We start from the raw sequence: 144,179 nt of genomic DNA on the forward strand, positions 1-144,179 counted from the left end.
AATTCTGTAACAATAGAGCGTAGATAACACAAACTATACATTTTTGAAATCTTTGTGATGAGACGAATAACTTGTGAATAACGGTGTATCTAGTGACAATAATTTGAAGCATTTCCAATTTTTTACTCCTGTATGACCTTTTGTGATCTGTAGAGATCACTGGCCCAGTCTGGGGTCAAATTTGAAATGCCTCATCTTAAAAGAAACTTTGGACCATGTTCTACATTTGTGTGGATACATGTACTCTCATGCTTTTATCATAAAGTGCACAATGATTCAGCTTTATAGCGGCTGTGCTAAATAATCTTTGTCAAAGGATGGTCTTTGTCAAAGACATCTTGCAATCCTTACCAGCAAAGGCACGATAGAGCGGCGATTGGTCGGCTCCATCGTGGCAGCACACTTCAAACTACTGGGTATTACTAATACAATGTTTATTGTGGCAAAATAACCAATGGGCCTTTCAGAAAGGTTAGGAATTATTACAGAAGCCATGGTAAATTTACAGCAATAGTATTCTTAATACAACAGGTTAATACAATGAGTTTAAAGCTGTATGAGATTTGACCCCAGATTAATTAAGCAAGCTGAAAACAATGTTGACAAGTCTTTTTTTTTGTGTGTGTGCATTGTTATAAAAAGGGATTTACTCTGCTATTATTATTTTAGTCATAAAATGATCAACATTTGATATAAATGCAAATTTTTTAAGATGTTGGCTTCTACATATCAAAATTATAATAAAAATCTTATATAAGGTATGTGTAATTGGTATAAACATACCTATAATAGCAATAATAATGTAAAAAACACCTGTTAATAATTACTGTTCATTGACTATTTTGAGAGGGGAAATGAGATATGTGGTAAGATGTTGAAGTCTGTAATACACAAGTTCTGAGGCAAATATTGGTGATTTAATGTGCACTTCACCTGGTATAGAAACATTGGTATAGTTTGGCAAAGCTCACTCTTCAGTTTTGTACTTGCTTGGTAGATAAGACAAAACATCTTGCCTACAATCAAATAAAAGTCTTTAACTGCATGAGGTATGCATGCTTTGCTGTGATTATGAAAATACATGTACATGTATGCTCAAAGTATGCCCTTTCGATAAATGGAACCATGCATTTTATTTCAGTCATCATAAACTTATATACAGCTCTGTTATAGTCTGTATACGATCCTGTGCCATATACTGGGGTACCCCAAAAGGTGGCTTTGTTCCATTTTGATGTGCAGTTTGGATTTCAAAACACTGTCTCTTGAGTATTCCTTCACTTAGAAGATTCAATTAGGTCTTTAATTGAGGCTAATTTATTCTATATTACTCATGTTTTTATCCTGTTTTAAAATATTTGTCAATTATTTTCTTATGACGTTTGGCATGAAATGTGCCAAGGGTGGCTGAGGATTACGAGGATTAGGGGGAGGGATTCATATTGTAAATTTGATTTAAAACCCCCTTTAAAAATTTGAATCTAGTAAAAAAATGTCTAAACAAACTCCCAGACATCTAAACCAAGTAAATAAATACAGAAGTTCATTTAAAAGACCAATACTTGCTCAGAATGATTGTAAATGTGGAAAAAAGAGGTGGAGTTACATCCTCCCTACTTTGTGATTATTTTTGCCCGCACTCTCTCATTTTTTAACCGATTTCCATAAAAAAGGTGTCAAAATGCTCAGAACCACTTCAAATGAGATGTGTAGGTAAAATGTTTGAACCATTTCATTTTTTTACTATGTAACACAAAGGTACCCCAGGTTGTGACACAGGACCATACCTTTCTCGAGTCAGTAATTTAGATATTGTTTTTTATTGTATCTCTGAATGTAATGATGAGAAATTTATAAAAGTATACATTTTCAGATAACATTTAACATTTAACCAGATTCCTGCAAAAATTAACAGTTTTTGAGAAAATCACATAATTTGATTTTACTTTACTGACTTGAGGAAGGTATACGACTATACATGTAGTAAAAAAAAATTTAAACGTTTATCAAAATAAATAAGCTACCATTTTGACCAGTAACCTACACCATATGCATTTTGTGGTTCTTATCGCCATTCCTATAATAGATTTTACATACCAGGTAAAAGTGTAGAAAAGATTATTAATGTGCTGCCACATGCACCATGCATAATCAAATGAGACTGTGGCATCGGGAAATTCATATTTCATGAGTTTACACTGTATCATTCAATCAGCTTGCAAAAGACAATACCTGTATTTGGTCACTCAATGGTAAGTGTTAAAATATCAAAGGAGTAGAGAACCAATGTATTCAGATTCTGTAATCCACAATTATGTTCCCTAAATGTCTAAACCTCATACATGTATAGAAAATATATTTACAAGCAATGGTCACTTTTTATCTTAAAAAATGAAAAAGACATTTTGTGAGTAAATACTTTGTTATCAAAATCTACACCTATTTTTTACAAATCATTTTTATAAACTTGATTTCAATAGGAATCTAGCTTAATCTCTGAGTTTTATACATTATAGTATACACAACACAATTATTATATTACAGAAATTTACTATTTTAAATATAAGCACAAACAAAAATCAAGGTTAACTTATTGTAATAACAAATAAAGACAACGTGATACTGACACTTTACCCTGGTAGCATACATGTACAATTCCCTGGGACTGTATTTCTACATTTGCGTTAAATTTGGATACTATGGAACATTGGACAAATTCGTTTATCATCCAAAACCATATTATGGTGTGAATGGACCATATCATTATGCTACTGTATTACTGTATGACCAATCATATCAGCTACATTTTGATCAGATATAGGCATATACTTAGATGAAGGTGAACAAATTACACACTAAACTAGTAAAAAACTTCAGCTGACGGAAGAAATGAACTAAAATCATGGGGTCAAGTATTACCGCCTGACCTTGATCCCTCTTTCCAACTTTATAACTGCTATCTTATTTATATGAAACATTTTACGTACAATGTACTAATATATTTGTCTAAAATTGTCAAATCAAATCTGGTGTTATTTACGTAGTGTCATGCACTTATTCTGGAATACATTATTTAGGTGATACGTGTATATTAAACGAGTATACCATGTGTTTGGTGATTTTCAATAAAATCTTTGTATAACCATGTTGTACAGTGTCATAACAATTTACAATAATGTATTTTAAAATCGGAAAAACAGAATTAACATGGCTCCAGGCCTAACAAAGGATATATGGTATTCTACATAACGGTGATAACAATAATATTAGTTCCCACAATACACACAGCTCATGTTGGTGATATAAGGTGATTCCTGCAGCATTTACATGATGTACAGGGTGTCCCAGAAAAAATTACCGGGCAAATGAACTTGGACGTAAGTAAAAAAATAGACATCTGAATCCAAAAATCTAAACATAAGCGTGTAGCCCATCTTATTCTGCATCTTATACGCCAATTTCACTGGAATCGGTTGACTAATCGCGAGGAAATGAGCAAATTTACATAACGCATGTGTCAATTCACTTCATTCCAAGTTTGAAAGAAAGATCATTCAACACAATGCGCACTAGTGGTTAAACTGTCAATGGGCTTCATAGTGTGTTCTATGAAATCCTTTTAGTTCTTTTTAAACAACCTGTTTCTTGCAAAACATTTAGTTAGGTTTTGTTCAAATTTGAAATCCTGCACGATATTGAAAATGAAAGCTTGCATGTAAGATGATGCTCGGTATTTTTAAATATCTTTTTCGTTAATGTTGATATAAATGTTGCATAAAGAAATAATACAAAAAGAATTCCAGCTGGCTTAAAATTTCTCACACACATTAATGTTTTCGAACATTTCCAAGAAATTGTAATGCAAAGTTTAAATCTTTTAAAACTTCAACATTAATGTTGCGTGGTATCAAAAATCACACGTAAAGCTGTAAGCGTTTGATCATTGTCATTTGGCTCAATGTTCTTTGTAAAGTATATTTGCACAACCTCAAGAATTAAAGTTGAGAGCTTCCAATTGCAGAAATCAAAGTTTTCTTGGACAGACTGTTATTCATCTTCAGTGAATGACATAACACCGTCGGATATTAATAGATAATGTGGACTAAATTGAATGAGATACACAAACTTTAGGAAGCGGTGAGCGAGTATGAAAAAACCGCCTGTTGATCAAACTTGGAATGAACTGCACTGATGCACGCATTATGCAATCATTCATTTCTCCAGAACCAGTCTGTGATGACTTTTTGTATGTGATGCACAACAAATATAGCTATGCGCTACATGTTGAATTGTTTGATTCTGACGTCTATTTTTCGACTTACGTTCAATTTTATTCACTCTGTAATTTTTTCTGGGACACCCTGTATAGGCATCGCCTTCAATCACAATGTCATGCTCTAATCAGCCTGCAAGACATCAAAGCAAGCATAGACATTGGATTTGTTGTACCTCCTTATTTTCTCCTGATAAAAAGGTCTAGTCAAAATAATTAAGTCTGTATAAGTCATGTTTGCTGCACCAAGGTGATTGCAGTGCTCACAGCAGGTCTATCAGATTTTCCTTGGCAGGATTCATCGTTAGTGGAGTCAAACACTTCTTGCTCTGAAATGAGACAAAAACAGTAAAGACAAGCAATGTAAGTATAACCAAAATAAATAATAAATAATAAATAAATGTAGACAGCCTCAAAGCGCTTTACATTTATTCCGCCGTCATTAGAATATGTCGGAACCACGTTTGCAGCCTACACGTGGCGCAGGGTCAGGCCTGGAAATAAGTCGGTCTGAACCAGGAGCCAAACATTTGGAAAAGCGGCTCCTGGTCCTGTAATTTTCTAGCGAACCAGGAGCCATTTTTAAAGAGCCAGGAGTCGTTTTTCTGAAAGTTTCAAAATGCTTATTTTTGTTATTTCTACAGCTTTCGATGCTCACCTGAGATGTTATCTGAACAGACTTTTAATTTAATTTATTTTATTTTATTTTATTTTATTTTATTTTATTTTATTTTATTTTATTTTATTTTATTTTTATTTTATTTTTTTTTAATTTTTTTTTTTATTTATTTTTTTTATTTAATTTAATTTAATTTAATTTTTTTTTTTTTTTTTTTTTTTTATTTTTATTTTATTTTATTTTATTTTGTCTTTTTTTCATGATATTAGGAAAAACAATATCTAGAAACACATTGGCAAAATTCAAGATGGCTTTCATGATCGCGATCATCACGATCACCTAACCAGAAAACAAGGCAAAATACTGCCAAAATTATGAGCCCTGAAGGCAAATATCAAGGAAAATTGGCAAAATACTAGGTAAAAGATAAGATTTGGCACTGCATTTTGTTGAAAATACATTGGAAATGGCCGATATTTTGAGTGGAAATGAGCTTGCCTGACGTAAGTTTTACTGGGTCATTTCCTGCGCACTGAATTGTCAAAATGGAGCAATAATGGTCATATATACCGGCGCAAAATTCAGATTTTCTCTGGCGCCTGGGCGGTAATTCTGGTTGGATCCAGGCGTCAAAACTCGGTAACCGTAGGGTAAAAATCGCTCGGCGCCTGCTTGTTTCCAGGCTTGCGCAGGGTCCATCAGTATGTAACGACTGTGACTACCCCTAACAGCTTCCCATTGCACCTGGGTGGGGTGAGGCAAGCGAGGCAAAGCGCCTTGCCCAAAGGCGCAACACGGTGGTGGGGACGGGAATCGAACCCACACACGCCGAGCAAGCTCTCGGATTATGAGTCCAAGGCCGTAACCACTGAGCCACCGTGCCCTTAATATGCAAACTTTGATGCAGCTGTTTTGTACCTCATACTGATGTCTTGTACAACTGATTTGAAATGCATTTATGTCACTCCCTTAACTTGAAGGCGGAAAGTACATTGTAATTAGGTGATCATTTCTAGTTTAATCCAAAGTAATATAATATGCATTGCACTTTTGTTTTTATTATCACTTTGGGTTTATTATGGTTTGCCTGCTTGCTAACAACAAATAATAGCACTCAATCATATGGTATTCTGTTGCAAAAATGTCATACATGGAGGTGATTATAACCCGGAAATTATAAACACTATTAATGTACATCACACCACACACCTTAGGGTCTGTGATCACACTATATTAATAACCTGCTTGTGCATTACTGCATAATAAATTGTATTGGATCAAATGCATCAAATATTTTTGAGGTTATGAATTAGAGGTTAATGACTACGCATCAGTTGTTTTGAGCGTATTAGGCTATCATACTGAAAACACCAAGGTCTAGCATACTTGGTTCTTAAGTCCTGTGATATGTATTTTCTTATGTATTTTCTTATGTATTTTATTGCTTTTTTACTCCATATTTCTGCCTTTATCTCAATTTTGAATTTCAATTGCATCAAATATTTTTGAGGTTATGAATTAGAGGTTAATGACTGTGTTACTGTGCATCAGTTGTTTTGAGCGTATTGTGAAAAATCTAAACATTTTTGAATATCTTGAGGGGTGCAGCCCTGAAGAATATTCCGAGGTCCAAGCAAAATATTTAGATTTTTCACAATACCCTAAAAATAACTGGTGCAAAGTCATTAACCTCATTCATAATCGTCAATTTCATTTGATACCATCTTTATAATATGCGGCACTATCTACTCCATGCATGGGGTGCCAAACGAGGCATTTTTGACAATTGAGTTACTATAATTATTACTTTATACATGTGACTATTGAAGGAGAACTCTTAAAACAGCTGACGTACAGTTATTAACTTTAAATTGTCTTATTATCAAATTATTTGTCCTTTCTAGTAATGGCTGTGGAGTATTGAATAAATCCATAATCTTTTTATAGCCATTATGTTAATAGTTCCAGTTGATTGGACAATATATTTTACTCACCAAGGGTATTCCACCATCCAGCAAGGATCCAGCCTAAAAGAATAATTGCAAGAAAAAAGAACACCATTACTTCACACACACATACTATATCTATGGAACGAATGGTAACCAAAAACAACAGCAACAAAATATTTACAAAAGGATTGTTTAATCAAGCTTACCTTTTCTTTGTGCAGCGGGCTTGGTGTGTCTAATTTGATTAACTGTAATGATATGAAACATTGAATCATATTAAAATACAAAATAACTTACTCTAAGTTTAAGAGGTGGTCTTGGAAATATGCTCTCACTCAATTTTCGCAAACTTTCACATGCCACAATTTTAGCAAGTTTTACAAAGCATTCTCTTTTTAAAGCAGCTACTTGAAACACCAGATTATGATCTCTGTTACTTATGTATGGAGCTCCAAGCTAACATCTGCTGCTGTCACTCTATTTCCATGGGAAAAATATTTTTTGTGGCTTATAACGATGGTCCAATTTCATCACTATTTTACAGCTTGGTTGAATGACAATGACTACCCCACTTCTGATCTAACAGAGATGCCACTTGGTGTTGTCAAAATTTCCTGAAAAACATGGAAATCTGAAAATGCACTTTTCCTCATTCTTTTACATAGGAAGAGCAGAGCAAAAATTCCCCGAAATTGGCAAATTTTCTTTATAACTTCCTGAAATCAGGAAATTTCCTGAGAAGTGGCATCTCTGGTCTAAAGAGTTTCATACTGTACTCCCAATTTTTTATTTGAAGGCCATATAGAATAATGTGTGAATAATAAAAGGGTTGGCCCATGAGCTTTCACTTACACCAAAAATCTCTAATATTGCCTCTTTTTTTTAAAGATTGAGAAATATGTAACATATTGCCCAATGGTAAAATGCAAATATTCCATGCATGCGCTCATCATCCAATCACTTACCAAATCAATTTGTGGTGATGGCATATTTCTGTGACTTTCCTGAATCTCAGCCAGAGCAGCCCTTCCAATCACTTGTTCTTTGTGGATTGGGACTGAGCTGAGCACTGGTGAAGCACCTGTGTTGTCTTGTCTTGCCCTCTCAGTAGGCAGAGCTGGTGAGATTTGAGGTGCAGGTGGTGTTTCAATTGGACTGGGTATGCGTGTAATTGGACCATGCATTGGAAGTGTTCTTGGGCTGTAGGAAGGAGAGCAAAGGAGTAGAAGCAATGTCAGAAATGATAAGTCTTGTAGCAAAGCTCATGCTTAAATCGTGATTATCTGCTGGTTGGGGAAGCTGATATTATATGACCTTACTGAGCTAACTGTTTTTGGATGGACAACATGAAATATAAGTTGCTCCCAATCCCATGTGACTCAGCAGATTAAAAAAAATGCAACTTACATGGTAGGGTGTGCATAAGCAGCTTACTTAAATGCGTATTCAGCATAGGAGCAGGATTTATAGTGGGTATAGTGATAGATGGCAACTTTTATGACTTCAGTAATTCAAAAAACTGCAGATTATACTTTTGACTAGGATTTAATTATTGTTTGATTGCAAAAGAATATTTAGCTATTCACAATATAATGATAAAGCTAATTCACAGTGTTGTCATTAGCACACTTATTCATATCAACAAGTCAGAATAAATCTTAACATACCCAATTTGGACCATGTAAATTCAGTCTTTCACTCTTTCCATAAGAAAATGTACCACAAGCACACACAATTCAATAACATAATGACATTTGATTGGACTCTTGATAGCATTCAGAAAACAACTGATGCAGTGGATATGGTCAAAAATGACATTTTATTTCATTTCTTTGTAACCTAATGATTTCAATCTCTTTTTCTATGTTAAAACAAAGAATTTATCCACATCCAATGTTGATATAAGAATAAGCATGCTGTTGACATAAATATTGATATCCAGCAGATAGATGACAGTGCTAGATAAAAATGCTTTTATTCTCAAGCTTGCATCAAGTTTTGATATGTGACAAGAACCTTACCTTTGATGAGACTTGATACTGCTGGTTGAATTCAACCTTGATGCTGAACTGACAGAACGCTTGTGAGGAGTAGGGATACCAGATCTCCTCCGTGAGGATCCAGTGACTGAACCGCCAACTTTTTGAGATGATTTTTGAGGCGTTCCTGGCACTGATGGCTTTCTCTGAACAGGTGTTTTTGTGTGTGGATTTTTTGCTTTTATTGCTGAATCCACACTGTATGCTCTGGAGGTTCTGTCGATGCAGAAATTAAAAAATAAGCTGGTTGGTTATACATTACAAGTATAGTTGATAGCTGACAGACTGATTTCATAACAAAAGCAACTCAATAAGGAGCAAATCAAATAAAGCCCTATGAATGCAATTAGTTTTGTTATTGAATGAGGGGTTAACAATTTCAATTACATTTTCTCCTACATGTATATGCATGTATACTTTAGAAAACAAACCAAAATTGAACTACAGGTAAATTAAGTAATTCTTTGCCAAGCTGGAACATTATGAACGATAGTGGCTCCGCAATAAACATAGGCACAGATAGCGCGGTATAAAAGAAAGCATACACGTGCAGGGTTCGAATTCGGCTGTATCGCATAGCAGTTTGCTCCACATTTTGAAGTAACTGCTACCCAATTTTGCATTTGTATAGCACTTTTCATAGTGCTTTAGCATATGGAAGTATCCTGATTATAATGAATTAGCCAAAAACTGCTACGCAAAATTTTTAAACGAATTCGAACCCTGTACACGCGCCTTACATTGCGTACATGCAGTACGCCACATAGACGCAACACGCATGTTCCAGCTTGACCAAGAATTACCTGTAGTTGCATTTTCATCTCAGTGTTCACAATCATTTCTTTTGTTCCCTTATTCTGGACACATACATATATAATTTTTAGAGATTTTAAGCGAATTGTGCTTTTTGTGAACTGTAAATCACTTTTCCCATGGTAGATTTAGGTAGTTGTATGATCCATGGCAAGTGATTAATCTAACTAACCTGTAATTCAAACTCACCTCTTACTAACAAATAGAAATTTACTCAAGATTCAAAAGTACAGAATGAAGGTTTCCCAATCTAATCTACATGTTTAAAAATAATCATGTACTTTGTTCATTCTCTTATTGTCACCTCCAGTAGTTACACATGTATGTTAGTTAAAATTGTACTGTTGAGGAGATTACCTTGGGGTTAGTTTCTCTTTAATGGCGCTTAGGCTTCCGCTGGATAGTATACGTTTAGGAACATTTTTATCTGCTACTACTGGTGTGCATGGAATTTGCACCTTGGGGGTGGCAGGCTTGACTGCTGAAACAAAGAATATGTGTACCATAAATCAACAATAATACAGCAATGAGTAGAATTTTGACACACATTGTATAAACAATTAGAATAAACAATTTTTACAGAACGAGGAGAATGGTGAATCTATTCAAAAGTGTTCATTGGCAAAATTCTAGCCGAGTTGGCTAGTTAAACTTAACTTCTTAACTCAAGGCTTTTAATTTAGATAAACAAATTGCTTTCCTCTGACTGTCAAGTGATCTTTATCTTAAGGAGGCACACAGGATCACTAATTATCCATTATTATTCACCTCATAACTCGAAAACTATTTTTGTAAAGTATATAAAAGTATACATTTTTTGAACGGAAATGAGCTCATAAATCCATTTAAAATGTCAGTTTTGGGCCAAAAAGTACAATTTTCGAGAAAATCCCCAAAAGCTTTTTTTGACCAAAAATTTTGGTCCGCCATAAATTATTTGAAAATCAAAAACTGTAAAACATGAATTTTATTAATTTAGACAAATAAATCTAGAAAGTGTTTTTTTATTTTTTTTAAATTTTGCTTAGTTTTTAAAATATTTCAAAAAATCAGTAAAAACGTTTGACCCGTGTTCAAATTTTTTAATCATGGGTGATAAAAAAAGTTCTATCCCCTAATTTAAAAAAAAATGAAAAAACACTATCTAGATTTTGGCCATATCTAAACGTTTGACTTAAAAACTTACCTCAGTGATGCTTCATTTAGAAGCTATGGCGGACCAAAAATGGTTAAAAGTGGTCAAAAGTGAACTTGCGATTTAGAAAAATACAGCGGATTTTAGGTCCATTTTTGAAGATTATTCCATAAATATATAATCCGGTGACTTGTGACGTTTGGTCAAGTTAGAAAATGAGAAGGCCCAACTGCAGCAGATTGGCATTTTTTGGTGATTTAGAAGGTAAAATATACAATATGACAAAATTATCCGTGCACATTATTCGGCAGAAGTTTATCCACATGGTGTAGCCATTTTATTTACTGCAGTCTTGTTGCCATGGTGCAGCAGAGCTTCCGGCAAGGCCGCGGCGTCGCGTTGGCGTTTGAGGAGCGACAGGGCGCGCGGACAGACAGACAGGTTACGAGAATAAGTTGCACAGTGCATGGTCGTGTTGCCGCGAACGAAACTATGATTATTTAAGCACAATTTTGTCCTGTTCAAAAAAGATCATGCTCTGTATTAAAATTTGCGGACATCAGAACATTAGGCCTAAAAGTAGCATAGAATAGGCCTAACTGGCAAGCAATTATTTTAGCAGGAAGTTTTATGAAATGAAGAATCAATTGAGGCATAATCATGATAATTGCGATTTCTGTTTTGTACTAATTTTCATAATTTTGCTTTAAAAATGTAATGTTTTTAATTTATCGCTTTTGGTGATTTTCTTTCTTTCTTTTTTTTTTTTTTTTTGGTGTTGACAAATATTGCATTATTTTATGTTCATTGTCCTTTTCTGAACCGCAAACATGATGTTGTTACTACTCGCTGTTTTTCTTTTTAGTTGGTGCTTGAGAGGCACCACAGCGCCCGTCGGCGCCAAAGATAGGCATTTTAACGCCCGTTATAGCTAGGCCTACACCACAGGAATCCCAAGTAAAATTTTAAAAGATTCTGATGTGTCGCATTACTCAATGTGCCGTTTTTGTTATTTTCATTGTTTGTTGTTATCATATTTTATTTTTAACTTTTTACGGAATATCAAACACTCTTACAAAAGACATAGGCCTATTATAGGCCTAAAGCCACAATAAAGTTGTAAAATATTTTGTCATAAAAAGTGAATAAAAATATACAACAACAAAAATATTTAAAAAAGTGTGTCTGTTGTTGTTTTCAATCAAATAAACGTGTAAAAAGTGGGATAAAAGTTGTAATATGTCTTGAATAAAACGGACAAAAAGTAGGCCATAGGCCTATATATGTTAAACGGCTAAAACACGGAGGGGTCACAAGAAAACTGAAAAACACAGAAATTTACATAGCCTAACAAAACCGAATTTCAAAAGTAGAAAACGGAACACTTATGGCTTTAAATTAGATTGTGGTTTATGCAGTAGGCCTACCGTATATAGGCATCATGCTAAAGAGCGTTTTAAAGCACTGCATGAAAACATTCACGGAACATGCTTTAAAGCAGTTTACCTTTTAAAGTATGTAGAAAACATTATAAACATGAAAGTTGAAAGCCAGACAAACATTGCAAATAAAAAGGAATTCGGCCAAAACATTCGCAAAAAGTGTTGTAAAACCAAAAGCTTTTATCGCAATCATGGTATATGGTAGACCTAATAGGCCTACTAATGGAAATGTAGTTAAAATGGGTTATGAAAAAAGCACGAATTTGCGGTTTCGATTATATTTCTCGTTTGAAATTATTATTTAGCATTAAAACATTCATGAAAATGCTTTCATAAACGCTGCGTTTCGCTATGCCGATTTCAAATATCGACATTTTTAACATCGTAGAGTTGTAGGCCTATGCCTAAATGGTCGATATGATGTATTGAAATGTCAACGTTTTTGACATCATTGCGTTAATGGTCAATCAGGAGTAGAGAACGTTTGAAAACGAATCTTAAATCCGTGTTTTAATAACACTTTAACATTATTCAGGGCCTTATGTATCTAATATAGGCCTACCGGTAGTAACTGCTTGCCTATTTTTTATGGTCTTTAAAATTAAGACGAGACTGAACGACCGCAGAGCGCAGAGGCTCCCGAACCAAGCTAATATAATAGGCCTATATTCTTGTCCAACTACACCAACTTGGTAAATCAAATAATAACAATGAAATGAATGAATGAATGAATGAATGAATGAATGAATGAATGAAATAAAACAAATTTTTAAACATAAAATAATAAGCCTAATGATGTACTATGCGCAGGCCTCGAAATAAGGCGGGCCCTCGGGCCCTCGGCCCCCGAAAATCAGTGAGGGCCCGCAAAAGATACATCCGGCGGGCCCAAATGGCCCGCAAAATGTGTGGCAATTTTTATCACTTACGGACTTAATCTTACTGCAGAATTCAACAGTCATGCAACACCAAAAATCACCCGACTATATTGCATTCTAAATTCACATTTCAGGAGAACTGAAGTAAATTCAAGGCCAAAAACATTGTTATTTACTTCAATCTTTAATAATATTTGATAGTTATGATGTTAAAGTAGGTGTAATAACTCTGTTTTTCCCATAAAAGCTGCCGATATTGTGTTTTTTGGTACTTCCGGGATAGCACAATACACCACCATAATATGCATGTACAGCAGGTCATGAATATTAATGAGGTTCTGTCACTGTGGCGGGTTTATAATAGCACTGCATGACTTTTGCATATTAAATCACTTTTGATTTTGATATAATTGGAGATATAAAGGAAATGAAAAAAGACTGATTAACCGGGACTGATACTAATGACAATGTTTAAAAACAAATCAATTCAAAATAAAAAATTTTTTGAAAAAAAAAAAACCAGCATCCTCTAAAAATGGTTGCTTGCCCCATTTCTTTTTTTCTTTGGGTTTCTCTCTTTCTATTCTTTCTAGTAATTCTTTATGTATTAATTAATTACCTAATTACTTAATTACTCCTACTTATTGAATAATCTATTCATTTGAATGTTAACATAATTATGGGTTATTTGTTTCTTTATTTTCCTTAGGCTCCTTCACTCGGTCACTCGCAAATTTACCATGTTTACTCACTTTTTTGTGGGGTCACATAGGTTAAAATCAATGGCCCAAATTTGGGCCCCCAAAAATTTGTGAGGGCCCTCAAACATTTAAGATCAAGGGCCCAAATGGCCCTCAGAAATTCTGGCTTATTTCGAGGCCTGACTATGCGGGCTAAGTCTAGCCTACTAGCAAAATATTTAGGGCCTACGTTTTCTATCGTATCTACCAGATTGTGTCATCATTACAGGGCTTCTTACAGCTAACTACTTCTTACAGATAAATTTCATCTTTTCAAGTTCAGAATGAAACTTGAAAAAACAAAACAAAACAAACAAAAAATTCACTATTATGTTCATATAAAAAAAAACCTATAATTTATACCACTATATCAGCACTTTTGTGGCGAAATTTATCGAGTAGGCCTACTGATTCTGGGACGGGGACGGTGGTGGTCTGTCGGCCCGCAGTTACGCAATGCAATGGTGCAAGCTTTACCTACCTTGGAAGAGATCAATACGATAAACGGTAGTGATCGCGATTGGCGACTCCAGCGCCTCAATCAGTAATCACCTCCCCCATCCAGTTTACCATGTGTGCGTGTCTTTGCTAGCTGTATCGCCGCAGCACGCAGCGTTAGAACGCGATCTATTATGGAAAACAATGATTTATTTGCTTTTGCATTTTGGCGAATTTTTAACGAAAAAGGGTCTTTAAAATAGCTTTTCTTATGGTTCAAATTTTAAGATTTCTTTAAAATCTATTAATGACAAGGTAAAATACGGTTTGAAGATGACATTAGTGAAGAAAACTCAATTTTGGCCATGTAACACTTCAGTGATCCTGTGTGCATCCTTAAAAGTGATTTTCTGGTCCACAGTCTAAAGCAGTATTCAGACTTTTTATTGTACGTAAAATATTGTATGTAACATATATACGTTATTTAATCTATTGCCATTCTATTTCCAGTCATATTTAAGTTCTAACGAATGTTTGATGACAAAAAATCGATAATATATATTTCTGCTAGATATTATATGTAACATATTATCGATTTTTCGTCATCAAACATTCGTTATAACTTAAACATTACTGGAAATAGAATGGCAATAGATTGAAAAACGTATATATGTTACATACAATATTGTACGTCTAATACTCGGGAGTCTGTGGAGCGCTTTAGTTATTACAGCAAATCTTGAGTAATTGATTCATGGAATGCCAATTTCTTATGTTGATTTTAACAAAGAAAGCATAAAGCGTATAAAAAAAATGTACCTGTAGTCTTTTTTGGATCCAATGCCATTGTAGCCTTCATGGGTTGTAATTTGCCAGCGCCGGCAGCTGAGGTACTCTTTGCCAGTTTGGATGGTCTGGCAGCTGCTAAGGTCTTGCGAGGGATTACGCCAGGCTTCATCAAACTAAGCTTGGAAGCATGAGGTTTACTGGCACCATCTGATGAGGCGAAACAAAAGATTAACACAATATAATCAAGGAAGATGCAAACATGATGGTAAATCAAGTAGCATACCCTTCCCACTATGTACATTTCCATGGATGATCTTGGGATTATCACCAGGATGATCAGTGTAGCATTTTAATAGACATAGCCTTTAACCCGAACACACTCATCGTTTTTTGCTATCGGAAGGGAAAGAAGAAAAAAACCCTCAGACCCCTTACTTGCCAAGTGCACGATCACCAACCAGTAGCCAACCTGTTTGATTATATGACTTTATTAGGGTGATTGCATCATGGCATCACATGGGATGCATGCATGCATGCGCAGTATGTGGTTTTCCCTGATAGATTTGGCAGTGTAAGGGTTAAAAATATGCTGCCTTTCTAGATTGTATGCATTTAAAGAGTTGTACCAAAATGTACACCAAACCACCGACTACATGTATATAACATGTACCTTCATTCAAGTATGAATTCACCTTAATTTATTGAAAAAAACATCATATGCAGAGTCAGCTCAAATTCTCTGGCTTACATAACAGTTTGAATGATAAAGACCCACAAAAAATATTTCAAAATCTACTAAAAGAGAGATTTGACATCTTCAAATGAATCACGATTCACCCTGCAACACTCGAGTCCTCTACTTACTGTGGTTTGTTGCATTCCTTGCTGTTGGTTCTTGGCCATTTCTTGCCGGTTTACAGAGTCCATTCTGCAAATTTGAACACAAAAACAGACAAATTTTAATGTTTGGTACATAATTTGTGCCATTTTTGCATCCAAATCTAAAGTTATAACTTGATACTTTAAAATGTTTACATCTGCCTGCAAAAAAAGTTAGAAACCTGTACCAGTTCCCAGGTTCTGATATAACAATATGCAATATCCAATCACAGTCACTTCTGCATGTGTCATGTGCAGTTCAAATTTGCATCATAAATTTTGCACCCATTGTACAATCTACTAATATAAAATTACATATTTAGTAAGGCTACAGTAGTGTATATACAACATTCCTCCACCTTCCCAATGTATATGTAAATGAGCATCAATGTCCATCAGGGCTCCCACTAAAGTGCATCTGTGTGTCCAGGATGCTATTTTCTATTGTTGGACACACTGTCCGTGTGGACACAAGTGAATTTTAACTCAAAATCAAGCTAGTTTATGCTTACACATAAAATCAAATATTTTTGTTATTTTTTTAACCTGCATCGTGCATAAATTAATATTTCAGTAGACCAATCAGTCAATGAATTACCATTATTGACCTTTGACCATGCCCATTTTGCAACTTGACTTCTGGGTCATGCAGTCAATGGAAATTCTTATGGCAGTGCGCCATGTGAATTGCTTAAGCTATCGCTCAAAACATGACAGCAAAAATACAAAAACTAAACTAATGTCAGCAAGTTTGCATTCAAGTAATTTGTTAGTGACAATAATATTTACATAAATCTTTAAAATCTCATTAGGAAAATGTAAGAAATTAGTCCAATATTTGCATCAAAATGTGATATGATGCAATACTGGCTATCATGAGCCCTGTAAAATTGTGTTGTCTGTTGCCCAATACATGTACGGACACACACAAATTTTGCAGGACACGCATTTCCCGACCAGGTTTTAAAGTTGTGCATTTGATTAGATGCAGAGCTTTTGAAGGCTAGAGGGAGCACTGATGTCCATACAAGTTCAAATTCAACACACAAGATACACCATTTTCAAACTTTTTCAAATACGGCCAACAACATCTGCCCCGTAAGCAATGCTAGCTTTAATTTGATACCCTACTTTAAATATTTCAATGTACATTTTGGAAGTACATGTATGAACAAAAGTAGCACATATTTTCTTTTTATTTTCTTCATATTTAATTGAGGAAAATGGATGTTTACATCATAACTCTCCATATACCGTAAGCCCACCATCAATACATGCATTTTGGAGCATACATTTCAGAGCATACCTGTACAGGATTATTGCTGCCCGGTGTTCTTCTCTTGCCAGAATACACCATATTGTTCTCACTTGTGTCGTATGGAACAGGACTGCTGGGTACTTTGAGTCCTTGATTGCTTTCACCATTTGCCAGTCTTGTCCTCTTAGGTGGACTCTGTTTTGTTGTACCAATTTTTTGCTGTGAATATATAAATAACATATTGTTTGTCATATTATCTGCAAATGCACATACTGTTGCAAATAGACAAAATTACATGCTGAAACTTTACCAATGACACCACTGTCCACACTGGCAATAGAACATCATTTTTACAAGTATAATTAATAGCTATGCACCCTTTACATTAGTAGAGAGTGCCCATACCACCTGTCTGATTCTGTTGGAATACATAAGGATCTTCTTCATTTGTCTGAACATACATGTGTGAATCAATGGGGTCTAATTAACAATATTTTGTACAAACCTGTATTCTATCAGAAGTATTTCTATTTTTAAAAGGATTTGTGGAACGCATGTCACTAACTGTATTGCGAATATATCAGACAATTTGACGGTAAATGATTGGGCCATGAATGATGGTAGTGGATAAAACACCAGTTTGGAACAATACTTATTGTTAGTAATAGCTATTGTTAGTAATATGTATTACTACTTACTAATACAGGCTTTGGTTTCCTTAAACCACTTGTTTTTGGAATTCCACTCCGTTTAGCTGGAAGTCTGCTCTTCTTTGTAGCGGCAAGTCCCACAACAGGTTTTTTAAGGTTCCCCTCTTGAACCTTCTTTGCTGTGAATTTGATTTCAGCAGGTTGGTCTTTAACCAATGAGGACACACATTCTTTTGCTGTTGGAAGATGGGCAGGGGGTGTATGACCAGCTGGGCTGACAGAGATTGTGTATGTGGTACGACGAGGACTTCTCATGTCTTTTTTAACAGCTCTCTTAAACAGGTTCATTTCTAATTTGTTCGGTGTGATATTGCCTTCATTTGAGGGTTTCAATGCTAGTTCTGAAATAGAAACAGTTAACTGATTAACTGGTTCATCACTCTTGTTGGCCTCTGTCTCAGCACACTTTGTATTATCTGTACCTTGCTCTTTCAACAGCAGAGCAACTTTAGTAGCCTCTTTGAAGATCTCCACATACTGCTCTGTTGTGAGAGGGCTCATTGGCTTAATACCTTCCGGGGAGTCAAGCTCTGTCTTTTTGGCCACACATTGTTCTCTAAATCCAACAGGGCCAAAGAAGACTTCATCTTCATCCTCTTCTGCTGGTGAAATCTTTTCATCTACAACTCGGGTGGGAGCGTTTCTGTTTTACATAATAAAAACAAAGTGAATTAAAAACAAATTGCATTTTAAATTAAAAACAAATGGCAGTTGTTTTATAAACACAATTCCTACTGTAGTGCTTTGCAAGAGGAAGAAATTCAATTCATATACCCGGGCCTGTGCACAGGATTTTTGCGGGGTGCAGGACTTCCAAAAAGTGCATTTTTGTGGATCCAAAGTCCCTAAAAATTGTCCCCTTTGGGAATTAAGGCTGTATCACCAAAAAATGGACCTTTTGTAAAATTTTCTCCCACTTTTGGATTTTTTAAATTAAAATAGCACAAAGTGGACCTTTGTGGATTTGCACTGGTCACCTCCCCTGCATGCAGGCGATCCATCCATCACCTGTACCATACTTATCCTATATTTATTGCTTTGCACATTCAAGTCATTATGCTAAACATTCAAGATAATGAAACTAGGCAATGTTGAACAAAATGTCACAACCAATGCATCTCCAGTCTCCTTAATTTCCTATGATATATTTTACATTAACATGCTGTGCACAGTACACTGAATGGCAATTTGAAGTTAAAGAAGATGAGTCAACTTGTATTTTGCGGGATGCGCGTCAACTTGCAGAGATAATCATTTGCACTTTTTTTCATCAAAATGAAAATTTTGGTATCAGTAGATTTCCATTCTCATTGAGCTTGTAAATAGCAAGGATGCAAGATGTTTTGTTTGGATTTTGTAAGAGTATATTAACCGATTTATTATTCACACAGTATTCAATGGTCCTTCAAATTCACATTTTTGGCATATAAATGGATTGCAATACCACCGTGAAACTCCATCGCTGTGTATTAGCTGTCAAGGCCATTCAACCAAAGTGGAAATGGAATATTTATGAAATTGGACAAGCCTCCTTCATGGTGTAATAATAGTTTAAAACAAAAAGTAAATCTGGACATTGTTATGGTGCTAAAACTATGTAGTTGCTCACTGGTATTTACAAGTTATGAAAAATCACAATGGAATTTGTGAAAGGGAGTACTTACGTTAAAACTGGTGAAACAGGCAAGTCAAAGTCAAACTCTTCATTTTCAAGAAAATCGGCCTCTGAAAAAGGGAAGAGCCAAAATGGTAGATTACATTTATAAGTGAGATCACATAACTTTATTATTATTATCGGAATACATAAACATTAAACAATGAAGGAAAACAGTAAGCCCAGGAGAGATCGCATAAAAGATCATGCAAGGTTAATTGCGGTATAGATGAGGTGACTTCTGACGTCAATGCCTGTCAGTATGCGCACGCATCATCACAATTTCCATTGTTTTTTGCCTGGCAGTATGCGCGAGATCATATTTTGTTCAGGGCTCATGATGTTTTTAAAACTCCCGCCACATCACAATAAGGCTATTGAACAGTGTAGTGGTGGCATGGGGTTCATTCCAAGCATATCGTTATACCAGTCCCTTGCCTTTGTTGATAAACATTGAGGTCAACTCAAAGATACTACAAAAATACATATTTTTAAATTATATGCATTGTGCAAATTGCACTGGCACAAACACCTTTCATCTCTGTGGAATTTTTTAACACAGGTGATGTATCCATTCCAAGTTTGCTCATAGCAGCCTGTCCTATTGGTTGTATTTTGTAAGTTTTATATTGATTTTCCCTACAAATTAAATTCCAAGGTGCTTTAAAAGGTGAATGAAAATTAAGGTCACCTGGTGCATGCACACTCTCTTTAATAGTACAATGTACATGTATGTTAAACTTAAATACAGTAGTAACAGTACACTGTATATGAATTACCTACCTCACTCACTGTGTAACACAATACTAACCATGGGTATAAGTTGTATAACCTTGAACTCCCAAGTTTGCCTCAAAACTTGGAACATGTAATACACATGTCACTTGTATGACCCACCCCATGACCCCCGGGGGTGGTGAGTCACTTTACAAAGGTGCGTCGGATTTAACTATACCATGACCCACATGTGCGTCTAAACAATGACGGACATTTGCCGACAATGACTGAGCCCCTTGTCAAAATTGTGACGCACATGTTAAGGATTATGACTGTCCTCATGACGCAAATTTGACTCACCATTTGGGTATTTTGACCGACACTGATGCACCTAACCATTGACGCACCTAGGTAAAGTGACTGACACTGACGCACCCCTTGGGGTATGTTGTAGACGCACATATTGAGTAAATGACCGTGCACCCTGCGTCACTAATTGGTTGGTAAATGACCCAACCATGACACACATCCCCCGGGGGTCCTAGGGTGGGTCATACAAGTGACATGTGTATAAATTTTCAATAAATTTTAAACCTACCAGTAACACTATAAATTTGCTGTGGCTCCATCATTCTAACAAATGCACTTCACAACCACTGAAGTAGCTTCTATAATAAAGAAAACATCAAAAAAATCTTTTAGCACACAACTGTGGAATATATTACGTTCACTTATAATTACTGTGAGGTACCGTATGTACAACTATATATGTAGCTGTGTGTACATGCATGTACATCCTGCTCATGAGTCTACTTTCACTAAGGGGCATGCACACCTACATGAAGGCTTGGGCAGGCACGGATTAGGGTGCCTTCCCCCACCCCCTCAAAAAAAAAAAGGAAAGGAAAGAAGAGAAGAGAATTGGGAAAAAGGAGAAAAAGAGAAGCTCTTGATAAGAAAAAAAATAATTAAATTGCACGTAATTGAGTAGGCCCATGCCTAAAAAAGCATACAGTCCGGTCGATCGGAAGTAGGCCCTATAGGCCTGTGATTATTTTAGGCATTGGACAGAGATGCCAATGGGTTATGAAAAAAATCTGAAATTTATGAAAGTAGGGAGCGAAGCGATCAAGTCTCGCCCCCACGGCCGGGGTCCAGGGGCAAAGCCCCTTTGGGGGTTGAGGGGGCGAAGCCCCCCAAAGCCAGAGGGTTTCTACACATTTTACACTGCAGGAGACACCATTTCTGAGGGTAAAATTACATTCAAATGGATTAAAAAATAAGGTTATTTTGAGAAAACAAGCCTAGATAGCAGTCTTGAATACTATCTATTAAACATGTAATATTCTTCAAGGCTTGTTTTCTCAAAATTATACCATAAAATATGCAAATTAGGTACCTAAGCCCAGCCAATTTTAGCAGAATTAGCACCCCAAAAGGCCATTTTTAACATAAAAACCTGTTTTAGACTTTTGTGAAAAATGCTTCCTTCATCCCAAAAAGTGGTTTTAAATGTTCAGTTTCCTATACTTTTGTACATGAGAGACATTCTCCAAAGTATTTTTTTGGCCTAATAACATGGCCTTCATGGCTGAAATGGATATATATAATGCATAATATAAAAACGATGATTCATCAAATTTTTGACGCCCCCCCCCCATTTTTTTTTTTAATTTTTAAAAAATATTTTTGGCCAAAAAAACAAAGTTATATGTTCTAAATTACTTGTTATTTAATGTTGAAACCATAGAAATACTGCTACTTAAAAAAATTGCCAATTTATGTTTACAAAGTTGGATAAAGTTGTACATTTTAATTACTTTACTTCTACTGAACAGCTAGCAATGTATACTAATTCAATGTGTTCCTGACTGTTATCAAAATGTACAACTTTATCCAACTTTGTAAAATAAAATTGGCAATTTTTTATTTTTGAAGTAGCAGTATTTCTATGGTTTCCAACCTTGAATAACAAGTAATTTAGGGCCTATAACTTGCTTTTTTGGCCAAAAATATTTGTTGAAAATTTAAAAAAAAAAAAAAAAAAATACAAAAAATCGGAATTCCGATTTAAATCGGAAGATTGGCATCTCTGATTGAGGCGGGCCTCGGCCCAAATGCATGTGAAAATTACTTCCGGCCTGCCGATATGCAGGGCCTGTCACATCTCCATGCATGCTTTTTGAACCCATTTGGTGCACATCATTTTTACCCCGGGATTTTTACACTACCGGGTACATGTATGTATTTTTAAATCATTGCTTGATTTGCTTTTTTTAACAGAAAAAAAGGGCCCAAACTCAATTTGCAAAATTTTAAACAAGTTTGCTGACACTTTCAATTCAAATTTTATTTGGTTTTATCTCATTTCACAGAATACCGGTACCGGCTTTGCGAGCCATCTTTGAGCCCCTATGAAATTTTTTATTAAGCCAATTCAGTGGTCTACCCTGCTATGAGGGGTCACACCTGAACCTATATTGCCTACTAAAAGCAAATTAGATGATGTCTGACATTTAGTAGATGAGGGGGTCAAAAATGGCAATTTATCATGTGCGTCATCACGAATATGCATATTTAGATGTCTTCATCAGCAAATGGGGGTGAGATACATTTTTAGACTCCAGAATCTGGTTATTTGGGTCCAAGACACCCTAGATTCCAATTTGTAGCCCTGTAGAATAGGCCTACCCTAAGGGAAGATATGGATGTCTAAACTCGGAAGAAAATTAATGTCATGCGACGCTGCAGCGCAAAAAAAGGGGTCCGACCCAATTTTCAATAGGCTGGTTCTCGGAAACAACAAGGAGTAGAGACCTACCGTTTGAAATGTGTTCATTTGGCACATATGGCTCCCGGGGATATGGCTATGATCAGTGTTCGATTTACCTGGATTAGCGTAGCAAAATGCTCACAGTTTTGGAATTGCTACTCAAATCTGAAAGTGAGTACAGTTTTTGCTACAAAAAAAAATATACAAAAATCGAACGCTGGCCACTGCATTTGTCTACGAACTTGCAAGAAGGGAGAAAAAAGACGATAGATACAGTTATGGCAGGAATACAAAAAAATCCACAAAATATGGTGAAAACAATTGCTACTCACAATTTTGGAATGCTACTCAAATCTGAAAGTGAGTAGCAGTTTTTGCTACATGTACACAAAAAAATAGATGAAAATAAAATCGAACACTGGCTATGATATTAAAGCAGTGTACAAATTAAGTGGTAATCCGGGCGTCCTCACACCCAGATTTGCCATCGGACAACCAGAAATTCACACAGGTTATCCGTCGGACACCCACACTTTTTTCACCTTCGTGTAGTATTAAAATGCTAAAAAGATTTAGTCGGTAATTAGTCCCGATATTTTATTATGAAAAATCACATTGCTTTCCAGTTCTGTCTAGTCTTCGTACTCCTCATAGCTTTCAAGTTTCAAACCACCGCATCTCCAGATACTTAGTTAGGGCTCGAGTGTGCGCTGAGCAGGGGTGTCTATTCTTCCAGAAAATTGAAATTATTCCCTCACCCTACCGCGCGGTGTCACATCCATCCCCAGATTCTTCCCCAACTGAAAAAAGGGAACATTTTAGGTTGGTTGCTATAGCCCCGGGAGGGGGGGGGGGGAACTCCCATACAGGATTACAGGCCTTGAAATAAGCTAAAATTTCTGAGGGCCATTTGGGCCCTCGATCTTAAATGTTTGAGGGCCATCACAAATTTTTGTGGGCCCGAATTTGGGCCATTAGTTTTATACCTATGAAGCCCACAAAAAAGTGAGAAAAATTGCCACAAATTTTGTGGGCCATTTGGGCCCGCCAGATGTGTCTTTTGCGGGCCCTCACTGATTTTCGGGGGCCAAGGGCCCTTGGGCCCTCCTTATTTTGAGCCCTGCTCCCATATATTGACATACATCATGAGCCCATGAAAAGACCCCGTTATTTTTGGCAAATCCTACACCCAATGACCAGGTGTTTTTCAGTAGCCTACACTGAATGACCCCCTTTCTTGAACAATTAGTCCTCAAAATTTGGTGCGCTTCACACACATTTTGAGCAAAATAAATGAGTTTTGTCTATGTTGTACTGTAAAATTGGGTAAAAAGCAAATTTTAGGCACTCCCATACAAAATCACTCCATTTTTTACATTGCCAACACCGAATGACCCCCTTTTTTCTGAAAATTTCCACACCGATAGACCCCTAGTTTCATACGCTGGTGGGCACAGGTATGTCACTTTCATATTTGAGTGCCTCCCCCGGGAGCTATCTACATGTACTTTTCCTTATTTTCTTGTTCCCTCCACCTGACTGAACATACCTGTAGGCTGTGTGTTGTGAGTTGTTCTATTCTGTCTTCCCTAAAAACAGCAAATTCTTTCCTAGATGGTACAGTCTGGACACTGACATGACTGAACCATTGCATCTAAGGACTAATGGTTCAAAGGGAAGACAGGCTGGTAAACACCTCTAGGCTCTTTATTGACACAGAGCTAGCTGTGATTTATTATTTACAGGGGTGTGAAACATATTGGCAAAAGACATTATTACCAAACAATATAGAATAGAAAATTCAATGTCAATTTCTCAAAATATTGGAGAAATATGCTCACTAAACATTGGGAAAGTATGCAATCCAATTCCCATTCAAATGCGTGAGAAATGGAAAGTGCATAATTCCCACTAATAATACATGACATGGTATTTTTTTTTACTTCTCTTTAAAAGGGCATTTCGTGATCCACAGCCTCATCCCCCACTTTTCTCAAAAAAGTTGAGATTTTATATATCACTGGAAACCTCTGGCTATCACTACATAATGTTTATGTACAAAATATTTCTTGCAGATTAATTCGTTTAGCAAAAATATCGTGAAATTTGAATTTCGTTCTGGTGCACCAGAATGAAATTACAACACATTGTCTATGGAGCATAGTGTAGGTATCCCAGGCAAACCTTACTTAACACATTTGCTAGTCAGCGAAATTCGCCGAGACCGGGGCCCAAACACAATGCATATTTACATATAGAAATTTGAATTTTTTTCGAGAACAGGTCGGTGAAGGAAACCTACATAAATATGTTTTCTATACTTCACTTGACCCAAATATATGATTTTTTATGGTGATGAGCCAGTCGCACATGGAATTTTAGAGGGATTTTGATAGCAGTTCCATTAAAAAAAGCTGCTATCGCCATGAGACTAAGATCTCTAGAAACACCCCTAAATGCCGCTTTTGGGGATTTTGCTAGCAGAATCTTTTTGATGAAAGTCAATCTTTGACAAGATGTAACTTTGTTACGGAAAGTGCTATGACAAAAATGTTTTCAGTTTTGGCTTTCTTTACTCTTGCAAGGGCTTTAATTTGATATGTAAAATGATGCAGTTTGATGGCAAACTTGAATTCACCTACATGTAGCATGCCTCTAGAGGCATACCTACACTGTAATACACATCATCATGCATAACTCATGAACGCATAAAATCGGAATCAACTGAAATTTTGGGAATAGGTTTTTTCGTGGATATCTAATGAAAATGACATAAATAGATGCTAGGATCACGAAATACTCCTTTTAACCTTACATGTTTAATTATAGGATAAAATTAAAAATACAGTGATTTATTTTAAACAAAATCTGAGAGGGTGACCAGAAAACCTGAATCCCGAAGTCACTTGCATTGTATCTGAGATTATTTACTAGTCTCAACTTGCACAGAACGTTCTACAAAAATTAAACCAAGTTCTGAATCTCAAAACAACAACTGTGATCGACGTGAACCTAGTTCACCACGTAAACTTGTATGGCTCAAAATTACATGGATCGAATCCATGGGTTCCTACAGTCACCCATGGAAAACAGGGTACTGAAAAGGACTACACAATGTCCATATCAGCCATGGTTGGGTTTGTTTACATTGCATTAATTCCATCAGAACAGGAAATACAGATTCCAAACAGATAAAACTTACCTAATATCAGTTTTAGTTGCCCTTAATAACTCCAAATTGACAAGATATTAAATTCTATTTGCTCATTTTCATACCAAAATCAAGGAAAACATGGGTTTGTTATTACAAAATAACAGGAAAATCATACAGTTCATCTCTGGTCAATTGCAGCAGGCCACCTGAGATAATCAATATGACTACTTGAATTGCGTGACTCAGTAATTTTCTACTCATTGTAAGACTGACACTAATGACAGTGTTGTAAACTTGATTGCATAACATTAAGATCAGGGGTGGAATTTCGCGGGAGTCTGAGAGTCGACTCTCGCAGAGACTCCCGTAAAATCCTATTGCGAGAGTCCATGTGGACTCTCGCTGAAATGATCGGATCAGCGAACTTACGTTTAAGTTCAACACGCCTTAAAACTCAAAGCCTGCAAAATATAAAGGAAAAGTCGCCAAAGATGCAATGACATGGAAGTGAGAGTATGATGACACATATATTAAAAACTTAACTTTGTTAGTTTATTTGTTAGTTTGTTTGTTTGAATGCATTTAACGTAGGCCTACATATAATACCTTTTGGACTCCCGCAAGATTGTACAACGAGAATCCATTTACGGGAATCCATGGACTCTCGCAAAACTCTCTTGCGAGAATCCACTTGGACTCCTGTGGCACTTTACGAAATTCCACCCCTGAAGATTGCCAACTGATATTCTTTGTATTTGAGTTGTCAAATTTATGGATTAGTTAACTGTCAAATGAAGTAAACAGTTTAATGTCAACAAAACATGCTGCTGCAGAACTCTATGCCTGTGTGTGTGTGTCTGAGGGCCGATGACTGGGCCGATGACACACATTCGATGGGTGTAGCTCAAAATTCGGACCGCTCGCCATTAAGTTTACTGCTTTCTGTGTTTTGAAATTTGTTGACGTTTTAACGATCCCCGATTCCCGGTTGATTATTTTAGCTGTGTCACATGATGACGCTGGTGGGTACCAACCAAACTTCAGAAAAAAAAAACCTTGATCGCCGATAACGATGTGATATGGGACTTTATACATAGGATTACACAGAGATATTTCTTGCCAAAATTTGACCATTTCTAGGCAAGTTGGCCCTACTTTGTCTGCGTTATGTGAAAAAGGACAGTCTTTTAAGTAAGTATAAGTGCAACGCTTTTGATGTTTTGATGTTTCGGGAGACTGGGATTAGGTATCCCAGGCAAACCTTAGTTAACACATTTGCTAGTCAGCGAAATTCGCGAGATCGGGGCCCAAACACAATGCATATTTACATAGAAATTTGAATTTTTTTCAAGAATAGGTCGGTGAAGGAAACCTACATAAATATGTTTTCTATACTTCAATTGACCCAAATATATGATTTTTTATGGTGATAATCAAGTCGCACATGGAATTTTATAGGGATTTTGATAGCAGTTCCATTAAAAAAAAGCTGCTTTTGCCATGAGACTAAGATCTAGAAACACCCCTAAATGCCGTTTTGGGGAATTTTGCTAGCACTAGCAGAATCTTTTTGATGAAAGTCAATCTTTGACAAGATGTATTAACTTTGTTACGGAAAGTGCTATGACAAAAATGTTTTCAGTTTTGGCTTTCTTTACTCAAGGGCTTTAATTTGATATGTAAAATGATGCAGTTTGATGGCAAATTTGAATTCACCTACATTGTAGCATTACCTACTGACATGCATGACTGAGTACTGGGAGGGATCATAATAAGATTGTGAGGGCGCTATCGTGCTATGCAGATGTGTTACTGGCATCCTCCTGAGAATTAATTTTCTCATCTAATTATTTTTCATCTTAATTGCTTTTGGCATCCTCAATCTTCGAACATCTGATAGTTGAATTAGTCTTCCATATCTGGGATGATTTTTTTTTTTTTTTTTTATACCATATTTTTGAAGATTGAACAGATTAGAATTTTGCCAACTTGGAGACATCAGTCGGCCATTTTGGGACTCACACTGTATAGTACACACAGGGGTTTAAATATTTTTCTACACACAATACAGGACGCATACAGGTCGGTACATTTTCCTTATTTCAATTTAAAGTAACTGTGATTGGAATCGTTATTGCTGGAACAAATATCTTTCATGATATACACAATTTGGTAGCCAGTAAGCTTACTTCAGTTAAGCTTTATCTCTGTTCTCTGACTCTGAGCTTGATTGGAACTGGACTGGAGCTGGACTAAAACTTGAATAATTCTGTGAATGGCATTATATTTAAATGTTACATCAGTTTGAAATCATGATGGTTCATGGGGACTTAACATGCTTGTGTGTCCCATAAATGCTGACAGTGACATCAAATTTTTCATTTGGAATCATACTTCATAATCATATTATGAAATTCTACTCTCGTAGATTGTACACGACATATCTTGTAATTTATAAACTCGCATCATCGCCCATAAGTATGCATTTACACTTGGGTGTACATCAATCTCTGTAGACTATTTTTATATCTGCTTCACTTTTGAAAAGCACGCATACGTAGGTGTAACATAGAATTGTATTCAATCATGATGGACCTGTTTATTAAATCAAGTTTGTGCCTCATCTCAATGTTTTATGCATTGAATAATATCTATGGGGCCTGTAGGTTTCCACCAATCAGCCCACAGCAATTTTCCAACATTAATACCATGGATTCAAATATGAGCTGTGTCACTGATTTGGAAACCTCCTACACCAATTGGTCCCTTGCTGTGAATACACTAACCAAAACTCAAAGGTTCCAGAGCAAGGGTCTCATCAAATCACCCTCAGACAAGACTCGCCAAATGATTGTCATGATTCTCTTACTATCTGGGGTTGAATCAAACCCTGGTCCCCACTCAGAATATCCGTGTGGTATTTGTAATCATGAAGTCCAAAATGGCCAACATGCCATACAGTGTGATCAATGTGACATCTGGATCCACACAGATTGTGCGGTGATGTCTGATGATTTGTACCAAGTTTACATGACCCATTCAAATCTGTCATGGATTTGCATAAACTGTGGCCTACCAAATCTGGGATCATCTTTCTTCGACAGTGATCGCTTTTCTAGTGTTAATACTTTTGAAGCGCTGACTGATGATTGTGATGTAAGTACACTGGATTTTGAAAACTTTACTCCTGCTGATACATCCACTCCCACCAAATCTGCTCGTAATCCGAAACAGATACCTCCTAATAAGAAAGGCAAATTACCACGTGTAAAAGCAATGGTAATCAACTGTGATGGGTTGAAAGGGCAGAAAAGCAGACTTGATTTTCAGGCGGCAATTGCTCAACACACTCCTGATATTGTTATTGGGTGTGAATCTAAACTTGAGTCTGCTATTCCTACCTATTCAATTTTTCCGGAGGACTACAACGTGCTTCGTAAGGATAGAACTAAATCAGGTGGGGGAGTATTCATGGCTATTAAGAGCTCATTTGTGTCGGTAGATTTACCAGACATGGATACTCCATGTGAGGCTATCTGGAACTACATAGAGTTTGCTGGGGCTGGCAAGCTGTACATAGGGAGTTTTTATCGCCCCCCTAAGGCTGGTATAGAGCCTGCAAACCAGGTGTTTGACAGTGTAGTCAAGATTATGGGAATTGATACTAAGAAACACACCAACATATTGTTATGTGGTGACTTCAACTTTCCGGACATAAACTGGGACATTGGCCAAACAAAAGCAGACAGTCCTCGTAAAAAGCTTCATGATGACTTTCTCAACTTACTTGCTGAGTGTGGTCTTGTCCAGCTAAATACGTTGGTGACTAGGCAGAGATCGCAAAATGTTCTTGACCTAATCTGCACATAAAATCCAAATATTGTCAGTAATATTAGAACGCATACTGGAGTAAGTGACCATGATATCCTCCTATTTGACATAAACCTAAAACCAAAAAGGCAAAACAAACCACCACACAAAGTCTACATCTACAAAAGGGCTGATAATGAAAACTTGAAAGCCTGCCTCAACCAAAACTGTGAAGAGTTCTTCCAAAGCAACCCCGATTCAAGATCAGTTGATGACAACTGGGAGCTTTTAGGAAGTACACACTTGAAGCAATGGAAAAGCACATTCCACATCGTATGTCTAAAAATAAGCAAAGTCATCCGTGGATTGACAAAGAAATGATTAGGCAAATGAGAAAAAGAGGTGTAAGCTGTATGCTAGTGCTAAAAGATCAAATGCTCAGAGACTATGGAGTTGCTACAGAAAGCAACGTAACTATGTTACCAAGTTACTAAAGCAGTCTTACCACACATATATGGAAGAGGTACTTGGACCAAGCTTGGAGTCCAATCCTAAGCAATTCTGGTCCTTCATTCGCTCCCAGAGACGCGAGGCAGTGGGAATTCCAACTCTGACAGTCAACGGAAAAAATAGTTCAACAGATAAAGAAAAAGCTGATGTGTTAAACCATCAATTTGCTTCAGTTTTTACTGATGAAGACTTGGCTTCACTGCCTACATGCAGCAAGGGTGCTTCAGAGTTCCAATCCATCAGTGATCTTAATATCAGCGTAGAAGGTGTGCTGAAACAGCTACAGCAACTTGACACCAGTAAAGCAGGTGGCCCAGATTCCATACCTCTTGCCGGATACTACATGACTACGCAGAAGAATTGGCACCCGTACTTCATTTCATTTTTTGTCAATCTTACCAATCTGGTTTACTACCCGAGGTGTGGAGGAAAGCACTTGTTACATCCATTTACAAAAAAGGTTCTAAATCATCTCCAGAGAACTATCGTCCTGTCAGCTTGACCTGTATTGCTTGCAAAATTATGGAGCATATTGTCCTTTCGCACATTTCCAAACATTTTTCTACAAATAATGTCATCGTTGATCATCAGCACGGCTTTCGTGAAAAAAGATCATGCGAAACGCAGTTGCTTGAAGCAGTTCATGATTGGTCAGAGTGCCTCAATAGGAGTAGCCAAACGGACGCTCTGTTGTTGGACTTCAGTAAAGCGTTCGACAAAGTACCACACCAGAGGTTGGCGCTTAAGCTTCATCACTATGGAATTCGAGGAAATACACTGAGGTGGATTCAAGCCTTCCTTAATAACCGGGAGCAGTGTGTTAGTGTCAACGGTGTGCATTCACCATGGTCGCCAGTAAAATCAGGCGTTCCACAAGGGTCAGTATTGGGACCGACACTTTTCCTTGTGTACATCAATGACATAGCAGATGAAGTGAAGTCTAGCATCAGACTGTTTGCTGATGACAGCGTTTTGTATAGAGAAATTAAAGGAGATGCTGATCATGATATATTACAACAAGATCTCAATACAGTGTTCAAATGGGCAGATACCTGGCAGATGAGCTTCAACGCCTCCAAATGCCAACTTCTCACCATAACTCGTAAGACCAAACCCAGCCTTTTCAATTACAACGTTGCGCAACAAGACATAGAAAGAACATCTAATCATAAGTACCTCGGTGTCACCATCTCCAGTGACTTAACGTGGAACCAGCATATTGCCAAAATTAGATCAAAGGCCTGCAGTACTCTAGGAATCATCAGAAGAAACATGGGACCATGCTCACAAAACATCAAGCTGAAAGCATACCAAACCCTGGTTCGTCCCCAGCTGGAGTGCACGGCGGCAGCATGGAGTCCACACACTGCAAAAACATCTACTCTCTGAGGCGGTCCAGCGCCAGGCTGTGCGTTTATCTGTGGTGTCTATGACCGTAAAGCCAGTATCTCACCTCTTCTACAACAGCTTGATCTTGATCAACTAGTTACCCGGCGAATACTCCACCAATGCACCATGTTCTTCAAGTTCCACTACAACCTCATCAATGTCAGTTTTCCACCTTGTGTTCAGCTTCACCCACTACCAGTCAGATCAAGCCATCACCTCCGTTATCATCCAATACAAGCTTCTCGTGACACATATAAGTTCTCCTTCTTCATCCGCACCATTCCACTTTGGAATAGACTCCGTTGGAAGCAGTGATAGCACCATCAGTCGCAGCATTCCAGGCAGCAGCCCTTCCAGCGGTGAGAGCAATGCAGCCAACCACCACCCATCATCAGCTTTAAAGATGAGGATGTTTTTTACTTGCACTTCTAGTCTTCTATTCTTCGCACCCGCACATCTGCACAGCACGATTTCGTCCGTCTCCTTGACCTTGGACAAGTGGAAGCTTTCTAGGAGTTAAGACATCAAGCATCAAGCAATAAAAAAATGATGGAGCCTATTCTTGACTGTGTAATATTCCTTCACCATATTGCCGTACGGTAACAGTCTTATACGATGGACAGATAGTATCAGTTTGTGAATGAGGACATCGTATAAGTTCCTTGTAGTACTATACTACTAACGTGAACCGCCGTGATGTATGCTGGGCCGGGTGCCGAATTCGACAGTCAATATCATCACGATCAAAACAATCAAGAAACATAAGTTTAAATATTTAATATCTTAAAATTACGTAATATATTTCACTTACAGGAAATAATAGATAAAATCTTACCCTTGATTATTTATTGAATGAATTGCTGATCTTACTCGCACAAATATGGTGAAAATGATATCTCCCTTCAGTGTTTTTCAGTATTTTTTTCGACGATTCCAAACTTCAAATATGGCGCTGGGTATTTAAATGATCATGTGACCCCAGAGCCGTTAGAACTTTTATTGTGGGGTATGTGTTACGAGCATTCGCCAATATTTTACTTTTAAAAATCTAAACTGTTAATTGGGTGTTGAATGAAAATTTATCATTATGTATGTAATGATGAACACTACGTTGGTCAACCTTAATTGGTCAAGATGTACATGATAATATTTAATTATAGTCGATTCGCAAAGAAAACACCCCTTTATTGTAATGTTTCAATCCAAACAAACCCAGTGTGCAAAAAAGTCGGACCATTTTCATGTCGGCCCTGTCATCAGTGTCCTAAGGGCTGTGCAATCCGGGTGTGCAATAAAATTAGCAAAAATTTACGAGCCCTGGAGAGGTTAAAATGCCCGGAGCACTCATTAAAAATGGGTGACGGGGATGTGCGGCCACATTGACCCCCATTTTTCAACTCCTCTCATCCAATGACCCCTTTTTTAATATTTCTGAACTCCCCAGACCCGGGCTGGACCTAGCCTGAATCCTTCCAGGCCCAGAATTGCGGCGTCTTTATATTACCCACAATCCTTCACGTTGCCAATTCACCATCAGCACAACCCGATGACCGTGCGTTAGTGCGTAGATGTTGAAGGACTGGAGGATTTAGCCTAGGCTGGCCCCCCCCCCCCATTGACCCCCTTTCCTGATCCTGTCACCGAAAGACCCCCTTCAATTTGGGGACATTTCGGATAATCTCTCACTGAATGACCCTGTTTTTTCATTTTTTTCCCCAAAATTTCCAAAATTTTTATGAATCTTTGGAAAATTTTTATCAACTTTTTATCTTGACCCAAAATTTGTCCCAGTCTCACTGAATGACCCCCTTTGGTCATATTTCCCCAGTCTCACTAAAGAGCTTTCAGTGTCTAGGCTCTCACCGAAAGACCCCTAGTTTTGAACTGGTGCCCGCACATCCTCGTTACTTCCAACTTCGAGTGCCCATCCCGCCCCCCCCCCCCACCGGGTAAAATGAGCGTGGGGAGGGGGGGAGGAGCCCCTTTACTACCAATCATTGGCTAATTGGCTAAAAATAGTGTAAAATACACAATTTTTGTGCACTGCGCAAATTGTCACAATAAATTCCTTTACATCCCGATCATTATGGGCGAAATTATACCAAAACATCGCTAGGCCTAATAGCTTTTTGGGAATCGCAAAGTGAAGACATGTAGGGTAAGGTGGGGTAAGGGACCGTTCACAAACACTTGTAGGGGGGGCTGATGCAAAAAAAAAAAATTATCGCGAAAATTTTTCGGGGCCCCCCTTTATTTACAGACCTCGACAATTTCAGGGCCCCCCTTTTTGACATTATTATGGGTCAACCCCATAGAAAAGCATATAAACTCAATTTTTCCAGGTAAATTTGTGGTCATTTTTTTCAGGGCCCCCCTTAGGAATCTCAAATATTTTCAGCCCCCCCCCCCTTTTTTTGCATCAGGCCCCCCCTTACAAGTGTTTGTGAACGGTCCCTAAGTGGGACACTTAAGGATATTATTGGATAATAAAACTCATGTTAGTGAATAAAGATTGGACTTAGGCCTATATGTTTTTTTTAATTCAAGAATATCTGGTGTTAGTTTTGGGGTGATACTCCAAGTAGGGATATGAGACAAGTGGGTATAGGACCAATTACCGTATGTAATGACTCAACTGTCTTACCCAAACACTTTGGGGTAAGTGGGACACATTTTGGGGATTATTAACATTATACCAAAAAATAGTAGGCCTAATACTATCGTTATCATTATTAATTTCATATTAATACATGAGGCAGATTTTTTTCTTGGATTTTAGTGACAAACCCCCAAATACCCACGATTTGCGATTTTCAGTCACAAAATCAATAATCAAGTCATTTAATAGTCCGACGAGTGGGACCTTTTTTTCTAAGTTACCAGACTATACTCATTTCACACTATGATCACTATCTGACATGGTGCAAGAAAGACGAATCGCGCAAGTCCAGTGACCGCGCCGCCCAAAAAAAAAAAAATTCGGGATTAGGCGCGGTTAGTGTATTTTTGTGGTTAATCTGTCTTGAGCGATCAGAGTTTATAAGATTATAGTTGGTAACTAAGAAAAAAAAAACAGGTCCTACTCGTCGGACTATCATTCAATAGGTGTGTTCAGTATTAATTTAATTTTTGAGCATGTTGGGGGCATTATATGCAATTTTGTATCAACAATTAATTTCAAGAACCACTGTCCCACCTACCCCAAGTGGATGGGGTAAGTGGGATAGGACCTAATTAGCTCATTTGCATAATTTCATCATGATTTTCTGCTATTATGCTTGTAAAAAGCATTCTTTTTATGGTAAAAGAAATATATTATCTTTCAATATTTGTCTATAATTATCTCAGCAAAGATTTTCAAATATTTTGGTAATAAATAAGTATAATTCCTCAAAGTTGGCCGCCACATCAAGGAATACTGTTGGTTTCAAGCATCTCCCGCAGCTCAAAACCAAATATAGTGCTGCATGCATGAAGATACCATGCCCCCACTGTCCCTTTTACCCTAGTCTCTCTAAAAACAAAACCGGTATACAACTGCCGATTTCTTTTCGTGTGCCCCTGAAATTTATTTCGGTTTTTGCCGGCAAAGTGGCAAAAACCTGTTTGTGCCAATTTTTGCCTGGTAATTAAACCGGCAAAAAATGGCAAAAACTGGAAAACGCATAATAATGTACAAATAAAACCGAGGAGAGTTTTTTATTGCTCGCTAGCTACTTTTGGTGTAATAATAATAACCACATACAGTACAGTCAAAATGCTCTCCTATAAGTGCTCTCCTGTAACACTCAGGAAGAGCGCATGCACGAACGATTAAAAGCTCCCCTGCCAATTTCAAATGGCAAAGCCTGACTATAGGCCTAGAAAGTCACTCAAGCTCATAAATAGTAAGCAAAATTAATCACTGAAATTGTTATCATAACAATTTTAAACTGTTGCGATTTGGTAATTCACATCATCTTGCGAATGTTAGTGAGTTTTGGCAAAAATTGCATTGATCATTTCATAGCGAGTTCGAGTGTGTAGAAGAATTCAATTATTACAGATATATCCTACTTGTAGGTGTTGAGTTATAATATGTTGTAAAAGAGGGCTGGAACAACAATACTTTTAACTCATTAACAACAAAGCAAGTTTTCAACTGAGACCAGGGGCGTAGCCAGCTTTCTTGGTTAGGGGGGGGCACAAAGCAAGTTTTCAACTGAGACCAGGGGCGTAGCCAGCTTTCTTGGTTAGAGGGGGGGCAAAATAAAATTCGATAGCACAAACGAAAAAAAAAATGCAGTTGCATCATGTATATAGTATTTTGATGTAATTAATATCAGTATAATTTCGAGTTCAGCTGAGTGCTTTCATCATGATGCTTTTATTTATCAAAAATCGACTATGGCATAGTCTACCTGGGGGAAACGGGGCATGCCAATTTGGTCCACCTAAGTGGGAAAATGGGATACCATATTTTTACCACTGTTTACTCGGCAATAATACTCAATGCCCGACTACAAAACCACAATGTATAAGAGTCCAGAGCGCAAAAAATGGTGCCCGTCGGCCTCCGGCTTTATTATTATTTTATTGAGGCGTCCCATTTTAGCTCATTTTACCCCGATGCGAAATTGTTGCTGAAAAGAAGCTGGGGGTAAAATGGGCCAACTGGGGTAAAATTGGACACCATTGATTTACTGAGGGAAGTTTTTTTTGTTGGGACAAAATGGGACAGTTAGCACACAATAAATCAATGGCGTCCCATTTTGCCCCAATTTGGAACATTAATTCTAAAAGAAAACTTTTCTTATAACTTTCACAGAAAAGAGTAACAATCTTTGTCTTATTTAATTGAAAAGGTGGCTTAGAAGTCATTTTTTAATTTGAGAAACACTAATCCGGGCCATTAGCCTCACGTCGTGACCTCTGCTTAGAAAAAAGGATTTTTTTTTGATGTGTTAAGCTTACGGCCCTCAGAAGTTCCAGTTTAATGAAGAATAGTAGGCCTACTTTTAAATGGTTGGAAATATAAAAAAGACAGCAGTATATCAGAGTTCTTTTGTTGCAAAAATGGGCTAAATGTGATTATTTTTAAGGTATAAAAAGGCCTATTTCCGAAATCACTGCAAATTACCCTGTGTCCCAATTTACCCCAAGTTACCCTATCTAGGTATTTTCGTCTCAGGTTTTCAAAGTGTATGATTTGTAGAATGAACTTTTGCAAAACATCAAAGTGTTATTTTTTTTAACCTTCTGAAGTTGGTATTGAGGCAGCAGGGCGAAAACCGGGGGCGAAAACCGCATGTCGCTAGGTGACTGGCATGCTAGAGGTTTTTCTTCTTGAAAATTTCTAAAGATGGGGCTGCCAGCTGTAATGGTTTCTTGACAAAGAGAATTCCATGCTTTACTGGTTCTTGGGAAAAAATGAGTTTTTGTAGACATCCTTCAATAATATTGATTTAGATAATTATTGAAAATCGATATTTTGGCTGCTTGGACCAACAATACCGGTCGGAAGTCTTCCACGGGCGCCCATCGGCTTGATATGATTGAGGTCAATTGTGTAATAGACCAAGCTGGTTTGGGGCCGGTATCGCCCAGCTGCCAGCGACTACTGATGATGATGGTGGTGTGGTGATCAACATTGCCACTTTTCCGTATTGATTGTATCATCGGAATTACTGAAATGGATGGGAATGTATCCGGTTTTAGGGAGTTTCTTGATACATACTTATACTATGGTCTTCTGTGTATGGCATTTTTTCAGATTACTGCTATTTTCGCCATATTTGTGATTCCCTCCAGTACTGAAGAAAAGGTATTAAAGTACATGAGTAAGCTTATTAATTTAATCACTAGTCCGAATAATCAGACCCAGAACAAAATATTAATTTCTGACATAATCGTGTACTGGGTCTGAACTGTTTCCATATGAAATCTTGATGACAAATTGGACAATAGAAGCACATGGTTCTACGTGACAGCTTTTAAATCCCTATTCAGGTAACGTGAATCACGCTAAGACTGTTAGCGCTCCTAGCGTAGTAAATTCTGATAGTGGTCAAACAAATTCAAGTAGTGGTATTGCAAATGAATTTAACAACTATTTTACATCAATTGGTAATACACTTGGTAAGCAATTTGATAGTAAAACAAATGTAACTAATTGTCCATGTAACCATTTATATTGTAAGCAATACTGTACTGTAAATAAGTTTACGTTTCTAGAAATAACCTCTGATTTTGTATTAGAACAAATATGTAATATGGATAAGGCCAAGTAAAAAATAAAACATGTTTCACGTCCGGGTTTTCAAGAAAAAGGAGGAGGAGGGTGCTTTTTATTTTCTATTTTTTATCGCAAAATTGGTGTAAATACCCATAATTAGAGCTGTTTTAGCGTATACAATAATGCCTGGAAAAAGAAGGAGGCCCTTTTTTATTTGTTGTTCTGAGAGTTACACCTCCTCCAATGATCACAAAACCTTCCTAAAATGTTTCTTGTATCTTAACAAGGCTATAGAAAGCATTCCAACTTCCTAGACATATGTTTTGAAAAGTTATAACTGAATTTCAAAAAATAAAAATATATTTGAGGAAACCTCAAAAAAGGAAGCGGGAGGGGACGTGAAACATGTTTATTTTTTTATTTTGCCTAACAACAAATCACCTGGATTTGATCAATTTAATGTAAAATTACTCAAATTGGCTGCACCGTTTATTTCTGATTGCCTGGCCTACATTTGTAACTTGTCTTTAAGCAATTCTGTATTTCCTGATAACTGGAAAAAGGCAAAGGAAACACCTATTCACAAGTCGGGTGATAAAAATAATGTTGGAAATTATAGGCCAATTTCAGTCCTACCCATTGTGTCCAAGATTATTGAAAGGGCTGTATATAATCAATTATATGAGTACTTAAATGATGCAAATATTCTCTCAAGTGCACAATCTGGTTTCCGTGCCAATCATTCAAAGACTACAACTCTTCTTGATGTCCAAGATTTTGTTTTAAATAATATGGATAATGGATATGCTACAGGTATGATCTTTCTTGATTTAAAAAAGCGTTTGATGTGGTAAACCATGATATACTTATTGATAAACTGAGCAGATATGGCATAAATGGTAATGAACTATTTTGGTTTAAATCTTACTTAAGCAACAGATCTCAGGCTGTTAATGTAAATGCTACTCTTTCAAAATTTGAAGATATCAATATAGGTATTCACTTGAGGGATCAATTTTAGGGCCATTGCTCTTTATAATATTTGTAAATTGCTTAGCATCCACTGTGGATTGCAAAATAGTCATGTACGCTGATGACACAACCTTGATTTGTAGAGCTAAGAATGAGGTAGATCTTCAAGCACATTTGCAATCAAACATGTGTAACGTAGCAAAGTGGTTAACAGCTAACAAACTCATTTTAAATGTAGATAAAACTAAATTAATGATCCTTGGTAACAATCATATCATAGATAAATTTAGTAATGTAAATCTTATATACAACAATTGTATTATTGAAAAGGTTGATGATTTCAAATATCTAGGTGTTAAGTTTGATTATAATATGTCATGGTCCTCTCATATTGATTATTTATCTAAAAATGTTTCAAAAAGAATTGGTATCATTAGGCGTTGTAGACATTTTCTTCCACATCACACTCTTGTTATGTTATCAAATGCTCTAGTAACCCCTAAATTTGATTATGCTAGTTCAGTGTGGTGTAACTTTTCTCTTGAATATCAAAGAAGGCTTCAGGTTTTACAAAATAGTTTAGCTAGAACGATTCTATTTGCTGATATTAGGACGCCAGTAATAGAAATGTTAAACTCACTAGGGTGGATCAAACTAAGTGACAGATGGAATAATCATACATGTATGCTTATTCTTACATTTAAATGTTTAAGAAATCTTAGTCCTTCATATTTATCATCTCAGTTTGAATTTGTTCATAATACTCATTCTCATGTAACCAGAAATCATTCGTCTAATACATTGATTGTTCCAAAATACAACACTAATTCTGGATTACGTACATTTCACGTCAGAGCTGCTCATATTTGGAACAGTCTATCACCAATGATTCGAACTGATATGGAAAATATGTCTTTGAGACAATTCAAAACAAATGTTCTCATTTCATGTTAAAATGTGTATAGTCTATGAATTCATAATTATGATTGCATTTTTTGTATATCTTATATTGTATCACTTTTGTGTACTATTATTATAAACACAGCCAAAAAAGAAAGTCTCCAGTAGTTCCCATCCCCATTTAATCAGATTTGGATGAGTTTATGGCAAAATAATTTATATAATAATTTTCTGTACACTTTCCTGCGAAGATTGATACCAAATTTGATATCAAAAATTTAATCATAATGAGCAAAGGAGCCGTTGTTTGGAAATTCGTGCAATTTTGAAAATGACAAATTACGAAATGACCACGCAAAAATCAATGCATGGTATCAGCTTATTATGTGGCCTGAAGCATGCCCGTACAGGAATCATTGCACCCTTGCCTGCGCACAATTGAAAGAGCGGGTATTCGATTTGCATTTTGACATGCATGGGCAAACCTTTAACGTGCCGGCATATTCAGGCGACGTAATTCTTGGCACTCACGCTAGCTCTGCTACGTGATACAATTCCCTATGTCATTTTTAAAATTGCACGAATTTCCAAACAAATGTTTCTATGCTCACGATGATTTAACTTTTGATATCAAATTTGGTATCAATCTTCGCAGGAGAATGTATAGAAAATTATTATATAAATTATTTTGCCATAAACTCATCAGAATCTGACTAAATGGGGATGGAACTACTGGAGACTTTCTTTTTTGGCTGTGTTTATTATGTTTTGTATTGACTGAGGGCCTGCTTGGAAAGCAGTGCTGGTCACTGAAGTTGTTACCCTCAATAAAGAAAGAATAAACTAAACTAACTAACGCTATTGTGGACCATCCTTCTGATACCTGAGTGTTTGGACAAGCGGAACGGTTTTTTGTCTACCTCTCTGTTTGTAAACAAACCAGGAGGTCGAAATCGTTCTCCTCGCCGAATACGAAAGTCAGCGTAATAGTACGGCACGGTTTAATCACATGTGTTAATCACTGTAACATCAATTATGTCAATGGCACTGCAAAAATCATGCATGCATGAATGATTTAGGGGTCCATTCATATCTGTATCTGTATCATTACTGCTCAACACTCCTATATTTGCAGTCTTGCAGGTGGTGTAAGCCGAGTAGTAGTATCAAGTATAGTAGGCCTACTATAGTCAAATGCAGCAAACCTTTGACGAGCGCGACTACCGTGATGTTGAAATTCGGCGCTAACCTGTGAGACGAATTTCGTCTCAGGCGCTAACAACGCGTACGGCGCACAGTTCATTCATAAATTTCCACTCGGCAACACCAAATTGCCTCAGCAGCCAATCAGAGACAAGTGCGTCCAACGCAAAATACGCGATGTATATTTACTTTACGCGCTCGTCAAAGGTTTACTGCATTTGATTATAGACGTTGTCGTTGTTGAGCATGTGAGTGCGCATTGATTTGTTGAATAATTTCATAGGTGGTCAACCCGGTTTTATTCAGAGTTCATAGATCGACAGCTTGCTAACATCTCCTGTGGATGTCAGCTTATACATGTATGTGTACACACGTCGAGCGCGATGCTCCTTGTAATATTACATGTTACGATCGGCGAGCGTAGTACACGCATTGTTGTAGGCGCTGGAATGAAATCGCAATTTTCTTCGTTGATATACCTCATTTGTTTGGCTCGAAATTAAAAGGGGATAATGTGCAATGAAAACAAACATTTAAATAGGAATCTATTTTTTTATGCAAATCACACATTATTGCTTTCAACATTTGGTCATGAAAATATATATGAATGAACCCCGTCCGTTGCGTTCATACATAAGCACAAACTACCTAGCTAGTTTCTTATCCCTTTTTTAAAGTTTTTCCATCTCTAATTGTGAGAAAAAGTTTACTTGTTCAGTCCATCGTGTTTGGACATTAGCGAACAATCGAACATCATGTATACATCAATCGCGCTTTGTGTAAAATAAATGGCTCGCGAGCATGCATGCGTATATCCTACTCGCGAGCATCCATTACACAGCCGTGACGTTAGTAAGGGGTCACTTCCGGTATAAAACGAAATATCTTCAAAAAATTTTATTAGCTAAGAAAATGTAGGACAGTAACGGTATATGCACACATAAATTGTGGTTGCCCAGTGCATATGTGGTATTTTTTAATTTGGGGTCAAATGTCATTAAGGGGTCACTTCCGGTATAAAACGAAATACCTTTAAAATGCATCTTCTTCCACAAATTACGTAGGACAGAGACGCCACTTGCACACATGCATTGTTATTACCCAGTGTCTATGGGGTGTACACAGATTTGGGGTCAAAGGTCATTAAGGGGTCACTTCGGTATAAAAGCGAAATATCTTCAAAACATTTTATTAGTGAGGAAAAATGTAGGACAGTAAGATTATTTGCACACATAACTTGTGGTTGCCCAGTTCATATGTGGTATTTTTTAATTTGGGGTCAAATGTCATTAAGGGGTCACTTCGGTATAAAACGAAATACCTTTAAAATGCATCTTCTTCCACAAATTACGTAGGACAGAGGCGCCACTTGCACACATGCATTGTTATTACCCAGTGTCTATGGGGTGTACACAGATTTGGGGTCAAAGGTCATTAAGGGTCACTTCCGGTATAAAGCGAAATATCTTCAAAACATTTTATTAGCTAAGAAAAACGTAGGACAGTAACGGTATATGCACACATAAATTGTGGTTGCCCAGTGCATATGTGGTATTTTTTAATTTGGGGTCAAAGGTCATTAAGGGGTCACTTCCGGTTTAAAACGAAATACTTATAAAATGCATCTTCTTCCACAAATTACGAGGACAGTGATACCACTTGCACACATGCATTGGTGTTACCCAGTGTATATGGGGTGTACACAGATTTGGGGTCAAAGGTCATTAAGGGTCACTTCCGGTATAAAACGAAATACCTTCAAAAAATTTTTATTAGCTAAGAAAAACAACGGACAGTAACGGTATGTTCATATATGTATTGTGGTTACCCAGTGTATATGTGGTATTTTTTATTTTGGGTCAAAGGTCATTAACGGGTCACTTCCGGTCTGAGACGAAAAACCTTCAAAATGCCCCTTCTGCCACAAGTAACATGGCATAGTGATGCCACATGCTAATGTACATTGACACTAGCCAATGTCTATGGGACTTTCATATATTTTGGGGTCAAAGGTCAATAAGGGGTCACAACACGGCTGTGTTCGTGGTCTTAGACCACAGCTAAGTCTAGTTGGTTCTTTTTTCAGAGCTTGTTTATGAACAGAAAGCCGGGCATAAAATTGTTTAAATGCCTGCCTATCGATAGGGTTCAATTTTTAAACTGGTGTAGCGGAGCAAAATGCTTCCCATTTTAGACAACCTGCTATACAAATTTCAGCTTGTATAGCAATTTTTTACAATGTAAGTAAATATAAGAACATCACCAAAATATTTTCGCTAAAAATTCCTACGCAAATTTTTCAAAGTAAATCAACCCTCACCCTGCCTTTCGACCAAATAAACACATGCTGTTATATTCCGTAAGCAGATGTGTTATAAATACAATGTAGACTACAGAAATTTGTAAATTATCCATTAATTGCAGAAGTAGAAGCATGTGTAGATGTTAGCACACATTTATTGTAGTGAAAAGCAGATTTCATGGATGAACAAAATTCCTCTTTAACCCAATATTTGTGGAAGAAGGGCCCAACTCCATGGAGTTGGGACTTTCTTCCATGAAAAAAGTGATTTTAGTGTACTTGGAAGACTAATTTAGAGATGGATTTTGGCTCATCTTTCACACACAAGGAAGAACAGTCTGCTGGCAATAAAATGCTGGGTCTAACTCATTTTTTGTAAAAAATTGGAGTTGGGCCCTTCTTCCACTAAGGTATTCAATTGTAATTGCCAATCTACTTTAGTGTTTTTTCCTGCAAAATATGAGTTTTATTAAACTGGAGGGAGAGAATAAATTGAGGTGTCCGTTGTAAAGAAAATGTTCGTAAATACTTTGGTTTGGTGGGGTTGGCAAAACGTGGGGGACACAAAAAGTTTGAAGTTGCACTAAGGGGGGGAGGGACAAACATTTTTGGTACTAAAGCATGGAAGGAGGGGGGTCAAAAAATTTAAAAAAAACAAACAAAAGAACATACAAAATTTTTGCACGCAAACGTTGTCATTGACCCTTTTTTACCCAGATCACGGGCAAAAATACATGTAGTGTAAAATACAATTTTTTAAACGCTACTCACACACATTATTTTGCTTCCCTTTATGGGATTTAAAAATCCCATAAAGGGAAGCCTTTTTGGAAGCTCAAAGACTTTACATGTACATTGTACATGTATTGTACAGTCTCTATAAGGCCAAACAAAATAATACTGGGATGGAAGGAAGGAAAAAAGATATTATGAAAAAATTTTGATCCATGATGCAATGTAACAGCCATTTTTTGGTTGCAGTTTTCATATCCGATGCAAATTGTCGTTAATGGGTATTATATTCAAATGCTAATACTTAAATGATCACATAGTCATCAAACATTATTTCTTTAATATGCAGACACAACCAGACACATTTAGTTATGTGATGTACATTTGAATCAGCTTTTAATTGCAAAAGATCACATCCTCCCATTGTCTATGCCAGATGCTCTGTACATCATACTTGATGTGTATGGATGATCAGTGGCGTGCACAAAAGGGGGCATACTTGGTGTCAGTGTGAGTGGGTGAGGACATTTTGTGTCGGAGAAACTGATCCGTTGGGCAAAATAGCAAAGTAGGCTTTGGTTTGAAATTGGTAAAAAATCTAAAAAATAAGCTTTGATTTACGAAATAAGACAGAATCAAACATTTGTTAATATTATTTTATGTTGTTTTGATTTGATTGCATTGTAGGTTCAGGAGAAGATCAGTGAGCTAGGAAGTGCAGATGAAAGCAACAGACAACTAGCAAGTGAAGTCTCCAAGAAATCAAAGCACGAGAAAAAGAAAAAGCGATAGAAAAAGACATGGTAAGAACTAAGCCAGGATTTTCTGGCGGGCTCGCGGTTACCCGGGCAGGAAATACCCTGCCCGAAATTTTGAAGGTTTTTTTTTTTTTGGTTTTGTAGTGTCCCTGGACCTAGACCTAAATCCTAGGATCATTCATGGTTGACCTAAAAAAAATAATTGCACGATGTTTTGTGTTTTTTTATGAAAATTGATACTTTGTATTCATGTCATCTATTAATGATATCAAAATGCATTCAAAGTCAATGCATTTTCATATCATTAATAGAGTATGACACCCCTTAATATCAAGCCTGGGGATCTCCTTTGTAGAACCCATTTGTGTCACTATCTGAGTGCAAATACCACTAGGTCATGACAACCATTGTTACTCATGGAGAATAGCAACTGTATGAACTTGTAGTCAAGTCAAGCTTTCGTCAGGTGTAACTCTGACTTCTTCAGAACAAAGTACCTAAGACTGTCCCTTGTCAACAGAGAATAAGCAGACCTCGCCTCTCTGCTAGGCGAGAAATGTTTAGTGGCTCTGAAAAGAGCTGTTCACTGAAGACTGCCCGTGTCAACAGAGAACAAGCAGACCTCACCTATCTGCTAATGTAAATGGTTTGGTGGCTCTGAAAAGAGCAGTTCACTGAAGACTACCCTTGTCAACAGAAAACAAGCAGACCTCGCTTATATGCTGATGCAACTGCAGAGAGTTTGCAGCAAAGTAGGTTGCAGTGTACCTCTTTGTGTGATTATTAAATAAATGAATAGATAGGCTGCTCCTTGCCTATGAGGTCGGTGATCATAGATTGACATCGGATATGTTTGACTGCATTCACCCCATCTGTGCAGAGTGCATTTGTGCAGATTCATTTGCAGTGTGCATTTGTGCAGATCTATTCATTTGCGAAAGTTGTATGCTTTACAGTAGGCAAATTTATGAAAACATTTTTTAAGATGATTTTAAGTTTATTTATGAGTCTAAAGTATTTAAATTCAATTACCGTATTCGTCCCAGTATAGTCCCACGTTCGAGTATAATCCCACCCCCCATTTTTCGAAAAATTTCAGAAATTGTAGAAAAAAAAAATTATTTTTTATTTTTTTCTTCTTTTGATTTTCCCTGGACCTACATGTATACCTAGGATCATTCATGGTTGTCCTTAAAAAAAAAAAAAAAAAAAATTTCAAGATATTTTGTATTTTAATATGAAAATTGATAATTTGTATTCATGTCATACTCTATTAATGATTTCAAAATGCATTGAATTTGAATGCATTTTGAAATCATTAATAGAGTATGACCTGAAAACAAAGTATCAATTTTCATATTAAAAATACAAAATATCTTGAAATTTTTTTTTTTTTTTTTAGGTCAACCATGAATGATCTAACATCTAGGTCTAGGTCCAGGGACACTCCAACACCGGAAAAAAATAAACTTAAAAAAAAAAATGTTATTGAAATTGAGTATAATCCCACCCCCAATTGTGAAAAATGTTCACATAAAAAACGGGTGGGACTATACTCGGACCAATACGGTATTAAAGGCTTGTACCTTTTTATCTTTCAGATGGATTTTGATACCCTTATTCGTGTAGTCATAGAAAGTGGAGAAACCTCTTCAACGAGTGATTCCACAAGTAGCAACGCCTCATCCACATCAACAGAGGAGCTGCCTGTTGACAAGGATACTTTTGACTTTCATCACATGTTCCTGGACAAAGCAACATCTGACATCACACTTGTCGTTGGCGGCAATGAGTTCCCTGCACACCGTGCTATATTAGCAGGCTCAAGTGCCTACTTTAAAAACATGCTGTATGGTGAGTGGCAGGAAGCCAAACAACACCATATCACACTAGAGGAGACACCTGCATGTGCGGAGGTCTTTGAGGCCTATTTAAGGTATTATTATGATAGGAAAGTGTTTATCAACAGCACTACAGTTGCTTCCATGTCAATTCTTGCTGATAAACATGGTGTACTCGGATTGAAAACTAGATGCTTGAAATATGTGGATAAACTACTTGGACAGTTTTGCATACCAGGTGCTCTAGATTGGTTATGCTATGGGGAACAGTTAGATGATGCTTTGTCCCAGAGGTGTTATGATATCATAAGTTTTCATCTCCAGAAAGCATCAGCATGTCCCAGCTGGCTGTACCTCACCCAACAACAGCTTGCTAAGATTCTTGAGCGGTCTGACGTAGTTGCCAATGATGAGCTGACAGTGTACAAAGCAACAGAATCATGGATTTTATCAGAAAGTCAACTACCACATATCAAAGAGAACATTGACTGTTTGTTACCACTTATTCGATTCAAGAATATCCCAGCTCCGAAGTTGGCATTAGTGGAACAATCTCAGCTTGCAAATCATCCCTTTGCTAAGAACATACTTAGAGAGAGTGTACTATGTGCCTTTCGATATCGTGCTCTTATAGCCGAGAGTCCACCTTCGTCACTATCAAGTTCCTCGGTACCACCTCAAGAAATCCGCCAGTATGAAATCCAACTGAAGCCTAGCATCAAGGGTGCACGTGGTGTGCCTCAAGACCGTTTTGTCATTCATCCAATTCTCTCATGTAGCAACCCACATATCAAGTCCAAGTTGATCAAAATGACTTGGCACTTTGATATCAGTCATACAGAAGGAGCAGATGTCTACATAGATGGTCTCCCACATGCCACTGAGCTATCACTCTGCACAGGTGGGGTCAATGCAGTCAAACAAAATCGCATTGAGGCTTATGTTTATGGACACTTTGTTCTGAAGAACAAGGCTGGCAATGTGTTGGCGTCTCTCCTATGCAGTGGTAAGCAGCAGTTGGCAGTCACTCGAGACTGTCTCACAGTGGTGTTGTTTCAAGATAGACAGATGCAAGTCTTCCCTAATGTGCACATGTTGTTGTACCGCATTCAGATTGACTTTATTGATAAACTCTACAAATCTCCACAGGTTCCAGGATTCCGACGCTCTTCGTCACCTGTCTTTGGACCTAGTGCTAGGCCTCCTCTCAGATAGAATGCACTGTTGTGAACATCAATTTTGTCATGCACATTTACTTGTGAAGTGTTGAAGCTACAATGTATTCAAGACAAAAGGATCCTTCCATGTTAGGACAACCAATCTTGAAGAAGTTTAAGTTTGGCGATAAATTGTTTCATTTGCAACAATTGTATATCATCTTTAAGTCTATGGTGTATGCATGTACCGCAAAGATTCGCCTAATAGCGCACATGCACACCTTTGCCTTCAGGTAATTTTCACTTATAGAGCCCCCTCCTTTGAAAATTCCAACAAGAATGTGCTCTTACATGTATTTGCTGGTAAGATTTTTACAAGAGGGCACTTTTAGTTTGTGCCTAGAATTCCAGTTATATCAATGGAACCCATATGCGCCATTAGGCGAATCTCTAATGTTTCTGTTAATATTATCCGCATTTTGTAAATATATGTAGCATTCACTTGCAGCTGGGATTTGGCAGTAATGCAGTATTTTCACACTGCAAGCTTGATGCCACTTCATGTTTTATTTACCAAAAGAAAATCATGGAACATTTACATTCTGTAGATGTATTAAACATCTAGCATGATGACCATTTGTAAATCATTTGTTTAGAAATGTACATAGATGCATTTATTCTGTAGACAATAAAACAATTAAAGAGGCATAGACACTTGTTACAGGGAAGTTGTTTTTCAGGATCAAAAGTATTATTTTGAAGTTCTCACCTGTTTGTCATTTCTTCAATTTATGCATTTTCTTCAACTTGTTTACAAGTACAATGTAGAGGTTGTCTTTAGAGTAATTTTCCTTTTTGGATAAAGGGCCTACTGAAGGTTAGAAGACAAGGTTGCTACGTCGGCACACAAAGTAGGTGATAAAAGTTGTTTTCCGTAAAGTGTCGGATGTGTGCCGTTGATGGGACCACAATAAAATGATCATGTTCATTTATTCCATCATGTGTATAAAAGCATACTACATGTATATAGGTTCAATGACTTTTAATGTTGCTTTGCCAAAACATTTATTACATGTATTTTCTGTATAGCAAATTTGGACAGCAAATGGCAGGTGGATGGGTGGCTAACTGATATGGATGTGACCCAACCAAACAAGTAGTTTGCATCATGATAATTCATGAGTATCTAAACTATAAGGTACATTAGGATTTGAATGGTGAATTGGCTCATAACTTAAATCACGTAGAAGTATAATTGATTTGATTTGTTGCATCTTTCCAATGTTATACAGTGTATATAATTAAATGCATTCTATTTTTTATACATATTAGTCTAAATTTGTAGGCCAAAACTGTGTGTAGCACATCTGTGATGCAATCAAGCAAACTGTGTTTGATGTTGTCTCAAATCAAAATCCACATTTTAATGTTTCAAATATTAACCATTTTTTCGGTTGATTTCACATTGTTATCACCTTTTGTAATAAAGTTACTCAAAGTTATATCAAAACAAGGAATTACATTGTTTGATGTTGTCAAAACAAGGAATTACAGTGTTTGATGTTGTCTCAAATCAAAATCCACATTTTAATGTTTCAAATATTAACCATTTTTTCGTTTGATTTCACATTGTTATCACCTTTTGTAATAAAGTTACTCAAAGTTATATCAAAACAAGGAATTACATTGGAGATTATGATGCAATTTTTTCAGTTTTGCCGTCGAGCAATGATTAAAGGAGGAAATAGGAAAAGTGATCCCGCCCGGGAATTGAACCCAGGACCTCTGGTTTACGAGACCAGCGCCTTAACCACTTGGCCACAGGAGCTTCATGATTAGGCAGACTGGGAATTCAACCGATAAGCGGTCACTTAACCCTACCTCCTTCGTGCAAGTCATCCCAATGTTGGCTCGGGCTTGACAAGCGTAAATAATGCCGTCCTCACTGTAGAGGAACATAACATGAAAAAACAGGCTTTAAAACTAGCTTGCTAAGCTCATAATAAAATGAGTCATAATTATAATTAATCTGAAACTGAGTAATAATCAAAATGACTGAGGCTTAAATTTTCAATTACTCTTTCTTCACTATGCAACTTAGTAAAACAAAAAAATCTTAAGACAGATTTTGCCAAGACTCAAACCAGCAATGTACATTTCAGGAATGTGATGAGGCAATTCAGAGACCACTAACCTACGGATACATCAGAGACAGCAGGTCTGAGGTTTTCCTAATGCTTATAAAGTGGACATATATAGTCACAGTATACATTGTAGATACGCATCTAGACCACTTGTAATGGCTAGGGAATTCACTGTCGAAGTTATGTAATAATCAAATTAACTACCGTAGCAATAGATGAATACGATTTTTGAATACACGACCCTGCACTACATGTACATGTACAAGCAGGTTGCACTCATCACCTGTGTATGTCTGCAATCATAGATTGAATACAATGACGCTCTTTTCAAAGATTCTATTTCATACAGGTGCATGTGATTAACATTTCTTTGACATCTATGGTTCAATGCGTAGGTACCGTGTGAACGTAGGATAGTGCAGGGCGATCTATTCAAAAATTGTATTCATCTATTGCTATGGTAATTAACCCTGTTACATCATCACTTAGTCAGCGAATAGTGTCTTGATTTGGTAATTCATGTCTTACATTAACTTCTGCAGAATGGACCTAATTTTATCACTATCAGCATCAGAGCTATATTAAATAATATTGTCAAAATATGCTTGTTCAGTTGTTTTTGTCATGAGGTTATGTGGCACTAATCATGTACATTGCAGTTTTGAATTGTTTTGTATATCATTGATGAATATTAATGATTTTGTAATCTTGCATATTGTGTACAAAATGTTGTAAAGCAGTTATGGCAAGTAACTTTGTATATATGGGTTGTTTTACAATCAGGGTACACAGATTGTCTCACTGGGGGTGAAAAATGAAGTGTCTAGTTTTTCCTCAATTTGTTTGTTTTTGTGTTGTAGATGGGTCAAATAGGAAATCTGTACAATTTTTAGGCGTCAAGTGTTCAGAGTTTCAAGTTATGCCAGAAACATGTTTTTGATGTACATGTTTCTGTATACCCAATTTTTCGGAGAGGACACACGGAAACCTGACGTCCAACTTTCAAACATGAGATACATGCAAACTAAGTGTAAGTGGACTAAGTGTTTATTATGAGTTTGTAGGATATATATAAGTGTTTTCAAGAAAATATAATTTTAGTCTTGGGTCAATTTTAACTATGGATTACGAGCTTGTATTCGGAGAGGACATTTTTTGACGGAATTTTCAACATAAATTTGAAGAAATGGTACAATTAATGAAACAGTCGCAATCTTACGTGGTTCTCAATTTTGAACAATCATGTTTCAAACATTACTTCTGAACTGTCAAAATATGTTTTTATGTTTTTGCTGGCAGTGATATATCATTTGCAAAGTTCACAAATTTCAAATGAGACGGCTATTTTGTCCCAAAATCATACAGAAATGTATATTTTCATCATTTGATAAGCATTTCAAACAGTTTCTTTGTGGCTGTAGGTGGAATTAATAGGGGCCAATAATTAGGCATGGCAACATTTAATCATAAGTTTTCTAATATTTGAAACAGCGCACAATATGGTGCTCAGCCCAAATGTACCCTGATTGTAAAACAACCCATATATGTACTATAATTTAAATTTCTCACTTGATTTTTAATGGAGACAAAGCTCATCTACATTTAGAAAAAGTTGAGTTTGACTATTTGATTCAGTAGTAAGTTCTGCTTGGTGCATTGGGGTTATGAGGGCAATGGCAGTCTTTTGAAATATGACTATACACATGCATACATGTACAATTTAGGGTCTCAACAAAAATGTGTTGGATCTAATTAAAGTGACCAATTGTAAACATGTGCCAACAATTAAACTGCATATGGAAAAGTGAAAGCAATCTCATCAAGTACAGGAAGCATACATCATGTACATAATTTTCATGCTGGTGAAGCTGTGGAATTAGGAAACCCTGATTAGCATACAAATGTGTACAACTGACACTGGGGTTAAACAAAGAGAGAGTTTATATTTGCACTGCTTTAATCAGCTTTATGAAAAACATTTTGTAAGAATGGTATAGTGTGAATAACATCGGTCATTTGACATAATTTTAAATGGTTGTTGATCATTTCAAGATTAGTTGTGCAAAATATTTTGTATAAAGATGTAATTGTTTCCAAGTATTTACCTACCAACATTGAAAAATCACAGAAATCTGGATACCAGTGCCCATCTAGTCATGAACACACCACATCCATGATTGGCATGGAGGAGCAGTAAAATATATTAAAGTGAGCTAGAATACGTAGTTTCACAAATGTATCTTTTGTTTAGATTTGGACCCAATTCAACGACAGTTTCACTTTTATAGACCACTTGACATGTGACGTCATTGCCTGGCAGTATGCGCGCAAATTATGGCAATTTCCATTGTTCTTTGCCCTGCAGTGTGCGTATGCATCATAGTTTGCTCAGGGCACATGCATTTTAAATCGCCCACCACAATTCATATAGTATAAGAAAACCATTGGACAGTGTAGCGGTTCTTTCAAGCTTATCGATAGACAAGTCCCTGCCTTTGTTGATAAACAATGATGTCAAGTGGTCTATACAGTGACTGCTTTAATAAAATGTCAATAGGGTGCAAATTTGGAGGAGGCTGCTGTGCCCAGGTTTGGTACCATACATGTACCACTAGCATACAGAAGCAAAAGATTTACATGTAAAAGTATGTGTTTTCAATGTTTTGGTGTGATTCCATGAATGGATTCATACCTAAATTCTTGTAAACAAATTATGTGTGAATCACAGTTGAATTGATTCTTATTCTTCAAGTCTACACAGTACATTGTGAGATTCAAATGATTCCTATAAAATTCCTTCACAAGAATTCAGATATATTGCACTGTGAGACCAAGCTAAATTGTATTACACCAAATTAATGTAACATTTAATATGCACAAATAACATTTGTTATTATTGACATTTCTTGTTATTAAATATTAAAAGACAGCTGACATTATTTGATTATCACTTTGTTGTGTGATTCTTGCTTGCGAGTTATTGGTGTATCTGTGACCTAGGGTGCATTTCACTCAACTTTAAGACCCATCATCAATCTCAAACTTCCATTTCACCAAGGGGATTTATGATTGTTAAGTAATAAGGATACATTTCTAACAGGAACACATCAAGTTACGATGGGTAAAGAGTACTTTTCAACAGGTATACTTATGCTATAATGGGTTAAAAGTTTAGTGAAGCACACACCTCTCACAAAATGGAACAAGTTGCCAGAAGTGATATATCCCAAGTGATATATAAGTTATAATTTAAACTAAAGAGGACATTCAAATGCATGAAAGAGTCCATTTAATAGGAAATTATTTAATAAATGCGGACTAATCACATTGAAACATGGCAGTTGTTTGAAACCCCATAGAAAGAAAATAAACCTGAAAATAAATTTATAGATACTGGGTGTCCCAAAAAAGGTTACATTTAGACTTTTGAAAATAATCTAAGTTAATGTTTTAAACAAATATAAATGTGACACAATCTGGTCCATGGGGGCCAAAGGAGGCATTTTTGAAAATTAAGTTACTGTAATTATTACATTATACAAACTATATGCTATCATTCACTGGAAACACCAAAGGTCTAGCATACTTGGTTCTAAAGTTATGAAGTTTTTTGATGTCTATTTTCTTATGTATTTTATTGTTTTGTTGCTCCATATTTTACTTTCAAATTTGCCGGATTTGGCCCCCATGGACCAGATTGTGTAACAAATGTCCTTTTAATGACATAATCATGTATTTCATGTACACACTACCATTTTTCATTCACCGTGATATGGCAGTGATGTCAACACCTTGAAGCAGTTGTTTCGCTGGCGCATCTACATGTATGTGGCATCTTTAAGCGGGTGCGTGTGTACACCAGCGCTTTGAGCGAACGCTAGCGATTTGAGGCTGCGCCCAATGAAATGCGCACTGACATCACTGCCACAATAGGGTGAAAAATGGTAAGCTGTTTACGTGATATAATGCAACACAAGCTTCGTTACCACTATGACAACCACTGTGCAATTGGCAGGGGCACAGTGTCAACACCCTGTATTATAAATATTTTTTCCATACTCCGTTGGTGAGCGACGGGCGATTGGTATTTCACCGGGCGATTGGTATTTCACCGAACGCAAGAAAAGGAGTCCTATCTGATTGGCTAGAAATCGATCGCTAGATCGCTCAGTGGTAAAGAACAATCTCAAAATGTATTCAATTCTACTGAAATCAATATTCTATTATTGACACAGATAAAGAAAGTTTACATATGCATTGTGTTATAAACTTGTGATTTAATATTCTATACAAGCACCTGGATCTTAGCTTAATGGGCTAAACGTGTTCCTTTATATAATTGTAATTCTCAAACAGTTAAATATATCACAATTTTAATGAACAATTTAAAAATCGTTACGGATAAAATGCAGTAAAATATATCCACAGCAAACGGCAATCGCCGATAATTAGTGTATTGCATTTCAAGTTAGTGCATTGGAAACAAAACCTGGGTTTTACCTGACAAATCAAATTTTCTTGTAATAGCAATATCATATGAGTACTGAGCATGCGCAAATCATAATGTGTAGAATAGAAACTCTGTGGTATCTCATATGATAGTCATATCGTGTAAATGGTATGCTTAGCCTGAGTCGCTCGACCTATCTCGAACAAAATCGCCATGCGTAGCTTTTGAAAAACGAGAGGATTCACCGTACTATCACAGCAATTTTTGACACAAAGATATAGGGATGATGATGCTGTGCGGGGCATTTGAGTAGGCCCAGCCATAGCATGGCAGATTCGGTATAAAACTTGTTCCGTTCAGTCGGAAAGATGCAATATTCTTACAGTATATAATACAGTAATTTCGCTCAAGTGAAACCCAAACAGAGCCCAAAAGCAAGATTTTTATTAATTTCCTATGTTGATGACAGGAAACACAGTATGCAGAAACGCCTTCACCAAAAATGTGTTCTCTACGACCATCTTCCTTTATTTCAGTGTATAATAAGAGCCTAGGTCTATTAATTTCAGTGTACAATATTTCATTTTTCAATGTTTCTTTTGTGCAATAAAATAAGCAAAAGAATTAAGGTCAATATTTTGCACCCCACATCTAATGAGGGCATGTCACCCCACTTGCTCCTAAGGCAAGTCCCTGGACCCCACCCATTGATCACTACACTCAACCAGTCTGTTAGGGATTTTAACCAACAAATTTGACTGGTTGACCCTGTACAATATAAACTGAGCTAAAAAAGAAACATAATTTTTCACTAAGTCATATCCTAAAATCCTGTCCATCAAAATGAACTAAAATTACACACACAATTACTTCAATACTCTACTCAAAACACATGCCAGTAACCTAGCAGTTGTCCAACTGACATGCCAGCGAAGGGCACTAACACACAAACACTTTTACAACCCAATATTTGGCACCCAACACAAGAAATCTGTGATAATGCATACAAGATCCTTGCACAGATGATGAAACTGCTGTTTTCTGCTTTTCTCACACTTTCTTCAAGAAACAGGTCTTGTTCCACACTATTCCACTTACTCTTTGGGAATTATCATCTGTGCAAGGATCTTGTAATCATGAATTCTTGTGCTGGGTGCCAATTAATGGGCTGTGAATGTGGTCCAGGAAGCTGTTCCATGTCAGTGCATTTTGCTGTTGTGTCAGTTGGATAACTGCTTGGTTACTGACATGTAGAGTATTGAAGTAAACATGTGTGTAATTTTGGTTCATTTTGATGGACAGAATTTTAAGATTATGACCTTGTGAAAAATGATAAGTCTCTTTTTGAGCTCGGTTTACATCAATAAAAGCTGGTACAAAAGACAACAAACTGTTCAAATTACTGCACTGTTTTATTCTTCAAAACATACATAATGGAAAAAAATTGAAAACAAACATAGTTGATGGTATAAAGTTCAATCCTTGTATTAGAATACACATAGTGAAAGTCAATAACACAAAAAACCTGCAGAAAAATGACAGTACCTTTTTGGAACATTCTCCATTAAAAGAAGGAAAGAATTTGCCAACATAATTGTCATTCTGCATTACAAGATTTGCCAGCATAAAGTATACAATGTAAACACATCAAAAAAGAAATTACCCCCCCCCCCACCCAATGAAAGGTCTTATGCCACATGTATTCAAATCATTTGAAACAGATTCAATAACGAGTACTTGTATTGATTATTTGATGTCAAGAAAAAAAATTAGGCTCAACAGGCCTTCGGACCTGAATGGCCTTTGAAAACGTTTAGCTTATTTTTGACACTGGGTCTATAACATTTTGTCAGGTAAATGCAGAAAATTATCAAGTGTATCATAATAAAAAAAAAAGCACTTACAATTTCTATCAACTGTTGACTTGTGTCTACCTAGCCACATCAAGAGGATATTCTGAGTTGGTTTTAAACATACTGTTATTGAATGGTCCAGCTTCAATGACACCTCTGTCACTTTCAAAGAGGTGTAAAGCGCTTCAGACTCCAGTATTATGCATTACAATATTGTATGTACAATATATACGTTATTTAATCTATTGCCATTCTATTTCCAGTAATGTTTAAGTTCTAACGAATGTTTGATGACGAAAAATCGATAATATGTTGCATACAATATCTAGCAGAAATATATTATCGATTTTACGTCATCAAACATTCGTTAGAACATAAAAATTACTGGAAATAGAATGGCAATAGATTAAATAACGTACATATTGTACATACAATATTGTACGTACAATAAAAAGTCTGTATACTGCTTTACAGTAATTTGATGAAACAGGTGCCATATCCAATTCCTAGCAAATCAATGTTGTATTGATTGCAGATCAATTTGCTCCATTGCATTCACACCCACAAACCTCCTCTGACAGTGAATGCAAATTTGCCCAGCGTGATGTCACAAAATGTCACCATAGCTGGAATAACACATGAAATTGGTCCCATGCACCCCCTTAATACATCTGACAAAAATAACCAGTGATTTTAATAATAGAATAAAATAAAAAAGATGTCATAACTTTTCACCATAAAAAATACCTCATGCTATTATCAAATTGGCATCATTTCAAAGCATTGGCATTTTCATTGGTCCCCTAGGTTTTTTCATTACCTGTTTGGCCAATTTCCCTCCAAGCTGGCCAGGCCAACCTCACCCCACTGATAAACCATAGTGGATAACCCAACTGATAGAAAAATGTTATGTAATAATGTTATTATGAAACCAGTGATCACACTTGTCACACCCTGTTGATAGGTAATGTTTATTTCTTTTTGACAGAACCTACTCAACGGAGTGTTTACTTTTAGGGTAGAAACCATTAATAAGGTAAATGGGTAGTGTCCTTGTTCAGGAGACCCACAAAACACAAAATGGCATAATACATTTAGCAAAGCATGTAACCCTGACAACTCTTCTCAATGTTTGCAAATAGATTCATCAGAATTGTCCATAAAATTATAGTTCTCAAACAAATCCAAATTTGGGTGATGTTACATACCTCAATGACAGTTTTGTGCTGTATCACAGCACTTTCTCAAATTGAATGACCAGCTTTGCTGCTTCTCATAGGATGCTTGGATGCTGACCAGTTGCTAAAAATGCCATCTACGTTGGCATCTAATAGGAAGCAGCCAAAGAGAAGGAGCAAAAGCGGGTCATGCAATTTCAGAAAGTGCTGTGATACAGCATGAAGCTGTCATTGAGGTATGTCCCAGCAAATAAAAAAAGTTTTTGGCATTATTCGTAGAAGGTTAGAAGAGGTTGCCAGAAAACACTGATTTAAATGTTGGTTATATAAAGAGTATAAAACGTTTCATAACATTCAGAATTTTTTTTTGATAATATTCTAACATAATGTTACTTAGGTTTTGACAAAATATTTGGCAAAAATTGTTTGCAAAAAACATTTTACAATAAGTTTGACAACATTGTTTTTTCATGGAAAACGTTCTAAAAATGTTTTCATGACCTTCATATGACCCAACATTTAATATTATTGAAATGTATTCACCAAAACCAAAATCCTAAATATAACCTATTTAAAATGTTTTGTGTTTGCTGGAGTAAAATCACCTTCAATTGGATTTGTTTGCGAAATTTTTAATATAATGTTCTCAGTATTATTTTGTGGTATTCATGTGAATAACTGACTACAACTGCTTTAACCATTTACACCTGTAGCAAAACTTGAATTGATTCAATTCAGCCTCAAAATATATCACACACAAGTTCCCCACAGATTGGCCATTTAAAGTGGCAATCTATTAGATCCAAATGTCTGGCAATGGTTCATACACACCTGTTTGTGTGTGCAAATCATCTCCAGAATGCAAGACGTTAAACTGATGTCATCTGTTGATCACATTCTGTTGTTTTACAAGGAATCCGCAGTCATTTACCATGGACTCAAATGTTAACCTTCATGTTTAGAGAGGACAAGTTTCCTCAATACACCTACTAGCAGAGTTAGCATTATATTGACAGCAATTTAGTGTGTAATTTACATCTTGTGTCTCCTGCAGATAATTTGCACAACCTCTCAAATATATTATCAAAGCAAAGGAAAAGGGTTTATCTCAGAAACCTTTGCCCACAGCTAAGTCAAAATGGATTTACTGTATACCCCTATAACGGGGTCTTGTTTGGGTGTGACACCTACATAAATAATGTAGCTCCTCATCTAACAATGTTAAAAAAGCTTGAGGCCAATGTTTCTGAGACCAACTCCCATTCCTCTACTATTACATCTATACACTATGTATAGTTTTATAATGAACTGCAAGAACATTTAATCAAGAATAGTATGTGCATGTGTGGTCTCATGACTATATAACTCATAATTAATTTGCCTTGCCAGGGTCACTTGTAATGACATTTTGGTTCACTATTTTGGACAGTCATAGGATGACAGAAGTAATTTTTTAAATATTCATTTTTCAGAAAAATAATTGACATATATAAGTAGTAAGTAAACAATGTGAGGTCATTAAGGTCTTCATATTTTTTTAGATATTGTATGTAGAGTTTTGGTTATTATTACTTATATCAGCCTTCCGAGTGATGCAATAAATCTGTGTATTGCAGAGTGTCTTCCATGTATCTGGATGACAATATTTAAAAACATGCACAGATGATGTGCACACACACGTTTTGCTGATCTGCATCACACTCCTATTTTTTACCTAGTCAGTCTGATATAAATAATAGTGATAATATTGAATGGCTTATTTTCCTGTGATAGATGAATATATTGTACTTCATAAAAATATATTCTTGTATCACATTCAAAGCCATTTAATATTATATACACACAAATACACACCCCTACACAGCAAAATGTCAGTGCAAAGCTACTGTGAATTTGGGGTAGTGTATTAGTAATATGACAATTATAAACATTTCATATGTTATTTAATACTATAACTTTGTGCAAACAAAAAAAACCCAAACCTGGAAAACTAATAACTATCCGGAAGTATGACTTTCAAGTCACTAATACTTATTAATATAGTTAGGGAAATTAGGAAATACTAAAAATTAATAAATATAAATTTGTCAGTGAAATTATGTGCAACTCAAGTATTTATGTGCATTTGTACTACTTAGCTTAGTTACTTTATTTTTCAGAGTTATCCCAGTTGTATTTTGAGCTATTTTGCTGCCAGTACATTTTTGGATTAACATATTTCTTTTATGTTAATTTCCAAAACCAAGGTTGTTCCTTCACATTTGCACACCAGCAATTGGTGGGTTACTTTGCTGTCAATAAGCAAGAATGTTTAAAAAGCATGCTCATGATCTAAGTGAGGAATATAAATGTGGCACCAGTTACATTATACTTCTTAGAATTACCATCTTGACTGCCTGGTGTGAAAATGTAAGGTACAGCCTGGTTTGAAACCACCTTTATGACAATATAAAAAAAAACCAAAATATGAAGTACATACATGTCCAAAAGTAAAATATATGTATAAGTGCAACGTTCTTGTCAATTCCCATACAGTTGCACCTTTCATTCATCCATATGGATTCAATTCTGAAGTAATCTTGGCAATCTGATTGGCTTATCCTCATATCTGATCTGTGCTATATCTCACAATAGATATGCGCATACTATGTATGATGACTACCCACAAGAATACACCTGTATACACCTTGAGTGTGAATGAGGATTTGCCAACTTCATGCATGAGAGTGAACTTGAAACATGGTCACACAGTGGATGTAAATTACACACAAATATAATTTTAGGGTTGAACCGTTCAAGAATGACAATAAAGGTATTGTTTGAGACCAAGCTGTGTATCTATCACCTGATATAACATGGTAGATACCATTATTTTCAAATAAAATATTGGTATATTTAGTGTTATATCGGGCAATAGACACTCAGTTGGGTCTCAAAAAATACTTTTATTCTCTAAATCTAACCTTAGTTGTTCTTTCTACAGCCTCAGCTTTTTTCTAAGCTAAATTGTAAGCCCTCTTTTGACCAGAATAATACTATGAAGTTCAATATAATATATTATTTCCAAAATTGTTTTATTTTGTGACAAACTTTAAAGTGTTTTCAAAAAGAGATTGCAAATCCAAATAAAGTTAAATTTTACTGTTAAATAATAAGGACACCAATACCACACTTTTTATTAATTAGATACAACCACATAATTACTCAAAGTTGTAATCAATTTGTTTATATTATCTCTATAAAATAACCGATGTCATAATTCCTCTCTGATTTCTGGGATGTTTTGACTGTCAGCAGTGTCTACATCATTTTGAAGTGTTCTTTGACTATTCTCATCAGCTACACTGTCACCATTCTGATGGCTGCTATTAACAGTGTCTATAGTGTCACTATTTGTATCTGAGTTAGGTTGAGTAGTACCCTCTGTAGTATGTTTAGGGTCAGATACATCTTGTTGGCTCTGAAAAGAGCTGTCTTCTTTGGTTTGTTGTTGAATGATTTCTTCTTCAGCTGATAGTTGCACATTTTGGGCTTCATTTTCAAGATCTATATTGGCACTATTCTCATCCATAACGGCATCAGTGTTCTCACCATTTTCTGAAAATCAAAAAGAAGAGATGGGAGGTCACATTTAAAATAACTTTTCTTTATCCCTGGGAATGCTGACATGAAATGTACAACAGAAATAAGAAAAGATTTATCAGGAAGCAAGACATATATTTAAGGAGGCAGATAAAGCATCTGCACTTTTTCAAATCAATGTGGTTGTTAAATAGCCCACATCTTAACCCAACAATGAACACTCCTGACTCCAGGTAATTCACTTTGAGAGATGTTCACTATAACTATCATAACAAAGTCAAACTCAACATTTTCCATGCAAAACAATTTTTCCATTCCAAAAACTACAAGTACAACTGTAACTGCAAAACATAGGTCACCGCATGGAAAGTCACATCTTACACATTTGCCTGTAATTATACGAACAGTTTTGACCTAATCCATGCTATAAAACACACAAAGGCATTGTATAAAAGTCAAATGTGATATTTACAAATATTATATTACAAATAGATGACTTGCTAATTTGCCATGTAGGTAAATGGTACATTACTTTTGCATGTTCTGCATTTGATCTCATTCATCTATATTTCCAAAGTGACTTAAAATGTTAATGGATGGATAATCACAATTGTATTTTTATTTTAGATATGCTTAACTTATTTGTGTTTTAGGCTGAAAAGTGGTGCAGCCATGCATGGCCGTATCTGCCACAGCAGTTTTGATGGGCCTGTCAACATTTAAGTGCATTTTATGATTTAATTGTGACAGATGCAGCCTGGGATATACTCTTGAGCAGTTTCTCGAGATCTATTAAGCTGTTTATTCTAACCAAAGAGATTATATCCGAAGAGTACCAACCCTCCATGTTTGTGTGTCACTCATGGAGGGCAAAATAGTGGACCTCCAGATTATTTTGCAATGTTCCCAGTAGACCGATTTAAAGTGCATGCATATTTGCATTCTGGGACTAATGTGCTGCACACAAACCCTTGCAGCACTCAAGCTTTAAGACGCAAGTTATTGTTTAATTTCTTGCTTTGCTGATAAATGTATGAGATGCGCCATTTTGGTTCCTCTGGCCTTCTGGTCATCCCCTCCATAGTCTGTTATGTTTGGCATTTCCTTTGTTTATTTATTTTTGGTTTTGTTTCTTAATTTTTTTTAAATGTAACCATGTCTGACACACCACGATGGCAGCTTTACCGTAGCATTCACATAGGGCAATTCAGAGTTGGCTTTCTTTGGCTCTAATCTATTTTATTTTAATGCTGGTTTCAGGGAGGTAAATAACAAATGAAATTCTTTTCATCTATTTGGGCAGCTCCATTGATGTTGCCCACACAGCTGAAAACATCTCAAGTGCTATTTAAATGCCTGGCTAGTTTCATACTTTCTGTTGCTTGCCGCTGAGCATCTTGATGCTTCATCATTTCATACCGCTTGCACTTTTCTGTAAGCGGAGTGGCACACCACTGAGTGGCATGACTCTGAAAGCCACCACTCGATGCTCATTAGCCAAAAATCATATTCTGTTCTCCTGAATTGACATGGAATTCCATGGAATTCAATTCCTAGCAATCTGCCACTTTGGGCAAGGTGGTGGAGTATTTTCAACGCTAGCATTTATGGTGCAGCTGCGCAGTGAAGCAAAATCATTGCCAGAGCAGCAAAGTGGCAAGCAGTAGGAAAGTATAAAACCATCATAACAGATGGCTTCTCTGAAATGCACTCATTAATGAATTACATTCATCATTTCCTTTGAATATTTATGAAACTAGTGTTAAGATATTTTTCACCACTGCAGACATGCAATTCTATATATACTCGCACAAAACTTTTTCATGCATTACATATTTGTTAATGAATTTCGGAAAATGATCATGAATAATTATCAAAATAATTACTTACTAGTCTAAAAATAATAACAATTGAAACTTTAGTTTAATAGATGTATAAATTATGATTTGAATGACTATACTATTTTGTTCAATTGCCCATTCCTCTATAAGCACCCACCTAGTAACATTTTAATTTGTAAAAGAAAACACAAGAGTTTACTTTCCCAGAATAATTTATTGGTCATTTAGCCTGAGATATGCCCACTGTCCACCAAAAATATCTTGTGATGCTTGCTCATTATTTACTGTGGTTTCCACTTATAAATATTAAAGTGAACACGGAACAAGAGCACACGCCACAAGGGAACAGCCTATGGATACGGGGCCTTAGGTATTTGACTATAGTGCGAGAGGTTGCGGGTTTGAACCCTGCCGATGGCTTAGTATGCGGTTGTGGAAAAAATGAGTTAGCTTGAAGTTCCCCTGAACAAGGAACTTCCAGCTAATTACTGTAAGAAACTCAGGGAGCTGACCCTGGTTGCAAAAGTCAATTGTGGAATGTCTAGGGTTTGCACTCCTAAACTGCAAAGCCTCAAGTTGTTGTTGAATGGTTTATGTAATGATATGGGGCTGCAGTGGTCAGCGACAACCTGGCAAGTGTGCTGAGGCTTGTGGATCAACGTCTTGGCATTGTGCCTGCACATGGCGCACTATAAATCACTGCAAATTCTTGGACAGGACATGTACAATTTGAAAGCAAAGAGTGCATCCACAAGCATTCCACACACATATGACACTGTAAACTATGCATAGCTCAGGAAAAAATAAACCAATCATGCTACTCAATTTTGTTACTAGGTAGCCGGTTGCGGAGCCTCTGTGAAGTACGCAAACACATTTGACACAACGTTGGGCACATACACTTTTGTTTGAGAATTAGAAATAGTAACAGTATAAGGCTTGATATTTTATGATTGTAAATATAAATGGGAAAAATTACAAGATATATAGAATTGTCATTATTTGGGACAAGGTATAGGAATAGCAACATTTACTTACTAAAATTTGTCATCAGTTTAACACAAACTATATTTAATTTTTTATATAGTGGGGAAATTTATTCACAGGAATATATTTAGCTTTATTATTATTGCTTAAAATTTCAATACGCAATTTTTGCGAGTATTTTGGTTTAATAAGGTACTAAAATATTACTGTTTAATAACAGCCTAAGATTACTGTGTTGTACTAGGTTATTGAGTAAAATTAATCATTGTTGAATTATAAAATGCAATTGATTCTATGGCACAGCACACAAAATATGGAAACAAAGACTCATGTTAGTACTTCATATCACATATTTTATTTCATTTTTTCAAAACATTTGGACAAGAGACAGGCAGAAATACAGAACAAAGTATTTGATTAATCACAAGATATCAAATATTTCAGAATAGTGGCTCTAAACTACATGAATTGTTGCATATTTGATGTGATGCCAGCAAATTTGAACAATTTTATAAACATACATAGTCCTATTTCAGAACCATGTACCTCCTCATATCTGTTTTTGTTTGTTTGTTTGTTTGTTTGTTTTTAAAACCTTTGTAGAGGGTAGCCCAGATCAGTGAACAAAGCACTGCTTTCCTCCCTCATCTGCAGCAGGGCCCTCTGTAAGTTATAAGCAATAATGCAAATACATTTTTTTCTCATTTTTCGGAATACACAATGAATATGAAGCAAAGGCACAATGAAGAATATAACTCCACATGAATGACAACAAACACTGTATTTTAGAGCCACTTCTTTCTACAAAATTACAAAATGAATTTTTAAAATTCATTCACTTGCTTTTTGTGTGTGTGTGTGCATACATAGAATGAATTACATTTGCTTTGATTCCATAGAGCTCAAATAAGGAACTTTAAGGTTAAAACATTATGTTTATGCTAGCAACTACAAAATTATATTATCTTCTAAATAGACTGAGACCAAGCTGGACTTGCACAGACTTTCAATGTCTTAACCTTCCCAAACCAAGTCACCAAGATTAACACTATGATGTGCTTAGAGCATGAAAATTGGAATAGGTTTAGGTTCTCTAATGCAAGCGTCAATTTGAAGCTTGAACCTACCCACCTCAAGCCTCAGCATATTATCGACATCATATTATTGACATCAATTCAATGATTGCAATCATCGAATTGATGTCGATAATATGTCAAGGCTTAAGGTGGGTAGGTTCAAGCTTCAAACTGACACTTGCATTAGCACACTGTCAGTCTCTGTGAATTTAAAGCAGGTGAAATGTCTATTTTAATAGGCATGCAAAATGCATTTGGTTGATTCACATTTCAGGATAAAATAATCAAGATTAATTCTCTTAAATTAACACTGATGGTTGGATATGCATGACTAAAATAATACCCAATTCCTATAACAAAGGGTACTGGTTGAAAAAATATGTGCTGTGTTCATTTTATGCCCACAGCAACTATTAAAAGCATGCAGTACCAGTAGTTAATGCATAATTTCCAACAATGTCCTCACTTTGTTGAAAACACTAATGCCTCATTTATTTGAGTTTGTGTCAGAAATGGCATTATTATTAATAATGCCATTTCTGACACAAACTCAAATAAATGAGGCATTAGCAATTTTGAATGAATGATGCCACATGTAGTAAATGGTAAGAGTCAATTATATAATTTTCAAGTGACCCTTTTGGAAACAAGAAAAGAAAACATTCCCCCAGTTTAATTCATCATATTTATAGCTGTTGTTCCCATAATTTTGTTCAAGTTATGTTAGCTGTAGGAAAATAAGACAAATGCACTTATTATCAGCTTCATATTACATAGAACAATAATGCACAAAATGACTGCATGCCCTTAAACATTCAAGCACCACACAGATCAAGACTCAAAACAACATCAAAAACAGCAGAGTACAATTGTTAAACATAAAAAAAGGATCCTACCTGTGAGATAGAGATTTGTGCACTTGTGCCACATTCAGCAATGAGGAATAGCAAAAGGCAAACAAAAGAGGAAAGGCAAAAACACTGAAAAGGAATTGGATCAACTAAAGCAGCATTGTATGCCTGTGAAATGGATTAATACTCTGATATTACTTCAACAATGCTACATTCATCTAAATACTAATGAAGTTTATAATATACTGGTGAAAATGATCTTCAAACATCATTTATCCACCTTATCAAACTTTCATGACAAAGTCTTAATTACTTCAAAAACGTACCTATCAAGAATATGCATATCACAAAATCAGAATATTATTACAAAAAAATAATCAAATAAGCTGTACAGGAAGACTTTTTGAGCAAATAAAATCACACAATAGCAAGTGAATAACATGGAATGAGAAGTGTGATGTTGGGACTAAACACTTCTTCCTTCAGTATTTTTTTCAAAACTTCCCCAAAATCATCTGGGGCATCGGAGGTTTTAGTTATGGACCATGTGCAAACACTAAGATATATAATCAGCTAAAATACAAAATATTGACATGTCATTTGAAGGCAAATAACTGACTACTACTCTGATCTACTTCAACTAAAGAGAGCGAGAGTATTTACATTAAATGGCTTTAGGCAGTGTGGATTTACCTACACATAACACACTGAAACTCCCAATTGCAGACCCCAAACCCTAAATCCAACCCTTTGAAATTGAGGTGCATGTTCAAGTCAATGCAAACTAAGCACTGTCTTTGTCCACTTGTCTTGAAATAATATGTTAGCTGTGCCCTTTTTAGGCTGTTTTTGTTACAGTCTACACTGAGCTGTGCAGATACTTGGAACTCATCCCATGGAATAGACATCATCATATCATCATTTGTAGTAACAGAAGGTTGCTACTGACAATAACAATGCACCAAATATATTCATTTGGATGTATTTTCAATTTTGCATTGACTACCAATAAAACAAAACTGAATGCAAAAAGCAAAACACACTGTCTTATAAATGTCTGAAGGGGTTTATGTGTGTCCATGCATGTGTATTGAATAGCAGTTAAACTGAGATACTCAAAGAATATATAATACCAACTTCACAGACTGTACAGATGTGATTGCATTGCAAGCATGTGGGGGTGTGTGGGTGGGGTGTGTTGGTTTGAGTGTGTGTCAGTCTGTTATAGGGTTTATGCAGTGTTTGAAATAAGACTAGTCAAATGCCAGTGAAATCACTTCCCCCCCCCCCCCATATGCTACCCTGTAAAATTATTACAGTGTCACATTAATATTCTCATGATCAACTAATAAATTCCAAGGCCTTAAAATTACAATACTTGCTGCATCATGTTCCAGGAATGTGCATCTAATGGAAATTTACTGTTACGTAAACGATTCATGCCTATTATGTTGATAATATATTTGGTGCACAACTAGTATTTATGTAAAAAAATAGTAATTGCTGCAACATGAATAAGCACTGATACAGGAAGTCAATGAATATAATAAACATCATTTGACTGCTAGTATGGGGCAGTCATAGTTATGCTCTGAGGTGAACCACCTGGATACAGGTTCACCTAAAAGAGTCTCAATACAGTCTCACAAAACCTCATAAGCTTATTGCACATTATTTATATTACTCTCCAAACAAATTTGAATACAAGAATAGAGGTATAAGAGCAAGGGTGAAATTAAGTGGGAGATGGGAGCCGTTTGGCCCCCAGAAACTCTGAAATGGCCCCTGGTTCCATCTCAATTGCAGTTGACCAGTGGACACTTTTCTCACAAAACTGGCCCCTTGGATAGTGAACCAAAAATATCAAATTCAAAGCAATTAGTGCTTATTTAACTCATTCAGCACATCTTTATTTTTATTGACCTCTGGTAATTGGAAATGGCCCCTGGTTCCTCCCAATCTTGGTAAACCAGGGGCTACTTTTTTGCCAAAGTGGCCCCTGGTTCAGGCTCTCTTATTTTCACCCTTGTATAATAAGAGTCATTACTAATTGTAAGTTGTAAGTAAGTTATTATAAGCTACAGATAGGTAAAACCCTACAGCCAAAAACAGAGCAAACCACTGTAATGACTACATTAATGACTCACAGAAGTAAAGCTCAAGGGTTTATCAAACTATATCTGCCTGCATGTTAGTAAGGATTATTTGTGTTGTTGGAATAGAATTATATTGATGTTCAGGGTTGTAGCTAGGATATTTTTAGCGCTGGGTGGCTTTTGATGAAAATTGTTCATATTTGGCAATTTGTTGTCAAAATTGACCAAATTCTTGACTAATTCAATAAAATTGTGCAATTTTGGACTCTTGAGTGGTGGGCTCCAGTGCCAAAATTGCAGCTGAGTGGTGGGCTCTGCCGCCCACCACCTACCACTGTAGCTACAATCCTAGATGTTTAATTTCATGACTATTTTAATCATCAATCAATTTAATGAAATTTTAAATATCTCTTGGTTTTTCATTCCCTTGCAAATTGACAGTTGTACTAAGTAGCCACTAGAATCAGTAGGGTAAGAAATGATGGGTGATACAATGTAAGGAAATAATAACCCTGTTGAGTCAGTTGTTATTAACATGGTTCAATTGTACTAGCTAAATTATACAGGGTGTACCTCTAAAACCATGGCTGTAAATTGTCTATGGCTCTATAATTAAGTTTGAAACAAAATCTTTTCCTATTATATTCTTGCAATTCTAACAATCAAATGTGATTTTATCCAAACAAATTATAATGATAAGTTCTACTACAAATATCAAACAATCCTATCAAACATTGTACTGTATAATGGCCCAGTACTGTGCACCTGATCAGTTAATATCTACAAATATCCATGAAAACTAACATATCCATGGACAACTTCACACCAATATACATAAACACATACACTCAAAAATGGTTGTATTTCAATAAATTAACATGTTAACAAATAACCCATACAATAAATGAGTAACAGCGAATGACAATAAACAAACTGTCATTACGCATACTTTGTCTCATCTCAATTTGAGGGTGTAGCATATAAATCTGCACAATCAAATCCTGCACAGTAAAATAAATATACAGGATATTTTGGTATCGCTTTTAATAAATTGATGCTAACTTCAACTTGAGATGATCGGTCGCAACACATAGTGGCGTACATAAAGGATAAGGATTCTGTTTGAAATATTGAACTATTACACTGTATCTTTAATAATTAAAAAGAGTAACTATTATAGGATATAACTAGTACATCAAAAAGAGTAACTATTATAGGATTCTCTTGGTTGGGCTGACGTCACAAAGGGAAAAGGCCTTGTAAAACCAATGTGCACATGTACAGTTCCCCTTCCTCGAGCTGGTTGCTATGCGCGTGGTTGTGCAAAGGGGACAATGTTCCCGGATGTCCGACCGAGTGAATATAACTAGCACATTAAAAAGAGTAACTATTATAGGATATAACTAGCTCTAAACATTTGCATCAGTATGTGAAATGGAAAATTTGGAAAATCACTCTATGCCACAATGTGTTGCAACCAATGAAATGTATGGATCATGACTACAATCAATCGATGTTCACACTTCATATATGGCCAATTTGAAGTTATATTGCATAGTAATATTTGGCACATACTGAGACCCATACATGCTGTACATGGCATTGTCACTTGCTGAATTAATTCGCTACTTGCAGTGAAACAATAAGACCAGGGACTGTCTTTTGGAATTGACAGGAGAGCATTAAATAGCTCTTCTGGAGCTTTGAAGGAGAGCTGTTTAGAGCATTTACAATAGAATGTAAGGAGAGAATTGTTAACTAAGGAGAGCAAAAAATCACTATCCTATATCAGTTTCAAGGAGAGAGTAGAGAGTGATTGCTCTAGCTCTCCTCAAAAGGCAGTCCCTGTAAGACTATTCACCTTTTTGGTAAAACCCATAAACTTTTCCCAGTGGACCCCTGATGTTGTTCATTTGATGTCACATCAATGTGCATATTGTTAACGAACATTGTTTTTGCGAATGTCTAAAGCCTTGAAGTGTGCAGGAACGATGTGCTCACAGGTGTGATGACATCACCGGTCCAAATGCAAAGGCTTAAGGGAGTTACCGAAAAGGTGAATTTCAGAAAGATCAGACCATAATATATATCTGGCACAATATCACATTTGTAATGACCAATTTTGATAGCAAAATGAAGTTAAATGTGAAATCTTTCCTAGGCCTTCCAATATTTAGCTTTGTGACAAAGATTTCAAATGTGTTATCTATATCTGTAATCTACGACTGGACATCTCCAGGTTTCATGTACGGCTACAAGAAGCCTGCTCTGTTTACAAGATCATACACAGTCGCCACCATCATAGCATTTTCTATAACTGTTAAAGCTCACTCTATCAGAAAAATGACTAGCCAATATATCAATTAGCTAGCATGCCCAGCATCAAATGACTCAATCAAAAGTCATTTTGCAAATTTGGGCATGACTGAATTGTCAGGAGTGTGTATACAATACATTGCATCGCCACATAGATTTGTCTGTTAGTCTTAATCACTGTAATGATAGTGCGATATGGGCATCAGCCACATTGGCTGATTACATCCCAGATTACATTAGGCATAAAACATTTGTTCTCTGTCATGGAGTGTACATCAAAGTATGCAACAAATTCACCCATACATACTGTTATCAACTCTCTTCTTCTAAAGTGATTATTTTATATACATAATAAAACCCTACACCCATTCCTACTACAACTGCTAATAGTGGATTACCCTTAGCTGCTAAAATTGAACCTACAAATAAGAAAAAATAGAGTAAATAAACTAATATTTCACCTTTAATGCCTAGCTCTGGGTCTGGCATCGTGAGCTGCTTGTTCTCTTTCAAAGCTTTCACTGGGGAAGAAAATGAAAACAAGTTCAAGACAATGAGATAATACATTGTAGAGAATATTGTTTTTTTAATTGCAGAGAATATTGGTTTTTAACATCAATGCTGTACATAACAGCATAAATGCTGTAAATATTACACAAGTCAAACAGATTCTAAAGTTATTGTAGGCTTACAATCAAAGCAAGATGACTCATGAAATGTGTCTTGGCTTTGATAATGTTGCATATTTGTATGGAAATTAAGATAAGGCAATGAAAAGGTTAAAATATTACCGAGAGCTTGAAAAATCTGGCAAAAATTTTTTTGCAAAGATATTTTGAAAATGTTCTGATTTTTTTCAAAAATCTTTAGTCAAAATCAATGAATTTTAGCAAGATTAAAAAAACCTCCCAAAATGCAAAATCTTGCCCAGTCAGGCCCATAAAACATAAGCTCGTGCCGTGGAGCAACATGTTCCCCATTTTGAACAACCCACTACACAAATTTTAGCTTATATAGCAATATTTTACAATGTAAACATATGCTAATATTATAAGAATATCACCTAAATAATGTTTTCGCTAAAAATTGCTATGTAATTTTTTCAAAGTAAATCGAACCCTGTACATCTGCAGCAGTTGCATTTAAGTGTAAAACTAATCTTGCATGCACATTTTGAAAAGTATTGGTCAAACTATCAAACCAACCATTTACACACAATATCTGTGACTATATAGTAATATAGTTTTCTCCCCACACAATATCAAGATATTATTCTAATAAAAAAGCCCCCATTCTGACTCAGAACCATGGTTACAAAGACTCCCTTCCACACTCAGGAAAGAACCATAATTGCAAAGACTCTCCTCCAAGTCAAGAACTGTGATTATAAATACAGCCATTCAAGCCAAGATAATGGTTCTATACTGGATACAAGACCTATCACAGCCGGAAGTCAATTTTCCGGGAAAGTGGATCAGATGTTTCACATCTGAAGAAGTCCTCCGACGTGTAGGACGAAATATTAGAGTAAGTAAAAACTTACTGGTTTTGTCAAGCGAAAATTTCTAATTGGTTCTGTACCATTTTCCCACCCGATGTGGCAGTGACGTCAGTGTGCATTTCACTGGGCACAGCCTCAAATCGCTAGCGTTTGCTCAAAGCGCTGGTGTACACAGGCAGGACTGGCACATGTTTAAAGACGCTGCATAGATCTGCTTCAACACATTGACGTCACTGCCACATCAGGGTGAAAAATGGTGTTGTCATCAAGCTTTTGCATCAGTTTACTTACCTTTTCTTTCTCTTCTCTTCTGTCTACCTTTATTATATTATTATTATCCATACTGGTATGAGGCAATCATTGTTGACTTACCTACTTCTTTGTCTACACATTCTCCTCCCATCCTCTCATAGCCTTCATGGCAGTCACAAAAGTACGACCCTGGTATATTTTTACATATCATATCAGCTTGACATAAATCTTCTTTTTCACATTCATTTATATCTGGAGATAAAACAATGATATTAGCATGTTAAGAGTGTCAATATTATCACACAGCAATTGCACAACAAGAATGAAAATATGTCACAATCAATACAACAAAATCACCATTTTGGGATGCGATAAGATTTGAGTTTTGTTAATATTTGAATATTATCTGGGAAGTTGTTCAACTTTGATAAAACTCCTCAAGGCTGAACCAAACAGTACATCAATGATTGTCTTGTGGTGAATAAGCCATGCCCTCATTCTGTTAACATCTGTTAACACATTCAAGATCTCTTGATCCCGCAGACACATAAATGTTCTTGAGACGATGCCTTTTAAGTGACTGGAACTGTGTGGAATACACTTGCCACTCGCATTCATTGTGCTTCAAGTGTTAAAATATATACACTCAGTTATTTGCATAATTCTTTGGTTGTGTATCGGAATTGGCATATTTATGCTATTTGTTGAATGTTTTGTATGTTTTGTGCTTTGAATCCTCCAGCAAAGGTGCATTATAACTATAAGTGTCAGATATTTGGTTTATGGAATGATGTGGGGCCGTAATGATCAGCGACAACATTTAAGTGTGCTGAGGCTTGTGGATCAATGTCTAGGCGTTGTGCATGTGCGTAGTGCACTATAAATCACTGCGCTTTTTTTTATTTATCTATTAAACAAAATGCAACAAAATATGCTCTTGAGTTTTGACTTGAATATGTGCATGTATGTTGCTTCTCTATGACTTTTAGATAACCAATTCAAGACTTACCTAGACACACTCCTTCCTCTAGTTTATATCCTTCTTTACATGACACACACATTGTATTGCCTGCTCCTAGACATCTATTGCATGATTTATCACATTTGTTACATTTATAGGAACCTTGATTGTTCTCACAGTACTCCTCAATTTCACATGGGTATGCATGTGTCTCTTTATCGCACTCATCTATATCTGTAATACAAAGTAGTAATGAAGAATGATGAGACAAACCTAAAACATGTCATACGGTTGAAGTGGACATTTTCAGACTATTTTTTTTTCACGCTTTTCACATTCCAAACAGTTACCATGAAAATAACAACGAGCAAATATATTCCTTTGTGCAGATGTCAATGTAAGGAAGCTTATAGAATCAAGACTTTAAAAACAAGTGAAACAGTTCAAACTTGGCCAAGCATGAAAATTGCATGAAAATGTCCACTTTTACAATAATATGTGAAGAATATTTTGCTAAGATACTAAAGTTTGTTCGATTTATATAAGGTGGAAAAAATAAGACTCTTAACACCGTGTATTGATATAGAATGGTGTGCACACAGTTGGGCGCAATGCTTACACTAGTTGTGCATTGCGTATTGCGTGACTGGTGCACGCTTGTGTGAATTTACGCAAGCGTGAGTTGGAACTTTATTGACGCGCGCAGTAACAAAAGCCGAATAATTTCCGCCATATATAAGCCGAACAAATTTATGAACATAATTATCATGTTTATTACTTGACAAGACTTAAAAGTAGAATAATCTACATATGTATTGAATATAATCCCACCCAGGTTTGTAAATATTCAGACTTTCTTTTCTCGTATTCAAAGAAATGTACAGGCAATATACTTAAATATATTTCTTAAAAGAAAGAAGTGTATAAATTTAGAACTGATATCATGATGCAAATGCTTTGTCGTAGTTAAAAACAATTTATCCCCATATCTGTGTATTGTGTGTTTACTCTGCAAGAGCAGCCATGTAAACATACAAATGCAAACACATATTGCACTTTCAAAATCAACATCGACATCTGCCAATTATTGAAACTATAAAACGTGTGTACAGGAAAACTCACTATCCTATAGGGCTACTGCTACTAATTCACCCATTCTTATTATTATACCTTTTGTTGCTCTTCTCAAAATAAACATCAATATTGCTTGTTAACAAACATAAACAAGACTACATGTATTGTGTTTCTGTTCTTACTAGAATTGCACATGTACACTTTTAAGCCACTGTAAATCAAGCTTAGATGACAGCGAATACCTCATGAGATATATTGTTGAATGAGACACTGTTGAATTTCATGGCAACATATGATTATGCAATTTTTACCCTGATGTGGCAGTGATGTCAACATGTTGATGCAGCTGTTTCGTGCTCGCATCTATGCAGCGTCAAAGAATATGTGTGTGTGTACACCAGCGCTTTGAGCGAGCACTAGCAATTTGTAGCTGCACCCAATGAAATGCACACTGACATCACGGCCACATCAGGTCAGGATGGAAAAAGGCATAGAGATGAGAGTTGTTACCTTTACATCCTTCCTCTTCGTCTAACACATAGCCACCTTTACATTTACTGCAGAGTTTAGGGCCTGCTCCTGTACAGGTAGATGCACACGCATCATCACAAGCTGTATGGAATAATAATACATCAATTAAACCTCATACTGTACAATACGATAATGGCTGTACCTCATCTTGTTTTGACTAAAATTAGTGTGTTCTATTATTCAGTTACCAATTGGATGACTGCTTGAATATTTGGATAATTTACACACACATTTAAAATAATAATAAAACTTGCCAAACAGGCAATTTTACCTGCCAAATTGACATATGCAAACAAGGAGGTATTAAACTACATTATACAGCCCTGAATATGACAGGCTATCCAGTACAATTTATATCCAGATATAAATAAGATGATAAAGATAGGTACCCCAAAACAATTGTTAACTCGAAAAGATCACAGGAGACACTTATCAGAAAAGGTTTTTTAGGTCGAATACGGAACATTATTTCTTATTCGATGCAGTTCCATATGAATTGGGAGGACATGTTAGTGTTGTGGTTGAAGCACTCTCCTCTAACCACTGAGGCCCAGTTTCCAATCCCCACAGTGCCGTAAGTGTGCATGGTTGCAATCCATGTCCATCCTTGCATTTCTGAAATCCGACCCCATCTTAACTAGTTCTCCTCATTGTAATATGTGACCGTACACCACGAATGAGCCGTAAATGTCCTCAATTGTATTCTGAGTTACAGTGTAAAATGGGCATGAAGGTCGTATTCATAGGTACCTCAATTTGGTGCTACGTGTACCTCATTTAATGAGATACACGTAGCACCAAATTGAAATACCTATGAATATGACCTTCATGCCCATTTTACACTGTAACTCAGAATACAATTGAGGACATTTACGGCTCATTCGTGGTGTACTGTCACATATAAACTACATTGATTGCACTTCAAAACAGTGCCTTGATACACTTGATCGATATAGGCAATCTCTTCATTGTTTTCATTTTATTTGTAATTATAAAATTCCTGTCATTTTTTTCTGCCTCATTTTACATCAGGTGCATTTACGATTTCAAAAATAAATTTACCAATGAGTGATAGATTAAATTCTCCTACGAACAATGTGTGTCTATACGGAATTTACCAACGACTAAGCAGCTGACTTGCTAACAAGTGGTCTGTGTCACTCAATATGCAAACAAGTGGACACAAGAAAAATACAAAGCATGCCGTTTCTCATCAAATGAAGCAGCCTCAGGGGCCTGAGTTGGTACACTGATAGCCCCAGGGTACTCTATATATACAAGTATACATGGACCCCATATGTCATATATTATGGGCCCCAGGGCCCCAAATATTAAAACAAGGGGTAACAGATTGACAAAGCTAGCGCTAAAACTACAAGGGCCCCAGGGCCCATATGTAGTACACTTATGGGCCCTACCCCGGAGATTTATCCTTTGCACATCTGGGCCCCAGAGGTCAAAGGTCACGGGCCCCAGGGGCCCAAATGTAAAAATACAAAGCATGCGGTTTCTCATTAAATGAAGCAGCCTCGGGCCCTGAGTTGGTACACTGATAGAGCCAGGGGTACTCTATATATACAAGTATACATGAGTCCCATATGTCATATATTATGGGCCCCAGGGCCCCAAATGTTAAAATAAGGGGCAACAGGTTAACAAGGCTAGCTATAAAACTACAAGGGCACTAGGGCTCATATGTGGCACATGTATGGGCCCTAAGTTGTAATGTGTCTTCTGCCCATTTTGGCCCCAGATGTTTAAGGCTAGGGGCCCCAGAGGCCCAAATGTTAAAACAAAGGGCGGTCGTTTCTCAACAAATAAAGTAGCGACAGGGTTTAGATTTGGTACACTAATAGGTCTTCAGCATTATATTGTTTTATGTATATATGAACCCTATGTGTCACATAATATGGGCCCCAGGGCCCCAAGCAGCTAAAACATAGGGCGATTAGTCGTTACTCAGTAAATAAAGCAGCTACAATGTCCAGCTTGAGTCTGCTGATAGCACTTGAGAAGTATATTTCAACATATGCACAGAGCCCCATAAGTCAAATATTATGGGCCCCAGGCCCCAAATGTTAAATCAAAGGGCGGCCATTTTTCACCAAAGCTCAAAGTTTGTACACAGACTGCACCTGAGAATTATATTGTTATATGTACATATGAGCCCCATATGTCACATAATATGGGCCCAGGGCCCCAAGCGCTAAAACATAGGGCCAGCCGTTACTCAGTAAATAAAGCAGCTACAGTGCCCAGCTTAAGTCTACTGATAGCACTTGAGAATTATACTTCAACATGTGTACATGAGCCTCATAAGTCAAATATTATGGGCCAGGGCCCCAAATGTTAAAAAGGGCTGTCCGTTTATCATCAAATAAACCAACTTCAGGGCTCGGAGTTTGTACACAGATTGCACCTGCGAATTATATTGTTAATAACACCCACCCCATCCCATTCACAGACAATTGCGTAAGTATAATAATATAGATGACAGAAGCGTTAAGGCTGTTCCAGTTAAATTACATACCCATTGGCTGTTCTATTTAATTTACATACTCCCTCTGAAATGGCTGTTCCATTTAATTTACATACTCCCTCTGGAATAGCTTTCCCTAATCAAATTGCACATTGTGAATTTCAATCTATCAAATTGCATAGCTTCACTGTGAATTAGAGAGACTGACAACAGCAACCTAAGTCCTCAGCAAATAAGGACTGTAAGTTTGTGTAAACCGATAACATGCGGTATTAAGCTACTTGCAGTTCGCCATTATGCACTATGTGGGGAGAGCCTCGAACTGGCAGCATACATGAATGGGAATTGAACTAGTCATAACGTTCTGTGTAAGGTTACATAATTCTTCCTTTCATGTATGCTGCCAGTTCGAGGCTCTCCCACATAGTGCATAATGGCGGAACTGCAAATAAGTAGCTCTAATAACCATGATTTGTGTACAAATATATAGCCTTCTAGTCCATCTTGTATATCACTTTCTATAAGTAATACAAACTCACCCCTACATATAGTATGTGTATCATTCTTTAGTTCTTCATAGAAGCCATTTTTACATACTTCACAATACCAGCCTTTGTAGCCTCCATTGCACTTGCATTTCCCTGTTCCACCTCGTGTACCGCTACCCTGAAACAAGTAAATAATATGTTAATCAGTAACAAGTAGTAAGAAATGATCAACATGTTTCATTCCATACAACTGAGTGAACAGGAAATAGTGTTGCATGTATATTCCGAAACTCTTAGGGGAGGAAATTATCACGCTTTGAGTAATAGTTTAGCACCTCAACCTACTTTTATTTAAGATTTTCTGATAGAATCACCAGGCTCATTCTACTTTCAATATGAGACAAAGTAACCTGTTCATTGTTTTTACAAGCAATTTGTTTTCACATGGTTTTACACATGTGTATTCTACAGGTCAGTATTGCATGCATGCTTTGTGCTTTCCCATAGTTTGCAACTCCCCTGATGAAATCTTGGTTGATCTCTACCAGTGTTTTGGGGTTTCCTCCTTCCTGAGGAAGTCCACAGGATCTGTAGTATACATACCTGCACTATATTTAAGTGTATGGCTTAAGTGACTTTGACACTTGGCAGAGTTTTTAAGAATTGGCAGAGTTTTCAAGAATTATGATAGCCCATACTTACTGCACATTTGCCATTGTCTCTACATGGTCTTTCTGTGCCTCCAAGGCACTCTGTAAGGAAATAAAACATACAATGGTATACAAGTTATATAGGTTACATCAGATACTAGTTTCATTAATTTTAGAAAAAAGTTAACTAACATTGAAGATGGTTGCAGTTTTGGCATGTAGGATACTTTATCATGAAACACCAGTTTGCAATTATAATTTATATTTTCCTGTTCAATATCTCAAAGATTTTTTCATCATAATGTGATAATAGTGATCTGGTAAAAGTTATCTTCCCCTGGAAATCAAATCCATGACCTAAGTTTAATAGAAGTACCAAGACACCTACACATTAAACACTTGACCCTGTTACATGACCAATGAGCTAACAACTTGTCCCTAGTAGTACCTGTAGAAGCTATGAATGTGTCAATACAATATTATTCCATGCAGGTACTGTAATTTCAGTGCTCTTGTTAGAAAAACATTATGTTAATAATAATAATAAACATTTAGGCACTAGCAGTTATAGTGAAAAGAAAATGGTAATATTTTCAAAGCAAAAGTGTTCTATGGTTTCAATTTATCGGCATTTGTACATCATACATGTAGATATAGTAACATCAAAGCAACACACTATGACTTACCGTCACACTCTGGTCCATATCTATTTTCAGGACAGCAAACTGAAAGTAAACATAAAAATATTATTTTGGCATTTTATAAGAGTATACAAACTGGTCACACTCCGATTTCAAATTGAAATGTCCTTGAACGGCTATGCTGATTGTCTGACTCACATCGATCCGGCATCCAATTTATTGCAAATTGACTAGCTCTCTGAAAACTTTTCCAACTGTATTGAGTTGTGTAAAGAAAGTGTTTCAAATTCTTAGAGCCACCTTAAGTTTAAAAGGCTTGTCCAAATATCTGGAATTTTACCATTTTAATGGGCATTTATTCAGTAGTATTACATTTATGAGGGTAGATCTAGATTAGTTGCTAGACATGGGATTGGCTGCACCATATCCCACAATGCAAATTGAATATAAGGTGACCTTCAGGTGCAGATGGTGTTTACATTTTGCAAAGCATATCATGCTAAGTCCCACTGCATCATGGGATCATCAGAATTTTGATACCTTCTAGTGCATGGTTGGTATATTGTGTTACAACTTTCCCAAAAAGTTTGCCTGGTCAACTGGACATAATTTTCCAGAGATGTAATTTATGTAACACAAATCACTCGAAATATAAATAATCTCTTGTTCATTTGCTTCACTACTTTTGACATAACATTATCAATAATAGTTGCACCCACCTTCAATGGCATCTATACATAACCACTGCTCCAGGTCTGGGTCAGATTCTTGATGTTGCTTCCACCACTCTTCTAACTTCTCTTCTTGCTTTTCAAGCATTGAGTGACACTATTATATAAAAAACATTCTTAAACACTTGAGAACGTTCCTGCAATCTTATTGGTTCTTACCCAGCTTTACCCGTGTGATATGACACGATATCACACGGGTCAGCTGCGATAAGCGTCAACGCGATCTGGCGTACTCGCTATTTGGACCAATCGGAGGCGCACAGCAACAACGAGACTGATCGATTTTAAGCCCTAGGTAATTTCTTGCAAAATGTAGGTTTCATTTGGTTAAAATTTGTATGATATTTTTATTTGAATTGAAGTGTTTAAGAATGAGAAGGTATTGTTTTTAGCCGCTGTCGTGCATCTATCGTCTCATATAACACGGGGACATCATTATTTGTAGCGTAAAACAACTCGGCCGCCTCGTTGTTTTACTTAAAATAATGATAATCGCCCGTGTTATATGAGACGATAGATGCACTCAAGGGCTAAAAACAATACCTTTATTCTCTAAATGTAATAACAGTGATAAGAGATTTTCAAATCGAAGTGTTTCGAAGACAGCTGATGTTTGTTTAAATAATATACCGGGTCATCACGCAGCTGTTGGTTGCAGTACTTACACCTAAGTTGCGGTTTGCGTAATGTCAATGACAAGGCCTTATCTGAATTTATACAAGTACATGTATAAGGCACTCACGTTTGCTTTATTGCACCTGGTGCATGTGGCAAGGCTTTTCGGACATTTCCGATGTTGATTTGAAAGGTATATTGAAATGTGTCGTGACTGACAGAGGTCAATTCCTGATTATGAAATCTTTGCAAAATAGGTGTGATTACAAGAAACCCATCAAGATCTGCCCGTGCCACTTATGTGTATTTAAACTAATCTTCAGCATGGCTTTTGATTTTATTGATTCTGGTCAATTTGTTGTATTTGAGTGGCAGAGAATTCAGGCAGTTGTGATCAATGTAAGCTTTCAGATCCTGTTGAATTGTGGAGTTTCACAAGGTTTGGTAATTTGGTTGCATGTCATCGACTCATCGTCAATGCAGATGCTCTACTAGTCGAGCATGCCCCTCAACAATGTCATAATTTTGGCTTTTTGCAAAGAATTTTTGGACTATCAAGATGGAAAATTAACTAGAACATTGCAGGGAAATAATTGAAATGTGCCAGTACTAGTGGGATAAAGTACATTTATCACTATCAGAACCAAATGCAATTTGATCAAACTAATTGCAGTGCACTAACTTTGTCTAACAAACACATAAGAGCCCTAGTGCTTTTCAACATTAACAACACTATCAAGACACATGGAATACAATCATACAAAATTTTGCAGTTTGAAAAACAATGTACAAAGAAATGAATGGGTGGACTGCTCTGAAGAAAAAAATTGATTGATTTTTAAATTTGAATAGTGTGACCAGAAACTGTTCTCAGGAAGGAACAGAACAACATTACAACTACTATAAAATCATGATTCTACCAATTATAATTGAAGACCACTTTTCAAAATCTTGCTCATCGCATCAGTATTTTCTTACCAATTCAAATTCAATAAGAGACAAAGTAGAAAAAACTAGAATGCCTTTCACAAATTTATCGACCATTTTGGACCTAATTACATATGTAATTCAAGCAAAATTAATGCTTTAAATTTAATACATTATGTCTCACCACCACAGCACTACAAAGTTGAATCAGCAAAACTTACAGCTGGATTGAGCAATGTTTGGAAAAGCATTCTTGAATATGATAGGAAGCCTCAATTCTTTGACAAAATAGAGAATCTATATACAAGATAAATTGCAAAAGTGCACAGAATTGAGGTCAACACTTGTAGCTTCTGATGACATCAAATCTGTATTGGTGAGTGGTGACTGAGTGGAAGTTCAGATATGAGATGCATGTAGAGCATGTAACCAACAGGTAAAAAACATCATACATAGAATGCAAACAATGACAATCAAGCACTGAATATCAAAGTTTGCTGGCCATATAACAATCCTGAGGCATATTTTTCTCTCCAGGGACGACACACAACAACATGACAGCTCCCATGTCTTTGGTACCAACATACTATAAAATGTGGTGCCTAGTTATACATTAAATGAGATCACAACTTATTACAAATGATTTGTTTACTGTTTGTTTGTTTGTTTTTGTTTCCCATAAACAATGTGCAATGTGAACAAAGTCATCTGTAATTATAATGTGCAGAGTTGGTCTATATCCAACAAGGCAAATGCAGTAACATCCTATTGCAGGTGACAAATGACTGATGAACTTACAACTATTTACAGGTGAAACACATTTATCTATTAAAGTGTCACATTTAGCTTGATTACCTTCCATAGATGCAGATCTACATCACGATCATCCTTAGGAGACTTTTTCTTTTTGGATTTTCTTTTTGCAAGTTCATACTTTCAAAAAGAATGCATTTAGAAAAAAATAGTTCAGATTGTTTGATAAGACTATGATAGCTATTCCTACAACAGTAAAATTACCAGCTATATTACCTCTATTTATTTTTTAGCCAGTTTCATGCTATCACTGTTATGGTGATAGGCTTAGTTAAATAATGACTTGGTATTTTAAATTCAAATTGTATTTCTTGCTTGCATCATAAAATAACTACATCCTTACTACTCTAGAACTGCTTGTCTCTCAAATCTTGATTTAAAAACTTACAAGATGGGTTTATAACACAAAATATTCTACTACCAGATACTTATTTTTAGAATGTTTCTTTGTATTTAGTATATAGTTTGATTAAAAAAAACGAAGAAAAAGCACAGTGATTTATAGTGCACTACACACAGGCACAACGCCTCAGCACTTTACAGGTTGTCGCTGACCACTACAGCCCCATATCATTCCACAAACCATTAAAACAACAATATAGGAAATTGCAGCTAAGAAGTACACAAGGATTGTCATTGAGCGTGTTTATAGTGAATATACCGCATTTTGAGCATACCGTATACGATAATCCTTGTATATATACCGATACCCTTGCTGTTTATAGTGAGACACAGTTACCGCACAAATTATATACCAACGTACATTTGCAATGACCCCGAGGTCACACGGGGAATGTGTAAATATTGTGGCGCGAGCTATAAACAGCCCATTCAACAATATGATCATGGCGGTGAACATGTAGCTTCTGTTTTGATAACTCTTGGGGGTGAGAATCGTTCGAATGTCCTATGCAGCGCATCCCACGCATCATGAAGAAGCCCCTACTTCGGTAATACCGCACACAATTTATACTGGTGTGTTTATAGTGGAATATCTCGCCACAATATCCTTGGTTGAGAAGGATATCGATGTACCGATACATACATATACTGCTAGTGTTTATAGTGGGCAAGTATCCGGATAATCTCTAACCGGGTAGAAATTGTACCGCAATGTACCGCACATCTGCTCCCACTATAAACACGCTCTATGACAGTACTTCAAATATTGAAATTTGAAGGCAATGTTCACTTGTCTGTGTCAGGTTTGCCACAAAGTATCAAGCCAAATACACAGTATGCAGCACATCACAGTGCTGGGTGTGTGTGTGTTTTGGTGGGGTGGGTCAATTCCTGGTTTAAAGGAAAGGCATCTTAAATCCTTAAATCTGGGTCCTTTTCTGAAACCAGTAAAGTATCAACCCAATTCATTGAATTCAAAGTTATGTTACAGATCAATTAAGTGTCCAGAAAACAGTATCTCTAAAAACCCACTGCATCTTGACACTTTCAAAAATACCTTATTTTTAAGAAGGTATGTTGACTTTATCTGAGGTCCAGCAGGTAGTTGATAGTAGTAATAGCAGTTACAATATATCTCAAAAGAGAATTGGGAAATAATCAAAGGGCATTGGACCTAAACGATTGCCCAAAATAGGAAAGAAAATAATGGGCAAAATGAACAGAAGTCTTATTGATCTCTATTTAACAGCTCAATAACTATAACTATTGAGCCTTCAATTGATAGTAACACAGGCCTGTACACAATTAATATAGATTATTATAAATCTGAGTAAAACAAATTATACATTGTATGCATCTTATGGCAACACTGGATACGATATGCTTACCTCATGTGCTGAACTGGAACACAACTGCTCTGTGATTTCAATAAATCTAGTCTCACTGTTAAACACAAAGAGATAAAATCAATACAACATCATAATCATCTGTTCTCCATAATCAATGTATTGATTCACTACTACTACAGCAAACCACAATATAGAGTTAGACAAATCAAATTAAGTATTAGCTGCATAATTGTCATTGATTGCACATAGAGTTAAACATGGTACAAATTTACTAAGCCCTCTTATTACATGTATCTAATTGTATTCACTTTCTGCTGCTGCCCAATATTTTGATCATTCAATAACTACATGCTCAATTGCTCATTACTTTCAGCGTACCTTGTTTGCTGGTAATTATCCTCACACATATTTGCGAGGATCATGCAAACAATTATTATGCACAGACACTTTTTCCGCCTTTTTGTGCTTAATTTCCATCCACACAAATTATTTGCAATAGGGCAGGACAGGGCAGGTCAATGTGCGCTGCCGCAGCATATCAACCTGTGGCACACTTTGACGGATATGACCATCCAGAAAGCATGAATAAACGCTGTTTTATTATTTTGTTATTATTATTAACCGTGAATATGGCTGGTACTATATAATAGGGGACTTTTTATTCAAACGACCATGATTGATGGCAAACACATACAGTACACACAACATTGACACAAGGACATGAATATTGAATACATGATGTCAATTCACCTTGTGGCATAGCTTCCAAGTTTCTTTTCTTCCCAATCTACATCACCACCAGCAAAATTGTACCGCTCTGTCCTCTCAATACCCTGTAATAAACAACAAATTTGTAATGAAAAGTTGACGACAATCTAATATGTATAAATAAGACAATCATATTTGAAACTGTTTTTTATAATCGTTTTTGACAAAATTAGCTGTATTTGACTCACAAGGGTACATATTCATTTATTTAATTTTTCCAGATGATCGCAATGTATCTCATCAAATATAAATTCATCCATTGCTGCTCAAAAGTGAACTTTGACATTAAAAATTACAAAATATTTGTTACGCCAGCGGTGTAATTTCATTTGAGTGGTACAAATTCTTGTATGGTAGCTGGTTCAGTGGTTCCTGAAATGGAGGCATAATGACATGGGGCACTTGTATCTGATAAAAGTTTGCATGGAATCATTCATAAATTCATTAATTGTCTTACCTCATTGAATTTCTTGACAAGATCACGGCATGTTTCACATCTCTTTATAATGTCACTGCTTTTCTTCTTCTTAGCAAACACACTACCATTCCAACAAATGAATGAAGCCAAGATGAGTAGAATCAAGCTACAATCCAACCAGTTGACTCTTCTTGCCATCATTGCTCATTTACTGTCTCTATACTGTTCCAATGTAAACTTGTAATAAGTTATACTGACTGAAGCTTAGCCTCCAAAATGTGTGATCAATCTTTCTAAAAGTGAGTTCCTCTCTATCAGCTGAAAGTTAGTTTCTTCATGATATCTGTGGATAGTCAACATGGTAAGAATAACATTTTAATTATATATTTTAACATTCTTTAATACCAGCTATAAAAAGTCACATGGACAAAAACGGGTAAAACAAATTGGCATCATATCCTATCACCGAACCAAGTTTGATATAAAATTGGACGAATTGAGCATGATACCTGAATTTATCGGTCGATAAATTCAGGTATCATGCGGAAGTATCTGTCCAATTTTATCATTATTATCTCTTCAGAATCTTTTTGGTCAAAAACATGATTTCTGGTCAAAACATGATTTTGCTTTAAAATGTGATTTCTTTTCAAAAATGTGATTTTTGGTCAAAAATGAGATTTTGGGTCGAAAATGTGATTTTTGGTCGAAAATGTGATTTTTGGTTATACATGGAGACTTGTGCACATAAAGTATACGAACTATGCACTCTATGAAGAGGTTACAGATATGAAAAACCCTGTAGCCAGGTTATGTACATAGGTATAGGATGCAAGATTCTGAAGATATAATAATGAAGTTAAAGGAGTGTTTCGTGATCCTAGCATCCTCTTTTTATGACATTTTTTTTTTTTTTTTACATATCCACGAAAAAAGCCTATTCCCAAAATTTCAGTTGATTCCGATTTTGCGTTTGCGAGTTATGCATGATTATGTGTATTACACTGCTCCATAGACAATGCGTTGTAATTTCGTTCTGGTGCACCAGAAGGAAATTCAGATTTCACGATATCTTTGCAAAGCGAATTAATCTGCAAGAAATATTTTGTACATAAACATTATGTAGCCAGAGGTTTCCAGTGAGATAAAAATCTCAACTTTTTTTGAGAAAAGTGGGGGGATAAGGCTGTGGATCACGAAATGCCCCTTTAATTGGTGATTGCGTTGGAGCTGCAGGGTGGATTAAAGAATTCCGCCCGGACAGCCAAACAAAGAAACAAACAAAGAAACAAACAGGCAACCATTTGGATGATAACATAAGCCCCACATATATATATATATGGGGGCCAAAAATTGATATTTTTTACATTTAACAGTCCTCAATGTAAACTTTATGTCTAATGATATACTTAAAGTGTATGTAGCTGGGAGGAAAAGCTGTCCCATCATTTGAAAATGTTGACCTTTAGCATTGTTTTGACCTCAAATGTATTCATATTGGATTGTAACAAGCATTTGCAAAGCTGCATTTTGCAGAAAGCCCATTCACTATAAATTCACATAAATCCACTATATATTTCATCTTCAGAACAGAACTCTATAACTCTATTTAGCTGTTCCATCTTGCACTCTCTGGCTCTGACATGAAGGGGACGCTTACTGTTGTACTCAATGGGCTAGGTTTGCTTGTAGAGACTATGATAGATACAGTAAGTGTGTCTCAAATGTTGAACAACAACATGCTCCAGTTACATCACCAGGTAAGCTGCCTCACATTGATGCAGAAAGTGGTCACCAGTCAGGTACAAAAGTTTCTCAATCTCACAACAGTGGCCCGCCTCACCCATAAAAACAACACAATTTAGGCATTTATTAGACCACAAGCTACAATGTAAAGTGTATCAACCACCAAGAACAGGAATATAAAGACTCATTCATTCCAAAGACCATCAGTGAATGTAGTTTTGGCCATAGCCGGTATCGCGGAGCAAAATGCTACTCAATTTTGATCACTTTGCTACACAATTTTGGAAATGTGTAGCAATTTTATGCCATAGACTTATACAGTGAAGTGTGCAAGTGTAACAAAAATTAAGTACCGTAGTGCAAGCTGATAATGCTAACATAACCAAATGTCTTACGTCCAACACTCAGTTTATCGATATCTTGATTACAACACCTTGATTTAGACGTCTTTAGAATACTTAGTCCGAATAATCAGTCCCGGAACAAAATATTAATTTCTGACATGATCGTGTTCTGGGTCTGAACTGTTTCCATTTGAAATCTTGATGGCAAATTGGACAAAAGAAGCAAGGGTCCTACTTCACAGTTTTTTAATCCCCTATTCATGCTGTATGAATCACTCTAACTATTGTGGACCATCCTTCGGATACTTGAGTGTTTGGGCAAGTGGAACAGTTTTGACAGGCCTTTTGTCTACCTCTCTGTTTGAAAACAGATGAGGTCAAAATTGTAATCCTCGCCGAATAAGAAAGTCAGCGTAATAGTACGACACTACATGACTGCTAAATACCTACATTATTTCTCAACTTTCTGCCAATCGCCATTCCATTTAATTACTCCAATTTGAACCTACATGTAGTATTGCAAAAAACAAGGTTTTTCGCCATCAGTTTGTCCAAAATTTCAGAGCCGGCATGCATGTTAATTATTCTAAGAGCCATTATGCGGACGTGATCAGATTGTAATCACTATTGATCAAATTATAATTATATAGCCGCTTTGAGTTCAAGCAATTGTCTCGAGACAGCAGGAAAGCACAACAACGCAAAGAATAGACTCCGCATTGCCCCCACGATCATGAGGACCATTTAATACACATAAGCTTATTTATAATAATTTCACAATCTCATAGAAATTAATACTATATTGAGATAATAACAGATTTCATATCAATTAAACAAATTATATACATTGAGATGATTAATTGCAGCAAGCATTTGGAATTATTTATCATCTTCATATAAATCAATAAATACACGAATTATTGGAAAAATGTGTACAAGCCAACCATACAGGCTGGACAAACAAAAGTTGACTTCTGAATCACATTTAACCAAATTTCATCTTAAGCAAATCTTAAGCATATCTTAAACAGATACATCTTTGGATCAAACAGAGGATTGGATTGGAAAACAGCATTTTTAACGCAATTAAATAATTAGAAATCTCCAAAAGAATAAACAATGCCAACACTAGCAAACGAACATTTTGTATTCAGCAAGATACGGCATCAATGCTTAAACCATTTACTGATATATAATCCACTGGTATTGACAACCAAGTAAATAAAGATACTCCAAATAAGCAACAAAGCATTTATAACCCTGGTATAAAACCGCAGTAGAAAGGGAGGAAAGCATGAAGGCAACCAATAGCCCACTATAAAGCGCAGTAGAAAGTGGAGACAATCTACTGACGAGATTCTTCAGGTTTTGAAGAAACTCCACCACCCTCAATAAAAACGCAGTAGAAAGTGGAGACAATCTACTGACAAGATTCTTCAGGTTTTGAAGAAACTCCACCACCCTCTATAAAAACGCAGTAGAAAGTGGAGACAATCTACTGACGAGATTCTTCAGGTTTTGAAGAAACTCCATACAAAGCAACCAATAGCCCAATAAAACCAACCAATACCATAAAACGCAGTAGAAAGTGGAGACAATCTACTGACGAGATTATTCAGGTTTTGAAGAAACTCCATACAAAACAATCAATAGCCCAATAAAACCATCCAATACCATAAAGCGAACGCAGTAGAAAGTGGAGACAATCTACTGACGAGATTCTTCAGGTTTTGAAGAAACTCCATACAAAGCATTCAATAGCCCATAAAACCAATCAATACCATAAAAGCGCGGTAGAAAGTGGAGACAATCTACTGACGAGATTCTTCAGGTTTGAAGAAACTCCACCACCCTCTATAAAAGCGCAGTAGAAAGTGGAGACAATCTACTGACGAGATTCTTCAGGTTTTGAAGAAACTCCACCACCCTCTATAAAAACGCAGTAGAAAGTGGAGACAATCTACTGACGAGATTCTTCAGGTTTTGAAGAAACTCCATACAAAGCATTCATTCCCCTTCTATAAAGCGCAGTAGAAAGTGGAGACGATCTACTAATGATATTCTTCAAGATTTCAAGAAAATCCATACAAAGCCTCTATTTTTAAGCATAAAGCAGCATATTTGGACATACCATTTTATTGGAGTATCTTTAACCATATTTAGTTACTGAATCACCCTTCCAGCTTTTGGGAGGGTGGGTGGGATTTTTTGGTCCATCAAGATCGAAGGAACAATTGCAAGTGCATCACTAGGAGAACTATGGACATAACAAAGGAATTTAAAAAAAGGATGGGAGACCTGAATGGCTGCACACCACTAAAGTGACAGCTGACTGGACAGAAAAACTGAGCTTGTTGCTATAACAACATAACAACAACCCCTAAATTAAAACTGACTTGACCAGGAGACCAAAACACTTTAAGTGTACTTGAGAATGCTCAAGTGGGAATAAGAGGATAAGCCTCTACACCTAGATGCACATGACAGCCTAATGTCCCTGCTGCTGAGACAATCTAGTTTTTAAAAGATTTGCAACTTTAAAAAGCGGAATTGTCTCGAGACAGCAGGAAAGCACTAACAACACAAAGAATAGACTCGCATTGCCCCCACGATCATGAGGACCATTTAATACACATAAGCTTATTTATAATAATTTCACAATCTCATAGAAATTAATACTATATTGAGATAATAACAGATTTCATATCAATTAAACAAATTATATACATTGAGATGATTAATTGCAGCAAGCATTTGGAATTATTTATCATCTTCATATAAATCAATAAATACACGAATTATTGGAAAAATGTGTACAAGCCAACCATACAGGCTGGACAAACAAAAGTTGACTTCTGAATCACATTTAACCAAATTTCATCTTAAGCAAATCTTAAGCATATCTTAAACAGATACATCTTTGGATCAAACAGAGGATTGGATTGGAAAACAGCATTTTTAACCGCAATTAAATAATTAGAAATCTCCAAAAGAATAAACAATGCCAACCAAGTTTCTCAATGGAGAAACTTGATTAAACCCCCCCCCTCCCCTCCCCCCTCCCCTCCCTCAAATCAATGTACAAAGGTGGAAAAGCAAAAAGCCTCAGGATGCTCCAGATGAGTCCTGAACCAATCCAACCCCTCTAAGGACCAATGAGAGCTGTCATATCTAAATGGGGCAGCCACATCGCCATCATCTTTAAGTCAGCCAGTAATCAGCTGCTGAAAATTTTTATTTACACATGTAGTGGTTTTCTTACAAATTGATGATCAGTGAGGAAAATATAATATATATGCCAAAGATTTATGTACAGCCTGTACCGAGAACATAGGAAAATATTGCATCACCCCATACACCCAATAAGATAAAAACAAATATTATTAAATCAAAAGGGGCAATTTATTTTGTAAATTTAAACCATATATTCTATTAAACAACTAAACAGGGATCTATTATAAAAGCATACAGGTGTATAGGATAATGATAGTTGTATTAAATGCACCAAGCCCAAAAAAATGAATATGCTATAAACATGACAAACTTTTAGGAAAGAAGACTGCAATTGTATAAATATTACTTTAATAAGTTGTCAAGATCAGGCAACTAACCTTAAACCTATAATAATAGTTGTGCACAAGCCATAGCAACCAGATTTTTATTTGTTTGTTTGGTGTTAAAATAATGAATAGAAATTATGTAGTTGTTCTCTTTCTCTATATATACTCTCTATAATTATATGAAATGTACATAATATGAACATATATAAATTATACAATTAGCATGATTAGATAGCACCATTAATATTGCCAGATATCGCTTTACATACAATATTGCTTGCTGCAATTTCCAAGCATGTTTAGTGTAAGTTATCAAATACATACTTAAGGATGGACAGAATAGTGTACAGTATGAAGTAATTCACATGATAATATTCACATGATGTGCAAATTGACATAAGCATCAAATTTCAAGTCTGCTCAATTTATTTTCTGCACAAGCCATAGCAACCAGATTTTTATTTGTTTGTTTGGTGTTAAATAATGAAATAGAAATATATTTAGTTGTTCTCTCTATATATACACTCTCTATAATTATACAATGTATGAAATGTACATATGTACTTATATAGTATACAATTAGCATGATTAGATAGCGCCATTAAATGTGCTAGATATCGCTTTGCATATAATATTGCTTGCTGCAATTTCCAAGCATGTTTAGTGTAAGCTATCAAATACATACTTAAGGATAGACAATGATGTTCTTTGAATACAAAGAATAGTGTATAGTATGAAGTAATTCACATGATGTGCAAATTGACATAAGCATCAAATTTCAGTTTATTTAACTGAACCTAACCTTGAAATGTATTTATCTAGAGATATGTTCATCTTATTTGATCTTGAGAACAAAACCAGAAATAGCTGTAAGTGGCAAATTTTGAAAGAATTGATAACAAATCGCTATTTGACAATTGAGCCACACAAAGTATTACTGTAGCTCCCATTTCAAAGACCCATTAATGATAACAGATCATGAATAGGGGCCTACCTGATCCAATTTTAAAAGTGACATTTATAAAATAAAGTAATTCACTACCAATGAATGGTAACCCAGAGAATAATTTTCTCACTGCTAACTTTAAAGTTCTTGCAGATGAATAAAATAAGATACCAAAGCTAAAAGTCTCATAAAAAATCTTAAGTGTGTTGCACTGAATACGTTTAATCATCCACAATAATTAATGTTAAAGCTCTTAATAACCCCTTTATAGATGGTAGTTGAATTGAACTGGTATCTGCTAATATTTTGTTGTTTGAAAAATGATATCTGTTACACAAATTGATCAATTATGCTCCAGAAAAAAAACCAACTACAAGTTTTATAACAGATTGAAATGAAATGATGTTAAAACTCTTAATCCCCCTTTATACATGGTAGTACAGCAAAATTAAACTAGTAGAAATCGAATAGTTATCTACTAATAATTTTTCAAGAATTGAAAAAAAAATGTATATTATCTGTACCACAAATTAATCAATCATTGAAATGTTCCATGAATATATTCAATAATCAACTACCCTTTTAAAACTTGATACTGTTTGTGATCTTCTATTCACCTTGATTGATTTTATTTTGATTTTATTCGGTATCTCCATATTGCACATACAACAATATAAGGTAAATAGATATAAAATGCATTAAGATAAATAACATATAATACACATAAAAAACACAGCAAGGAGATATCACAGGATAGCCCCTTAAGCCCTTAAGGCTTATTTCTGAAGGGGTCCTTTATACATAGAAGGACAAAGGGCATAAATACATACAAAAACATACAAATAAATATATATGTTTTCTTATTTTTAATTACCTTACACAATGTTGCTTTCTATTTCCATATGAACGAAAGCATCAAATAATACAAAAGTTTGAATTACTTGAACCGCAATTTAATTCAAATATTGAATTTCCCACAGAATATTAAATATGTTCCCCATTCTACCAACTATAAATAATGTAAGGACCATTATTGTAGTTAGAAATTAAATTTTACATCTATTTTTGTTTTGTTTTTGTTTTTGTTTTGTTTTTGTTTTGTTTTAGACTAACTGGATGTCTGTCTGTTTTTAGGCTACTCTTTTACATCCATTCATAATTTTGATCATAATTTATAATGACAAGCTTATGATGTTTCACATCTTGCATGTCATGTATGCAAGCCACCATCATCCTGGAACACTAATCTAGACTTCATATTTATGACTGTGTTCCTCTTTATTGATAAGTAATGCAAAATTGATAAATAGTAATATCCAATTGGCCTACATATTTAATCTTTAAATTACTGTGAAAATAAAGTTGAACCTATTACAATAGAACATATTTTTACATCATTGATAAATACCATAATTTATATGCTGTCATTATCCCACTTATTGTGTATGCGTAAATGATGCAAAGTAAGGCCTACATACAATTTTAATCACCTAATAAAAGTTGGACCTATCATAATCATTATACAACTTTTGCTGTATGCATAAATGATGCAAAGTGTCCCTTGTATTAATATCGACCTAGTCTTTTTGCAATTCTTTTCCACACCTTAGGGCATGTTAACTTCTGTCTTTTAGATTATAAAATTTGGTTTTCATGCTGAACAACATCCCATAAGACTAAAATGGTTTTATATTTGTACATAGCAAAGGACATCACATTAAGGACATCATATCAGGTCGATGAAGTATTGATGTATAAAAATATACCTTGTTGTTGTTTTTTTGTTGTTTTTTTTGTTTTTTGTTTGTTTTGTTTGTTTTTTTTTGTTTTGTTTTTTTAAAATTTAACCGGTATTTCATTGAAGCAATAGTTCAGCAGTTCTGTAAAAAAATATGCAATATGAAATGTATCTAATTTACATACAATGCGCATGTACATTTATAGTCTCTATTGTATTTCAAGTTAGATTTCAGAATCGTGGGAATTACAAGTCTATAGTCGAGTCACCGGATGAGCATTATTTATGGTTAACAGTATTTTGCTGAAGAATAACGACTGATATCGTAGAGCGGGATATTCGCAAAGTTTTATGAAAGAAGAAAATAATGGTATCCGATGCCAATTTTAATTGTTCATCTAAAGTGAAAATGAACGTCATCAGCTGCTGTCATAACAATTTCAACTCCGTCTTGGATTGTTCTTCTTGCTTGTGGAAGAATAAGAAGCTAATTCTAACAAAACTTTATTCCTCTCGATACGTGTTGAGCTGAAGAAATATGCTGATGTATACAACATGTAAATTGACATCTCAAGTCTGCTCAATTTATTTTCTGCCAAATTTGTTATTGCAGGATTATCATTCTCAGTTATCTTCCTCTTTTCTTTCTTGAATATTTTCAAGGTGCATATTTAAACGACGTATTGCTGCCATGGCCGAGAATGCAACTAGTCAGCTTGAGTAACTTATGGGTCTATTCACATATCGCAAACCACATATGATGCAATCCTCAGTGCAATTGATGTGCAATATCAGCGGAAGATACTTCTGAAATATAACCACAAAAAACAAACAGCAAAGAGAAGAAAACTATGTGCTTTCCCCCCATTGTTTGATACCTTTGCACCTTTATTATGTTGATATTAATGGTTGGTATGTAAGCCTGATCCAAGATACGCAACTTCTATATTTTATTTACTAATAACCGACTTGCATGCAGATAAGGTATGCATGCAAACATGATACAAATCTTAACTTTATAAGGCTTACATTCAGCTGACAAATATGTATCCCCATCCCATTAATAAAACAAGTCCAAATACTCTTGTCTGATTTGCACGTTGACCATTTCTTTTCGTGCAACATGTAATCCATTAATTGATACTCAATATGTGAGTTAATATGTCATCTTATCATACTGGTAATGCATGAGCTAATAATGGCAGAAAATTGATAATATAAACTATTGTTATTGCCTCATCTATTATCGTATTCAACTCGTGATATAAAGTGCAAACAGGCAAATAAAAAGATTTAGTGATAAAGCCACCACCAAAATTTTAATAAGTTCTGCCGACTTACATTTAACTGACTAACACTAACAGATATAAAATACTTAATTGATTGTAACTAGGGTTGATTATCTCGAACAAAGCATTTACAGAGAAATGTTTTGACTACTTGCCTGTTTGTAAGCAATGTGAATCCGATGGCCAATTCCAACATGAAAATGACAAAACCAGTTCTGCTCTGTGGATGCTGATTAGCGCTTCTATACACTTAAATATTAATGAAATAATAACATCCACTGATGCAGTAATGTATAGTTATCAAGCATATACTTTATAGATTACTACCACACTAGCTACTGGTAATCTTTTTCACTACCAAGAGCACCAAAAATTTTTTGGTCCATCAAGATCGAAGGAACAATTGCAAGTGCATCACTAGGAGAACTATGGACATAACAAAGGAATTAAAAAAAAGGATGGGAGACCTGAATGGCTGCACACCACTAAAGTGACAGCTGACTGGACAGAAAAACTGAGCTTGTTGCTATAACAACATAACAACAACCCCTAAATTAAAACTGACTTGACCAGGAGACCAAAACACTTTAAGTGTACTTGAGAATGCTCAAGTGGGAATAAGAGGATAAGCCTCTACACCTAGATGCACATGACAGCCTAATGTCCCCTGCTGCTGAGACAATCTAGTTTTTAAAAGATTTGCAACTTTAAAAAACGGAATTGCGTAAGTTGGTGTGTGGCCGAATCATTACGGCACTGGACTATCTGAATCTGATACGAATCATTATTGTGTATTTCGAGTCCCCACATCCAGGTTGAATTTTCTTTTTTTCCTCTTTTTCTCATTTTTCTTCCTTTCTTCCCTTTTGTTTCTTTCTCCTTTCTTTTTTTTCTTTCTTTCTTTCTCTCTTTCTTTTTTCATTTTTCTTTATTCTTTCTTGTAACTTGTTGTTGGTTTCTTTCTTTCTTTTTATTTGATCATGCATAACTAGCAAACGCAAAATCGGAAAAGTCCACTTTTTACAAAATCAGCACCCCCCCCAAAAAAAACCTGCGTACGGGCCTGCCAACATGTTGGTATATTCGTATATTTCGCACGGTTTTTAGTCCGTTCTTTTGAATGAAAAGGTCATTTTTCATGGACGAAAAGGGTTTGTTGAAGCTTAGTTTGTCACCGATCTTGTAGTATAAAATTTATATATCTTGTAAAAATCCGCCGTCATTTAATTTTTTCTGTTCTCAAATTTCGCAAAATTTCCTGTGGCGTGATCATTTTTAATCCATGGTGACAAGCCCCATCATTTTACTGACAATCTTAGGCAAATGCTCATATGGGATAAAATTCTTTCTGATTGGTTAAAATAAAGCACCGTCGAATTGTAAATCTCAAAATATTAACCAATACGAAGGGGCATTATCCCGGGGGGGGGTACTCAAGTTTGGTTTTGGTAGGGACGTGCCGCTGAGATTTTGGAAGTAGACCCATAAATATACCAATTTTTCAAGAAATTTGGACCCATTGATATACCAAAAGTCAAAATTTTCGGCCGAATTTACCAAAAATTGTCTTAGTTTTTACAAATTTTCCCAAAATTTTGGGACAATTTTAAAATTTTGGCTAGATTAATGAAAAATTGGGCTGTTTTTCGAAAAAATTGAGAAAATTTGAAAAAAGGACCCATTCATATACCAAATTAGGCTTTGAAAAAGGGGTCATTGATATACCAGAAGGCTGAAAATGCTACCCATGTTTTGCGGCACGTCCCCGTATGGTCATTTGTACTGAGTACCCCCCCCCGGGGGCATTATATCAGCAATTTCCATAGCGTTTGCATCCATGGGTGCCCAAATTGCTTACAAACTCGGCCACGGGACTCGGCTTCCTCTGATCAAAATAACCTTGCTAATGTAGATATATACACAATATTATATGTACAGAAAACTGAAAATGTGTATGTTTTTACTGTTGTTTTTAAATGTCATAAAAATAAATTATTGGGGGACTATGACGAAAAAACAAAAAAGTATGTTCCACAATTTCTAACTGTTTTCAGATCCAGTAACGTAACGCTGTGTGTCATGTGTGCGGAATTTTGTATCGAACAATAGAAATGGGCATTCCTTTACTTTAGGGGGTTTTATTTTTAGATATGTAATAGCTGCCTTCTGCACTGTAGCCCGAGGTACTCACACCTCCATCACTACGATTTCCACTGTCCTTCTCCGTACGAAGGTCTGAGACTCCTGGGCATATATGGTCCAGGGTACACATAAAATACCCCTTTTTCTCATAAATACCACTTCCTACCATTCCTCACGTGAAGATGAGACTTAAATAAAACATATTTGGTGCATGATCGTAAATTTTGAGCACATTTGGGGATGTAAAAGACCAGACTTGTGACTGTTATCGTCGCCGTGTTTTGAATTCTTCCTATAAATAGATGCTGTCAGTGTGACGTCATCACCGCGACGTGAGTTCACGGTGCCCTGTTTTTACGTATGTAGGGCATTCATGGCCCTAGTGAGGAAGGAACAGGGCCATGATGTTTCGGGCTATCTGCACTGGTTAGGGTTAGGGTTATAACACTGATCACTGTACTTCCACAAGGCAGCTATAACATTCTCTTGGTCGGGCTGATGTCCAGGGTTCACAGTTTATCGCGTTTTCGCGTCCAGGATGCTTTTTGAACTCACTGGACCCGGAAAAAGTAAGATTATGTAACTGAATGGGTCCAGCAGGCTGTGCTTGGACCTGGGAAAAATCCCATCCAAGAAATAGAAAATATCATCATAGATCGCCATTGTGTGATAACCCAGCTCAATCGGCTCACTTTTCATTCATAAGGCCAAGTAACAAAAATAACATGTATATCGTCCCTGCCCTCACCGATTTTTGGAGATTTTCAAATATTTTTGTTATTTTTCCTATTTGCTCCCTTACTTTATTTCTGAAATTGTTGTGATGAAAAGACATGTTCAGAAGTTCTTGGTTATCATTTATAAACACATTGCAAACACTTTCTTCAAGCTACATGTAGGGGTAGGGCTTTGGGGAAATAACAAAAATATCTAGGGCCTCCCCGATTTGATGATGTGTTGACAAACACTTTGCAATTGCAATTTTACACAGAAATGAATGGTAAAAAAATAACACAATAACAAATAATAAGGACCTCCCTCACCGATTTTTGAAAAAGTCCGGACGATATACATGTTATTTTTGTTACTTGGCCTAAATTACATACAATTACAAAAAAATTTCGGATAGTGCAAATATTATGTTACAATAAAAATGTCAACAAAACAGGGTCAATTCCTGGCGACATCGCGAAAACATGTTTTTGAGGTAGTTGTATATTTCAACCGAGCAAATATAACAAAATAACCAAATAATTAGATGATTAAAGTAGTGCATGTTATTAGGTAGTAATTGTAGTTCTTTATGAGAAAGTCGGCCGATCGCGGCAAGTCGTCCTTTACCCAGTAATTTGACTTGACTTTGGTACATTTTGGGTGCCGAATTCAGCATACTTTAATATTTATCGTTTGCGCCAGCAATGAAAATACATTTCCGGGTGTTTCTGAAGTTTCGTACACAAGTACAATTTGGACCCACAAAAATCAGTTTAGGACCCGCAAATTTCAACTAAATGGGATCTGAATGGGTCCAGCAGAGGGTCGTTGTCGGTGGAGAACACTCGACTTGGACAGAGGTTGTTTCTGGCGTCCCTCAGGGCACGGTGCTTGGTCCATTATTATTTTTGGTTTAAATGATTTACCCAACAATCTCAACTCTGAAGTCAGGCTCTTCGCAGACGACTGTGTCGTCTACCGCCAAATTGTTAATGACTTTGATCACACACTTCTTCAGGATGACCTGAATACCCTTGAGAAGTGGCAAAACGATTGGCAAATGGCGTTCAATGTCAAAAAGTGTTTTATCATGAGAGTTACCCATGTTAGAAACCCCAAAATGTTCAACTACAAACTTGGAGAACGCATACTGGAGGAGACAAAGCAACATCCTTATCTTGGTGTAACCATATCTAATAACCTCTCATGGTCAACACATATCGACAACAAAGCAACATCCGCAGCGAATAGATCGCTCGGCTTCATCAGACGCAACCTGTACTCATGCCCCAAACCATTGAAGCAGACAGCTTATATGTCGCTCGTTAGACCCTTACTGGAGTACTCAAACTCAGTATGGGATCCCCATCAAAAAGAATACATAAATAAATTAGAAAAGATCCAAAAAAGGGCAGCAAGATTCACAACCAACACTTATGACAAAACAACAAGCATCACAAAACTCATAAAAGAACTGGAATGGGATACTCTCCAAAACAGGAGAACAGCGAACAGACTGGTCATCCTTCATAAGGCTAGGCAGGGCCTCCTACATGTACATGTAGCTCTGCCGGTGGTAAACTCACTTAAGCCAAACCTGCGTCAATCGTGGCATACCCACCCTGAAGCTTATCAAATTATAACCAGCAATAAGAACTGTCATAAATTCTCATCTACCAAGAACTGTAACAGATTGGAACAAATTACCATAACCAATCACTTGTAACAAAATTTGGGCCGAGTAATTAAGACAAAATAGGGTATTTTTTCGCACAGAATTTTGACGGTTAATTTAGATAACGAATTAAGGAACTGTGTGAGTGTGGCTGCAGTATGGTATGATTTTTAAAAAAAGCCTGTGTTTAGGGAGAAGTATAGAGCTCCGCCAATCATTAAACTAGGTCATTTTCTGTGTGGTTTGCCTGAAAAACCTTAATGATCTCCAGATATAGGGCTGCTAAAGGACATGTTTTGAGCTTTCCAAATTTTCTTGTTTATTTATCTTTTCGCATGGTGTCAAATCCATCATTTCTGCAATCATATTATTAACCTGGCATTGTTATCGATCAGCTGTTTCTTAAGGGGACTTGATCTTTTGTGCGTAATTATAGAGGGCCAGGGGATTCACTCTATCATTAAAAAAAATATTTGAAGAAGTCAAAGAGCCCTAAGAATAAAAACTGTAGTGTAATTCACGCCAGACACAATTTCTTTATATGATAAAAATTAATTTTTGTAATCGATCAAAAAGCAAGCGTTTTATATCAATTTTAAATTTAGCCTGAATCCGTAAATATGGTACCTCTCGCCTTTTTTAGGTCAAGGCTGTTTTTACCATTATGCAGCGAACCATTGTTGAAGCTATTTTTATATACATGTACAAAACATTCTAGAGAAAGAATGAGGCCATATACTGTTGAAATATCTTTTGTTGATTTGAATGATAATGTCATGAAGTCGTAAATTTTAAGGTCAAATTCCTAAAACCTAAACAAAACATTGCGATGAGATATTTCCGGACTTACATAATTTCATCATCACATCAGTGTCTTTATTATTTGTTTGAAACCTTTCCCAAACGTTCGTGGTCTTTATGCATAAAGCGGCTAATCTATCTTTACAAAAGCGTCTTTTTTAGTAAACAAAAGGCTAAAGATGGCATTATGAATATGAGATTTATGATTTATCATTACACTCCTCCACTCAACTGCCACCGTGGCCGAGCGGTAAAGCGCTAGACGCGTAATCAAAGGAAGTTTTGAATCGCTGGTTCGAATCCCAACGAAGCCTGTGGAAACTTTTTTTCTTCAGAATTGAGTCACTTGTATATGTATCGTATCCTTAAGTGTATTCTATGTTTTCTTATAGTGGTGAAGAAGTCTCCATGGAGCTGAATTGTAAAAATTGGAGGATCTGAAAGTGAAGTATTTGCCGGTTAAATATGCTCCTCTTGACTGAGGATTTGATTGGGGAAACTCCATATAATATGCATGCATGTGTATACCAGTACATCAGTGAAAAATGGTCTTCGGCACTGTTCGGCAGTATGAATTTCGTGACAGGTCTTCGTTAATGTTCGGCAGTACATGTATGTATTTTTGTTGTCGACCTTCGGAACTCGTCGTGATTGCTTGGGTAATGGACTGTTGTCCTCATTTTTAGTGTGTCCTGCGGATCTTCTGAACTCTTCATGATGACATGTCCTGGTGTTGTCGTCATTCCTAGTGTTTCCAGAATTGAGACGAGCGTAGCTCACTAGTTGTATTTTCATTATTTTCGGACGTAATGAGGACTCACATGTGTGGACGCTGTGAACAGGACTCACTCATGCATAGCCATATCACAATATATGCCGGCTGGTTCATCCATGATGGTGACCCTTGACCTTGAACAGGACTCATACCTTTTGAGCACCCATTGGTGAGAATGGGAACAAATAAAAATGACTCACCCTGCACATACTGCACCCATTGGTGAGAATGGGAACAAAAATGACTCACCCTGCAAGCCTGGCTATCTTGTACCACTTACCATGTTTACCCTGAGTAAAGATAAACACTTGTGCTGAGCATCAAATTGGTCACTTATCGCTCACTGTTCAAAATGTGACATCTACACCAATTACAGTCCCGAAACTGTCTACTTTTTAGCCGACCCCAATTCGAAACATTTAGTGATAGTTACAAATGCGATCCCCAACCCTTTGGTTACCTTTGGGACGAATTTGTCGAAATCTCCATGAGTCTCCGTGTCTGAAATTCCCGGTACAAACATCGAAAATGTCGCATTTCTCAGTCCCGGTGATGATACTATATCCGCATCGCTGTTTTCATACATGTATGAATATGCATATCTCTGACCCCTGTAAGGTCAAAAACGTGGCGTTGATTTCAACCAATCCGATCCACCGATTGTGATACTGACGTCATATCTGAGGCGACCAGGATGCAGGAGATACCATTTTGGTCAACTGAACTCGACTCGTGCGTTCTTTTGGTTGAACAAAATGTTCAATAACGGGTAATAGTACATTTTGTAATTTGTAGGATTTCAATTTTTTATTAATGAAGTTACTTGTAGTTTTGAGGAATGACAAAGTTGTTTTTGGAAATTTAGATGTTTGTTTCAACTGATGATGTAGGATCGCAAGGTGAGTGAATTCGTGATGAGATTTGCTTGTTTGAGTGATAGTAGGATACGGGATGTAGGCTAGTCCTCTGTGTTTGACCGGCTCCGACGTCTCAATTCACGCGGAATTATTCGTACCTGCTAACCAGACATATACCATGTTTACCACTTTATTTACATCGTAACCGTGTGTTACATGCAGACATGACACGATTCTTTCCGTGTGTGTTCACACAACTGTGGTGAAATTGGTACATTACATGATAAAAATGACATAGTGTTGTTAGCGTCAGCTTGATCCTTAGTATATTTAGTAGCGTAAGTGATTTCGTTGGTTTATTATATAAAGTTGTTTTGAGCTCATATATTGTTGCTTCCGTTGTGTTATTTTTTTTATTCATGTCCAGAGGGACTTAAAAACCCCGGCCCACGCCTCCTCATTTTTCGGAACCCCCATTTTTTACACACTCAAATCCAAGATTCAGCTAGCTTTAAAGCAGCAGTACTCCATCCAACACCTACGTAAAGACTAAGAAGCAAACCGCATGCGCACATACCCTATACGTTTGGCTCCAACTTGGGAGTGTTGTGTAGTATCTCTACAGAAACAGAAACAGCATAAAAAGTGGACCCGATTATTATTTGAGAGCAAACTGTGAACACTGCTGACGTCACAAAGGGGAAATAGCCTTGTAAAACCTGTGTGTGCATGTGCAGTTCCACTTTCTCGAGTTGGTTGCTATGCGCGCGCTTGTGCAAAGGGGACGAGGGGGACAATGACATGTTCCCGGATGTCCGACCAACATGACCGAGCATGCGAGTGAATGTAACTAGAAATTAGAATAAAACGCCTAAAGTAAAGAAACGCCTAGAAATGTTGTTTGCATTGCTTTGTCATGTTTGTGTGTATTAAACAGTAGATGGTGGTCAGAAAAAATCGATAAATGCCCAGTGAATTTACTATACAATTTCACTGAACAAAATTGCATTGCCTTTGGAGACATTCATGCTATGTATGCAGGGACAGTGCAGCCACACAAAAAGAGAATCTTCTTTTCTGCTCTTTTATAATTAATGCTCTGACTACAGAAGCTTAATAACCTTGAGATCGTTCGTTTTTAAGACTCTAAAACTTACCTAATTCCTAAATAAGACCTAGCTAGTTTCCACCACACTCCCTGACGTAGATTTAATACTCTCCTCTTCTTACTTCTACACGTCAACAAAGCAATTTACACTGCTTATGGGCGCTGACATCTTGGATATTTTTTCATCCAATCAAATTTCGCCACATAAGATTAGTGCGCAGCTGCAAACATTTTCCCAAATGACATGAATGATGGGGCTATGCAGTTTGTTTTTCTGTAGCAGGCAGGTGGCATCAGTAGCATCACAGATAGGCCTAATTGGTGGCATATGCACTCTTGATCTGTGAGGCTAATGAAATAAAATGATTTATAGTATTCCCCGTTACAATTTTTTCAGTGAAATATAGGTCATGATTTCATTATTCATTGTTTTAGAAAATTTCATTATTGTCAAAACTTTCATTTAGGCCCTATAGGCCTATGGCTAATATTTTTGATGAAAGATCTCAAAACAGACACCGGTATAATACTTCTATAAGTTCTAAAATCATCATTAAATTTTGTAACAGAGAAAAGAATTGAATTTGTTTTTATTAAAATTGCAATTTTAAAAAAAATTGCATTTTTTGTAATCAATAATCCTTTTCATTATTTATTACATCCTCTAAGAAAAACTGCTGATTATGATCAGCAGGGGCCAGAGCGGGGGCCAGAGGATGTCAGACATTTTGAGTTTCAATTTTGATTATTTCCATCTCAATTTTCAGATAATTGACTTCTTTTTAAATGAAAATAATGAAAGTTTTGGTCAAATTGAAAAAGTGATGCGGCGGGCGGGTGTCGGGAAACTAAGAATCAACTTTCATGATGCTCTCCCATCTTTGGAACTCACGGTCGAAATTCTAGAATTCCGGATCGCTTCAAAGTGTGCCAAAATTATAAACGGACAATCAAACGCATACAAACACGGCAAAATGACTATATTAGGGGTTTTCGAGGCTGCAGAATTCAATGGAAGCATTTTTAGAAATGTATGACGTCATCAAAATGCTGAACGGTGATTGGTCGATTATTTTTACAACAGTATTTCAAATGATACATGTTAAAATTTTAATTGAAAAAGCAAAATAGGGGTTCCAAGGGGTGCGAAATTCAATGATGACATTTTGGAAAGCGTATGACGTCATTTATATGCTGATATATGATTGGTCAATTATTCCTCCCGCAGTTATTCAAATGCCTGTGTAAGAATTATTATACAAACTTTCAAATAGGGGGTTTTAAGGACTGCAGAATCCAATAGAGCCATTTTCCAAGGCATATGACGTCATTAAAATAACGAGCCGTGATTGGTTAATTACTCTTACAACAGTGATTCAAATGTCCGATTGGAAAAGTATTATCAAATAGCATATTCAAGGTTATACGGATTGCAAAATTCACTGACGGCATTTTCTAATACGTATGACATCAATAAAATGCAGACATTGTAATTGTTTAATATAAGCAAAGAAACAACCAGCCAGACTAAATGTTGGGGGTGGGCCCTGGGGTGGGGGCAAAATTTGTAGGTGATTTTTCCTGCCGGACTCCAAAACGTTGCCATTGTCTTAAACGTAATTTTGGCCCTAATTTGCAACCCATCATCAATATACCAATTTCCTTGAAAAAGCAACCAATTTTACTCAAATTGGGTGCTTTTACCAATATGTTTATCAAAATACACAATAATAGGCTAATGGGTGTTTTCGTCTATGGTGAAAACTCACCCATCGCTTTTACCAAAATGGGCAAAAAAGCACCGCAAGCACATAATACGTATACCATGTCAATGGAAGAACCCCACCCGGATGTTACAACTTCAACGTCATCACAAACGACACTAAATAATTTGATTCAAATTGCAATTCTCCATTACAGACACGTGATTTGGTCGTTCGCTATATAGGCGAATGTGATTTTTTTTTCAAGTAGGCCTAGACGTAATACCAAATCTAGATGTCACGTTTAAAATTGGCAGACCATGTGGTTCTTGTGTCTTGAGTTTCTTTCATAAATTCTATAATTTATATGGATGTTCAAAGCAGAATAGAATGTGCGTGTAATATATGAATGTACGTTTCAATCAAAAGACTAATGAGTTTAGAATAGGCCTACTCTAAGGGACCGTTCATTATTTCTACCGGAGGGGGGGCCGGGAGCAGACAGAAAGTCACTGCCGAAAACTATATGACCCCCCTTCTCCGATAATAAAAACCATATGACCCCCCCTCCGAGCTACATGAAAATCATATGACCCCCCCCCCCCCCACACACCTGACGTATGCACAAGCGCAATGACGCGCAATAGATGCGCGCATGGATCAGCTGCCTCAACGCATCACGTCACTGCCACATATCAGGCTGACAAATTATGCCTTTACTGTTTTTGCCACCCGGCTATCAGTATACCAATTTTTCACAAAAAGCACCTAAATTTACCTTAATTGCAGTAATTGGGCACTTTTCTCCAAATAGTGGTCTTTACTGAATAGCCACCCATCAATATACCAAAATCGCTGAAAAAGACCCCAAAATCGTGGCACATCCTCATATACCTTCAACTATAGGTAGAACCCCACAGGGTATTTTAACTTGTTTATTTATTTTATTATTTTATTTTATTATTAGTTTGTTAATTTATTTTTCTAACAGTTTTTGGTTCAAACTGCCACCCTGTGCTCCAGCTAGTACATGTACATGTACTTCAATACCACAGGTCCCTGAACAAACCATAGTGATATTATCCATACGACTACAGTTTTTTTGCACCAAGAACAATCTTTCAAGTGGCAGGTTTGGAAACTTGGGATCAAAATTATTATAATTCATTAGTTTTATGTAAAATGGCTGTAAAACGAATTTATTTCATTTTTTAAGTTGTAATTTAATTCAATCATACAGAATATAAAAAATCAAATGCGTTTTATAAACTATCAAGCTGATTTATTAATTTTCAATCTCTTAAATTGTAAGTACTAGGCGGTTACCCGTATTTGGCGGTTCTCGGCTGTCGCGATTACCTGGCTGATGGTGACTGTACTCACCAAGTTTTATGCCTATAGGACAGTTTTTACTAATTTGATCTCAGATGACCCCTTGTGACCTCAAAATGACCTTCCAAAATTTGGCTCTAAATGTTGACTGTACCCACCACGTTTCATGCCCATATGACAGTTTTTAGTAATTTGACCTTGGATGACCCCAAAATGACCTTCCAAAAATTTGACTCTAAAAGGTGACTGTAGCCACCAAGTTTCATGCGCATACGACATTCTTTACTAATTTGACCTCAGATGACCTCGGGTGATCTTGGCCCACTAACTGAAATAAACTTGTTCTGTCTGAGGTCCAGATGCACCCATCCACCAAGTTTGAGGAACGTGCGACCCCTAGTCTCCGAGAAAATAGGCGGAAAACAGTTTTTACTAATTTGACCTCAGATGACCCCTGGGTGACCTTGACCCACTAATCAATACAAACTTGTTCTGTCTTAGGTCAAGATGCACCTACCCACCAAGTTTCATGCCCATATGACAGTTTTTACTAATTTGACCCCTAGATGACCTCTGGTGGCCTTGACCCACTAACCAATACAAACTTGTTCTGTCCCGGGTCAAGACACACCCACCCGTCAAGTTTGAGGAATGTGCGACCCACAGTCTCCAAGAAAAACAGTTTTTACTAATTTGACCTCTGGATGACCTTGGGTGACCTTGACCCACTAACCAATATAAACTCGTTCTTCCTCATACCAAGCTGCACCCACCCACCAAGTTTGAGGAACGCGCGACCCATAGTCTCCAAGAAAAGAGGCGGACAGACAAACAGACACACAAACAAACAGACAGATTCTGGTGAATTATAGTAAGATGCATCAACTTCTCATACATGTTGATACTGGGTGCAGTAGGCCTACATAGCCCCCTTTGGTGTCAAATGAATGAGTTGCAAAATCTTCTTCATCAGTACATTGTATATATTAAAATGAATAAAAAGTAGTTTATAAATCAGTGATGTACAGTGGCGTAGATTTCTTTTTGACATGGGGGGGATGGGGTTGGAAAAAAATTCTTGAAGTATAGTGAATCCAGCACCCTTTGGCGACAAAATATGTTTATGGTACAAATGCGCGGGAAGCGTGCAAAAAATTTTGATATTTTGACTGATGAAATATGGTGCAAAGGTGGAATAAATGCGCGTGAAGCGCACGGAAATGTGCACTTTTGGGGCTAAAATGGGCACATATGTGGTCAGAAACCTATATTCAGGCGTCAACATTGGCGGGGGGATGATTGTATGGAGCATCCCCTGGCAAAATATTGGGGGGATCTATGCCTATGGGGTGATGTATCGATCGGACTCAAGTCCACTTTTTGCCGGACTCGGACACAAACAGACTCGGTTCGGCTCAAACTTGGACACAGGTCCAATTAGATCCATGTAAATGTGAAATGATTATCTAAAAATGTCAAAATAGATCTCAAATTTGATTCAAAATTTTTGATATTCAACATATCCACAAAATTATTTAGATTTATCTGTCACTTCCCAGAATCATTACTGTTATTGTTAATGAAATAATTGATAATTAATATTTTGACCATATAAAAATATCTAAAATTTCTTTCATGGAACTTCCTAATTCACTCTTGAAAGAGAGAAAACATGCACACAGACATGTACACCCCATCCATAGGGCTAGGGTGGCTGTGGTTTGTGTGTGTTCACTACTCAGTGGCAGTCACTGCACATTTGTCCATCACACAACCATAATATAATTTCTGAAAGGGTGAATTTCTATTAGTATTTACAGAGCTGCCAACTCTCCCTCTTTTCGCAGGAGACTCCCTACTTTTAAACCTTCAGAACCCTTAATTTTTGGTCATCTCCCTGAAAAGGAAATGGTTTTGTCCATTAAGATGTACACATTTTGACAAATCTCCCTGATTACAACAGGAAATCTCCCTTTTTTCAAGATTCAAATGTTGGCAGCTCTGTGATGATGATGATGATGATGATGATGATGATGATGATGATGATGACGATGATGATGATGTTATTTTTCTATAATGTATTTGAATATATTGCCCAAGTTTACTGTCATGGTGGTTTGGGAGAGTCTTTGTAGTTTAACTATGGTATGGAAATGACACCTGTGTGGGGTGGGGTTTGATAGTGGATATGTATTGGGGGAGCGGTTTGGGGTGGTGTAGTTGTCTCTTTTCATTGTAAAAGAACAAAGAAGTGTCTGACCACTGTGCAGCAGCTTGATTTATTCTTAATTCTATTACGAAAATGGCAATGTAAATGTATATTTATGAAATATGGTTCAAAATTCTCATATTTCAGCAAATTTGTATTGTACATTTGGCAAATTAGAAGCAAAATCTAGAATTTTTCTCCATTTTTTGGAATGTTTTACCCAATGACCCATTTTTTCAAAATGTTATAATAAATTACTTACTTTTGGTGCAAATTTATGTCAATTCACACCGTGGCAGTTGAAAAACAGGTTGAGGTCCGACTTAAGTCCGGACTAGGACCAAAGTGTCGGCCGACATGCAAAGCGCAAATCTAATGGTCAGAGGTCCAGGGGCAATGTTCCGGATGGGGTTCCAGGGGGCGCAGCCCCCGGAAGCTCCAGCATTTTTGAGATGCAAAACCATCTGACCCCCCCTTTCAATAACTAAAAACCATCTGACCCCCCCTTTTGCCTGACAAAACCATCTGACCCCCTATGTATTCTCCCGGCCCCCCCTCCGGTGGAAATAATGAACAGTCCCTAATTCCCTGATATTCTAACAAAAAACAATTATTTTTCCGATCAAAACAACCACAACTTTATCACATGTCCTTAGTTTCAGCACAAAGCTCAGGGTTTTTCATATGAACTGTGAAACTGAGCTACTTTCATGAAATTGTTTTATGATACCATTATCATGATTAAAAAAGTCACAAAACTAATCCAAAAACTAATCCAAACTGTGTGTGATTTACTAGTACATTTTATGAAAGCAGGGAGTTTTCACATTAAATGTATAATTAGCATATGCCTTGTGATGCTGCGTATATCAGGCTCTTTTTCTTCTAAAAGATCATGTCGTGATCATATGATTTTGCTTTATCTCGATCAATGTTTTAAAATATTGAGACCTTATGCTATTTCTTAGGGCAGAGTTGTAGTGAAAACCGCAAAATCCCCAGGGTATTTAAGCAATATGAGGGCGCTATGCACATGACATGATAAACCCGTACGCCGTACTGATCCATCAAAATCAGTTGAAATGTGAGCAAATAGGGTACATTGGATGGACCCTGGAATGCAGGCTGGCAAATATTTGCAAAAACAATTGCCATCAACATAGTTCTAAGACTTGGCTACAAATGATAACATTAATTTTTGTACAGGAATCGACAGGAATCCAAACTAAATTTCTATTTTTTCCCAAAAATGCATATTTTTACCGTATTTCACCAAATTAGCCCCCTCATTACTCCTGATTAATACAATTATTTATATTTTGGCTTTAATGATCTGGTTTGACTACTATTAGGTATGACATATGCACAATGGCAAGACAACAGTTTCTCATTCACTAACGTTACATTAGTTGTTTTCAAAATTCACACTTTTACCATTTTAAGAGAAAATATGACACTTTTGGGTCTAATTCATGACTAAACGACACTTATGAAATCCATCGAAACATAAATTATGGGCCAAATAATATACTTCAGAATGTTTTCTTTCTCAAACAACTGAAAAAGTTTGGAAATTCCACATTCACCAAATTTGAATTTTGGCACACTTTGATTCCGCCCTGGCCCACTGTGCGCCGGACAGCTGTCAAAAAGTTGAAATAGTTTTGTAACGGGCGCTTAAAAGGGGCTGACAATAATTATGAGCCTAAGTAACATAGGCCTACACAAAAAAAAGTGTGGGGCCTATACCGGTACCGTATATGGCGAATTCCCGGTTCAGCCCTGTGTTACACTTCCACGCGAGGAGGTCTACGGGGAGATTTTCCTAACACCCCAAAAAAATGCAACCCTCCCCTTCTATCAAATGTTGCTGCACTAAGTGCCAGTCTTGAGTAGATAGCGGAAAAACTAGCAAGCGAACAAATAAACAAATAAACAAACAACCAAAAACATCAAACCAAACTTTCCTCACAGACGTTTTCTAAATTTGTGAAATATTTTCTGTGTTGTTTTATTAAGCCCCCGGGGGGGGGGGGGTCACTCCCATTGTGGCCTGTACACTATCCGCGATAATGAAAACTCGTAAAAAGGGTAGTTTTTCGTGGGAAGGCACGATACGCGCGTAACGCGTTTAGGGTGTCAAAAACATGAAATGTTGGAAAAAAGGGTACCAAAATTGCAATTGCTAATACGCGGAAATGAAATTTAGGGTATGAAATTTGATGCAAGGAATAAAATCCCTGTTTAGGGTATCGTTTTAGCCAAGGGTTAAATCCTTGTTTAGGGTGCTTTTCAAAAGTTGATTATCGCGGATGGTGTACAGGCCGCAATGGGAGTGACCCCCCGGGTATTAAGCCCGTAAAGCCGTCTGCGAGTTCCGAGAAAATGATGCAGCCGGTAAGTATAATAGGCTTTGAACGCGTTTTTTGACAGCAGATGATGCGTGATGTCGCAAAGGGCCTATAATGATTTGCAAATTTGCAAAAATGAAAGTAAGTAAGAAAGGTTGACAATATTTTGTTATCTACTGATGATACCATTTGGAACCGTATGAACTAATTATTAAAAAAAAATCATAGAAGTCAGAAATTTCATTTGCTATATTTTTTGTTACTACATGTCTGTTGTTTGGTGCTTGTTTGTTTGTTATCTACTCAAGGTAGAATTTACGGTGTAATTTGCAAATCATTATAGGCCCTTTGCGACATCACGCATCATCTGCTGTCAAAAAACGGTGTGCATCATTTTCTCTTAACGCGCGCGCAAACGGCTATCTTCTGAAGATAGCATTGCGGGCCTAATAAAAAAACAGAAAATATTTCACAAATTTAGAAAACATCTGTTAGGAAAGTTTGTTTTTGATGTTTTTTGTTTGTTTTTTGTTTGTTTCCGCTATCTACTCAAGATAGTTTTTTTAATAAAATACAACGAAAGTAAGTAAGAGAAAGGTTGACAATATTTTGTTATCTACTGATGATACCATTTGGAACCGTATGCACTCATTTTTTTATATTTTTTATCATAGAAGTCAGAAATTTCATTTGGTATATTTTTTTGTTACTACATGTTTGTTAAATCATTATAGGCCTATGCCCTTTGCGACATCACGCATCATCTGCTGTCAAAAAAACGCGCTCAAAGCCTACCGGCTGCATCATTTTCTCGGAACTCGCAGACGGTTTTACGGGCTTAATAAAACAACACAAATTTAGAAAACGTCTGTTACGAAAGTTTGTTTTGATATTTTTTGTTTGTTTGTTTATTTGTTTACTTGTCAGTTTTCCCGCTATCTACTCAAGATAGTATCTATTTGTAAAATACAAAGAAATTGAGAAGGTTGAATATATTTTGTTTGGCCTATCTACTGATGATAGCATTAATTTTATAAACCTACTAGCGGGAGACCCGCGCTTCGCGCGGGTCCCCGCTAGTTGAGTAAACGGGAGCGGTTAGTAAACGGGAGTGTTTAGTGAACATGGTAAACGGTAATGATAATCATGGTGTCTTGGTGTAGATTATTCATCCAGTATAGTAGGCCCTAATCATGGTAATGATCATGTTAGCTTGATAATTATATGTTAGCTCCTGTCATATTAAAGAAGCTAAACTTTAAGTGAATATCCAGACTTGTGATAATGTTGTTACTCACTCAATCCCTCAGATTTCTTTTGAAACAGCTCGTGACAAAATAGTTGACTTTAACTTTATCCCAACAAACATAAAACATTAATGTTAGACGAGGTTGCTAGAAAACGTTTCAATTTCGGGTTATAATGGTATAAAATATGTAAGCAACATGTTTAAAAGTTGCAGCAAAACATTTTAAGCGAGCCCGTGTTGTTAATAGCTAGGCCTACATTAGGCCTATAGCCAGGATTTATTTGCGGGGGCCGCAGAATTTCCAAAATGTGGACTTTCAAGTTCTACTAAAGTGGGCTCTCCCACCCCCCCTAACATTTAACTTTTTCGGGCTAAACTGAACAGTTGAACGACTGTTGGCATTTTAACATTCCCTCTGAAAAGTGGACTTTTTTGCAAATCGGTCACCCAATGACCCCCTTTTCATCAGCTTATACCCAATTAAATGATCCCCCCAATTTGATCCCAAATGATCCCAAATGATCCCAAATGATCCCCAAGGCCAATTTGCTTTCACTAAGTTTATAATTCTAAGGGGACACAGCCGGCTGCACGGCGCGCGACACAATGGTGCTTCGTGGCCATGCAAAAAGGTGGCGGCAAAAACTTCGAATGTGCCCCCCTTTCCCAAATTCCTGGATCCGCCACTGTCTCAGAGTCTCAGAGAAGCAGTCAGTACACATACGCAGGCCTACGCGCGGTAAGCCAACATTAAGTGCGTCCATACCATGCGCGGCAATGCGCGTGAAACCATGGTGCCGTGTACGCACAGGTGCGTGACTCGCCACTTACCGCGCGGGTTGGACACTGCTTGCATTTGACGCGTTTGCTGTCATGACCTGACCCATAAGGTTATTGACCTCAACGGCCTAGCAACCGATCAATTTTTTTGTTATTTCCATAGTGATTGAATAGTTTTGCAAAAATGAACGTCAGATGGTTTAATGGCAATATGTCCCCGATCGATGTACGACAAAATCAGAGCTGAAAGTGAAAGCATCTCGGAGCCTGCTTCTGGACAAGATTTAGCGACTTCCTTTTATTTATATAGATAATGAAATAATACAAAAAAAAAAGGAAATCATAAGACTTAGCATGAGACGAGTCAGAAAGATCATTTGGTATATTTTTTTATATTTCATGTTTCTTTGTCTGTCTGTCTGTTTATGTTTGTTTGTTTGTTTGTTTTATCTACTAAAGATACCATTTACGGTGCAATTTGCAAATCACCCGTTGCGACATCCATCATCTTCTGTGAACTTCGAACACGCGCGAGCCCACTTACGACCTGCATCATTTTCTCGTAACGCGCGCGGAATTCCCGGCTATCTTCTGAAGATAGCATTGCGGGCCTAATAAAACAACAGAAAATAGTTCACAAATTTAGAAAACATCTGTTAGAAAAGTTTGTTTTTGATGTTTTTTGTTTGTTTTTTTCCGCTATCTACTCAAGATGGTATCTAAAAAAAAATACAACGAAAGTAAGTCAGAAATGTTGACAATATTTTGTTATCTACTGATGATACCATTTGGAACCGTATGAATTAATTTAAAAAAAACAATAATAGAAATTTCATTTGGTATATTTTTTTGTTTACTGCATGTTTGTTGTTTGTTTGCTTGTTTGTTTGTTATCTACTCAAGGTAGAATTTACAATGTGATTTGCAAATCATTATAGGCCCTTTGAACTCACAGACGGCTTTGCGGACTTTATAAAACAACACATAAAATATCTCACAAATTTAGAAAACGTCTGTTAGGAAAGTTTGTTTTGATGTTTTTTGTTTGTTTGTTTATTTGTTTGTTTGCTTGTTAGTTTTCCGCTATCTACTCAATATAGTATTTATTTATAAAATACAAAGAAATTGAGAAAAGTTAATTGAATATATTTAGTTAGGCCTATCTACTAGCTTCTACTGATAGCATTTGTAAACCTAATGAAATACAAAATAGAAGGATTTCATAAGACTTAGCATGAGACGAGTCAGAAAGATCATTTGGTATAGTTTTTTTTATATTTCATGTTAGTTTGTCTGTCTGTCTGTCTGTCTGTCTGTCTGTCTGTGTTTGTTTGTTTTTTATCTACTCAAGATACCATTTACGGTGCAATTTGCAAATATTCATACGGTTCCAAATGGTATCATCAGTATATAACAAAATATTGTCAACCTTTCTTACTTAGTTTCGTTGTATTTTATTAAAAAATACTATCTTGAGTAGATAGCGGAAAAAAAAACAAACAAAAAAAACAAACAAAAAACATCAAAAAACAAACTTTCCTAACAGATGTTTTCTAAATTTGTGAAATATTTTCTGTTTTTTTATTAGGCCCGCAATGCTATCTTCAGAAGATAGCCGTCTGCGCGCGCGTTATGAGAAAATGATGCAGATCGTAAATGATGCAGGTCGTAAGTGGGCTCGCGCGTGTTCACAGAAGATGATGGATATCGCAACGGGTGATGTGCAGGCGTAAATGGTATCTTCAGTGGATAAAACAAACAAACAAACAAACAGACAGACAAAGAAACATGAAATATAAAAAATATATACCAAATTATATTTCTAACTCGTCTCATACTAAGCCTTATGATTTCCTTCTTTTTTTGTATTATTTCATTATAGGTTTATAAAATTAATGCTATAGGCCTAACAAAATATATTAAACCTTTCTCAATTTCTTTGTATTTTACAAATAGATACTATCTTGAGTAGATAGCGTAAAAACTAACAAGCAAACAATAATAGCGTTACGAGAAAATGATGCAGATCGCGATCGTAAATGATGCAAGTCGTAAGTGGGCTCGCGCGTGTTCACAGCAGGGGGGTAGCGTTAACCCCCGATTGGGAGTGAATGACCCCCTAAATTTAAAAAATATTAATTTTTCGCCCTCCATATATTGGGAATGTGCAAAAACAAACAAACAAACACAAACAAACAGACAGACAAACAAACATGAAATATAAAAATATACCAAATGATCTTTGCTAAGTCTTATGATTTCCGTCTTTTTTGTATTATTTCATTAGGTTTAAAAATCAGTAGATAGGCCTAACAAAATATATTCAACCTTTCTCAATTTCTTTGTATTTTACAAATAAATACTATCTTGAGTAGATAGCGGAAACCTGGCAAGCAAACAAATAAACAAACAAACAAAAACATCAAAACAAACTTTCCTCACAGACGTTTTCTAAATATTTTCTGTATTGTTTTATTAAGCCCGTAAAGCCGTCTGCGAGTTCCGAGAAAATGATGCAGCCGGTAGGCTTTGAGCGCGTTTTTGACTGCAGATGATGCGTGATGTCGCAAAGGGCCTATAATGATTTGCAAATTACACCGTAAATTCTACCTTGAGTAGATAACAAACAAACAAGCAAACAAACAAACATGTAGTAAAAAAAAAAAATATACCAAATGAAATTTCTGACTTCTATGGGGTTTTTTAATTAGTTCATACGGTTCCAAATGGTATCACCAGTAGATAACAAAATATTGTCAACCTTTCTTACTTACTTTCGTTGTATTTTATTTACAAAATACTATCTTGAGTAGATAGCGGAAAAACTAGCAAGCGAACAAATAAACAAACAACCAAAAACAACAAAACAAACCTTCGTCACAGACGTTTTCTAAATTTGTGAAATATTTTCTGTGTTGTTTTATTAAGCCCGTAAAGCCGTCTGCGAGTTCCGAGAAAATGATGCAGCCGGTAAGTATACTTTGAACGCGTTTTTTGACAGCAGATGATGCGTGATGTCACAAATAATGATTTGCAAATTACACCGTAAATTCTACCTTGAGTAGATAACAAACAAACATGCAAACAAACAACAAACATGTAGTAACAAAAAATATACCAAATGAAATTTCTGACTTCTATGATAAAAAAAAAAGTTCATACGGTTCCAAATGGTATCATCAGTATATAACAAAATATTGTCAACCTTTCTTACTTACTTTCGTTGTATTTTATTAAAAATACTATCTTGAGTAGATAGCGGAAAAAACAAACAAAAACAAACAAAAACATCAAAAACAAACTTTCCTAACAGATGTTTTCTAAATTTGTGAAATATTTTCTGTTGTTTTATCAGGTCCGCAATGCTATCTTATCTTCAGAAGATAGCCGTTTCCGCGCGCGTTACGAGAAAATGATGCAGATCGTAAATGATGCATCAGGTCGTAATATGGCTCGCGCGTGTTCACAGAAGATGATGGATGTCGCAACGGGTGATTTGCAAATTGCACCGTAAATGGTATCTTCAGTAGATAATAAACAAACAAACAAACAAACAAACAAACAGACAGACAAACAAACATGAAATATAAAAAAAAATATACCAATGGATCTTTCTGACTCATCTCATGCTAAGTCTTATGATTTCCTTCTTAGATGGGCCTAACAAAATATATTCAACCTTTCTCAATTTCTTTGTATTTTACAAATAGATACTATCTTGAGTAGATAGCGGAAAAACTAACAAGCAAACAAATAAACAAACAAACAAAAAACATCAAAACAAACTTTCGTAACAGACGTTTTCGAAATTTGTGAAATATTTTTGTGTTGTTTTATTAAGCCCGTAAGGTCGTCTGCGAGTTCCGAGAAAATGATGCAGCCGGTAGGCTTTGAGCGCGTTTTTTTGACAGCAGATGATGCGTGATGTCGCAAAGGGCCTATAATGATTTGCAAATCACACCGTAAATTATACCTTGAGTAGATAACAAACAAACAAGCAAACAAACAACAAACATGTAGTAACAAAAAAATATATACCAAATGAAATTTCTGACTTCTATGGGTTTTTTTTAAATTAGTTCATACGGTTCCAAATGGTATCACAGTACAAAATATTGTCAACCTTTCTTACTTACTTTCGTTGTATTTTTTTTTTTTTTAAATACTATCTTGACTAGATAGCGGAAAAACAAACAAAAACAAACAAAAAACATAAAAAAAACCTTTCCTAACAGATGTTTTCTAAATTTGTGAAATATTTTCTGTTGTTTTATCAGGTCCGCAATGCTATCTTCAGAAGATAGCCGTTTGCGCGCGCGTTACGAGAAAATGATGCAGATCGTAAATGATGCAGGTCGTAAGTGGGCTCGCGCGTGTTCACAGAAGATGATGGATGTCGCAACGGGTGATTTGCAAATTGCACCGTAAATGGTATCTTCAGTAGATAAAAACAAACAAACAGACAGACAAACAAACATGAAATATAAAAAAAATATACCAAATGATCTTTCTGACTCATCTCATGCTAAGTCTTATGATTTCCTTCTTTTTTGTATTATTTTATTATAGGTTTATAGAAATTAGTGCTATCATCAGTAGATGGGCCTAACAAAATATATTCAACCTTTCTCAATTTCTTTGTATTTTACAAATAGATACTATCTTGAGTAGATAGCGGAAAACTAACAAGCAAACAAATAAACAAACAAACAAAAAACATCAAAACAAACTTTCGTAACAGACGTTTTCGAAATTTGTGAAATATTTTTGTGTTGTTTTATTAAGCCCGTAAGATCGTCTGCGAGTTCCGAGAAAATGATGTAGCCGGTTAGTAGGCTTTGAGCGCGTTTTTTGACAGCAGATGATGCGTGATGTCGCAAAGGGCCTATAATGATTTGCAAATCACACCGTACATTCTACCTTGAGTAGATAACAAACAAACAAGCAAACAAACAACAAACATTTTATAACAAAAAACAACCAAATGAAATTTCTGACTTCTAAAAAAAAAAAAAAAAAATTAGTTCATACGGTTCCAAATGGTATCGTCAGTAGATAAAATATTGTCAACCTTTCTTACTTACTTTCGTTGTATTTTATTAAAAAATACTATCTTGAGTAGATAGCGGAAAAAACAAACAAAAAAAACCCAAAAAACATCAAAAACAAACTTTCCTAACAGATGTTTTCTAAATTTGTGAAATATTTTCTGTTTTTTTCTTAGGCCCGCAATGCTATCTTCAAAAGATACTGAGCCGTTTGCACGCGCGTTACGCAAAATGATGCAGATCGTAAATGATGCAGGCCGGTCGTAAGTGGGCTCTCGCGTGTTCACAGAAGATGATGGATGTCGCAACGGGTGATTTGCAAATTGCACCGTAAATGGTATCTTGAGTAGATAAAAAACAAACAAACACAGACAGACAGACAGACAGACAGACAGACAGACAAACTAACATGAAATATAAAAAAAACTATACCAAATGATCTTTCTGACTCGTCTCATGCTAAGTCTTACGATTTCCTTCTATTTTGTATTTCATTAGGTTTACAAATGCTATCAGTAGAAGCTAGTAGATAGGCCTAACTAAATATATTCAATTAACTTTTCTCAATTTCTTTGTATTTTATAAATAAATACTATATTGAGTAGATAGCGGAAAACTAACAAGCAAACAAATAAACAAACAAAAAAAAACATCAAAACAAACTTTCGTAACAGACGTTTTCGAAATTTGTGAAATATTTTTTGTGTTGTTTTATTAAGCCCGTAAGATCGTCTGCGAGTTCCGAGAAAATGATGCAGCCGGTTAGTAGGCTTTGAGCGCGTTTTTTGACAGCAGATGATGCGTGATGTCGCAAAGGGCCTATAATGATTTGCAAATCACACCGTACATTCTACCTTGAGTAGATAACAAACAAACAAGCAAACAAACAACAAACATTTTGTAACAAAAAACAACCAAATGAAATTTCTGACTTCTATGATTTAAAAAAAAAAAATTAGTTCATACGGTTCCAAATGGTATCGTCAGTAGATAACAAAATATTGTCAACCTTTCTTACTTACTTTTGTTGTATTTTATCAAAAAAATACTATCTTGAGTAGATAGCGGAAAAAACAAACAAAAAACAAACAAAAAACATCAAAAACAAACTTTCCTAACAGATGTTTTCTAAATTTGTGAAATATTTTCTGTTTTTTTTATTAGGCCCGCAATGCTATCTTCAGAAGATAGCCGTTTGCGTGCGCGTTACGAGAAAATGATGCAGATCGTAAATGATGCAGGTCGTAAGTGGGTTCGCGCTTGTTCACAGAGAAATGATGGATGTCGCAACGGGTGATTTGCAAATTGCACCATAAATGATATCTTGAGTAGATAAAAACAAACAAACAAACAAACAGACAGACAAACAAACATGAAATATAAAAAAATATATACCAAATGATCTTTCTGACTCGTCTCATGCTAAGTCTTATGATTTCCTTCTTTTTGTATTATTTCATTAGGTTTAAAAATGCTATCATCAGTAGATAGGCCTAACAAAATATATTCAACCTTTCTCAATTTCTTTGTATTTTACAAATAAATACTATCTTGAGTAGATAGCGGAAAAACTAGCAAGCGTACAAATAAACAAACAAACAAAAACATCAAAACAAACTTTCCTCACAGACGTTTTCTAAATTTGTGAAATATTTTCTGTGTTGTTTTATTAAGCCCGTAAAGCCGTCTGCGAGTTCCGAGAAAATGATGCAGCCGGTAAGTAGGCTTTGAGCGCGTTTTTTGACAGCAGATGATGCGTGATGTCGCAAAGGGCCTATAATGATTTGCAAATTACACCGTAAATTCTACCTTAAGTAGATAACAAACAAACAAACAAGCAAACAAACAACAAACATGTAGTAACAAAAAAAATATACTAAATGAAATTTCTGACTTCTATGGGTTTTTTTAAATTAGTTCATACGGTTCCAAATGGTATCACCAGTAGATAACAAAATATTGTCAACCTTTCTTACTTACTTTCGTTGTATTTTATTTAAAAAAAATACTATCTTGAGTAGAAAAAAACAAACAAAAAGCATCCAAAAACAAACTTTCCTATAAACAGATGTTTTCTAACTAAATTTGTGAAATATTTTCTGTTGTTTTATCAGGTCCGCAATGCTATCTTCAGAAGATAGCCGTTTGCGCGCGCGTTACGAGAAAATGATGCAGATCGTAAATGATGCAGGTCGTAATTGGCCCGCCCCAGCAAACACAAAACGTTTTCGACATCATTCGCAAAAGGTTATAAAAGCTTATATAAAGGGTACAAAACGTTTTCATAACATTAAAAAACATTTTTTGATAATCTACTGCCCAGCAACACAAAATGTTTAACAAAAAACGTTTAAATGTCGGGTCATATAAAGGGTATTAAAACGTTTAATAACATTCCAAAAACATTTCTGAAAACTTGATACAAAACATTCTAAACAGAACGTTATTTTGAGGTTGAAAAAATATTTTGCGAAAAATGTTTGCCCAAAACATTTGCAATAACGTTTTAAAAACGTTGTCATAACCTTTTATATAACCCGACATTTAAATGTTATTAAAACGTTTTGAAAAAAAAAAACATTTTAAAACATTTCTATCTGTGTTTGCTGGGTGCAATTATTTTCACATAATGTTATTTAAGTGTTGACAAAATATTTGGCAAAAAATGTTTGCAAAAATAGTTTACAATAGCATTTTGAATACATTTAAAAAATATTGTTGTAGTGTGTTTTCATACAAAACGTTTTAAAACGTTTCCATGACCTTTATTTAACCCGACATTTTAATATTATTAAAACGTTTTTACGTAAGCCAAAAGCCAAAATATAACTTATTTAAAACGTTTTTAAAAACGTTTTTGTGTTTGCAGGGGCGTGACCAAAAAAGTAGGATTCAACATTAAGTTGCCGAGTCCAACACGAGTGTGCCTGATCAAAACTTAAAAAATAAAAGTTTTTCAAAAAGACCTGCTTTTTGTATTTTTTTAAAGAGTAAATAATATATTTTATTACTACTTTCGGATGAAGATTGCCAACAACACTTTCATATTTTTTTCAGGAATTCATGAAGTTCAACACTAAAAATCCCTTTAAATGTGCGCTAAGTTACCGGCTTTACTTTGTACAAAATGGGCTGGTTTTACTCAATCCATACACGTCAAAGTCCACACAAGGTCATAAAAGGTAAACGAAAGATCACTGAGTGAAATGTAAAACCGAATTCACTATTTCATAGAAGTTTTTGCTGAACCATGAAATGGTATCAGCGTATGTTACTAGCTTACTTGCTTACTAACTGACTCCCATTTGGTCTGAAATGGACATATCTATAAATGCCACAAAGGTATGACCCCATGAGTGGTGTCATATGAAAGAGGAAAACATAAAGAATATAATAAAAATATTTCCACACCCAGGGGTGCCACTCATCATAAGACCCGGGTCAATATTCATATGGGTCCTTTTCATATCTCAAAATGCCAAGAAGGTATAACCCCTCGAGTGGTGTCAAATGAAAGAGAAAAAAGTGAAGAATATATTAATAAAAATAATTTCCCCACCGGGGGTGACACTCCTCATAAGATCTGGGTCAATATACATATTTTGGGTCCTTTTCATATCTCAAAATGCCAAGAAGGTATTAAAAAATAATTTCCCCACCGGGGGTAACACTCCTCATAAGATCTGGGTCAATATTCATATTTTGGGTCCTTTTCATATCTCAAAATGCCAAGAAGGTATTAAAAATAATTTCCCCACCGGGGGTAACACTCCTCATAAGATCTGGGCGAATATTCATATTTTGGGTCCTTTTCATATCTCAATATGCCAATAAGGTATGATCCCCAGGGTGATGTCAAATGAAAGGGAATAAAGTAAAGAACATAATAAAAATAATTTCCCTATACCGGGGGTGACACTTCTCATAAGTAAAGGATGTATTAAAATCATTTTGACACTCCTCAGAAAACCAGAGTCAATATTTCTATTTGGGTCCTTTTCAAAATCCGAAGGAGCTATGAACCACCCAGTGTCAAATGAAAGAGAAAAAATATTTATCTATCTCGAAATGCCAAGAAGGTGTTACCCCCATGTGACAGTAGTATACCACATGGTGCAGAGAATCGCAGAAAATGTTTCAAACTTCGTGGAAAAAATAGGTGAAAACTTTTCAAATACGTTAAAATTATAACAAATATTTATAAAGAATAAATGGCGAATTCCCGTTTTTGCCTGAGTGACACGGGACTTAAATGGGGCACCAAAATGGCTTTGGGTGTTTTTTTTAAATTGTCAGAAGAACACCCCTACCCTTCAGCTAACCCCTGCGTAGGCCTATAAAAATAGTAGGCGTTTTTGCTGCTGATTTGGACATGCTACCGTATACCGTAAACCTTTTGTTTAAAGCAAAATAGTGTAACTGCACGCAAATGGCTTCCTCTGCGGCCATTAATGACCAGATCTGGTCCAATCAGGCTAAAGTCGGCAATAATGAAACTGAGATATAGGCAAAAGGTGAGGAGAAAAAATAATTTAAAAAATAAGAAAATGGACATAAAAGGTTCATAACTTTGCAACCAAGTATTCAAGAGACCTGGGGATTCAACATCAGTATAAGGGACCGTTCACAAATACTTGTTAGGGAGCCTGATGCAAAAGGGGGGCTTAAAAGTTTTGACCCTCCTAAAGGGGGGCTGAAAAAAATGACCACAAATTTTCCTGGGAAAATTGAGTTGATATGCTTTTCTATGGGGTTGACCAATAATTTTCATGTCAAAAGGGGCCCTGAAGTTTTGAGGTCTGAAAGGGGGGTCCGAAAAATTTATGCGATAAAATTCTTTTGCATCACGTCCCCCCCCCCCCACAAGTGTTTGTGAACAGTCCCTAAGTGTTTAGGTAACGAGCAAGTTAGTAATGGTAGTAAACTCAATTTTCAAAATTTCCAACTTTGACCTGAGTGGATCAGATTGGGTCACTTACGTATTCATTTCGTCTTGGCTTACCTAGAAAATACGCCACCGGTTCCCGGAGTTCTGTATGATAAAGGCAATGATCTGAAGAGAATAGAAGAGGGTGTACCTGTTGGAGGGAGTTATTGAACGATGTGATTTGTATACGAAAGTCTACATTAGATTAATGGCAGCTTGAATGAAAGAACAAAATATGATATGGAAATTCACGCAAAAAAGATGAATGATGAAGATACAAGAAATGAGGGCCAAATGTTAAAACCTCTCTTAATTCTCCTCTCTCTCAGTCCTCCACAGCAGGCTATCCTCTCTAATATAAGTTCTGTTCGCCATCGTGACCATAATAAGCGTGAATATCGTTGCCGGGGTTGTTTGCCAAATAGAAAGCTATCAATTGAACGTTAGATTTGTTGACTCTCAGGCACTCTCTGTTTCAATTATTGACTTTTGCAGGTAGACAATAGAGCGGTTAAACATACATCTCGATGAAATCTAGCTTGTTTCATTTACTTATTTCATTTCATATCAGCAGTAACAGGTAGTAGTGGAGTGACTGGTGAATTTTTTAAATTGTAGCAATTTCGAGAGGGAAATATCGCGATGCAGTTAACAGATTTACTGCTTATTGTCTTTTTAAGCATTCTGTTCTCTGCCATGCAAGGTAAGTTACTCTACAGGGATAATGCTTACACTTGGGACTGGAGATTCGACCAGGAGATTCGATAGGCAATTTGAAGAAATTGTGAGATTATCACATTATGTATGGAGATGTTTTCTTATTATTGTACAATGTACAACTTACAAGTATAAATTATAATAACATTTATTTCACGAATTAGCCATTTTTATGTTTTGTAAAAATCATTGGATGAAATCGGAAATCGGATCCACGTCTGGGTGTATCTTATCTTCAGATGATAACCCATCTTCTGAAGGATCAACAAGAGTATTAACGCAGCTACAGTAGAATTTGTAGGGGGCAGGCGAGCGCAGTACAGTGTTTATAACAGGCCATCCGATATGATGGGAGTATTCCGTCTTTTGGAGGAGACGTTAACCGTCGATCCCGTGTACAGAGAGCCATGCCTATATAACATTGTATAAATCACATGCCTAGGGAGAGTGAAAATGACACATAAATACAATATCGATTTTTCTTGCCCAAAATAGTGGCACTTTTAGTGGCAATTTTGGACAGAGGCGGACATGGCGGAGGCTCAAGTTTGGGGACAAACAGCCACGCCTCACAGTTCCACTGAATACATGCAACATTTGCGTCTGTTTTAGTGCAAACGATAGCACAATTGAGGTGTGATTAGGCCTCATGCATATTTCAGCCCGGGATTTCAGCCTGGTGTTAGACTTATGCTATTTTATTTTTCATTTCTGCAGTCCAAGTTGAGGCTTTGATATGCTATTCGTGTACCTATATCTCATTGCAAGGATCTAATATCCCTGATGACTTAATACCAGGGAGTGATGATAGATGTATAACTAAAGAAGCCTTTACAGCGGATTGTGATATATACACGGCACAGTATGGCGAGGTAACCCAATGCATCAAATATGACACTATATCTCAAATCCAAACGGCTACAGGTGAGTCAATTATATTTATAAAGTATCATATGCCAATCAGACTGGAGCCGGTCCGGGATCCAATCCACAGAACCAAAGTTGCTACAGATATTTTCATCGCTAAATTTGTCCGAAAGCTCCGGTGGCCGGCACATAAGTAATTTAATCTGGGACACATTTGTCAAGTTTTCCAGTTCAGTGGTTTAGAGAAAGTATAGTCAAATGGTCATTCACACTCAGCTACACTGCTCACTATGCAGCCTTTCCGTCCAATGTCTGAACTATACCCGAGCGTGAGCTGCTATATTTAAGGAGGATGGTCTTACGAAAGTCGCAACAAATAAATTACATTCTGTTTATAGTAAACAATGATATAGCTAAAGTTAAAATTGTATTGTAGGTCATGATCGCGGCTATTTCATCATTTTATTTTACCATTTTATTATCAATAACTTTTACAGTTGCAAAGTTGCAAAGTAAATATGGATCTCATTATTCCGAGTTTTAGCGTCAAGTTCATTTTCACAAGAATGCATAATACACTAGTGAGTCTCCCACGAAGTGAAAATGAAATAGGGGAATTAAGTCACATCTATCGGGAAATAATCCGATATCTGCATCTATTGGCACGTACACGCCTGATATGACAGCCTCCCTCGATGTACGGTGCCTATGGATATTGAATCCACCCATAATACTTTTAATTTAACAAACAATTAATGAATGCGAAAATCAATAATTGCAAATTCGTAATTGATACTGAATGACATTATTAGTGTTACTACACTCACTGCATATTCATTAGCCATTAATATAAAAATATGTTTAAGTAACTAAGAAATGTTATATAGCTGCATGATGCGCAACTCCAACCTTACTTTGCTTTCTCTTCCTAACCTCTCTTTCCTTGTGTGTCCTCGCCTTTTTCCTGCATGCTACTTACCCTTTGCTTGCTTTGCTATTGGCATTAGCTGGCATTCCATCAGCCCTCTGTTCATAATCCCTTTGTAGCTACCAGCCTACCAACCCCCCGACCAACCCCATGTTCTTAGATTGCAAGTCAATCGCGTACCCCTGTTACAGATAGCATTGCTTGATTTAAGCAAGTCACATAAAACTACCAAAGTAGACATTGCTATAGCGACCATCTAACATGCCTAATGGTCAGGGCAACAATATGCACGATATACGTCAACACTAAGCTTGCCAAGCATATTCATCAATAATAAAAAGAAAAGAACATGATGATTAACATATTGGAATTGAAACTAGAGACGAAAGATGAATTCCAACTGAAGTTGAAAACCAGCTTCGCTGGTCTGGAGTTGGAAGATATCGACATGAATACAAGATGTCCATCTAACAATTATCTGGCCATCAATTGTGGAGGAAGCAACAAGTATAGCACCATCAAATAAAGAAAATGGCCTCAATCAGAGATGGATAAAATAATTGAAGACCTTGATACAAGATGGGAAGATAAAATGTTCAGAAAAACTAACAAAATCAAGGGCTGAGAAGATTGAATATGCTGAATGGTAAAAACAGTAAAGAAGAAGAGAAGACAAAGAACAAGAAAAAGAAAGCATGAAAGCATAGTAACGATTTTGAAACAAGACAGCAGTGAGTCATGAATTAAATTAAAGCACAAAGATAGAACTGTGAAATCAGACATATTTCTACAAACACCTCTACACTTAAAAAAAATCAAGTGAAAGACAAACCAAGGGACCTTAATACAAGTTTTGAAAAATAGAATAAACTAATGCCAGTGTTACAGAATAAAATAGAATTGACCGTAAGACAAATGAAGGACACCAAAGCTCAATACATTAATGAACTTAGAGCCGAAGGGTGCGAAGAGGCTCCCAAAACTTCACAATCAAAAATACTGGAACTAAAAAGGTAAATGGATATAAGCTAAAAATCATTTTTACTTCATAAAAGGAAGACAAGGCAGACATAAAAAACCCGCCCAATTAGCCTTCTTTAATATGTTCATCTGTGGTTCAACACGTGTACAAGATATTCACGAAAATCATCCAAAGCCGATTGTAAGCTATGTTAAATCAACATTTTAGGCAGTTATAAATCAACCGATTGAAATATCAAATGAATACTAAGTACCAGCTCGATTTATGTCTTCGATTCTTAAATTCCCCGATACAAATGATATGTTGCAGGCACTCAAAACTCGACCGGTGGTCGACCGCCGGTTCCGTCCGGTTGCAGTCCGTTTCTATTGTTCTAAACAGTAGAAGTCGGGTTAACCGCCGATAACCTACGGTAACCTCCAGTTTTGATTTCATTCATTAATTATGTTTTAAATAATCTAATTTATTGTCTTATTCACCACACACTGTATTACTTTTTCTCCCTAAAACTAGGCGAAAGCTTCACGGCAACGTTTGTTCGAAAGCAATGTGACTTCTCAGGATTGTCAACGCAAGAGACAGATTATTGCTTATCTGCGGATGAAACCAATCTAAGTGAAGAATTGAGTAACACCGAATTCACGGAGAACTTAGAAGATATTATAGGAGCTATTCAAAATGTTGAAGTTGATGGATATGTTTGCCGCTGTGACTCAGATGAATGTAATACCTCAATGGCAAGAAAACCCAAGTTATTGTTTGTGATATTTGTCACAATTGTTCTGTTCATATTGATGTAACTGAATCTTCCTGATGGGAAGATCTTTTAGAACAGATCTAAGTAATGTATACTGGCAAAATGTATCATGCATTCCGTTCTCTATTGGTGATCGAGAGCGCAATTTTCGACAAACTATTTATAAAATTGGTACAGCATCTCAAATAAATTTATTATGTTTATGTTCGAATTTTCATAGCCTATCTGATAATAATAAATATTATACCTAGCTATAACACAGGTGTTAAAATGAGCGTTGTTCATGTATTAAATCGGTGAAGTTTTTTGAATTACGTAAGAAATGAATGCAAATTAATTACCATTAAAAATAACATCACCACGTCTATTCAAAGACTTTGAAGGTCTTGCAATTATTGAAACAAACTACTGTATTCTTTGTTATCTGTTTCCTATTCAGCATTCGTAAACACATGCATTCTAGTAATGGACAATCTTTGTGTGTCTTTTCAAAGTCTCCAAATTTCCCTTAAAATTCAATGGGATTGTTGCTAGATTGGTCAGTACGTAGGGAGAGGTTTCATAAGTTCATTTTCATATCAGTCTGACACATAAAATGCTTGTAAAATGCATCATATATCTCAATTTGACATTTGGTTGGTTGAACTTTGCGGTAACTGGTGGATTAATCGGGAAGAGCACGCGTTACATCCGGTATCAAACCAACAAACCCACTTCCGATATTTAGTTGCATGAAGCAGCATTTCTAGGCTTATCTGTATCACTACATGTTAATGTAGAACCACTACTCACAATCATTTGCTTGTTATGTTACCGAGGCAAATAGTTCTATCTGAGGTTGTATGAATGAAGGAAACATACTTTAAAGGTTCACTTCACGTATGATACTGTGAGATCATAATGATTTGTTCAAGAGCATCTACGGCTGACTGGCAAACTCTTAAGTTGTACCTGGTTTCCTGGGCGTTTCTCATTCTAGGAATAACACAAACGGCTGAGTCTACTGGTTTAACACCAGGTGAGTTACAACAATGATAAAGCTATAGGTATTCCAATGCACAATTAAAACTTGAAACTTCAGCTAACAACCCAAATCATCCATAAACAACATATAAAATTTAGCTCTCTTCGATCTTGACCGAGTCCTGACAACATCACAAACTTTCCACTCGACTCAAGCTCACTTACGTCATCTATTCTCAGGGCCGATTAATACTCCATTCAATGTCGGAAATATTCGGTCAACATGTATTATTACATATATTATCTGTTAGAAGTAACACATGGCTGAAAATAGAATGAAAATAGATTATCTTGATGATAATGAATACTTGTTGCATCGAATATTCGATGTCGAATAAAAAGTATGAACTGGGCTTTATTTATACGCAGCTTTCTTTATGAAGCCAGTTACGGAGATATAATACCAAATCCTTAACATTCCAATTCCAACTTTCATAAATTATGTTAAAGGTGTATAGTCAAATTTTCAAATTGTTTTTTCTATCATACCGTAAGTTATCACAATCTGTTTCCAAATGTTTAGTATTGCTCCACATTAGGAAATGAATTGGGAGAAAACCTTCTGTTAATAAAATACTATGCTGAGCCACCAGCCTGGGTGGCTCACGCTCCAGTAATTTCAGATGATTGAGCTCAGTAATACATCAAAGAATGTCTTCAAACAGATAAAACAAATAGATAATCAGCTTATCGGATTAAAAGCTTAGAGGGAAGGTCTTCTTGCTCAGCGAGTGTTTGTAATTATCAGAAGGTTTTCTCCAAATTCATTCTCTAATGAGCAGTTTGAGTATTCGACGCAAAAAACAATTCCCCAAATAGAATAATCTAAACGAAACATTCCTCTATTAATGTAGAACTCATTTTTAACAAAAACCTCTCTTTTGGGGATGTTACAATACATCTGGCCAATGTGTGTAAATCATATAACATTCACTTTTACCCCAGGATTCTTTACAGCATAATGTTTCAATTAAAATACATAATGGTCGTTATTATTTTGTCCATATGTCGCAGTAAGTTAGCAACAGTTAATGATATTAATAGGAATAGCTTATGAGTAATAGCATTACTACGGGCACTTTAACGGTTGTCAGTAGCTCTCATCAAGCGTGCATATAGAAGTTTCGATATTGGTATAGTTGCCATTATTTCCTCCAATGACCGGGTATTACCAAGATTACCTTGGTTAACATCCGCTGTTATAGCAAAACAGACAACGCTTATGATAACATCATAATGATTATATAGTAATAATATTAATAAGGCCTGAATTAATGACCAATATCGAAACGAACTTTGGATGAAGAAATTATGCAAAACAAGTGAAGCCCGGGGATTTAACTAGTACGAATTATCGCACTATTGCTCCACCGATAACTTTCATACATATGGTAAAAACCTTGAACTGTTTCTTTTTAGCACAGATCTGTATTTTCAGTAAGGTCTGCAATTGTTCCAGTAATGTGGGACCAAAATATAACAACCAATGGAATATTGTTATTCTGCCCCTGACAACTGATCCCTAAGCACGTCTCTGGTGTTAGTCGAACAGGGGTGAGGTGGTCTTTTTTTTTTCATGAGCGCAATTACATTTTTTTTTCAATCTTCCATAAGAGGGATCAGTAATATTTTTAACGGACAAGTTCTAGATGCGTACTCAATGAAAGAACAAAAATACCCAGCAAGTCTCCAACATTGATTCATATCAACAGTCTAAAATATTCGAGGAAATGTAACAAATTTTGGTTACATTTGACATTCGGTAAACTTAAATTGATAAAGACAGTGTAGCCATTATTCAAATTCGCTTGTGTCTCATAATTACAGTGCTTTACTATGAATATTAAAATCCCCAATTATTACATATTTTTAAGTATTTATTTTTTCATACAGATACTGGCAGACCTCCGATAGATTTTCAACTCACTGGTGGTGTCACGTCAAATGAAGGGCGTCTTGAGGTACGCTTTCCAAATTCAACCGAATGGCAGGGTATTTGTAGAAGTTCATTCTATCCAATCTATGCCTCTGTAATATGTCAAGATTTAGGCTGGTGGTCTGCTTGTCATGCCCTCACAACAAGTGATGCACAAGCACACACTCCAAGCTCTGGTAGTGGCATCCTGACATTAGATGGTGATTGCTTGGGTTCGGAATCTTCTCTATGGGAGTGTCAAAATGTAGCTTTCATCGACGCTTCTCAGAGTTGTAAGACGGGAGACGACGTGTGGTTGGTTTGTATAGCAAGTTAGTATCATTTTGTATCAATGTTTAATGATCTAGTTATAAACTACAGTATTTTGGGTGCGTTACGCTGTGGTTTGATTAATGCTTTAAAATTACCAAGTAGGATCTCATAGCAAAATATCATTAGAAAAGTAGGATCTCTTATAATTATAGCAAATATCATTAGAATGCAGCGTTTTCTTTTTTCATTTTCACTGAATAATCTTTCAACAGATCCGACAGACCTAGAGGTTCGCCTTTCTGGAGGTAACTTCGAAGGCGAAGGATACGTGGAAATGCGTTGTTCAAATCAGAAATGGGGCACAGTTTGCGCACAAGATTGGGACATACGTGATGCCAATACTGTATGTCAGCAATTAGGATACCCATGGGCCTTTTCAACGACACCTGACGCCTTTCCTACGATTAATCTAGGAGAAGTGGGTTACGATAAATTTGTGTGCGTCGGAAATGAAAACGCTGTCGGAGAATGTCCATTTACGGCAGGTGCTGAATGCGCAAGCCCTAATACAACACCTGCAGGTGTACAGTGTGGAGTTGGTAAGTAAATCTTTGGTAGACAAGCACCCTATATTCATAATTAATACTACAGACAAGAGTTTCAATGGCAACATTCTGCGTTCTGAAACTTTACCTGTGTATCTTACAAAATAAACTGTCTATCATGGTTCATTATATGGAAGTCACATGCGAAGACAATAACATTCACAATTCTACTAAATCCATCAATATTATGTTCTACCAAACATGCGTTTATAGTTCAAGTAAACGATACTCTCCGATTCTACTCTCCTCTTCTTTCCGTTTATAATGTTGAATATCTTTTCTTTGTTTTAGTATTCAACCACCAATCGACAAATTTCCCTGTGAACTTGTGCAGCGGACATCACTGCGGACATGCGAAAAGCACTGCTCCTGTCAGCGACCCACGTCAGGATTGTCGCTGTGACTGCCAATGTGATATGTTCAACGACTGCTGCTATGATTTCAGCAACCAGAATGTACCTTGCAGTGACTCCGATTCGGCATTCTGGAAAGGAGTCGACAAGACATTGTATGAGTGCAGCCCAGTACCAGGAAGCGACATTTATCATACTGCGTATGTTTTAATCACCAAATGTCCTGTATCTGTCGTTGATACAACTGAAAGGTCATTATGCGAAATGAACAGAGATTTCAACGATGTCATTGGCTTATTACCAGTATTTGATTCAGAGGGTAGAGCATACAAGAACATCTTCTGTGCAGTTTGTCATGGATTAACTATCCAAGATGTTACTCAGTGGGGAATTCGCTTAAATCATGATCCTAATAATGTAGGAGGTGGAGGATACGTTAATCCGTCGTTAATCATTGCATTATCTGGTGATATCGTTGGTTTTGAGGTTGTACCATCAGGACGTGTATCTGAACCAAGAAGATGTCCATATGACGTGGTCGACAAATGTCCAAGTGATTTCATCAATGGATATCTTCACAACCTCTGTTCTATTTATTACGCCCCTGTGACCTTTGATGGTGTTTTGTATAGGAACCCACACTGTGCCATATGTAATGGCGTGGAGCTCCCAGAGTCACAATACTGCACTGAGTGCCCTGATGAATGTCCTAGAGATCCATTTTTACCTTGCTTTGGTGTTAATTGTCCAACACTTGTTACCTTCGAAACAGTCGATGTCCATTTCAGTTTTGACGCATTTTTGGAAGGAGTATACAGTGAAGCAGAACAAGTTTCTTGCCCAAATGGAGAATTATATGATCCCTTCATACGTCAATGTACAAGTGTACCGTGCACATCAGCGTTTAATCGAACGGAAGAAACGTGTCTTACACCAGAGGCCCCAACAGATGCACCAGCAAAAATCCCAGTAGAAACCCTAACAAACACTCCTTCAAAAAGTCCCACAGCAGAGGACCCAGAAAGGGTTTCCGCAAAGGCAGTCCCCGGAGGAATTACAGCGATCTCCGGAGGAATTACAGCGTTCCCCGGAGGAATTACAGCTGTCCCCGGAGGAATTACAATATCTACAACAACAAGAGAATCTATTACTTCTACGGAAAGCGCACCAACTACTACGGTTGAAATCAATACGCTTAATCCTATTTTGCACTGTCTTCTACAGGAAATTGGTTTCAGCTTTCAGTTTCTGAGTATTGAAGATACCATCACTGCTCGTGTTAATGCCACCTCTGAGAAAATGTCAAATACCTGTCCAGATCCAGTATCTTTGTCCATTGTCTTCAAGGACTACAGTTACGCGTATCCACTTATCACAGCACTTGATGGTGCATCCAAAGATAACGCCGATCAATTAGATTTATGTTCTTCTTGCAATATCACAAATATAAGCCTCTACCTAAAACAGCAATTCAATCCAATATCTGACAAGCTGAGAACCCAATGCACAACGTTCTTTAAATCAGAGTCAGAATTGTATCCAAATCTCATCGAAAGCCAAACTGACAATAATTTCTTAGCTTTAATACAATATAACCTTACGAACATCTACAATTCCACGCGTGTGCCTGATGTATGTGTAGAAGGAAGTCAACTGGCATGTGTCTCAACTACAGTGGAACCGTTTAACTATCAAGTAGTTGATGCAGATAGAACAATATGGTTAACTAATTACAAGAATTACAACATAACTCTTTCGAGAGAAGAATACGCTTTCCAAACTGACGGGACAGTGGAAGTGTGTTCATCACGACTGTTGATGCCTTGGTCGATGCGGCCAATTTTTGAAATTGTTATTGTCGCGTGTGTTGGTTTATCCGTGGTTTCCTTGCTTGTTCTATTTATGTTATACTGCTGTAATTCGAGACTTCGCGATGTACCCGGCAAATGTCTCCTTAACATGTTCGTTGCACTCATCGTTGGACTTACATTGTCCATTGTTTCCGAATTGTTTCTATTCCATAAGATAGCATGTCTATCTGTGGCTGCTGTAGCGCATTTCGCATGGCTTGGAGCATTTGGATGGTTGACTTTATTTGCTTCCGTCATAGCGATTGGAGTCGAAAGCAAGGCCGCATACCTGTTCTGCAAGATGTTTGTGTTTGGTTGGATAATGCCAGGAGTAGCAATAGGCGTTTGTCTTTGGATACATTTTTGTCAGTGTATGAATGTAGAACTATCATATGGCGGAGACACACAATGTTCGTTACAGGGATCTGAGGCTCTCTTGTTTTCGTTAGTTGTACCCATCTTAGTTCTTCTTCTTGTTAGCACCATTGCCTTTATCTGTGGTGTACTCCGTGTGAGAAAGATACGCGAGTTTGTTACAGCTTTTACAGAGGAGATTACAGAAAGTACTGTGTCAGATATTATACTTTACATTGTGGTAAGATATAATGATGTATGCTTCCTTTAAACAGGTTTAAACATTTTTATAAACATATTTGGAGTACACATGCCGCTTCCGAATCGACTTTAGGGGTCAACTTAAATTTGCGGGGGGTTCTCAATTGTTTGTGCACTTGGCACTTAGTATTTTTTTTGCAATGATTAAATGAGCCTGAAAAATGTGGAGGATTTCTCCTGAAAACTTCCACTGGTCTGTGTTCTCTAAGGCTTGTGTCGGTCAGATCTGAGCCGGCCTAGTGCATATGGGTTTTTTTGTTTTTCAACATCAGCGCCGATCATTCTGGAGGAAAGATCACATCTGTATACCGAAATTGTGGGTAATGTTTACAATTCAGGCCTAGAGCGGAAAATCTTCATAGTTGTTTCCAATAGTAAAATGATTTAGAACGATCGACCGTAAAGATTTAATAATTCTTATGTTTTTCAAATCCTAATCTACATAATTTTCATTATTTATATTACAGCTATGTTTGTTACTCCTCATACCATGGGGCCTAGCGATTGCAGATTTGCTCTTCCAAATCCAGATCCTAAATGACATCAATCGTGTTACGTACTCTTTGCAAGGTATCTTTGTCTTTTCCGCTCTCCTCTCAACCGACAGAGTACGCAGTTTGTATAGACAGAAGAACCCACAGCCACCACTACTGGAAGGAGACACACCTGCGGGAGTTAACAGACAACTATCAACGCGATTAGATGCTCCTGATGGTGCGAGCAATAGGGTGTGGTTAAAAAGAAATAGCAATCATGAAGGGGATATACAATTCCCTGGTGGGAGTGCTGGGGACGACACGTGGCTTTGAAACTACACGCACAAAATGGACGGTTATTCTAAAAAAGATTATCAAAGGGTTCTGTACAAAATATTTTGTCTACAAGTGCACCAATGATCAGCAATTATGTATAGGCACAACTTTATAATAAAATCTCATGTCTAAATCATAAACATTGCAAATAACTCTCTCAGTTTCTGTCCACAGTGTCTGTCCACTGCTAGCGTAGTACATTAAACCGTGGTTTCCAAAATCGACATTTTCACTTCTGCCGATCACGCGAACGGAATAATGTTAAGGTTGGTCTTAACCCTGGAATTATGGAAACTTTCGGGCTTCATTACTGCTAAATTATTGGTCTAAAGAATATAAAAGTATACATTTTTAGAATGGAAATGACTTGATGAATTCATCTGTGAGGTCCAATTTGGGCCAAAATGCTCATTTTTGGAGAAAATCACAAAAAACAGGTTTTTTGGCCCAAATTTTTTCGTGCAACGTAACAAAAAAATTGTTTGGCCAAAATTTTTTTTAATTAATTTTTAAAAACTAGATAAAAATATCTAGGGACAGTTTTTTATTTTTTTGAATTTTGACCAACTTTGAGAAATTTGCACCAAAAATGGTCAAAAAATGCAAAATTTTCAAAAAAATCACAAAAAAGCCTGATTTTCGCCCAAATTTCAAATATTTTGGGTGAAGTTGGTCAAAATTCAAAAAAATGAAAAAACGGTCCCTAGATATTTTTATCTAGTTTTTAAAAATTAATAAAAACATTTTTTTGGCCAAACAATTGTTTTGTTACGCTGCGCGAAAAAATTTGGGCAAAAAAACAGTTTTTTGTGATTTTGTCCAACAATTAGCATTTTGGCCCAAATTAGACCTCACAGATGAATTCATCAAGTCATTTCCATTCTAAAAATGTATACTTTTATAATTCTTTAGACTAATAATTTAGCAGTTATGAGGCCCGAAAGTTTCCATAATTCCAGGGTTTAGACCACCCTTAAGTGAGAGTATAATATAGTCCAGGAATCTGAAATAATGTCAATTAAAATCAATCAATCTAAAATGTGCAATAGATCTCAAATTTAACCCAAAATGTGTTGACTTTACATCATACATTGTGGCAGCTGACGAACTGTACAATGTATACCTACATGATGGTACAGATTTATTCTCTATTTGGAATCTGGTATAAATCCATAATTATTACTTCAAGTTTGAACAAAGTCTCAGACCATGGGGATGGAATACGGACTCAAGTCATAGTTTTTTAGATTTCTCGATTTTTCGGACTCGGCAACTCGAACTTCGACTTAGATGAGGTGGACTCCTAAGGTACAAGTCTGATCAATTTTCATATTGGTACCAGATTTTGAATGTACGTGACCAGATTGATTTCCCGTTTGGCATTAGACCGTGTTTGAAACACGCCAAAAACAGTTACCAATTCATTTAACTGTGCACCGCAATTGACATTAAGGGATCTAAAATGAGCGTTTATTGCGTTTCGACAGTATTTTTTATGGGACATGAGAGCACCTCAGACCTATCGAATTGCATTCTGAATACGAAGCATGTTTTTCTGATATCAAATAATTTTCATTTTTTGAAAATCACAATATAATACAAATTTTATGACAAATTATAAAAATTTGATATTTTTCAAATTTTGATATATAACAGTCCTCGAAGTAAATTATATAAATCTAATGATATATTCTTAAAGTGTATGTAGCAGGAAGGAAAAGCCGACGGTCAATTGAAAATTTTGACCTTTCATATTGAAGATATGGATTTTTTTTCCCAAAAGACCTATTTTTTTTGGGTGTTTTTGGAAAAAAATCCATATCTTCAATACGAAAGGTCAACATTTTCAATTGATCGTCGGCTTTTCATCCCACCTACATACACTTTAAGTATAAATCATCAGATTTGTAAAGTTTACTTCGAGTACTGTTAAATATCAAAAATATCAATTTTTAATGATTTGCCATAAAATGTGTATTAAATTGCGAATTTCAAAAAATCAAATTATTTGATATCAGAATGACATTCTTCGTATTCAGAATGCGATTCGATATGTCTGATGTGCTCTAATGTCCCAAAATAAATACTGTCCAAACGTTCATACCCCAGCCCTTAAAGAGGTTGCAATTACCATACACTATGCGTGATCGAATGCCCGTTTAACTATTCAAAGTCACTCTCCTGTGTCGAACGAGGACGCTTACTCAGTGTTGAAGATTCTGCGTGAACGAAATAAACGCGTGGACAACATAGAAAATGAACACATGTGTACGTTTTAAATATGGTAAAGACAGTCAATTACATTGAACATGCAAAGGAGGGTGTAAATATTATGACCCATTTTGTTTGTAAGAAATCATTATAATTTTAAACAAAGCAACAGTGAGGTGTGATAATTTGACTTCATTCATACGTGCGGTTCATATACGCAGATTGACCAATAATATGTGTTTGAGATCGGCCGTATAAAAAAGAGGTTGCGATTTACATCTTTGATACAAACCGTTGGCTGCCGTATCATTAGTGACGTATTTGCAAAATAGCCTATTTTGAGAAAAACGGCATTGAAGTTTTTGCGTTATTTAGCATGTTTATGTAGTCTTAAAATATAGTTGAATGAAAACCATTCCAGCCTATAAGACGACATTTATTAAGTTATATAAATGCTGTTTTAGTCATAGACGCTTCAATTATTTCGAGTATTCATCAAAGCAGAGAAGATGAAAGAAACAAAATAATGTACGTGTATGTGAAACGGCAAATCTTGCACATTGTGAGATACGATGCAAATAACACCATTGTAATTCAATGTGACAAAATACGTCGTTATGTGAAACGGCGAAAACATCGATTTTTACGCAAAAAAATGTATATACGTCAGTATGTGAAACGGCGATTTTTACGAGAGGCAAGATACGTCATTATAAAAAAAAGTGTAAATGAACAACCTGAACATGGTGAAATGGGCAATTTGAAATAAAGCAAATACAACCAGGTTAATAAATTAATTATCTCACTAATAAAGCAACATCCACAGCCAGGATTTGGAAATTTTGAAGAATGTTTTTTCCTACTTGCTCTGCTAAATTCATGAAAATGTCAAACATGTCGAATACGTCACTATGTGATATAGCCCACCAATTATATGACTATTTTAGCTCAAAATGGCAATAGTTTCCGCGCGCATTTATACCAAGGAAATAGAATACTCTAGAATGTTTAATTTTTTAAGTATTATTCTCATTTCTGTCAGGTGTTCCAGTACCCCTCTCCACACTCTGGGTAGGTATAAGTTTACCCAGAGTGGGGACCCCGGGTTAGTCACCAGGGGGCTCGACTGTGTGACAGACAACACTGGATAACAGTGACATGTAATACAGTAGACCTGACTATTCAAAAATGGAGCTTTTGTGTGAGAGCTAAAGCAGCCCCGCAGAATCCATTGAAATTTTAGTTCTAAATGGCTTCAAATGGCTTTGGTATTTAAAAAAATAAGTAGGACTAACAATATAAATTCAGTGATAAATAAAAACTTTCGAACATAATTGAATGGAAAATAAAGGGTCTTTCGATGACTTATAGCATGTGTTCGGGAAAAATGTAGTCTTTGGGCGACATCAATGCTGAAAAATGTGGTCTTAACAGCCCTACGTCATACGTACGCTTAACCTCCAAAATGGGAGTGACTTCCTCCCCGGAGTGCAACCGTCACTCAGAAGACCCGTTACTCAGAAGGCCCACTATTCAGAAAACCCGTCAAATTCTGAATAGCGGGCTTGATTTCATTTAAAATGACCCATTAACCAGGAGACCTGCAAACAGAAAACCCGTTAATCAAATATTTTCTGATTAAACCTTCTAAATAATGGGTTTTCTGAATAGCGGGTCTTCTAACTACCAGGTCTTCTGAGTGACGGCCTGCACCCTTCCTCCCCCAATATGAACAGCAACTGTTGCGGGAAATAGTTTAAGAAATGCCGTAAAAATTTTGTCGTATTTTGCGCAGTGGCGACGATAAGGGGGGGGCAAGGCAAGGGGAATTATATATCAATATATTTCTTGCCCCCCCCCCCAGTTTGCCTCCCCCCCCACCTTTGAGGCAAAGACCCCAAAATAGCGTAAATTACCAACTTTTGCGGTCATTTTGCGTAAAATTGGTCGATTTTGCCCCCCTTGAAATTCACTATGCTCCCCGAAAAATAATTCCTGGTGCCGCCACTGGTTTTGCTATACTGTAAACATGCCCAGTTGGAACTTCATTATGATAAACATGTATTTTCTATTTACAAATTATAATCCAAGCTAATGAACTTCGACCTAACAATGTTTACATGTACATCTTGGCATCACATGATTGCCTTTATCATACGATTTATAAATTTATTTTTGACATTCGTCGACTACGTACATAAACATCTCAAAAAAAGTAACTAACCCCCCTAAAATAATGACCATTATTCAAAAACGGGTGATTGTGTTACAAATCTGTAAAATGCGTTGGAAGCAGAATTTGTTTCTGCACATTTTGACACCTCATTGGTAGCAATTGACTAAATATTGACGTCACAGCGTACATTTAAATCAATGTAACCAAAGATTTGAAAGTTGCAGTAAATTCTATTGATTTTGTATTCAGTGTAATGGAAGGAAATCTGTGTAATGATATCTGAGTGTTTTTGTATTGTAAAAAATTGTATGTAAGGGTAACTTTCAAATCTGGACCTCACTGCATTAAATTTATTGTTTTCTGGGCGATCGTATCAAATGAGGTGTCAAAGTACCCAGAAATATATTCTGCTTCCAACGCATTTTACAGATTTCTAATACAATAGCCCCTTTTTGAAAAATGGGCCATTATTTAAGGGGGTTAGTTACTTTTGTTGAGATTTTTAGTTTTATATTGTTACTGCGCCACATTTTCCTTATCAGTATATCAGTTGTATTTAAAAATTAAAATTAAAAACTTGCTCGTTCTATTTGTTTGTTGTCTCCTTGTTTCTTTGTTTATAAAATTAATGATCTTGCCGTAGGAAAGCTTAGAAACTCTACAACAGCATAAATAGGAGAGGATTATACGACCATACCCACATATGCATGATATGATCTCCGGTTTACGTCAAACTGGCAGCCAATATCTACCAACTTTTACGTCTTACAGGAAATGACATTTTGCATGACATCTTGACAATCTTTCGGAGTATACAATATTTGCTCTGGCCTAACAAGAGAAATTACATTTGATTCTAAGGCTTCTTTGAGTAAATGTTTTTACCTTTCCACTACTATAGGGCTATGAGCTTAGTGTAATTCGTGCAACACCAGAATCGGCAATATGAACGTCATTATATGCCTACTCTTTTTTCTCCTTGGGATTTGGGTTTCTCCTACTACATCTGGACCTTGCCAAGGTAAGACATTCGAAATCCAATCTCGATAGACGAATAGTAGGGGGCAGGTATATAGGTGACGAAATATAAGTAGGTTCTGTTTTACAAATGTTTTAGGTCAATTTGAATGTCAACTGAGTTCCTATTTTAAAAGGCCAATATCATCGATACAGGGGTGAAATTTCAAAATTGCTTAAATCCCTCGACCTGTCACATTTGAACGTTTACATTTCTCTACTGTTTTCATAGTAGGTCTTTTTAGAGCGTGTTATTTAAAAGGTGCCCCGTAAATGTGTGCCAAAAATCATCACCCCCTCCCTTCGACCTGCCAAGGCCATCTTACTCCAACCGCCATTTTAACTCCACGGGGCTCATAATTATTGCACCCACTGTTAAATGAATGTAGTTTTACAGAGCTCTTATAGAAAAATAACAGGTAAAACAACACAGGAAGTTTACAAATTCTGTCGACGACGTCCATATTTCTGAATTTTCATCCAGTATTACACATCCTCCAGAGAATCTTTCTAGTATAGTTTGTTCCGTTGAACATGTCGAGGACGTATTTGATCTCATTCTTCTCCTGAACTCTTCATCTGCTTCTGGTATCGATGATATCTTGGGTGCCAGGCTTAAAGGTACTGCCATCACAGTCTCTCCAATTCTTTTTTACAATCTTTCCTTGACTTCTGGCAGCGTCCCATCTGCTTGGAAAATATGCCGCGTCATCCCTATTTTCAAATCTGGCACAATGCTATTGAAACTCGCAAAGATGGCGTGGTTGCCCTTTCTCGATCTGGCGAAAGCCTTCGATAAAGACTTTGCTTTTAAAAACTTAGTGCTAACTAATCTTCCTCCTTGAGGTCCGTCGAGACTACTTCACGGTGCGCCATGTTTTCACAATTCTTTCCGGCCTTTCATTTGCTCCTAATGTATTCACACCTCATTTACGTTCCAGCCACCCCCGGGCAGCCACCTCACACTTTGTCAAAGAAGTGTCTTCCACCTACATGACCTAGGACCCAAGTTGTGGAAAGAGCTACCGGAAAATATTGTCTGTTGTTCCACATTGTCCGCTTTCAAGGCTGCAGTTAAAGCAGTTTATTCCGGGTTTTTGTTTGGCTTTTTATCTTGTTTTTGCTTTTTAGTATATTTTTGTTCGTTTAGTATGTAGGGCTTCCATTTGAGTTAAGTACTCTTTGAGCAATATTGGGTATTGCCTGTGCTTTTTCCCAAATGTAAAAAATAAATAAATAAATAATTTCACAGCCATTGTCCTCTTTTGCTTGTTAAACCACGGGCTAAAATCGCTGAATATACGGATTCCCTGTTAATCAACTGCCACTTTCGTAAATTTTCTGGAAAATCTGTTGCCAGCTAAATAATTGTAAATCTTAAAATAGCCGGCAGCAGATTTTACAGTGCATTTGCAAAGATAGTAATTGACTAACAGCAATTAGGAAAAATTATATTTTCCCCGTTATTTTCCTTTACGGTTTCTGTAAAACTACATTCATTTTGTTAACAGTGCAGACCCATTTTTTGGTTTGTTTGTTTATTTTTCTTGTGAGCCGTGTAAAAATAAAGTTGCGCGAAGTCAACTAAAATAACATGAAAACCACAGTTTCACCACTTTCCTAACAGTAATTGACAGAACGCCTTGCAAAATTGTTTGGCAATCATGTAATTGCTTTGAAGCACCAAGTGGAATGGCCTCTAATATCTCCTGATCTTACACCTCTGGATTTCTTCTTGTGGGGCTATCTGAAATCAAAGGTTTTCACAAGTCCTCTTGTTGACATCCCAGACAGGGCGTCTCTCATAAAACGTGGTTGAGAAGAACTGATATATGCATACAAAGGAATGGTGCCAATGCCCTGATGGCAGGGGCGGCGCCAGGGTATTTTGATAGGGGGGGCAAAACAATTTTGTAAATTTGTGATGCGGCGCGACAGCGCCGCCCGTCGCGCTTGCGCGACGCAGGGGGGTGTCTGAGGGGGATGTGCCCCCCTCAGAATTTGAAAATTTTTCAAAATGAAAGCACAAATGAAGCCATTTGATGCACAATTTTCACCCTTTTTAGGGTTATATTTTTCCAACCGCATATTTTTATGGATTTCATTCAAGGGCCTGACTTTCAGCCCGATGGTTTTAGGCATGGACCTACTCAATCCAGCACCTTTTGGCTACAAAAGAAGTTCATGGTACATATGCACGAAGTGAAATATGGTGGAAATGTTAATAAAGTCGCGCGAAGCGCAAAAATGGCACTTTTAGGCTAAAATGTCCAAATATGAGGTTACTTTTGGTCAGAAACCCACATACAGGCGTCAACATTGGGGAATGATTGTATGGACCATCTTCCCAACCTCATCTTCCCTATCAAAATATTGGGGGGATTTATACCCCCACCCCGGGTCGGATCTACGCCTCTGGTCGCAACGTGGTGTATGTTAAGTCAGTTGCATTGTATACGATATGCCAGTTTTTTTTTATAAATTGGCACGATATGATATGAATGGGCGGGAGGAGGGGTGTCTTGAGGTTGGAAATATTTCAAACTGAAAGCCGTAATCAGGAGCATAGGCGGGAGGTAGTCGCCCCCTATGATCAAAATTTTTTTAAATGCTTTTTCAGTCAGAAAAGGACCAAATTTGCCCATTCGCGAGTGTAGCGAGCGAAAACATTAGGTTCTTTATGCTTTCTTGGTCAAAATTTTAGGAGAGGACCAAAACAGATCCACCTTTTCACCCTGGCCGGCCGTAATGAAGCCAATTGCTTATTTATATATTTCTGCACTTTTTCGTTCTAGTATAGGTTTTGGATATACAATGTGATGAAACCCCGTAAAAGTTGTGTGATATCGGACTGAAAGTAAACTTATTTATAATGATTAATTGCTGCATGACACAGACTTGCATGTGTTGCCGCGCCAGGAAAGTGACGTAGCCAGGATTTTTCCAAAGTCTCTAAATGTAAAAGAGTGAAAAACTCACTCCCCAAAAGAGTGATTCACTTATAAAACCACTCAAAAATGAGTGAAATGTGTTTTTTAAACTTAAAACCACTCAAAAAGAGTGAAAACCACTCTAAAAGAGTGAATTGCAACTCGTTCAAAGAGTTAAATGAAGGACAACACGTTTTTAGAGTTGTCCTTCATTTAACTCCTTGAAAGAGTGGTTTCACTCTTTTTTGAGTGGTTTTAATGTTAAAAAACACATTTCACTCCTTTTTGAGTGGTCTTATAAGTGAATCACTCTTTGCGGGAGTGAGTTTTTCACTCTTTTACATTTAGTTTGCGGCGAAAATGGGCCCAAAATATAAAAACCAACAAGGTCAGCATTCCACAAGGGCAAGATGTCCGAAGGGGGAGTTTCCTCCTTCTAACCATGGTCAGGGAGGGAATGGCTTCTTTTCTTCTTTTCCTCCTCTCTTTCTCTCCCTCCCTTTTCTCTCCTTCTTCTCTTCTCTTTTTCCTTCCTTTTACCTCTTTTTTGAAAATCATAGGGGGGGCAATTGCCCCCCTTGCCCCCCCTGTGGCGCCGCCGCTGCCTGATGGCTATGTGGAAAAGTGACTACTAAGACTATCAATAAGAAAATGGTTTAACATAATTTTTTTAATGATTTTCATATTGCTTTGATTTTAATTGACTTCGCACACCTGAATTTTTACTCGGCTCGCAAAAATAGCCACTGATTACGCCAGTAATTTTTCAGTTATGGGAGGACAAGATGTTGATTCAGCTGGCAATTCTAGCATTTCGACCAAATACCTCATGCTTTTTAATTAAGTCGCATTTGTGATGTGAGTAATTTAATTTAATTAGTTATCTTTGTTTACAATTAAAATCTATTTCATGAGACATTTTAGGGATTCTCCTCTCATCCATCAAGTTGAGCAACAACAATTTGAATCATTTCTAATTTTGGATAGTTGGGAATTCCTCTTTCTAAAATGTTCAATGTATTGCACCATTAGGGGAATCCCCGATATTGTAGAGTGAATATAACATTATGTTGAAAAAAAACCCAACAAAGATTAATATTTATAATTATTCTTAGGAATTTCCCAGATAACATATATTTTGAATGAAGTAATTGGTTATTAATAGAATGGGACTTTTTGGTTAGTATAATAAGAAAATGTAAACACAATTCTTCACAGTACAGTGTTGATTTGGGCCAGTATAATAGTGTGCTTATAGTCCATATGCCTTTAAAGAAAGGAAATTGCGAACCAGACATATCTAATAGTCAATGTACTACTATCTAGTGAAGATCTAGAATACGTCAAAGGGCGTACCTCTTCCAAGAAAGGAATATATAAATATTCTCCTGTAGACTTGCTGAAGTCCGGTTTATGAAACAACACGTCAATATAAGTGCAAACAGGAGGAAAACTGCTGAATGCAGGCCTGTTCTCCATTAGAAATTGTGTGGAAGGTGAAAAGAGCACCATTTTGGAGATATACAGCTGTGCGAGGACTTTATGCAAAGGATATAAAAAGTGGACTTCACTGAACAGTGATCTTCGCAGGACAATTGAATCAGATATACATCAAGAACATGAACTTTACAATCAAGAACAAGAAGAAGGTTGAAGGAAGTGTATATAATTGATTGTATGCGTTTATGTTGACTCAATAAAATATTGTTGTTTTTATTAAAAGACTTAGATATTGTTAATTTAATTAATCAGTGTCTTTAGTTGTGCAAATGAATTTGGGAAAAAGGTGTTTTGGCCTTGAGTCAGATTAATTAACACATTGTTTAAACTGT

General features: G+C 36.4%; 5 protein-coding genes across 8 annotated transcripts; 3 read left to right on the plus strand and 2 right to left on the minus strand.

Annotated features, from left to right (window-relative positions):
• Window positions 1-4,247: 4,247 nt before the first annotated feature.
• On the minus strand, window positions 4,248-32,940 carry LOC140148930 (uncharacterized). Of its 2 annotated transcripts, none has more exons than XM_072171039.1 (13): window positions 32,805-32,940; window positions 20,932-21,001; window positions 19,627-19,687; window positions 17,951-18,605; window positions 17,301-17,471; window positions 15,980-16,043; window positions 15,146-15,322; window positions 10,051-10,174; window positions 8,863-9,096; window positions 7,807-8,041; window positions 7,048-7,089; window positions 6,887-6,919; window positions 4,248-4,602 (listed from the first exon to the last, which is right to left on the minus strand). In XM_072171039.1, exons 2-13 carry the CDS (start codon window positions 20,963-20,965, stop codon window positions 4,537-4,539), a joined length of 1,896 nt encoding a protein of 631 aa, XP_072027140.1. In that variant the 5' UTR covers window positions 20,966-21,001; window positions 32,805-32,940; the 3' UTR covers window positions 4,248-4,536. The 2 variants fall into 2 exon arrangements, with proteins under 2 accessions (XP_072027140.1, XP_072027142.1); XM_072171041.1 differs by having other exon boundaries at window positions 10,051-10,171; window positions 32,805-32,939.
• Window positions 32,941-37,599: 4,659 nt separating this feature from the next.
• LOC140148931 (kelch repeat and BTB domain-containing protein 2-like) lies at window positions 37,600-49,548 on the plus strand. The gene is made up of 3 exons (XM_072171042.1): window positions 37,600-37,772; window positions 44,980-45,095; window positions 46,652-49,548. Exons 2-3 carry the CDS (start codon window positions 45,093-45,095, stop codon window positions 48,104-48,106), a joined length of 1,458 nt encoding a protein of 485 aa, XP_072027143.1. The 5' UTR covers window positions 37,600-37,772; window positions 44,980-45,092; the 3' UTR covers window positions 48,107-49,548.
• An 8,584-nt stretch (window positions 49,549-58,132) lies between these two features.
• LOC140148932 (cysteine-rich with EGF-like domain protein 2) lies at window positions 58,133-102,886 on the minus strand. 2 transcript variants are annotated; one of them, XM_072171043.1, is made up of 13 exons: window positions 102,767-102,886; window positions 85,062-85,365; window positions 84,587-84,669; window positions 83,876-83,930; window positions 79,719-79,827; window positions 79,045-79,083; window positions 78,411-78,460; window positions 77,760-77,886; window positions 74,721-74,822; window positions 73,185-73,370; window positions 72,296-72,427; window positions 70,884-70,943; window positions 58,133-61,270 (listed from the first exon to the last, which is right to left on the minus strand). In XM_072171043.1, exons 2-13 carry the CDS (start codon window positions 85,221-85,223, stop codon window positions 60,927-60,929), a joined length of 1,449 nt encoding a protein of 482 aa, XP_072027144.1. In that variant the 5' UTR covers window positions 85,224-85,365; window positions 102,767-102,886; the 3' UTR covers window positions 58,133-60,926. The 2 variants fall into 2 exon arrangements, 1 of the variants encoding a protein (XP_072027144.1); XR_011858538.1 differs by having other exon boundaries at window positions 61,146-61,270; window positions 66,056-70,943.
• A 20,022-nt stretch (window positions 102,887-122,908) lies between these two features.
• On the plus strand, window positions 122,909-127,049 carry LOC140148934 (uncharacterized). The gene is made up of 3 exons (XM_072171045.1): window positions 122,909-123,019; window positions 123,751-123,957; window positions 126,324-127,049. The coding sequence occupies exons 1-3, from the start codon at window positions 122,959-122,961 to the stop codon at window positions 126,608-126,610; spliced, it is 555 nt and encodes a 184-aa protein (XP_072027146.1). The 5' UTR covers window positions 122,909-122,958; the 3' UTR covers window positions 126,611-127,049.
• A 273-nt stretch (window positions 127,050-127,322) lies between these two features.
• Window positions 127,323-135,573, plus strand: LOC140148933 (uncharacterized). 2 transcript variants are annotated; one of them, XR_011858539.1, is made up of 6 exons: window positions 127,323-127,585; window positions 129,484-129,837; window positions 130,051-130,377; window positions 130,675-133,181; window positions 133,669-134,279; window positions 134,992-135,573. XR_011858539.1 is itself a non-coding variant. In XM_072171044.1 (5 exons), exons 1-5 carry the CDS (start codon window positions 127,468-127,470, stop codon window positions 134,008-134,010), a joined length of 3,648 nt encoding a protein of 1,215 aa, XP_072027145.1. In that variant the 5' UTR covers window positions 127,323-127,467; the 3' UTR covers window positions 134,011-134,536. The 2 variants fall into 2 exon arrangements, 1 of the variants encoding a protein (XP_072027145.1); XM_072171044.1 differs by lacking the exon at window positions 134,992-135,573 and having other exon boundaries at window positions 133,669-134,536.
• Window positions 135,574-144,179: the final 8,606 nt, after the last annotated feature.

This window comes from Amphiura filiformis, chromosome 3 (assembly GCF_039555335.1).
Source record: "Amphiura filiformis chromosome 3, Afil_fr2py, whole genome shotgun sequence".
NCBI lineage: Eukaryota > Metazoa > Echinodermata > Ophiuroidea > Amphilepidida > Amphiuridae > Amphiura > Amphiura filiformis.

Coding starts and splice junctions, on each gene's coding strand:
- LOC140148934 (XM_072171045.1), top strand. CDS start 122,959: ATGCAGTTAACAGATTTACTGCTTATTGTCTTTTTAAGCATTCTGTTC. Junction 123,020..123,750: donor TCTGTTCTCTGCCATGCAAG/GTAAGTTACTCT, acceptor TCATTTCTGCAG/TCCAAGTTGAGGCTTTGATA. Junction 123,958..126,323: donor TCAAATCCAAACGGCTACAG/GTGAGTCAATTA, acceptor CCCTAAAACTAG/GCGAAAGCTTCACGGCAACG.
- LOC140148930 (XM_072171039.1), bottom strand. CDS start 20,965: ATGATGGAGCCACAGCAAATTTATAGTGTTACTG. Junction 17,472..17,950: donor GGAAACCAAAGCCTGTATTA/GTAAGTAGTAAT, acceptor ATATATTCACAG/CAAAAAATTGGTACAACAAA. Junction 7,090..7,806: donor CATCACCACAAATTGATTTG/GTAAGTGATTGG, acceptor ATATCATTACAG/TTAATCAAATTAGACACACC.
- LOC140148932 (XM_072171043.1), bottom strand. CDS start 85,223: ATGATGGCAAGAAGAGTCAACTGGTTGGATTGTAGCTTGATTCTACTC. Junction 79,084..79,718: donor ATGTATAGATGCCATTGAAG/GTGGGTGCAACT, acceptor GTTTACTTTCAG/TTTGCTGTCCTGAAAATAGA. Junction 78,461..79,044: donor ATATGGACCAGAGTGTGACG/GTAAGTCATAGT, acceptor ATTTCCTTACAG/AGTGCCTTGGAGGCACAGAA.
- LOC140148933 (XM_072171044.1), top strand. CDS start 127,468: ATGATTTGTTCAAGAGCATCTACGGCTGACTGGCAAACTCTTAAGTTG. Junction 127,586..129,483: donor GTCTACTGGTTTAACACCAG/GTGAGTTACAAC, acceptor TTTTTCATACAG/ATACTGGCAGACCTCCGATA. Junction 130,378..130,674: donor AGGTGTACAGTGTGGAGTTG/GTAAGTAAATCT, acceptor TCTTTGTTTTAG/TATTCAACCACCAATCGACA.